Source organism: Hippoglossus hippoglossus, chromosome 4 (genome assembly GCF_009819705.1).
Source record: "Hippoglossus hippoglossus isolate fHipHip1 chromosome 4, fHipHip1.pri, whole genome shotgun sequence".
NCBI classification, from domain to species: domain Eukaryota; kingdom Metazoa; phylum Chordata; class Actinopteri; order Pleuronectiformes; family Pleuronectidae; genus Hippoglossus; species Hippoglossus hippoglossus.
Genome location: NC_047154.1, coordinates 65808 through 187703, shown reverse-complemented (window position 1 = coordinate 187703; position 121896 = coordinate 65808). Strand labels below are relative to the sequence as shown.

Below are 121896 nucleotides of genomic sequence, written 5' to 3'. Positions count from 1 at the left end.
GTCAGATTGCACCTCAAAACTAGAAAAAAGTAAAAGCAGCCTGGCACTTATTTGGAGCAATATACAGTGTTTAATCTTTAACGCTTCCTCAGATAAAGCCTGGGACAATGAGCCACCGGGAGACACCAGATAAGTGTTGTACACGGAATGTACTTTAGTTCTCACTTTATGTAATAATTTCTTTTTTTATTACGTCATTATGTCTTATAAAAAAAAGAGCAGCCACCAGTATCTTAAAATGTATATAATGTTATGTTTATGTTCAGTTAACCCTTTAGAGCCATTCTCTGTCTGATCATCAAGCTTTTGGGACACACTGTCTCAGATATTAATATTATTCATGCTACCTTGGTCACATGAGAAACATATGGAACCGACATTTCATGTGTCTTGGATCACAATTAAAGGAAATACAGGCCAATACATTTTGGGGGGGATTCAGACTTTGGCCATATTGGTCACAGCGAAATAGTTTTTTGGTCATTTTGAAGATCTTTTCCAGCTCAATATGTATCTGAACAGTATGCTATCCTCAATATACAAAAATCATATTATGGGTGTTAATAACAGTTAATGTTGAATTGCAAAATATATATTAATATTGGTTAAATTCTCACCAAAGTTAGTTAGGTCATCAGACCCCTGCAAAGTTGTTGCTGAGATATTTTTACTAAACTAACTAATGTTATTGAAAAGCAATTTGTGATAACTGCATGGTCAGGCATATGCAAAATACCAATGCACTTCTTTGTTGAAGGGCTCCCAGGCCACTGTATATTGTGTAGAAAGAAATACAACATGTGGATCATAATTTTTAAGCCAAATGTTAATTCAATTTATTGCAAACCTACGTTTGAATGTTGAGACAGTAATAAAACTCAAATAAGAAGTGGCCATTCTTTTATTAATGTTCAGCCTCTTTGATGCAAAAATGTTGTCCTGGAATTCAGTCGGAACCCATAAGGACCAGAATTAGTAAGCAGAATCAGCTTTTCAGTCTAATCTGATCCATATACTACAACCATGGCTGCAGCAAGAATTTTAGGAAGGGAAAGTAAGGTTGGGGGTAGGATTGTCAAGTCATGTCCACTGTGATTTTAAGACAGCAATTCTTAAAAAACTTAGAATTATCTGTTTGGTGGTGCTTTCAAATATAAAAACAATACATTTTAAACTAAAGGTAGATATTTAATATCTACCTTTACCTATCTATTATTTACTCTACAAAGCTCCTCAACTCTTTTTACACAATTTCTGCCTGTTTAAGACTTCAAAAATATATGCAACTCCAAATGACATTTGTTATTAAAGCAAATAACCAAACCTGTTCTGTAAAAAGGGGCGCAAACTTAATACTTCTGGTTATGACACTTGTCTTGTTACACAGTGAGCTCAATCACAGCTTTGCTACTTAAATAGAAAACATTACATTTAAATTACTTTATCTGCTGATAATTTTCTCCAGTCAATTATTTTGCCAATCCCAATTTTCCAAGGTGATTTCTTCAAATTACTTTTTTGTCTGACCAACAGCCAAAAAGCAATAATATTAACTTTATTATCACAAAAGATATATTCACATTTGAGGTGGGCTCAGTAAATTTTTGGCATGTATGATTCAACTCCACATTAATGATCAAAATATTCGCAGGATCACCTTTGTCAGTCAATTAATAGACTGATCAAAGAACTGTTTCATCATTTAAAACAAAAATGTAATGCAAACAGAACAAAGTCATCTTCCAAAGAAATTGTAATCTGGTAATTTAAACTCATGAAATCCAATGAAAATTAAAGGATCATAGCACTTGGGGGGGAGAATTATTTCAGTAATCTGGCCTCCTCCACTCCAGGTGTGGTGGGGGGTTAATGCACATGCTCGTTGCTGCAGCTTTGAGATTGCTAAAAGTGTTCAATTACACATACTCAAAAAGGTGCGGGTGAGGCCACACATTTCCCCCTGTTCAGTTCAACCATTTCTTCTTTTAGGCTTGAAGTTCCTTCCCTATCAAAACATTTTCCCATTGTCATTCAGCTACTGTGGTGCTGTGGATATTTCAATCATTAAAGATGATTTCCATCATCAAGTATTTAAAACATGTCAAACTTAATCTTCTCATGAACATTTTTTACTACAATCAAAATTTAGAGGTTGGTCTACGCAAAACAAACAACACTTGGTTGTGTATCTTCGGTCACCAAAGCTGTAAATGGACCACCAGTGGCTGTTTTTCAGTGAGTTCAAGAAGAGACATTTAAAATGACGACTGAAGACCAAAGTCACGTGTTTACAATTCATGAGGCAATTTAACAAAATGATATAATCTGATGGGAAGGGATTAGAGATCCAGATCAAAAACGGCCAGAGTTCTGATTAAAGATCACAAGACGATCAAAGAAAATGCCCAAACTTACAATTCATGGTTAAATATAAAACCTAGAGATATAGAGGATAGTTGTAACAGTTAATATCTGGTCCAAGTAATCTACTTACATATCTCTTTCCATCTTTGTGGTATTCAAAGATTTAAGAAATGAAAATTTTAACATAGTGTGCCATTTAGCTGGGATAGGCTGACAACCAAAGTTCTCTCATTCTGACCCTTAAGGCTGCCTCATGAGCTTAGAAAAAAAGGTAACACCACAGACCAGACACACGGGCCAGCCTCAAATGGCATGCTCAGTGCTTGGTACAGTACAATGAGGAGCTTTTTTACGTTGTCCATCACAAAATTATTACAAAAAATGTTGTAAAAATAAAAACACATCTGAGACAAAAAAAAATATACACACACACCCAAGACCATAAACCTGCAGTAAAGCATGTTGTGTGGACACACATGTGCTGTAATGGCTAACCCTGCTCCCTGTAAAAAGTAATGGAGAGACTGAGTCAGGCTCTCCCATTAAGGAGCAGCTTTACTTTTTCACAAAGTGCAACTCAAGGGGAAAAAAAGCAAAATAATATACACAAATATACACATCTCCAGCTGATGAAATAATGTATAGTTTGAAATGAACACAACTTTGTAAACAAAATAAATAAGGCATGCAAAATATAATGTTGAATCAGAAGATTTGGATACCTTTCTACTAGGAAAAAACCACTCACTCCTCAGAACGAAGGTAGCTGCCAAAGTAAAATTCAATCCACTGGAATATCACTGAAATATGCCCGAGCATTTAAAGGCCAACATTAACATATTTGTGTTCTGTGTTCAAGCTTTAAGGGGCTACTATTTACATACATGTTCATGCGGATTCAGCAGCAGTGCAGCAAAACAGCAAATTACATTGATTGATTGACATAGACGACATTTTCAAACATCCTGAATCAGAGAAAATAAATAGTATGGATCAAAATAAAAAACACACATTGCAAATATTAAAGATGACCTTGCTCTGATCCCTCATTTTAAAGGAATATGTTGGCCTAACAACATGAAATGAAAAAGAAAGTGAGACAAAAACCTGTCTTTTGGCTTCTAAGGTGACGTTAATACATAAGAAGTGAAGCAGTGCCGAGCCACGCAGAGGGAGCTGTGGTTTTGCCACATTAAGGCTTTGCAGTAAACATCAAGAGCTGAGTTGCTTCTGCTCTCCCTAACCTAAACCAACTTGTAGCAGTTCAGCCAATATTGACAAAAAGACATGCACTCGCACACGCACACGCACACGCACACAAACACACTTTGAGAGACTTGCCACTATCTCTCCTTTTTTTCCAGTTTTCTTTTTCTTACTAGGTATTTTGGCAGCATTACATGGTGCATCTCCTCACCCCTCCCAGCCTATGTCCCCCCTGGTGCTAAGAGGCCAGACTTGAGCTGGGCAGGTTGGGGTGTGGAGTAGGGCTGGGTGGGGCAATTCAGTAGTCTGTGATAGGGACAAGCTCAGGGTTCAGGTCCACCGTGATGTTCTTGTAGAGGCTGCTGAGGGAGATGTGGGGGCTGTAATGGAGATTGTTGAGGCCGTCTAAGTGTTGCCGCTCTTTGGAATACCTCAGCAGTTTATACCTAAAAACACAGTCATACAGTTCTTATATCAATATTTATCCACTCCAACTGTGTCTAGTATTGATCACATTCTGGATGAAAATAGAAGTGTAGAGTGAAGTGTTTCCACTATTGACAAATATCACTTTGACATTAGTATCTCAACTATGAAATTGCATTGAGATCCCTCCCATTTCTCTTGACCATCTTTGAGATGTACACCTATCCACCTTTGGTAAATTCATCTGATTGGTTACGATTTGGAATGCAGTTTCTGAACTGAAGTCTTTCTAAATGCACTGTACATTTTACATATATGCAGACCATTTCCAAGGCATAGGGTCCTTTTTGTATCTCGTATTGTCCTTTTATCACTGCAATATCGATGGCTTGTAAAACTCACAAAACGTTGCACACACAACCAGTCTGGTGAAAATGTGATCCACTTGAAATTTTGTCAGTCTAATCTTGAGACATGTGCCATAGAATTTCAGTGTTTTTCAATGAAAGAGGAAGCACCTTATAACTGACATGCATGTGGTTAAATCTCCAAATTTTACATCTGCTAGAGTCTTAAGTTGAACATATCTATTACAATATTCAGTCCCAGTCATTGCATCAATTAGTGGTAAAAATGAAATGACAGCTTTAAAATGTTGGTGTCCTCCCTTTAACAAGTTGACTGTATGCATTTCAAATGTGGTGGGCAAAGCCTTGAGAATGCTGCTTCATTGTGAATATTGTGCATTTTTACAAAACGGCTTCATTTTATAACAGGTCAAATTTCTTTGAAAATATCAGTCCTGTTCTTCCACAAAGAGTGTTTATCGTGCTTATGTCTATTAAGAGAATTTGTCAGCAATACAATTTCTGCTATTGTTTTTTCCTCTTGCTCAGGAGTTGTCACAAATGTTAAACAGCATCTTGTTCTTAATTTACAGACTATTACTATTTTACAAAGAAGGATCCATGTCCTCAACCTACATATGCATGATCCATTCACACAAGGGAACAGTTAGAAGAAAAGTATTATTACTTTTCTTCTGTCACTTCAACAAAGCAGCCCCTTTGCCACCAGGCAAATATAACATTGCCAGACGTCTAAAAGAAATCCTCTGGGACAATAGCCCTAACCTGACAGGAAGTCAGCCATTTTTATGAGTCATAGACATTGTATTTTAACGAACTCCTTTAACAGAATTGATCTGATTCACTTAAAAATTGCTCTGTGCAATTTGTGAGAAGAGGAGGTTGGCATGCTAATTACTGTCACAGTTAATGTGAATTACGATGCTAACCAAGAAAGCTAGTTAGCTGATAGCTTTTGCCTCAGGGCTAACCTGTGTTAACCAGCTGTTAAGGTAAAGCTCGATAAAAAGGTAGATTTAACCAAATTAACATGACAATGTTTGTTTTGTTTATTGATGATAGGGTGACAGTACAACAGAACTTTGTTTATAATTCTCTTAGGTTCATTTTCTTACCTTTTACTTCCTTAAACTATGCTCTTTTTAGAGCTGGTACTAACATTTTTAAAACATAATTTATAAACTATTAAACTAGAATTAGGTGATGGATCAACTTCAGCAGTCACAACCTTGACAGGTAAGTGTTTACCAATGTGACGAGAAGAGTCTTCAATAGTAAACAGCTGGAACTGTCCAAACTGAAGTTCACCTTGATTAAATGTGAATTCTATGACAAATGTTTACTGCTGTTAACACTTTAAAGGTATGTATTAGATATAGAAACTGTTAAGTGTTTACTTAAGCTCTGATATTTAAATTTTGAAGCCACAGTTTATGTGATTGAACAGTTTGTGTTTAACACATGTATCCAAAATGATTAAACTGTACTGAGTACATTTTCCATTGACTACAGAATACTTGCCTGGTTTTTGCATATTTCCCCTTTTCCTTTTTATAAATCAATCAGGACATTAATGTGAATTAATGTTTTCACTGACATAACATTTTGGCATAATACAAATCAGGAAAGTATTAACTAAAATCTTGACCTTAATGATTGATTTGATTAAAACCAAAATGTAAAAGGCCTGTGATTAATTCCAAATTCCAACAACACGTTCATCAATGGGTTCTTGTATGATAACAATACTGTGCATGTTGCTGCTGTTACTTTATACAAGATGTGCTTCTTTTGAATAATGCGTAGTAAAACAGAGTTTCACATAACTTTACTGCACATTGAACTACATTAATCAATTGATAATCCAACAAAAAATAAATATGGTTTGGATCAAGGTAAACATAATCTTCACTGTAAGAAGATTCATCTTTAGTGATTCATATTTAGTGACTATAAATTACAGTATAAATTATAGAATTGAGAAAGCAGTACACTAAAGTAGTACTTCATATAAACCTTACAGCACCTAATGCAGTGGTCTGTGCACTGTGAGTAAAGTCCAAAGCTTGGAGGAACACAAGCTGCTCTTACATTTAAAATGTTCAACAGTGTGTAGTTTAACTGTATTGATGGTGATGGAAAAAAACTGTCCAGGAGCCATTATTCATCACAGTTCGTGTAGCAGCTCACACTTGTTCTGATGTCGTGTTCGGCAGATTAAAACACATTATAAAAAAATATTTTACGCAACACTAATTAATGTGATACAATTCAGGCTACAATTCCTTACTACTCTGAAATATAATGTGGACATGTGCACCACTGGCTTTTCAGATCTTGGATGATGGAAGCTAACTGTGTTAGCAGCTAGTTCTCAGCCCAGTCAGGAGCTCGGTGTGGTCAGTAGCCGGGGAAGGTGGGCGCGTGTTGATTACATTTTGATGTGTTACCATGAACATGAAGTACTTGTAACTTAGGACTGTACTGTAACAGTGCATCTTTTGATTTTGCCAAACCTCACATGTTTAATAAGAGTCCAAGCCTTGGGTCATCTACAATGTAGATTCTACATGCGCCACCTACTTGCAACAAGTCACCATCATCATTTACATTTGATGGTCTACATGTTGTACACAGCAATAAAATGCATGTTTGGTACATGCTCTCTCGCAACCACAAGGTGGATACAGGTATTGTTGTGCAATATGTAATTCATTATGTCCACCACAATGGACGTGAGAAATTACATCTTATTGCTTTGAGACTTTTCTCTAATGGTAGCAACAGCAGGCAGCTGTGTTAAGCATGTAGCCCCAAGATGAACAGGACTGTGAGGGCCCGTTGTCAGTAATTGTCATCAGATTTCTATTAGAGCAACATTCCTAAGAAAGTTCCAGATTACACTGAACCATAGCTTTAAGTCACAACTTGCTTTTAGATCTCATGCCTTCAAGTTCTCTTTAGCTTCATCATCTTGACTTAAGTGCTGACATTTAATGTGTAAATGCAATAGGTTGAAAAGGCTTTATGATAAGTTTTTATTTAAACAGACACTACCCCTATTTTCTTGTTAATAACTGAACTTATCTAGCATTCTTAAAATAGACTTCACACATAGGTAATTCACTTCTACATCAGTAGATGGCAGTCTCATGCTGTCGTGGATCCACCAAAGACAAGCTACGTGCCCTTCTCATGCCTAGCTCACAAATAAACAAGCTCTGGCCTGAGGAAGACGCCAGCTCTGGTCCTCTCTCTGTTGATCCACAGGTAATGTAAAACCCGGTTCTCTATCTTTAAGTCTGGTTTATGACACAACATTGGTATGGAAGTTTTCTGGAAGCTGGTGAAAGGAGAAGTCAGGCAGCAGCTGATGTCTTATGAAGAAGATTTTAATGTAGACTTGATGTCTACAGCCCCCACTTAAAATTAAAGTGCTCACTATTTCTAAACCCAGAGACTATTCTTCCTATGATGGATGAAGTTGATGAACATTACTGTGTTGTGGTTATTGAAACCTGAGACCAAATTTGTTGTAGACACCAAAACCAAATTCTGATTTGGTACGTGGACAGACCATCTAACAAATATAAAAAAATAAATACAAAATATTGCTTCGCTATAATAACTGATTAAGAAGTGTTGAAAGCACAAGCGTTACCTTCTGGTAACTTTGCGGTATTAAACGCCCTTACAAGAACTTGCATTCTGGAAAAGAACAGAGTAGCAACCATTTACACTTATTCTAGATATGCTTTTGGTTTTGATTTAAGTACAGATAAGAGGTTGTCCAGTCTTTCCATGATCCCTTTTGTTCCCGTTGCCCACTGTCACTTGACATTTTTGGAGTTTCAGGGGTAAACAGTTTAGCTGATTAGTGACCTATCTTCAGACGTAATAAAAAAACAGAAAAAGCATAACATGCCTCCATACTGCTTGTGTGGTGTCATCCAAGTGTCCGAAAGCCCCGACATTCATATTCGACTCAAAACAAGATCATTTTTAAGTTTTAAGTCTAAAAGTCCACCAGAAGTGGCTAAGCTAGTGGACGTTAGCATTTCCAACAGTCCCTGAATGCACTTCGTTGGAAGATATTAGCAGACATTAACACTAAAAACACGGTGTAAATGACGCCGTTTCGAGTCGAATATGGAAATCGGGGCTTCCGGACTCTTGGATGACACCACAGGAGCCGTATGGAGGCATGTTATGGTTTTTCTGTTGTTTTATTACGAATCACCATTGACTTCAATTGTATTGGATTCTGCTCTAACAAAGGTTACCCCTGAGACTCCAGAAGTGTTTTGTGGACACAAACACTTCACCCGGCCCTCCATCGGAATAGGGATGAGTAGATAATGAGTGAATTTTCATTTTTGGATGAACTATCCCTTTGAGAGGATGCCGTTAGCTATAAATAGCTCAGGTCAGGAAACAATAAAAGAAACACTGACCAAAACAATGATAACCACTGGTTTGAAGTGGCCACCCACATTTCCTATTGTGCTTTATTTCATTCAAAGCACACCTAGTGCAAGCCCACCTTTGACACCCCATAAAAAAACTCTGCTCTGGACTGATCGGTATATGTGAGAGTATGTAAATAAAACTACCTAACTAACTAACTAACTAAACTAAACCAGACCTTGATTCATTTACAGGTATTACGCAGACTATTAAAACTTTTGGATGAACTTATTCATCTCATTCATGTAGAAGATTATGTACTAATCAAATCTGGAAAATTGTCTCTATCTCATATAGATGAAAAGGTCTGTTCCAGGTGCTGTTAACAACCAGAACAGCCCTTAAGGTCCAAGGTAAAGGTAAATTAAATGAATCTTTCTGAGAAGACGATGGAGATAGCAGGACTGTACCCCTGTGGGTGGGGCCATCCATGTTTGTTTCTATCTGTAGACAAATCCCTAATGCTTTACATTATTTCTGTTACAAGTCTGATTTACAGTAATCAGACAGTGAATCCTAACAAGTGTGTGTTCTGTTAGTTTAATTCCTAGATAATTAAGACATTATAAACTATTGACAGGACTGTTACCTTCTTGTGATTAATCATATATAACAATTTTTATTCAATTCAAATATTTTATTCCCAGTTTGACTTTATGTTTGAGCTTGTCTTTTGTTTTAATTTTAGTGTTCCTATTTGATGTAATTACTAGTGTTTTTATCCCAAGGTTTTGAAGGTCTAAAGCTCCGGGTCAGTTGATAATTGTCCAAATAATTTTGTAATTGTACAATATGAGTGTTTGGATTTTATAGATTCAATTAGAGCAGGGATGGGGAACGTCCAGCAAGACTGTTTGATCCAGCCTGCAAGGCAATTCATAAATACAAAAACAAACACATAGGAAAAGCCGAAATACTAACCTAATACATCCTATCAATGTTTACTGAGCTGTTAACATATATCCTGTGCCAAATGTTTAATATGTATTCAAGATAATCTTTTGTTAGCAGGGCTAGAGAGTCCATTTTATCTTTTGTTTTAGTTGCGAGTGGTTTTCAAATTCAAATGTCAGATTGAAACTTCTTTAAAATTAAGTTCATTGTTCTTTTAAAGGTGAACTTGCATGATTATGCTAAAATGTTATGATTATATCTGTGGTTTAAAAGTGTTTAAAAGTTATGATAATAATGTTATGTATCGCACTGGTTTCTGGGACAATATATCGTCCAGCAGGGTTTGTTATCGAGGCAGGCCTACCATAATATTTTCATAATGCACCAAGTTAGAGGTTTCCTTGCACAGTTACACATATCCAAGGAAAATTGGTGCTGTTCAATAATATATCCTTAACTAAATAGATATTGAATCAAATAAAACTGAGACCTTGGGAATTGGAATTGATTAAGCACATTTTACTTTGACTAACTTTGTATCTAATTTGGAAATCTCTCACAGGTAGAATTATTATTAAATGTGTGGTTGAATAAAGTATTTGTCTTTAAGTACAAATGTGTAATTCAGCTAGCCTTCAATGCATCTTTAGGGAAATTGTATTCTTCTGTGTTTGTTTTGGTCTTTGGCTTATTTGATGATTTCAGGTTTTCATTGTGTAAAAAGTACAATGAGTAAATTAATTAATCTGTTCAAGCCCTATGAGACAAATTGTGATTTGTGAATATGGGCTATACAAATAAAATTTGATTGATTGATAAAGCCTATCAGGATCATATTTCATAGAAATGTTGTATCATAAAAGAAAAAATTGTTGTAGTTGAAAATTAGTGAAAGTTTGAATGATAATCCTGCGAGTATGGAATCCATATCGCCATGCATCGTATGTTCTAGTAACCACTCCATGGTGGTGACCCTCTACATGCGTAATGCACATGGGTTGAAGACTCTACACATACAACATATTGTCTGTATGGTTGTGCATTTGTGTATGAAGTGTTGAAGTGTCAGTGGTAACAATAAAAAAACTTTTCAGAGATGATTAGATGCTCAAGAAATAAACAAGCTCTGGCATAAGGAAGACGCTAACTCTGGTCCTATCTATGTTGATCCACAGAAACTGTTATAGTTTATAGAAACTAGTGTTCCCTAGCCTGTGTAACCCTTGATGCCAGTCCAGATTTCCCATAGGTCTGGTGTCGGTAACATAAACATCATTGAGAAATATGTGCTTTTGTGAAAGTATCATACTTTTTGGGAAAAAGTTTTTTTTTTATTAAATTCATTATGTAAAAGATATAGCTCATGTGAAAGTAAAGACTTTATTCTTTAGAATGGAGACCTTATTGCAGATTCTTACCTGCCAAGGAACTGCACCTCTCCCCTGTGGTGATGAGGAATAGACTTGTACTTGCCAATCTCTCCATCTGGACGTGTGACATTGAAACCAGAATAGTGAACCCTGGATAGAGAGCAGGCTGCGTTACTATTCACAACATTAAACTAACATAAAAATACAGCCTACCTTAAACCAGTTGTGCCATATGCCTCAGTTGAAATGAGGCTTTGTGCCTTGTTTATTTGTACAGTTCATTTGTTTGTTTGTTATCACAGGTTGGATTAATTAAACTATTAAAATGGTTGAACATTTACTTAAACACACACATCTAAAAACATATGTAATTTGATGCACTGGGTGGTATTTTTTAATTTGAGCTCTGGTCCCAGTCATGACCCGCTATGCCACTAACATTGTTCCTAAATGTAGAACTATTCAGTTATTTTTCATTATATAATGCTCAGCAAGCCTTGCTGTTTCCTTCAAAAGAACTTATCTCATTAGGCCAATCATTATTGGCTGATAAATGTGCCATAAATAGTGTGTGTCGTTATATGCCGCTGGTGAGCTGTTTTACGAAGGGAATGTGCAGACTTCTCCCCGCCTCCAGAGCACGGGTGCCTCTATAGGATTTAGCTGTGGTTCTGGAAGGGCTGAAGTCTTCCCCTTTGAACTAATGGAGGATGCTAACTTGAAACGCCATCTCTGTAGATATCTTTATTGCGGGCTCTGGCTTAATGGGTTGGCGATATCCATAAACTCTTGGTGCACCCTTTGTGCAATCAGTTTCTCTTGGGGAATGTCAGCTGATGACAGGGGCGGTCCCTGGCATAGGCGACATAGGCAGTTGTCTAGGGCGAAAAGTGCCGATAGGGTGCCACAAGAGGCCGATTTATCATGATGTGATACATGCAATATTAACCAATGCAGTAACGTCACACCATCCTCTAACCCCTGTGAAACACCAGATGCAGAAGCGCTGCGAAGCGCCATGAAAAGCTGTCTGCCTCCTTTCCGCGCCCATGTCAATCAATTGGGCTGTTCACACCGGGAGCGAAGCGCCGGGAAGCGCTGCGGCCGGCTCGGGATCTGCAGCGATGGTTTCGGCGTCTGTTCTATTTTTTTCGATCGCCACGAGAGATCAGGCCAGAAAACACACTGAAAATTGATTTTAAACGATACAAGTGATATATTATTTATGATATAAATTATCAACTATGCATTCCATACTTTCGAGTTCCCTGCTGTTCTCCTGGAGTTTCAATTTCCCTGATTTTTGCCCCCAGATGATGAAATTTCCCCATCTTTAATTATGTACTTATTCCACACATTTGTCAGTTGTGTCTAAACAGACCGAAACACACAAGCACACAAGAGAGGGGTCTTGGGGGGGGGGGGGGGGGGGGGGCGCTATAGGCTTGCGTAGGTCAGTCACCTGTGAAGACCACAATCATTTACCCCGAACCAAGAGATACTTGAGGTCTACCACGGCCCAAGAGCATCTCAGTGGACTATCAGTGATAAGTATAAACCAAGATGTGTCACAGAAAGTCTCACTTTATCTCATTGATGACTTTGCCAAAAAAGAAGTCAAGGCGCGTTCAGTTTTATACTTTTTGTGCCAATCTGAAATCTCGCCTAGGGCTCTAACATTGCCAGGGCTGGCCCTGGCAATGTTTCCTGACATTGAAACAAAACCCAGCCATTGTGGCTAAAGTGGTTGGTTCATATTATCCTACTGACAATTGCTTTTGCTGACTCACCTGGAGAACAGCATTCATGTTTTCTAGTTTCTAGTTCGTGGCATGCACACTTATATGGAGTGTATGGGGATGCTTACACGCTTGCTGGGTGGTTGAGGCTATTGCTTTTACTTACTTGAATAAGGGTATGCATGCATACTCGACTCGTGGTCTGGCCACAATCTGGGCCTCATTCAGGGGAGTTCCTACTCAGGACATTTGTGCGGCAGTGAGTTGTTCCTCGCCTTTCAGTTTTGTCCACTTCTACATGTTGGATGTCTCAGCCCCGGTGATCTTGGAGTCCTAACTAGAAGATAGTGTCTCTCTGGCAGGTTAATGGATGCTAGATAAACTTGTCTGCAGTATGGGTTCTACCACATTGTATGGAACATTATGAAAAACGACAGGTGGCACTACTGAATATGGTCAAACTTGATCATGATTGTGTAAGTGCTTTTGAGGGTCACAGCGAGGCTTGCTTGTATAGATATATAGTATAGACATCTATAATAATAATACATTTTATTTCATTGCACCTTTCGTAACACCCAAGGACACATTACAATATATCATTAGTAAATACAAGGTGTAAAACAAGGTTAATTAGAGGAGGAGGAAGCAAAGACAATCTTCTATCTACTAATTCCAGAAATCTCTGTACGTATGTAGGTGGCATGGATTGAATATATCATGAACCATTCATCTTTTTTTTTTTTTTATATTCTTTATTTTTTGACAGTTGTTTTCAAAAACATACATCAGCCCAAGCACAATTTTCTTTCTTCTGCTGTCAACCTTTTTCAAAATTGGGTAACTTTGTACATGTTGGGAGAGGTATAGTGTGTACATGTAGACAATAAGCACAGATCAAACGAGAAAAAACAAATAAATGAATAAAAACAACCCAAAAAACAACAACAACATGCTAGGGGGTGACTTGAGAGAGAATGGGATAGAGGTCGATGAGGCTTGCTAAATTAAGGCAACATTACAGGGTCAATCATTCAATACCTCCACAAAATCTGGCCTTAAGGGTTTTACATATCTCACCCATTTGTTCCATAATTGAATGAACACAGTTTTCCGAAGACGAAGGGAAAAAGTAATCCTTTCCATAACATAAATGTAATTTACTATATCTATCCACTCCTGTATCATGGGGGGCCCAGGAAGCAGCCAGCGCCTTGTGAGCGCTTTTTTACAAGCGGTTATTAGTATGACAATCATATATTTATCTGGGTGCCTTGTTTGGAAATCAACATTTCCTAAAAATAATGTTGTAAATTGCAGGGGCAGGTCAGTATTAAGAATGCTTTTTAATGCTTTATGAAACTCCAGAAAGGTTTTATCACTAGACAATCCCAGAATATATGCCAGTGATTTGCTTCCCGAGACCCACATTGCCTCCAACATGTGGGCTCCCCTCCAGCAAAACGTGCTTTCTGCTTCGGTGTAATAAAGAAACGAATAACACACTTCCACCCAAATTCATACATCCAACCAGTCCTCATTTGATATTGAGAGGCCACCTTCTCTTTCCCATTTTTCTCTAACATATTCAGCAGTGTGGGATTTTTTTGTCATGAGGCCTTTGTAGAATCTAGAGATAACTCCTTTATTTGAATCATTATGGTGGGCACCAAGAAATATTCTCAATATTGGGTCAGCAAGGTCTGTTCTGTTTCTAATGTTATGCTCAAAATAACTGCGTATCTGGAGGTACCTATAAAAATCAGATTTTTCAAGACAATATATTTTCCTCAGGTGTTCAAAGTCCTTTAATTGCCCCTTTTCTGTAAGGGAATAGAATGTTGTTATACCTTTTCGAATCCAAAATTTAAATCTATAGTCAATTTCATTTGGCTTGAACCCAGGATCATAAGCACACCACTGAAGTATTTGTAGTTTATGAGCCATCTTATATTCTCCTTTAATTGTATTCCAGATTTTTAATTGGAATTTGATCCATGGATTTTGCACATTGTCTATGAGTTTTCCCAAATTTTTATGTGCCAATACTGCATGAATTGGGGGATCCTCCATGATGGAGAGTTCAATGTCTTTCCATCTGGAACAAAAATTTGGGGTACATATGTTAATTAAGGGTTTAGTCTGGGCAGTGTAGAAATAATCCTTAAAATTCGGTAGACCCATTCCTCCTTGCTCCTTTGGGAGTTGTAAATTTAACCCTGGGTTTTTTCCCTTGCCAGATAAATCTTGAAATCATTTTATTCAGTTCGGAAAAATTGTATTGAGGGAATTTCCGCTGGAAGTGCTTGAAATAGGAAGAGATATCGTGGGAGAATGTTCATTTTTACAGAGTCAATTCTATGGCTGAGACTGAGGAAAGAAATAGAGTTCCATCTGTGTATGTCATCTTTAATTTTTGCTAGGAGGGGGGCATAATTTATCACTGCCAGTGTTGAGATATTTTTCGGTAAGTGTATTCCTAAATATTTCAATGAACTCTGGTCCCAGTTAAAATGAAATTTGTCTCTAATATTTTTTGGAGGCGTAGAGTTAAAAGTCAAAATTTGTGTTTTTTGCAGATTTAGTTTATATCCTGCATATCTACCAAATGTTTCTAGCAGGTTCATTAATTCTGAAAAAGAGTTTGAGGGGGTACTTAAATAGATCAGGATATCATCGACGTACAATGCTACCTTGTGGTCTTCTCCATTTATGCAGATGCCTTTAATACTTTCCGTCTGTCTTATCCACTGTGCGAGAGGTTCTATATAAAGTGCGAAAAGTAATGGGGAAATTGGGCATCCCTGTCTTGATCCGCACTCCAATAGAATGGTATCTGAGAGATACCCGTTTATTTTTATCCAGGCCGATGGTTTAGCATAGAGCGTACGAATGCCCTTGATAAAACTGTTTTGCATGCCAAATCTTTCAAGGACTTTATATAAGAAAGGCCTTCTCAGCATCCAAACTGAGTAGGTAGGCTTCAAGATTGTTCTGTTGGATATGATTTAATATGTCCAACGATCGCCTGATGTTATCGTGGGTTTGTCTTTGTGAGATAAATCCAGTTTGGTCATTATGTACAAGTTGAGGAAGGATGTTTTCCAGTCTTTTAGCAAGTATGGTTGTGTATAATTTGTAGTCAACATTCAACACCGAGATTGGTCTATAAGATCCACATTCCAGTTTGTCCTTTCCTTCTTTGTGGATAACGGAGATCACTGCCTCGCTCCAAGATGGAGGCATTTTGGCGTCTGTTAAAGGGGACATAGCATGCAAATTCCACTTTGTTAGTGCTTCTACAGGTTAATGTGGGTATCTGGCATGTCTACCAACCCAAAAACTCTGGGGAAAAAACACTCGCGCGTTTTGTTATAGTTCCTCTAAGTCAGAAACGTCATGCTTGAGCGACTCGATTGCGCTTCCTGGGTATTGTGTCGTAACAAGGAACTGGAAGTCTCCCTACATGGTCTTGGCCCACACTCGTTACTTCCGGGTTTACACCGGAGGCAGCGCAGCGCCGTTCCCAAGCACGCAGCCGGGCTGTTCACACGGGACGAGCATTTCTCCGCTGGTCAGCCCGCGATTCACTCACATGTGGCATTTGTCTGGATCGTTGGGACTGGGAGGCTGCAGCAGCTGCTCGGGAGCGACCGCTCGCTCTCCCGTGCGTGAGCTGGAATTTGTGTCAGCGCCACACAGCCCTGCTGGCTGTGGAGGACTTCCGCAGTGTTCAGCGCTACTGTAACCCCCGAACCCCGACATTCAACGGGTACAACAACAAGCGGAGAAAGCAGAATCGCGGGCTGACCTTATATATACAGTCTATGGGGCTGACCAGCGCGGAGAAATGCTCGTCCCGTGTGAACAGCCAGGCGGCTGCGTGCTGGAGAACGGCGCTGCGCTGCCACGCAGCGGTCTTCCACACAGCCAGCTGTGTGGAAGACTTCCGCAGTGTTCAGCTCTACTGTACGCCGGGGTACAGTAGTTACGCCGGGGTACACCGGACGCGGAAGCGCAGCTGCGAGGCAGCGCAGCGCCGTTCTCCAGCACGCAGCCGCCTGGCTGTTCACACGGGACGAGCATTTCTCCGCTGGTCAGCTCCATAGACTGTATATATAAGGTCAGCCCGCGATTCTGCTTTCTCCGCTTGTTGTTGTACCCGTTGAATGTCGGGGTTCGGGGGTAAATGATGGTCTTCATAGCCCCCCCCCCCCCCCCACCCCTCTCTTTCTCTCTCTGTCTGTCTGCTTGTGTGCTTGTAGTGGATGGGCAGAGGGGGACATTTAATTATGTGATTGGGAAAATTAAAACTCCAGGACAACAAGGGGAATACAAAGTATGGGATGCATATTTGATAATTTATATCATATAAAATATGTAATTTATATCGTTTAAAATCATGGGGGGAGAGGGGGGAGTGGGGAGCTGGCTCATTAGCATTTAAAGGAACAGGCACTCAAAACAGGTCACTCTGTGGAGGTTTGTTTTATACAGGGTAAAAAGGGTGCTGTTTTATATGATCCTTGTGGTATTTTGACCAATGTATGTTACAGACATTTCATTAAGACCCCAAGGAACCATATCAACTTGTGGTAAAATGGGCATGCTATGTCCCCTTTAAGGTTGTGTTGCAGGAAGGCTTGGCACTAACTCAAATCGAAATGTCTTATACCACTCTGAAGGAAGGCCATCCGGACCGGGTGATTTATTAGCTTTAAGCTTAGAGATAGCGCTGTTCAATTCTTTCTCAGTTACCGCTGCTGTCAATATCTGATTTTGTTCTTCTGATAGAACAGGCAGATTGAGTGAATTGAGGGATTTGCCAATTTGTTGCTCGCTCTCTAGATGTGGTTGCGTATACAGAGATTTATAGTACTTTTTAAACGCTCTTTGTATTTCATCTTGTTTATAGTGTATAGATTTAGAAACCGGGTCCCTTATTTTGTATATAGTTCTGTCCGCTTGCTGTTTTTGCAGTTTTCTTGCCAGAAGTTTTGCTGATTTTGGGCCTGACTCATAATATTTCTGTTTTGTAAATATCATTTTTTTTCAATTTCCTGTGAGTGTAATATATTTATTTTGTTTCTTACTTTCTTTATTTTTATCAGCACATTAGTTTTTTGTTCTCTCTTATGCTGTGTCTCAAGATCTTTGAATTCTTTATTAAGGTTTATTAGTCTTTATTGTTTTTCTTTCTTTTCATGGGCACAGTAAGATATAATTCTCCCCCTGATGACTGCTTTTAAGGCATACCATACTATAGCTGAATCAATCTCCCTGTTATCATTTTCTTCAAGATACGTTTTTATTTCCTTTCTCATTTGGATCTTAAATTGTGGGTTGTTTAGAGTACTTGTATTTAACCTCAACAGTGTTTTTCCAACTTTGTGGCTTATAAGTACAGTGCAGGACAGAGGTGCATGATCAGATACATTTATACTTCCAATATCACAGCTATACATTCTATGGCGATCTCTCTTCAACACAAAAAAATAGTCTATCCTTGAGTACGTATCATGGGGGCATGAGTAGAAAGTGTAATCACGGCCAGATGGGTAAAAGTCTCTTCATAGATATAGTATGCCCAACTCTGCATAATGTCAATGAAACGCCATCTATTTTTCCAGAGACTATTATATATCTCCCTTCTTTGTCTGTTACCTTTGACAGATGTTCAAATGATACTTTTGGGGATATTAAAATTGCTACCCCTCTCCTATGGCCTGATTTATAGGATGAGTAATATACCCTTGAAAACCCCATTCTCTTAAATTTTTCATGTTCTGATGGGCTGAGGTGTGTCTCTTGTAAGAACACAACATGTGCCTTTTCCCTTTTCATTTTTGATAGTATTTGACTTCTCTTTGCTGGGTTTAAAATCCCTTTCACATTAAATGAGATAACTTTTAGAACGTTCTCATTCATAGTTTCCAGCTTCGATTAGCACAAAAATACCTCTACTGATATCCCTGATGCCACAAAAGTTGTACACTAAAAATATCTCTCCCAAGGAACAAACACAATACAAACAGAAAGGGGAAACGTTTTTTAACGGAACATCACCGAAACGGTTTATGACAGTTGTTTCCAGTGTAGAGGCTCGATTCAAATGAGCCTTAATGGACCTTTTAAAGTCAAAGTCCCCATAAGGGAAAGACCCACTTCGTGTCAGTGGTGGGTCCCTAAAGTGTGGCTTCATGGTAGCGCAGATCTAAACAAAGTTGAACTAAATCAAACCATGGATAACAAGCCAATTAACAAGTCCCGACTCCTTTAATTTGACAGAAAATAAAACTGTAGGAGTAATTGCCTGTTTTAAACGCCATGGCAGTCTTCCGGGCAAGTAACCAGAATGAGTAACGCTCGAGTCAGTTACTACTTATCTGAATTTCTATGAAGAATCATCAGTCTCTTGTCGAAGGGGATCGCCTTCTGAATTCTTGTAGTTTATCCTTGTATTGAGAGCGCTGGGTGTTTTTGGATTGTGTGGAGCCGTCTGCTGTGCCGGGTTCCTGCTCTCCACTCCGGTCACGCCGTCTCCCCGCCACCTGCCATTCAGATAGGAGCCGGGTCTCCTCTTGGTCCGGAGCAGCAGAGGACTTCACCACCGTGACTGGAAACCCTCGTGAGGCCATGTCCCTCGATGCTTCTGCAGCATCCTGGAATAGCCGGGTGCCATTCTCGTAGAAGACCCGCATCCTTGCGGGATACGGTGTCTGGAACTTTATTCGTTTTTCTTTCAGGACTTTCTTGGCTTCGGCGTATTCACTGCGTTTCTTAAGCACCTCGGGAGGGGAGTCATGATCAACGTAGAAGCGATCATTGTTGAAAAACACTTCCTTCATCCGGTAGCTCCCGAACTTGACCACTATCGATCTGGGTTTTGGCTGCGGGCCGCTCGGCTTTGGAGCCAGAGCTCGGTGAGCCCGTTCTATCCTGAGGTCCCTGTCACGGGCCAGGTCGAGCGCGTCTTTCAGCAGGTTATCCAGAAAACCAGCCATGTCGGTGCCCTCTCTGTCTTCGGGTATACCGTAAATCCTTAAGTTATCCCTGCGTGCCCGCCCCTCCTGGTCTATCAGCCTCGCTTCCAGGTTAGCTTGACGCTGCATTAGCCGCTTGATTAGCGTTGATGTTGCTTGAAGCACGGTCTCAGTTTCTTCAATTCTCCCCTCTGCCTCGTCCAGTCTGTCGTTTGCTCTCTTTAATTCGTGTTTGATGTCAGTGAGTTGTACCCTGTTATCTCTTCTGAAGTCCCGGACTTCGTTGAGAATGCTTCACAGGCTAGCTTCGGAGTTTTCCTCGTCACGTGAGGACGGGCCCGGGGAGCTGCTTCGGCTGTCTTGTCTCACTTCAGGATCATATTCCATCACATTTGTGGTCGTCCTACTTCTAGTAGTAACCCCTTTCTCCATTATCAAAGAAAAATTGCACTGGGATTGATAAAACTACCGATTTTTGGGGTTATTTAACAAAACCGTCGGGGAGCTCGAAAATTAAGCTGTCATCCTCTCAGTGGCGGAACCGGAAGCCTGAACCATTCATCTTATTGACTATTGACATTTGGCATGTGTATTCCTCAGGGCCTAAGGAGGAGCAGCGTCAAATTTGGTGAAACGCTACACAGTGAATATTTATAAAATTTGAATAAACAGGCAAACAGCACTTTGCAATCACAGGTGTGACAGCCAATCATGAATGTCGCAGGTGCTGATCTTCGTCATGGCAACAACATTCATTGAATAATTTTATCTTTAACAATTTGTCTACAATGTAGGGCTGGGTGATATGCAAAAAAATCTTATCACGATAACTTTTTCATATCAGCCGATAAAGATATATATTGCGATAAAAATCAAATAACCAGAAAATAACTTTTTTGCACAATTGTATTTATGTACAATGTTCTTCTTATATACAAACGCTTTAGTTGACAGGCCTCAAATACTGCAGGTCATTTTGCGTCCACACTGGCGACAGCCAATGGCCAGAGGCATTATGTTTTTGGGTTGTCTGTCTGTCTGTCACATTCTCCCAGACTCAAGGATTGACTCATTTGATTTTGGTAGCCAAATGTCAAAGGTCAAGATGGCCTCACAAAGTATTTAAAGTGAATAAAAATTCATCTGGACTAATAGAGGAACTGATTCGATTTTTGTGGTCGGAGGCCAAAAAGTAGAAATATACACAAGGAAACTGCACTGGTTGGTGGAGGCATACAACCCCAGTGCGGTAATTCTATTTGCAGTTTCAGAGAGAAAGCTATAACCCACATTTCCAAAGGCCAACCAGCAAACTGCTTTAAACCTGACAAAATACACAAAAAAATGAAGGGAACACTAAAATCACATTAGAACTTGATGAATGAATTATTCCAGTTAAAAATATTTAATGATGTACATTGTTTAATTTGTTGAGATCAAAATGACGTCACAATGGTCAATGAAAACCAAAATCATCTACCAATTGAGGGCTAGATTCAAAACCACACCAAAAATCAAAGTAAAATGTTTTAATTACAGGCTGATCCAACTTGCGTGATATCATCAGGGCAACTCATAATGTGACTAAAGCGGCCTATATGCATGTGGTGTCATCCAAGTGTCCACAAGCCCCGACAATCAAATTTGACTCAAAACGCCATCTTTTACACCATGTTTTTTGCATAAATGTCCTCTGATATCCTCCTCTGGAGCCGCGTTTGCACACACACACTGCACACGCTGCACACGCTGCACACGATCTCTCGCCAAGGGGGTATGCGCGGGTTGCGCGGTAGCATCACTAGTTCCGGTAGCATTGCTACTTCCTGTAGTGGACATTTAGGCAAAAATTATGGTGTAAATGACGCCATTTTGAGACAAATTTGAATGTTGGGGCTTATGGACACTTAGATGACACCACAGGAGCAGTATGGAGGCATTTTATGTATTTTTTCTGTTGTATTTTTAAGCTTGAACAAGGGGTCCCTAGTTACTTCAATTGTATTGGATTTTGCTGCAACGCTGTTTCCCCTTGAAACTCCAAAATTGTTTTGTGGACTCAAACACTTCACCTACCCCTCCATCGGCATAGGGGCGAGTAGAAAATTACTAAATAATTTTTTCCCTTTAAACTTGTGCACCATTTGCAAAGCATTTTCCCTGATGCTCAGCATATTATTCTTGGTGATTTTAAAACTTGTAGTCTTAAGAAGGCCCTTGGTCACTTTTACCAGTATGTTAACTGTCCAACAAGACACGGCAGAATGCTGGACTTCAATCAAGTTTTTATTAATATAGCCCATATTCACAAATCACAATTTGTCTCATAGGGCTTAACAAGGTGCGACATCCTCTGTCCTTAACCCCCAACAAGAGTAAGGAAACACTACCCCCACAAAAAATAGCCTATTAACAGGGGGAAAAACATAGAAACCTCAGAGAGAGCCACATCTCCCCACGTATAACTGAACACATCAACAAAATAATTGTACTTTCAACATTGATTACAAGAAACACTTTGTAACATAATCGAAAGGTGTGTCAATGTTTAAAGTATTTATACATAAAAAAATATCCGATAGAGATGAAGGGAGCAGCAATGACAAATTAATTGAGGAGTTATTGTCAGGTATGGCACCACAAATGCAGCCTATAAATCTTATGCAATGGTGTTACTAGGCTCTTCTGAGCACAACTGCGACTTTTTAGCCCCAGTCTATCAACCGGCCCTCAAAAGAAGGAAAGTTGAGCGCAAGGAGATTACTGTGTGGACAGAGATAGCTATTAATGAACTGAATGGATGTTTTTACAACCCAAACTGGGATGCTTTTAAAAACGCTTGTACTTACTCGGGATGTCGGGATGAACAGATTTTATGATAATTGCGGTTTCATAACCGTAAGAATTGTAAAAACTACGATATCTCACTATGACTCTTCACAATAAATGTCCCATTCAGATACTCTGCTTATGATGACAGGAAACACAAATACCCTGACCAACCTTCCACAATAAGGCAACTAAATAAAATAGCTTGCATAAATTATTTTTAAATAGCCAAACGTTACACTATAAAAACTAACAGGATATAGTTGATGATAATAATACATATTTTAGTTCATTAGCTATATTACTCGCTACATAGTGCTTGTCGTGGGTTATTTTCCTTTTATAGCATCGATAATCATGAAAACCGTAAAACCGTGATATTTCCTTTGACAATAATCATGGCACCAAAATTTCATATAGTGACATCCCTAGTACTGACTTAGATGAACTGATTTTCATTGTATCAAGTTACATTACTTTCTGTGAGCTAATTATTATTCCTAGAAAAACAATTACATTGTACCCAGAAAAAACTAGCCTTCCATCAAGGGAAATAAAACTATCCCAAATACGGTTTAAAGACAAGGTAGCGGATAAACTTGAGAATTGCAACCCTTGCTTTGCCTGGAGGGGGTTTAAATCTATGGTAAATTGTGTATATCGTCGGCCTCTCCTACGGAACATACACATCTTAATCTCCCTGGCCCTGCCACAATGTGTTCACACAGTGGGGTTCGCCTTGCTGCCGCGGTTAATAGTTTACTGTGATACGGGCGGCGGTCACGTGAGTATTCCTTTGTTTTAGTTTTTTTTATCACAGCCGACAATTCACCGTCCGAGAGACGGGCGTGGTGTTAAGTTTAACTGTATTCTGTAAGTGTACAACTGTATTGTATATTCTCTTTCAGACTCACAGAAAAGTGAAATGGCACAGTTTTCCCTCACCATGTTCCCAGCAAGGCTGACATTTTTTTTTCATATGACAACAACGGAGCTGAAGATGATGTGTAGAGAGATAGGAAGATTTATTTTTGGTATACAATTGGTAGTTTAAAGAGTTTGCTGCTGTGTTTTTTGGCAGCTGTCTTGTTGCGATGTTAGGTTGGGGGGTGGGTGTTCTCAGGGTTGTGCCGTTCTTGGGGTCTTTACAAGCCTTGGTTCTCTCCCGATTTAATACTTGCCTTATGTTTCCATGCTACGACTTATGCCGGGAGTTTTGTTGTTGCTTCTGTTAACCAATCTACATTTTCAGTTAAGGAGAAGGGTTAGCCTCCTAGATTTTTTCAGCTGGAACGTCAAGGGTTTTAACCACCCCATTAGGAGAGAAGGAAAGTGCTATCACACATCGAGCAATTCAAAATTTCAATTGCCTTTTAACAAGAAACTCATATTTGTGCCCTCGGACAACTCACGTCTCATGTCGTGCTGGGCGGGGCAGCACTTTCACTCCACCTTTCAGGCCAAGGTTAGGGATTATCAATCCTCATAAACCAAAATGTTCCCTTTGAACATCACAGTGTGATATCGGATATAAATGGTTGATTTGTTATTGTCTCGGAGGAGATCAGATAAAATCTTTTTTTCTCACAAGCACTTCTCGTGAAACCTCCAGTTTGATTGTTTGGGATACTTTGAAAGCCTTTCTTAGGGGACAGATTATTTTGTACTCCGTGAATTTGAAAATGAAGGCCAATAATAAGCGTCTCGATTTGACTAAGCAAATTAAGTAAATAGACCAGCAATATGCTCATGCTAAAGACCCAGAGTTATACAAAAAGCGGGTGGAATTACATACCGAATTTGACCTCCTTTCTACAAACCCAATTGAATGCCAGCTTCTGAGGATCAAGGGTCTATTTTAAGTCCATGGTGAAAAATCTGGTAAACTGTTGGTTTATCAGCTGAGAGGATTTAGGGCAAAACAGTTCATCACAAAAATTGCCAGGGAGGATGGAACCACATCGAAATTAATAACACATTCAGGAATTTCTATTCCAGACTTTACTCCTCTGAATTCCACAATGATAACAATTTGATGGAGGATTTCTTAAACCATCTGAACATTCCCACTCTCTCTTCTGACAACAAAACTAGACTAGATGAACCTATATCACACAAAATAGCTGCAGCTATCTCTTCATTGGAATCTGGAAAATCCCCGGGACCCCGATGGATTGTCTGTAGAATTCTTTAACTTATTTTCTTCCCTGATTTCCCTTTAACTAAATTAAGTTCTGTCAGATTAATTTAAACAAGGTTAACTTCCACCATCATTTTACGAACATGTCCGAAGCCAAATTGTCTTGTTTCTACCCTGATGTGAACCCCTACTGTGAATGATGTAAAACAGGTGAGGCCTCCCTTATACACATGTTCTGGACTTGTCCTAGTCAAGGAAAATATTGGAGGGACATTTTTCAAACTCTGGCCCTAATCCTTGAGCTCAATGTGGACCCTAACCTTCTGGTCTCACTTTTCGGCACCACCGGAGAGGTCGACACACGTCTGACTCCAACCAAGGCTCGCACATTGTCCTTTCCCTCCCTGCTGGCCAGGCGGGCAATACTTCTTAGGTGGAGGGATATCACGGCATGTCTTCAACTTGAAAAGATCCACTTCTCAGTTTATAGCTCCAATAATAAGTTCTAATGGGTTTGGGGACCTTTCCTGAAATACTTTCAGAACCTTAAGTCAAGCTAACAATGCACTCCCTTGTCATGTTTCTTTGGTATTATTATAAAAGTATTACTGCTGTTACTATTGTTATTAATTATTTATTTTTCTTACTTTAAAGTCTGTTTGTTTTGGGTTTTGTTTTGTTTATTATCTGTCCCTCAGTTGACCTCTGCTAGTATTATACTTTGTATGAACGAATTATTCTCTAATTCAATGTTTTTTCTAGTTTGTTCTTCTCTCTCTAATGTATATATCTGTTTATAATGACACTGAACCAGACGTCCAGCAACTTATTATACCATTCCAAGAATGCGATATTCCCTCAGGCATGTCACTTGGGTTTGAAGTTGGGAGGGGATATGGGGTATTTGTGTTTAATGTGAAAACCTAATAAAAATATTTCTGAGAAAAAAATTAGTATGGGGTGGTCTACAGTATTGAAAGCAGCACTGATATCCAAAAGAACGAGGATGGATAATTTACCAGCATCTTCAAGCAAAAGAAGGTCATTGCAGATTTTCAAAAGAGCAGTTTCTGTAATGTGGAGGGACTGAAAACCAGATTGGAATGTTTCAAATTAATTATTGTCTGTCAGGTACCAATTGTTTGAACACAGCTATTTCAAGGATCTTGGATAAGACTGATAGTTTTGAAAGAGGGCTGTTATTATTGAGAGTGGAGAGGTCTAGGTTGGGTTTTTTGAGGAGTAGTTCAACTAGAGCTTTGAAATTAGCAGGGTAGACGCCAGATGTCAAGGAGCTATTTATAATTGCTAGAATGAAAGGACTAAGAGTAGGCAAAGTCTCTTTCAGTTGTCTGGTGGGAACCACGTCCAAGGGGCTTCACGCGATTACCATATCAGTCAGAGTTCAGGAAGAGTCACCGGTAAAAACGAGCTGAGGAATGGCATGTAAACTGGTCTAGAGGGCTCAAGGGCAGGCAGGCAGGCTATGGGGGTGCTGTCAGTCATGGATCCCACAATTCGGTCAAGTGTTTTGAAAACTTTAGAGTTTTGGAAATTCTGATAGATGAAGGTGGAAAAGTAGTTTGCCTGTGCTTCTTTCACTGCAGCATTATATTTTTTAATGAAGTCCTTCATGTGTTCTTAATAAACATTAAGTTTGCTGGCTTTCCATTTGAGCTCCACTTTACGCACCTCCCTCTTTAGAAAGAGGGTGATGTCACTAAACCACAGTGCAGATTTGACACTGGTTCTGATTGGGGCAACTGAATCCAATGCTGCCAGGCAGAGATTATTAAAGGAGTTCACCAGATGTTCAGTGTCAGGTACTGTATGTGGGGCAGGGCCGAAGAGAGGGATAAGAATGCATATGAAAATGTGCCAGCTGTTGTTGAATTAATAATGTGAGAGCTAATGGGGGCCAGTTTAATTTCGGGCGGTGAAGGAGAATATAAATTAAACATAACACAAAAGAGATCAGATACACAGGTATTAAGAAGATCTTCAGGTCAAATGATATAACAAGATCGAGAGTATGGTCCTTGTCATGGGTTGGCCCAGTGGGGTGTAAAACAAAAATAAGTGATTCTAAGGGGTAAAGAAATTCCCCTGCCAGAGTATCACTTGCACAACAATATTAAAATCACCAATAATGCAGATCCGGTCATAATTAGGCAGAAGTAGAGAGAGCTGAACTGAGTATTCAGAGAGAAAATTGCAATTGGGTTTGGGAGGCCGGTAGACTAAAAGAAATAAAAAAGGAGGATGCTTGTTAACACAAAATGTTAGGCTTTCAAATTAAGCAAATTCCCCGTAGGACACGGGTTTAAAGGAAAACAGCCCATCTCAATAAAAAAGCGTCCCCTAATTACTCTAACGCCGGGTTCACACAGGACGCGGAAGCGCAGCCGCCTGGCAGTTCACACAGGACGGCCATTTCTCCGCGCCGGTCATCCTGCGATCCCTAACGCACTGCACTTAGGAGACCCGTTGACCCAGTAGTAAAACAGCATATACTTACTTGTGGCTCCAACATTAACTGCAACGGCGTCCCAACACTTATCTTTTTTGGTGTTGTCTTTATACAACATGTTCTGAGGATCATACAACTCCCTGTACTTCTCCACTTCAATTATCAACTTTATGTCATCCATCTTCAAGAATTTCTCCGCTGTTTGCTCCGTGCAATGTCGGGTGTCGGGGGTAAATGAGGTAGTCACAAGTGACTACGCAACCCTATAGCCACCCCCACCCCCTCTCTCTCTCTCTCTGTCTCTCTCTTTCTATCTATATGACTGTAGTGGATGGGCAGAGGGGGACATTTAATTATGTGATTGGGAAAATTGGGAAAATTAAAACTCCAGGACAACAGAAGGGGAATACAAAGTATGGGAATGCATATTTGATAATTTATGTCATATAAAATATGTAATTTATATTGTTTAAAATCATTTTTCAGTGTGTTTCCTGGCGCGATACGCTCGCGGCAAGCGGAAAAAATAGACTCGACGCCGAAACCATCGGTGCAGGGCCCTTGGCGCTGCGCGGCGCATCGCAGCCTATGTGAACGGCACAATTGAGTAACAGGGGGGCGGAAAGGAGGCGCCTGGCTTTCCGTAAGGATTTTTTTTAATGGCTAGGTACTGGAAAACTCATTAAACTTGGCAAATTTATCAAGATTGGCCCAACTTCATTTCTAATATGGCTGTTTAGCATGGGTGTGGCCAAATGACTGAAGGGTGCCCCCGAGAATATTTCAATAAAGGAGCCCCCCGTTGTTTCACCTACATGTGTGAAATTATTCTCAAAAATCTGATGAATGGGACTTAAGGTCTCTCACCCAAAAGAGTGACAGTGGAGAAGGACGGAATTTCATCTACTTGTTTTGTGCTTAAACTGCTCTCAAAGCCACAAATGGAGGTTATCATACATGATTTTTAGCTCAAAATGGAGGAAAACTGAGAAATGTCAGTGTGAAATCAATCAGACCGAAACTTTTGGCTGTAACTATTTTTTTAACTTTAAAGTTTCCAAGCCCTTCTCCATTTGGTCTAATGTTAACTTGGAGAGGAAATTTCTGGAAGGAGACCCAAAGTCACACTTTTCTAACTTGCTCCAATGGTCAAATTGTTTACACACACACACACACACACACACACACACACACACACACACACACACACACACACACACACACACACACACACACACACACACACACACACACACACACACACACACACACACACACACACACACACACACAGAGCAGGAATGGGGTTAGAGGGGGACAGTTTAACTTTTTAAAATTAGAACTTTCATAGCTGTTCATCAACAGTTAGTTTAGGTCAGTTGGTAGATATGCTTGAACTGTGACTAACTGGTTGTGGGTTCAAGACCATGTGAGGGCAGGAGTTATTTTTGCTTTTTATTACTGCTGCGAAATAGAAACATACTGAGTTTGTTATCTCTCTCTCTCTAATAGATTTTATTTGGATTTTCAAAATAAAAGCCCCCAGATAGTTACAGGATGTTACCAGGAAACCTGAAAGGAGGCAGAATTTTATAAATATAAAGACCCCAGATAGTTAGAGACCTTTACCAGAGTTTATAGAGTGGGTAGACTCTTGAACAGTAACTAAGTGGTGGTGGTTTCAATACCAAGTGAGGGCAGAAGTTTTATTTTGCATTTTACTTCTGTCTCTTCCCAGTGGGAGAGACACAGGTGCCATTAATCAGTGAGCAGAGCAGGAGGGAGGTCAGAGGTGGACTCTTTAAAACTACAACTTTCACAGCTATTAATCAACAATGTGTGTTTCGTACAGTTGGTAGATCTCATGTACAGTGATAAAGTAGTTTTGGGTTGAAAACCAACTCTGGGTAAGAGTTGTATATTGCTAATTTATTTACTGCTTTTAAAAAGAAACATACCGAGTCCTCTCTCTCTCTCTCTCAAACTGAGTCTCTGGACCCGGCAGAAAGCACTGGGCACACGGGAGGAATTTTCTAGTTTTGGTAAATATTGTCATCATGATTATTTATTATGATAACTCACTGAATATGGAAACATCACGCATGTTTAAAGAAAAATACATAACAGATACTACAACAGATACTATACTTTACTGCCTGAGGGATCAGGGAAGAACTTCTCACCTGTCTGCAGGTGTGTGTGTGTGTCTGCTGGTCTCTGTCGCACTTCACACAAACTGACAAGCACATGCATTTTGTTATTTATCGATGATGTCGGATCATAACTCTGGATCATTATTGTTAATTTAATTGTGATGTCCTGGCTGTGCACGTCACATTACATCTCAGGGTGAACTGTTGGACTTTTTGTACATGTCTTATAAACTCGAGAGTGAATCAAACAAACACAAAGTAAACTTCGAGTACTGTTCAGGTACTAATAACTTCTGATTAGTGTGCACTAAAGTGCAGGGGAATTGAGGAGGGAGGAAATGCGGCAGGGGTATACAGCACGGTACAAGGATACTGGGCATATTATGTGTGCCTGCTACAATCCTTAAGCCGCGGTGGCAATATTTTGCAGCGGCAGGACACTATAGTCTCCTGGTATTTAGTTGAATACATAGCCTGACTTTTATTCAAGGAAATACAGTAGTTATAACAGAAACATCAGATTGCAGCGCTGCTGCAGACACGCAGCAAAAACACTTCCAGTGTGAACAACAGACAACCGCAACAAACACACAGCACAACCGTGGCGCAGCGACGCGCCGCTCACGCAGGCAGTGTGGCCAGAGCATCATAAGGCAAGACAAAAGGAGACCCTCATAGCAAAACAAAACGTGGGATAATAATTTGGTTTATGTCGATAACTTTGTTTTCATAATCGTTGTAAGCCATAATCGTAATTGAAATTCAATTAGTTGCCCTGCCCTACTCCATAGTGTTTTGAAAACCAGGCCCCCCTCTATGTAACACTAATTTAATATATACATACGTGTATATTATATGTTATTCTTATCCTTGAACCCTCAAGAGCAATAAATGACTAATTACTGAAATCCTTGTGGTCTGGACTATATATAAGTCTCAGGCCCTCTCAAATTACTTGCCAGACTTTCCAGCAGAGGGTACCCTCCTGCACCCTTTCTCTACTGTTGCTTTAAAAGAGACTAATGTAGGTCTAATTGTATGAAAATAATTAAAACTTGTGTCAGCCTGTGTAGTGGTATGCTGTTTTATTGCAATCAGAAAAACTAGAAAATGCGGTGTTGAAAAAACTTGAACCCTTTGGGCTCCTACATAAATCAAAGGGCTGCCTGTATACTGTAGCAAACATTGTGTTGTGTTTCTTCTCCACTGACTTCATCATTATCACCTCATTATTAAACTCCAACAACATTGTCAGACTAAAGCTGGAAATTTGAAGACATGTCAATGCAGCAGAACCTGATTGGATTGGGGTGTGTTATACTTGTAGCAGACAGTGTAGTCTGGAGCCTGCAGCGGACATAAGGAGCAAATTACATAAGTATGACAGGTACCAACAAGTGCAGAAATAAAGCTGCGGTTGCCATCAACTGTTTTTGTGGTGAAATTCTCTTCCTCCTCAATGGCTTCTCAAACAAAAATACAATCAACTGTGTAACTAAGTGAAGGTATCCACTATACATCCCCTTTTGGACACTAACCTGTTCCACAAGTCATCATCTTCTCCTCCCCAGCCCCAGAAGGCATTGGGAAAGCCATTAATCTTGCGGAACTGGTCCACAGTGAGTCCACTCACACCGCCAAAGAATTCGCTGTATGGAAGACTGGAAACAACAATAAACATGAGGTAAATACCACATGTCAAAATATCCACAGCAATCTTTTTTTTTTTATGATAACCAATGGAAACAGCTTATAGTGATCACGGATATAGGGATCAACTGTTTACAAGGATTAAAAAGCTTGGGAAAGAATAGTTCCTATACAAAAGCTGTTTAAATAATTCAGTTATAGTGATCAAGAAATCTGCTTATATGTTTGGTTTCTAAAAAATATATTTTTATATTTAAGTTTTTTCCGGCTCTGTCACTAATTTACTGCCCCTCTGAGAGAGAGAGATTAGATTTTTGATATTGTCAAACCACTTTTATTTGCTCAAAAACAAACAAAACTTGTACATAAAATAAATTGAATGAAGCTATATTTAACAATATGACCAGAAACCAACTCATCATTCTCCAGAGAACACAACACTCCTTTGAGGCACTACGTACTTAAAGTCTTCCACATTTGTCGAATGAAAAAAAAAAAAAAATAGTCTCTCTGGGTAAGGAAAGTACAAGCATCTTGAACATTGGGACTGATCAAAGAAACAAAAGCATTAACAACCACAACACCATGAAGAACCCTCAGTGTAAATCCCCAGCCCGCTTAGTTAACGGTGGTATGTATAGTGCTCTCCACTCAGGCCTCTGAGCCTCTGTTAGAGCGAGATGAACTCTCCATATTTGAAGACTGGAACAATTTTTACATCTGGGAAAGAATTATTATAAACAGGTTGAATCAGTCCATTACAATAAGCAGCAGTAAGTAACAGTCCAGAGCGAGTAAGCTATTGCTTCGAGTCTCACAGCAGGAGGCAGATCACCCTGACTGACCTTGGGCCTCAGTCATCAGTCATCACTTATAACCTCATTTATAACCGTTGCTTATGCACACAAGGGGGTCTGAAAGATGGGTAGGTCACTTTTCACGCAAACGTTATGATCTAGAAAAACAAACTTCATGGGAGAATGTGCGCACTTGTACGTTAACTGTGACACTTTTGGCGAAGGGAAAATGGCGATGCAGACGTGAGGTGGTGAACTGAAGCCAGATTATTGATCCACTTCATCATTAACATTAAAATCAACTGCGTTATTTGTGCTCGTGCGACATAACTGTCCCTTCTATTGTGTTCATATACCATTAATCAGCGGAGTTGCGTCATTAATCATTTTGAATAATATCTTCTAACACTGTGCGTGTATCATCAAGTCCGACTTTAGTTTTGATAGTGTGTGTGTTTGTATGTGTGTGTGTGTGTGCGTGCGTAAAATGTCTGCAGTGAACGTGAATGTGCCATCAGGTGAACAGAGCTCAGTGGAGATCACTTCCAAAAAATAAAGAAAAACTATTCACTTTCAAACTACGATTTCCAAATAATATCCCAGAGTGGAGGTTAGGATCCCACTGATGTGTGAAGTAATCTATATATATATAATGCACTCACATGTACATGTATTTGTCCAGCTTGGCAGCAAAGTGGCGTGGCATCTGACCACAGCCGTAGTAGTTTCGATCGTTCACAGGGATGTGGTCAACATCGTGAAAGATAAAGCAGTCCCAGTCCACGTCCTTCATGGCCTCTAGGAATCCCACGTTAAAGAGCATGGCTCTATTAAAGGGTTGGCTCCCACTCTAAACACATACATATGTGAAAACATATAACATAATATACCATTTATATTTGCTATTTATAATGAAAGTAAATACTGTGAAACCTTGTTCAATATCAGCAACTGCCTTCAGTGCATCAAATGCATTTTTTAGTTTATAAATAATGTATACAGCATGAGCTTAAAACGTTTTCATTCAGCTGAATATCAGACTTTTATGCCTAGTGCACACTAGACGATTTGCCCTGCGATTGTCGGTAGGGACGAATCGGGTCTAAAATTGGCCTGATTATCCTCTAGTGTGCAGCAGCCCTAAGTTAAACAAAAAAATGCCTCACAATACACTGTAGTACACACAGACATCAATACACTGCACCTGTTCAATGACGTAGAAGGCAAACTGCAGCCTCTGTCTCTGCAGCATTGGGATGAGGTGGTGGAAGAGGATGGGGAGATGTTCATGGCGGTTTCTAAATGGAATTAGGATTGCTACCTACAACACAAATATGTAAGTACGAATCAATATATACTTATAATATAAATGCATTTTGTATAATGTAAATGGAGTGTACTTACAACTCACCCACTTGCACACAGATTCATGTATATACTCAGATACTGATAGTTCCATTAGGTACAATTAGGGATTCAGTATCTTGTCTAACAACAATTTGACATGGAATGGAGGAGCCAGGGATCAAACCACCAACATTCGGAGGCGTGAACCACCCACTCTCGCCAGCTGGTTTCAAAGTGGGCTGTATACAATTATACCGTTATTACAGGTGCTTGACTTTTTCACATCTTGCAAGTGTTGCTGTAACTTAATAATGAAATATGTTGGATTTCTTCATTAATATATTTTTGGTATTTCTGTGGTAATGCATGTATAATAATCATAATAAAACAAAAAAAACAGCAATTAAAAACAGATTTGGACATTCTTACAATGGCAATGGCCAAAGCTATGAAGCATTCTGGTAAGCCTTAAATTAAAAACAGTGTTATCTGTACATGTAAAATCTATAAACCAACCTTCCAGTGAGGTCTGCAGTCCTTTGGTTTCCAACGGCCTCCGGATTCAATGTCAAAAAACTTGGAGAACTTTAGTTCTAAATCCTCCATAGGGATCTCTGTCATGTTCACTTCCATTAGGCCCTCTGTGAAGAGTTTTTGGTGCAAGGTTCCACAGATACATGAGCATCAATAAACAAAAAACAAATACAAAACCAATCACTACAGGAAAACACAAGACAGTCATGTTTGAAGGAGTCTGTGGCTTTACCTGCCTCTATAAATGTATCAATAAGATAATATAAACCACATAAAGTATTATTATTTATCAAGCATTAATAGGTGGTATTGTTAAAAGATTGCAGCACTTCAAATTTCCACTGGCCAACCATATTATCTGGTGGATGGAGAGCTGGTATTATTAATATTATTATGATTGGAACAAGTAATGTCACCAAAAAGGAGATAAGAGCACCTGTTTTCTAAAAGCTTTTTATTTTTTCCAAACTAAACAATGAGGCAGCAAAGCAGAGAGAGCAGTAACGGTCATTTTAAATAAAAAACTTGAATGAATGAATTCATTGACCTCCTGAAACACTTTTCTGGTGCTGGGTACCAGTCTACTCACTCATAGAAGGCAATCGCTCAGGGCAGGGAAGGTTCTGGGCATAGGTGAAGTTCTCGGGAAGATATGTAGTTGGCTGAACCAGGTATTCACTGGAGTTACTGCCATCAGGATAGTCTACAGAAAAGAAAAAAATAAACTCTTAAGTCAAAACACTATAATACAAAAGATCAGTAGTAAGAAATTTGCTGCGATGCTCAGGGAGTATTAAAGTACAGTTGGCCAGTATCCAAGTTTTGATATCATTAAATCTCTAATACATTTTAAAAAAACTTGAATGAACCACAAAAGCAGCGGAAACAGAATCTGTGACAACATTTAAAGTATATTAGAAAAGTGATAAATTGTGTGAGAGGATGGAAGAATTGGCAGGTGTTACGGCCCTGACCAAGTTGGTTCCGGTGTGTTTGTGTATGATCGTGTTCTTGTATGAGTTGATGCATTATCTTCAGGTGGGGATCTTTGGCTGCATCACTGGGTCTCCTCCCAAGGGCTGGATTCATGGGCTTGGCCTGAGGCGCTTTCAGCTGTGGAGGATCCTACTGTTACAGGCTAGGGTGGACACAGAAGATCTCAAGCGGGCCCCGCACCTGACCGAGGTGGAACTCGAAACTATAATCCATTAGGTTGAGCTAATATATCTCCACATACGGGCTTTGCAGTTGGATAAAACTCAGCCTACGTCCACCCCTGTGAGTATGCATCTCCACACCACTCCCTGTGCACAGATGTGAGTAGGCATATTGCCCTGCAACTGGGGCACACTGGCAGGGCGTGATGGCTGGGTTGCTAATCTGCTATCGGGGGCATCTGTTGTTCATACAAGGAGCATGCAGACCTCCTGCTTGGGTTTATTGTATGACTATTGTATTTCCTCAGTTAAAAGAAGCCTTTGTACTCAACTTAATGTCAGGACACTATGGTATGATGTTATGCATCTTCTGGTCCTAAAACAATACAATAAAAATGTTGTTATAGCAAATGAATGCATTAAGTCGCTACACACAGAAAATAAGTAAGACTGACTCTGTAGAAGAGCAGCAAGGCGTGCGCCGCTCATGCAGCCTGTGTGGCCCAGGCATTAGTGCCATCCTTTAAAGAAAGTGAGGTTAACTCGTACTTCAATGCTTTATTGCAATAACATTGAGGTGTTCCGTTAAGGTGGTGTTTACTTAATATAGTAGGGAAGGCACAGAAGGTTTGTTCGAGCTTATCCAATGAATGTCAGAATTATGATGTAGTAAAAGTTAGTTTTGCGTGCTTACAAGTTGGTTCTGGAGGCAGACAAAGCCATTTCAGCGCTGAGATGAGAGGAAAGTTGGAGGATGCAATCCGTTCGCAGAGGGTGGACTTTATGGGCCACAGAGTCTTGCGTTACAATCACTACCCATTTTATTGACAACAAGTGGGAAATGCACTCCTTCATGCTATACACTAGGGCAGTGGTCGCCAACCCGTCAAACGCGATCGACTGGTCCATTTCGACAGTCTTCAGTGTCGATCCCTGAACACTCTGGACTCACTGGCTGCGGTTGCAGATCAGCTGTGTGTCTGTTGTCTATAGTTCACATGTGCCGTGTGTCCTCTACTGGTGGCGGAACTGCAGGTTTATTTACTGCATTTCCTTCAATACAAGTTGGATTATGTACCAAACTAAACACCAGGTCTCTACAGTACAAAGATGAGCATCTTCCGATCTGTCGATAACAACCAAAGTCCCGTGAGAACAAATTAATGGATTCAGAAAGTGAAAAGCTGAAGTGCTTTTACTTTGAAACAGTTTTGGGAAGTGTCGGAAATACGTTACTGACATAGACAGTTGTGGTTCACAGCAGAATAAACAGAGAAAATTATCTTTCATCTGAGTTTAAATGTTTATCTGTTGAATTTATGTCACAAACAAATGGTTGCAACACTTTCTGTATGCATTTCAAAACAAAAGCACTTTCAAAATAAAAGCTTTTCTGTTGACCGAATCCATTCTTTTGTTTAAAAAGAAAAGGGGGTTTATTGTGAAATATTTGCAGGAGCAGAAGATGCATGCCTTCGTACTGCATAGTACTTGTATTTATTTAAGTACACAGGACTACTTTTATACAAGGAAATAGTCATATTTATTGCCATATTCAAGGCAAAGCCTATATGCAAAAACATTGTGCTGCAATAGCAGCTCCTCTAAACATATTGTTGACCTGAGAAGCTAAATATTGTGCATTGAACAGATGCTGTAAATATGAATTTATATAAATGTGAATATTGTGCCGTCTAATAAGAGAAATGTGTATTTTTACACAATTTATTTTATACATTTATGTTAGTATATACTTAATTTGAAGATTGAAAAGCTGCTCCAGAATGCTACAATAAATGCAATCAACTATGACGGTACAAACCCTGAACAGCAAGAATCATGTAAGTACATTAACTTCAAAAGCCAAACTGTTAAAACTATTCAAAGAAGAAGGTATCAAGTGTAGAATAAATATTAAAGAGATTTGGGACAATTTCAAGAGCAAAAACCAAAGGGAAACATACACTTAAACAGCTGAGTTTTCAAACTTTGCCAGTTTTATCCAACAAGGAAAACATTTCAAAATATCGTAGGGTTGAAAAAAAAAGGAAAACTTGAAAATACTAGATTGCTATGCTGAAAGAAACCAAGCTCTCAGGGGATAACAAGGCAAGACCTCGAACAGACAGACACAGAACGAGAAATAGATCGGACTAGGATTCAGAAAATTGAGGAAGAGATAGATCAAGTATATAATACATTTTTTGAGAGCAGAGCAGGAAATGAAGCAAAGACAGAGAGTAGCGGAGGTAGGCTCAGAGGAACCGAGGAACAGATAGGCCATGTTGGAGAGCAACCGGGAGTAGAACAGAGGAGTGTTTTGGAAGGAAGTCTAGCAATGGTGGCGAACACAGACGAAAGGCACAGAGAGGGAGCTGATCAGACAAAAGATATACACCTGAGATATAAACCTGCAATAAGACCCACACACAGATATACTGATCCTGGCCAATATCCAATACTGATAAATGGTTTTGTATTTATATAGCGCTTTTCTAGTCTTGTCGACCACACAAAGTGCTTTACAGTACAGGTTTACATTCACCCATTCACACACACATTCATACAGTGCATCTATTAGCAGCTCTTTTTTATTTTATGAGGGGCAATTCGGGTTCAGCATCTTGCCCAAGGACACTTCAACATGCAGATGGGGAAGACTGGGGATCGAACTGTCGACCTTCTGGTTGGAGGACGACCGCTCTACCCCTTAGCCACAGCTGCCACAAAAGGGTAGACCAGCACAATATATACCTTGGCAAACACTCGATCTTGAGGGGCTGACCACCAGACTACCTGACATATATGAGGGGTTATTAAATGGATAAAAGCATTTGAAGAAGAGACAATAGGCAAAATATTAGCCATGGGTAACATTAAAGCCTTGTGGGCCCAAATATTGGGGATTACAACTGTGGAGAATATCCGCATAGATTGAAATGCCTGAATGATAGGTCCCTTAGCAGATGTAACTGAATTTAATCAATGTCAAACCAGTTTAAGGATGGCCTTGCGGAAGGGATATCCTGTCAAAATCGACACAAAAGCATTAAAGGGGGGGCTGATACTGAGAATCCAGCAACATACATTAGCAACTGAAGAGGTGGAAACAAGAAAAACTGAGGAGGAAGCTGAAAGCAGTCTCCCAGAGAATTCTGTGATCATGTGGTACATGCTATAGAGAAATGATGGAAAGGATGAGCACAGATTGGAGGTGCAAGAGAGGCCCATATTGTGTAAAATACATTTTCTGGGCTTCTACTATCCGTAATTACTTGAAGGGGGTCAGTAGGGCCCTCAAAGTATGAAAACAGTCACTCCGCGGACTTTTTCACTCAGTCCATTCAAAGAAATATGTTATTGAAACGTCTGGTTTTGTACTTCCTCCCCCGTATGAGTCATTCAGGGTCGCACTCGTCTCTCAGCCCCACCCAGCCGGTACCAGTCCAGCCTCCGAACCCACCACCCCCGCTCTTTACACATTTGTATGTCCAAATCTCCCCATGTCTTGAAAACTTGTCAAGACAGTAGGATTCTATGGACAAATGCAGATAATTCCACTGACACCTCCAGTTCGCCTAACCACCGGAAATGGTACAGTCATGCTGCCAATTTTGGTGTCCAATCAAACACCTGTTAATTTGTTAGAGAGAGATGTGAGAGAAGTGAAAATTTGGTGTTTACCACAAGAAATATATACTGACAGGCAAGAACAAATGTATACTTCCACGGTGAGATAACCGAAGCAGTGATCAGGATTTCAGAAGTGTGAAATGTTTATCCTCTCACAGGTTAAAAAAACTAAGAAATCATACACACTGACTATCATTGTAAAATGTATTATGACCAATCGTACAGTTACTTTTTTAAGAAAAATGGCATGAGTCAACAAAAGACCTGTATGTTGAGATTGTAACACAATACATAATACGAGGGGTAGCACTGAACGTTGACCCAAATCCCTTCATCTCAGAATGCCTGAATCTATGCAACATATAACTTTACTGGTAAGTGAAAACTTTGAATCAAAAGACCTCGGGCCAATGATGAGAATCGCAGTGAAAACTGAATGGCAGACAACTTGATTTTCTGGTCACTGGATGAGTACATGATCAAAATTGTCTATAGGACACCCATGGTTGCAAAACCACAATAAGTTACACTTGCTTCACATAAAACACTTCAAATGACTCAAGTTGAAGAAAGCGAAAATGTTTTGTAGGGTTGATGAAGTCAGCTAAACCACTGAAAATTGAACTGGAACCAAACACTACATTACTGAGACATGCTCAGTATCCTCTAAAAAATTAAGATGATGGATAAGTAAAACAATTGAAGGATTGTTGAATGCAGGAGTGCTGGTTGAGACACACAGCCACTGTAACACCCAGTATTGAAAGCAGAAGGATACAAATATCGGCTAGTACATGACCTACGCGCAGTAAATGACGTGGTCTAAGACTGGTCGTCTGTGGTGCCAAATCCTCACACACTTCTCACTAATGTGCCACTTGAAGTGAAGTTTTTTAGGGTAATTTATTTGTGTTCAGCTTCCTTAAGCATTCCACTGGCTGAAGAATTAAGACATTTATTTACATTCACATATAGAGGTAAGCAATATTGCTGCACTAGAATGCTTCAGGGGTTCAAACATAGCCCACATGTATTTAGCCAGATTCTGGAACAAGAACAGTAAATTGATACAATATGTAGATGATTTGTTGATTTTGCTCACCAACATTATTAACAATAACAATGGGGTATGCAGTTATCATATACACACATCATAATATCGCTGAATTGATTATCAAAGGAAATTTGTAGTAACTCAAGCAAGGTGCCTACAATATACACATCTATACAGTTTGTTTCCATGAGACTAAATCAGTGAATTTGCTATATTTTCACCGTTTGAAGGATTTTGCCCCGAGGTAGTTTTATAATAAATTTTTACTTAATATCAATATTTTAGTATGGATATAAAAAAAATTCTGATTGCCAAATGTATTGTGAATGTATTGATGCTCAAGGCTCAACACAGTAGACAACTCATCACTGTACGTTATAAAACTGGACTAGAAATAATGACAACATAAGACCATGACAAATGGTTAGCAAAAATTATTTGACAAACTGTAAAACTGATAAATATTTTACCCTTCTGAGAGTGCCATTTTGTTTAACGCAGACAATGATATCTCATACATGAATGTCAAATTGTGTATGTGCAGTTCTTGGAGAATGGAAGGCATTCACATTCCCTTAGTAAGAAAGTTGTATATCTTTTTAACAAAATTAATTTCAGTGGAACATTTTTAAGTTCTAAATAGTATTTGAAACTTAAGTGTCCATTGGTTTTTGATCATTATAAATTTTATTTATTCATGTTTTCTTTCAGGGGTCTTGAAGACCACTAAGGACAGATAGGTGTGATTGTATAACTGAGTCAGGGTGCCAAATAATCCCAACCCAGTGTAAACCACATAGGTTTTTAATTGCAATTAGTATACCTGTCTTGTGAGAAAATGTTAGTGTGTTACTATGTGTGTGTGTGTGTGTGTGTGTGTGTGTGTGTGTGTGTGTGTGTGTGTGTGTGTGTGTGTGTGTGTGTGTGTGTGTGTGTGTGTGTGTTAGTGAGCGCATGCATGCATACAAGCAAAATGCATGGACGAATTTTTACTTCCAGTGAATATTCCTTGAGTGCATGAGTGAGAGAGAGGGGGAGAAAAAGTGTATTGTGATAGAAAATTGTTGGAACTTGCAATACTCACACATGAAATCTATGGTGGTGTGTGTAGTTTACGATGTCCTGCATCCAGTTTGGAAAACCTACCAGTAGTGGCAAATCGAAACAAGTATCAATTATTCATTATTAATCCACTGTTTTGATTAAGATAGAAATGGGGAGTACATTTTTCTGTACATTTTTTGCCACGCTCTTTGTGAACCGTTTCAGGGGCTGTCTACCTTACCCATTAGAGAAGAACAATGTGATCCCTCCCCTTCGCTACCTACGAGTAAAAAAAAAGAAGAAAAGGGGAACCAGGAGCTGGAGGCAAACAATGCAATGCCAAATCCAGGTGGCCTGCTTGAGAAGATCCTGACTTTGTTTGCTCAGAAGCAAGGTGATGACATGCAATTCCAGTCGGTGTTTCGCATTACAGTTTAAATAGTGATCCAAATATTTTACATGTCTCATCATGACATAAAATACCTTTAGTTCTGAACCACTGGTTTATTGTAGAGCTGTGTAGAGCGCTGTTTGATCTCTCTTGCACTCACAAGTACATTGACCCATCAAGCACAGACTAGTAATTTGTGAACTATCCCTTTGAAGATTTAAAAGAGAAAAGAACTGCCATTGTCCATGACTGATGACTTGATGCAGATCCACATGGAGGGGCCTTCAATGGATCAGATTGATCCCAGTCCTAATGTAGACCACAGGCTGACATCGAAGCAGGCCAGGTGACCTGCTTCACAATAACCTGTGTAGAAGGGAGAGCCTGAAAGCATGACAACGAAGACGCAAAAATGCGGGGCCAGTTTGAAAGTTATGTCATAGGTTTGCTGAACATTGTGTATCATTTTGCCATATCATGACTAGAACATACAGTTCTCATTAGGCAATCACAACTCTAACAAACTGTATACCGGAGGGGAACTGTGTTGATCTTTGCGTGTCCCAGGGATGGGCTCACTTGCAAATCACAAATACTCAACCCCACCCCTGGCAGCCACTACGATCTGATTTCTAATGGACTACAATTCTGCAGCATTTTAATTAGGGACTTCAGCTGCATCACAACTAAAACTTTCTCTGTCAACCAATGACAACACGGTGTTAGTGCATGTGATGCCAGCAGTGAAATACAGCAGGTGAGACTTTTAATACTTTCCAACTGCACATGCGTTGGCATACTTTGGAACCTGGGTTTGAGTGATGTCTGTTAATCTCATGTACAATGCATAATGTTACATGTAGGCAGAGCGGGTAGCAGGAATCATTCAAGAAGCTGTAGACAGTACCATGTCGGCATACTACACTCTAACTGTAACTTTTTAAAAGGTAGAGCATCTGGATTTAGCCAGGAAAGAGGTCAGGCAATAGAACATACGGTAAACATGAATATGATTATCACTTACCTGTCCCATTGACTGTACTGTTCTTATTGGTGTACAATCGAATCATCTGGCCAATGGTCCTTACATTGTCCCTCAACATGATGCCCTGAGCCTGCACCATGAAGAAGTATGTGTTGGCTGACAGAAAGACAGAAAAAAACATTTTAGCCTCTTTGACTTATTGTTAATTTCTTTAAATATACTCAATTACTTATATTTTCTTCATGTAGCATTGTAGCAACAGCTGTTACATGCCCTCACTTATTGTAAAACACAACTTTACACATTGAACAGATGATGTTTCAGTTACATCTCATCTGATTCTTTAGTTGCAGGTAGAAACAATAATAACAGTAAATGCATAACTCATTCATCAAAACTACAACAGCAACCAAAATGAAATAAGACGTTGAAAAATGTAATCAAAACAATGAAATAAATGTGAAGAAGAAAAAATATAAAAGTTATATATATTATCATATTATTATTTCCTTTTAAAATGTCTGGCTGACAACACAGTTCAGATTAGTTCTATGTTCAAAGTGATAAAGAAATGTTACTAAGTTCAACCTACTAGATTGCTATTCAGACTTGAATGTTAAAGTGAGCAGGTCACTTCAAACATCAGGCCACCATGTTTAATTGTCATTAGATATGCAAAATGAAAGGAACTTAAGATTAACCTTCCATTCAAAAACGCATGCTATTTATTCAAACTTAATGTGTTTTCAAAAATGGCTCTGCACGTATGGCAGGTAGTTGTAGCAGCTCCAACCTCCTTTCTGTGTTTTAGTGTATTTTTTGTTCATTTATCTTTTAAATTTGTTTTACCCAAGAATCATTAGACTGTGTTTACTATGGATGTACAACTGCTGAGGATAGTTATTAAAAATTTTAACTATAAATGTTCCATTCCGCGATTGATAGATTATTTTATTGATCCCCGAAGGGAAATTAAATAAGACCACCTGTCTGCCGATGACCCTGCAGTTTGCAAGCTATTACACACTGTAGTGTCACAGCTGTAGACATTGCAATCCCAGTCCCTCCTCCTGATCTCTGGAGGCTTCAAGCCTGCTTCCCTGTCTTCCACTCTCCCTAACTTCACCCAGTATATTAAATGCCACACCAGAAAATAAAACAGTGGACTTACTGAATGCATACTTCTGTGTGGAGAACATTCTAAAGGGTACGGTTTTTCTCCAACAATAAACCCGAGGTGAACCATGCACTAAAAGCCATGCTAAACAAAATTTTGCAGATTTTTAGATTAGGGGATAAAGAAGAACTAAAGAGGGTACAGAGTGAGCTAAGGAGGGCGATAAGGAAAGGCAAATACAGACACAGAAAGAACTTGGAGGAACAGCTCCAACAGAACAGCACAGAGGTGAAAAGAGACCTGAAAACAATCTCAAAGCACAGTGGGAGTGACCCTGAATGTGGGAAAATGAGATGAATATGTTTTTCAACAGATTTGATTCTGCATCGACCAGGCATTGGTGTGGATGATGCAGTTATCCACCTCTTGTACAGATCACTTGCACCTGGAGAACACTGGGACCACTTAAATTGAAAATTTATCGAAACCAACATTTATATTCTCTAAACCAGAGGTCTTCAACTGGGGGTCCGCGGAAGTACTGCAGGGGGGTCGCAACATTTTTTGTTGATTAGACTATTTTTTTTTTTTTTTTTTTATTAAAAAAAATTATTTCCAACCAATTTTTTTTTCCACAAATTGAAATGTCTTTAAATACACATTAACATGAATCCAACATATTGTAGCAATCGGATAAATGGAGGCACAAGACGTTATCTTTCAGTCAGCAATGCACACATTCAGCGAAAACACAGGAGCTCTCTCAAGCTGGGCACCGGTTCACTCACAGCACGAGACTGCACAATAACAGGGTAGCTATGTTTATACATGGCACTAGGCCCAGTTTAATATAAAACACAATTTTATACAATATATATAGTAGGGGGTCCCTGCTCCATCTCTCCATCAGTTTGGGGGTCCTTGGCCTGAAAAACGTTGAAGACCCCTGCTCTAAACGACCAGATTTTCCTTGTGTCAGTTAATTCGGTTAATATTTTTCTTAATACGTGCATTCACAAACTGTGGCGTTCCGCAACGTTCTGTGCTACATCACTATGCTGCATGTCTTCCCTCCTGAATCTCCCTCTTACCTGCACTCACATTACATGTTAGGAATACACACCAACACTAATCAGAAGTTATTAGAACATGTACAGGGCTTAACGTTTACTATGCGTTTATTAGATTCGCTCGAGAGTTTATGAGGCACCTATTTAAAGACATTTATAAGTTTATAAAAATAGTTTAGCTACGAAGCCTATGCAGAAGGGCAAAAAACTTGGGCCACTTGGGGCTGGCTCTAAGAACAAGCCAATCCCCATTGACTCCAATGTTAAAAAGCCCAACTTTAGAGCAGAATTAAACATGTTTACAGTCTGGTACAAAGAATGGTTTTGGTCTCAATGAATAAATTATTCCCTGGTGAAAACTGTACAGGGGTGATTTGTTTTGTAACTCGCTCGTTTAGATAATATAGAGGTGTGAAATTATGCATAGATATCACTTGATTGACATGTGACTTCACAGTGCCTGATCACAAACTGGTTCCCTAGTCCCTCAGGCTGCTAGCTGCTGTTGTCTGCTCGGCTTCACCTGAGCTAATCGGCTAATCTTAGTCACTGAACATGACCCGACCAAGTCTATGGAGAAGTTTTCAGTCACATATTGGATGAATAATATGATTTGTTGTACAGCTGATTGTCCTGAGAGAGAAGTCAAAGATGTCTGTGCTCCAGTTTCTGTGGTAAGGAAAATGCAGTATTTGTATTTTATATTATTTATGTTTTAGAAGTGATAAGCAGGTATTGGTGTCTATGTACCTGGCTTGTTAGCTTAGGTCTGCTAATCAGCTAGCTAATGAATTAGCCCTTGGGTTAGCCTTCAGGCAAGATACCAGCTGTAATGACAATGCCAACGGGAGTGTGTGATTGTTCACTACAGTTATTAAACCGACAAAACAGACTCCAACAAGACTGAACAGTGTTGGGATCTAAAGCCAGGTAAAGAGAACAATGGAGGGGCCTACATGTAACTCCAGAAGCCTGAGATAGAGTTTTCAGCATCTTGATAAGAGTGCGGCGGAATTCCTTCAGGGAAACACCCCGGAGTCATAAACCGCTGCTTGAATTCGAACTCTGGCCTCTCACTGGCTGAGAGCCAACAGACGCCCATGACCCCCCTAAGAGCTGCCTGTGACGCGACGCAGGTAATAAAAGAAACCTGGCTCCGCAGCTCCATGCTTTTCCCGTGTGCCGTTGTTGCTACAAGGACCTCTCCAAGTTGCTCCATGTGACCCGGTCGCTGAAACGGAGCAAACACGCAGACGTTTGTTTTATCTTCAGATTCATCGTTAACTTCTTTTTTTTTTTTTTTCTGAATAATCATCCAAATAACCTTGGTTAACAAAAGTTAAAACTACGTGGCCTGCTGAATGTTTCTCTGTGTGATAGAGAGCTGTATGTGTGACTGAAGTTGTGGCTGTCAATCAGACAGCCTCTGTCACTTCCATGTGAAAAATGCTTTCATGTAAAGTGTTCCTACACTTTTGATGAGTTGTCTCCACTGTATCGTTGGCAGTGTTTGCCTTACTCCAGAGAGAAGACAGCCTTGTCACTCAATCTACACAAGGCATACATTTCTTCAGTGTGTGCCGTGTATTTAAACAGACCCTACTAATCGATTATGACATTAGTTGTCAACTATTTTTATAATCGATTAGTTGTTGCAGCCCTAGTTTACAGTAGTCAGGCTTATGACTTCACACCTTGCTAAATTGATCACAACAATCAGTCGAATCTTAACATCCACCCACAGCACAGTCATGTTCACTGTCCAACTGTGGAAGTTGGCTGCAGAGGTTTCCTTGCAACATCCACCATCAGGTTGCTCAAAGATCTGGGGATCCAAGTACAAGCCCTGCGCCAGACCATTAAGTCAAAATCAGACATTGCAGAAAGCTGCAGCCAATGGCTCTGGATTAGGAGGAAAGAACCCAACTGGGCCCCAAGATGCTAGGAACATGCACCCAAGTCTGATCAACCTGTGGTGGGCCTGCCTACCTGCCGCCCCATCGAGACTATGCCTCACCCGTAGCAGCCTGGGTTCGAATTCGACCCGCAGCCCTGTGTTGCATGTCTTCCCCCACTCTCTGTCCCCCTTTCACAGCTTGCTGACTATCCTCTCCAAAAATAAAGGCCGAACCCCCTACTATTTGTGAAAGATAGTTGGGCCTACATATGTAGCCAAAGCCTGCAACCACATATGTCCCTTGTTCTGAAGACAAAGGAGAGCTTCCAGAACTCAGTCTCGCAGGGTGCTTCATCTTCACACCTAGGTGTTAAACCTGCCCCTGGACACAACTTTCAACCATTATTCATCACTGTGTGCCTCATGACCCATAAGGTAACCAGGCCAATAAAAGCCCTGGACCTGATGGCAACCCCTATCCAAGCTCTCAAGGTGTGTGCAGATCAGCTGGCAGATGTGTTCACAGACATGTTCATCCTGTCACTGCTCCAGTCTGTAGTCCCCACATGCTTCAAGGAGACCATCATTGTCCCTGTTCCGAAGAAAACGAAAACCCTCTGCCTGAATGACTACCGCCCAGTAGCACTCACCTCCACCATCATGAAGTGCTTGGAACTGTTAGTCAAATCCTTCATCACCTCCTCCCTCCCTGACTCACTGGACCCACTTCAGTTTGCCTACAGGCCAAATAGGTCCACTGCAGATGCCATCTCCCTCACCCTACACACTGCCCTCTCCCACCTGGATCAGAGGGACACATATGTGAGAATGCTGTTCATTGATAATAGTTCAGCGTTCAATACCATCGTGCCCCTGAAGCTCGTCACCAAGCTCAGAGATCGTGGACTACAGGAAGAGACATAGAGTTGAACACACCCCCCTCTCCATCAACGGGACTATGGTGGAGAGAGTCAGCAGCTTCAGGTTCTTCAGGGTTCAGTTATGACATGACCTGGAATCACCACATAGACTCCATCAGGAAGACAGCCAGACAGCGGCTCTTCTTCCTCAGCAGGCTGCGGAGGCTCAACATGGATTCCGGGATTCTCTGCAACTTCTACAGGTGCACCATAGAGTATCTGGCTGGCTGCATCACCGCCTGGTATGGCAGCTGCACTGCCCTGAACCGTAAGGCTCTACAGAGAGTGATGAAGTCTTCTCAGCACATCACCAGGACGGAGCTGCCATCCATGGAGCACCTCTACACCCAGCGGTGTAGGAAGAAGGTCAACCGGATTTCATTGCCAGCGACTGCTAAATGTAATTGTTGTGCACATGACAATAAAGTCTTGAATGTTGAATCTTGAAACATCTCACAAGCTTAACAAACATGTGATCTCAGCCACATGGTCCCACCATAGGGGTCTTTTGTCTTCATAGTGGCCAGCTGCCATTTTGAAAATACAATCTCTCTCACACACACACACACACACACACACACACACACACACACACACACACACACACACACACACACACACACACACACACACACACACACACACACACACACACACACACACACACACACACACACACACACACACACATTCTAAGTACACCTTTAGTTAGTTTGTGTGGTTATATGTGGTTATTTTCAATGTTTTTCTTTAACAAATGCTGCCTTAATTAATGTTGCATAGGGGTGAATTTTGCCAACCTCTACACTGTCAAGAATTACATATCCTTGAACTTTGCATACTACTGATGTGGTAGTTTTGGTGATAGTCATTAATTGAATTATTAATCAGAGTTCCAAATTTGTAGTGGGTCATTTCATGAGACTAAATTAATATATTGGCTATCTTTTCCCTTCCTTTGAAGGTTGGTGCCCCAAGGTAGCTTTAATGTCAATTAAAGTTATTATTTAATGTTAATATATTTTATATTAATATGACATGTTTTCTGATAGCCAAATTGATTGAATGCCCAAATTGATTGAATGCCCATGGTGCCATGCTTAAGGTATAATCCCAGCAATTTTATAGACTTTTTCAGTTCAGTTCGCCAGTTCTCGTTACTAAATAACAGATTCACATCTCTTGGCCCAAAGTTATTTATAACTGGTCCCACCACCTAATTGTGGCCTTGCAATATTTTTCCCCCCAAATGTCACCATAACAGGCTCTGTGATTATGCAAATACCTGTTATCATGTACATTTTCAAAAAACTCTAAATTAAATAAATATGAATTTAATAAAAAAACAGCCTTCTTAAGTATAATATGTTAGCATATTATCACCAGTAGAGGTAGACTGGAATTTTCATTTGGGTGTGGTTCTCTCAATTGGAGAAAATAATTCCTTCGGGTGGGTGATGGGCGGACAAGTCAATCATACGTGCAGATTAGGATGTCGTCAGAGCCGATCAGCGCATCTCTACTGTTCAAGGATCACCTGAACCGCATGGATCAGTTGCATTTTACATGTGGAGGTTTGAGACGTATCACAGTGTTAGCTCAACAGTCCATATTTGTGAAAACGTCCCATTTCTCTCCATACAGCATCTCTTCCCAAGCATTCCAGATGCAGTAAAGGCCTTTACCATGACCTGGGACTGGGCGATATGTCTTTAAATCAAAATTGCGATTATTTCTAACTTTTTTACGTGATCACAATTAATGAATGATTATTTAATGGCATTTATACTAATTTACTTAAAATTGTATTGCTAATTAACAGCATAAGTTCAGCCTTATTTTTAAAAAAATTAAAAATATTCTACGGTTTCTTTTCAAGTTATGTGATCATTTGCATTTCACTTTGTTGAATGTCAATTTTGTCTATCGCAAAAACTGACTTGACTGGCAGGTATTAGCATTTCCTCTCATATTATATATAGTTTCTTTAATCATGGTTCTCATAATATTGTTCATAATTAACAACTCTGCCTCATCCACATGCAAGTGCTCGTAGCTGATTACGAAAACCCAGGGTTAACTGAGACAGCTGATAACCAGCTTGGTAGCGTAGGTGCTCAGGAAAGCAGACGTGAGGTTGAAGGGAAGCATGATAACGAAAAGGTACGCTGGATATGTTGAACTTGCTTTGTCGTACTGACCCCTAAAGACATACAGTATGCAACTTAAGGTGAAGTGTGTAAAATTGCAAGATATGTGAGTGCTCCTCACTTCGCCCCTCCCTACCTAAGCAAGAGAGCTACGGTGGCACCCCTGCATCGAAACGCCAGATGACCGCACCAAGCTTTCTTCCCTCCAGTGATGAGGTGTCTATAGACATATTTACGAATGTTACTTGTGTATTTCGTATGTAAGGAGTAGATGACACGTAGATTACATGTAGAAAATATGTTACCGCGCTGTGGTAGTGCTTTATTACCTGAATTAGCTGAATGCTCATGCAAGCTAACGTTAGCAAACAGACTCGTATAGTCTGATAACATGATAACATATATATATATATATATATATATATATATACATATATATATATATATATATATATATATATATATATATATATATAGAATACCATTCAATGTATCATTTTAGCAACAATGACTGATCAGAGGTTTTTTATTTCATAGTAAATAATCAATTTTAATTACATTAGCAATCTTCTTTACTTTTACCGTAAAATGACAATTCAACCGTTTGGTAAAGCATGTGTTAAAAAAATTATTTGACGCTTTTAAGATTTGTTTTTGTTGCATCAAGTTACATAATTCTGTCAAGAAAGTCCTCTGCTACTATAATATGTCGGAAAAATATGCTTACCTTTGAACATTGCCCCACAAGGTGTCCTCATGTCTGGAGTTAATTTTCTCTTTTTCACTTCGTTTGGAAGCGATCAGAAAAGGCCTACCACATAAAGACACAGCGACATCTAGCGGATTTTTGAAAGCATAACATATCTACACCAACTGGTAGAGATGTTCAATCAGCTTGGGTTCAGTTCAAAACATTTCTCATTGAGATATAATGACTCAAAATGTGCTCTAACAAAAGGTTGAGCAGAACGTTAAAGGGCTGAACTCTCTTAAGTCGATACTGTGTGCACAACTGCATATTGCCGGTCTGCTGTGAACAAGGCGTTTATAGGCATCACGGTTCACTGACTCAACAAAAATGATGTGTCTCAGAGAAGCTCTGCAGTACTTGCATGCCGGCGAATCAGAGGAGCACGCACAAATGATGTGCTGGCAAAAGCATTGTCACAGGTGCATAAAGAGTTCAAAATCCAAAACTAGATTGTATGCACAGTGACAGACAACGCAGACAACTGTTTTGGAGAATATTCTGCCACTAGTGATGATGATGATCCACATCCAGATGATGACAATGATGATGGAGCAACTGAAAATCATAACGAACCAGGATCTACCTCGCCTCCTGCTGCTGCTAGTGAGAGGTCAGACAAAGATGATGACATGGAACCTGAGCCTCTCTCAGCATTGGATGATCCCCGTCTTCCCCCTCACAGAAGGTGCATAGCTCACACCTTAAATCTCATTGCCAAAGACAGATAATGTACTGAAAAATAATACAAAACATTGTCAAGGGCCGTTTTTGCAAAGGCATCTGCTTTGTGGAACAGGGTTAAACGAAGCCCTAAAACAGTGATCACCAACCTTTTCGAGCCCAAGATCACTTTTTAATTCCAAATGTAAGCTGAGATCTACCACCCTGATATCTTCCAAGAAACCCTGATCTGATTACATGCCGTCCCCTCATACAGAACATCATGCAGTCACTGAGAACGAGACTGGAAGGCTTGCCTGAGAAGAAGGAACACATATTGGCCGCTATACTAATGCCAACATTCAAGCTCAACTCCGTAGAAGATAAGGAGAAACGGATACAGTACAGAGTGATGTTAAAACGAGAATTTCAAACTGTTAACTTTGATGACTCAGACCCACAAAGCTCGGATGTATCCCAGTCCAGTGAAGTCCCAGACAACAAGTTCAGCCAAAACCCAAAGAACTTCTGTTCACAGTGGACAGTTATTTGGATGCACCTACCACAGAGGGGATTGGTGAGTACATGCTGCTGCCCAAGCTCAAAAAGCTCTTCACAAAGTACAACACCCCACTCCCCTCAAGCACACAAGTGTAGAGGCTTTTCAGCATTGGTGGTCAAATACTTAGGCCCAGGAGAAACCGGCTCGGTGATGCCAACTTCGAGAAGCAACTGCTCTTGAATGCCAACAAAAAACTAAAAGAATAAAGGAAGTGTAACTTTGCTGGTGGATTGGACTTTTGTGGTGCTATATTTTTTTACAATGTTTATTTTTTTGTTATGTTCTTCTTTTTAGTTTGCTGAATATTGCACTGTGAAGCCTCTGACTCTAACTCTACCACCCCATACAGTGGAACCCAGCTTCTAAAATGAAAATTTGAAAGCTATTAATGATTGTTAAAGCTAAATGCTTTGTGTTTCTGAGGTTTCAGAGCTGTAACTTTTTTTCTGGACACCCAAACCAGGAAGGCAGACAGTCAAAGTTAATGATAATTGCTTACATATCATTAACCAAATGTTATTTTCTTTTCAGATGAGGAATATTTGGCTGAATATTGCACTAAGCTTTCGCTAAGGCCTCAGGTTCAAACACCCAACATACACAGGGAAGCTTATAAAAGGAAGATTTTTATGTTATTTTTATATAAGGAAAATATATATGTTTAGTACAGCTAAATGCTGTATGTTTTTGACTTTTAATAGCTGTCCTTTTTCTCTGGACAAACATCAACAACAAGTCAGGAAGATAAAAAAAAAATCTGACTGAAAAACAAGCGACCGGATTAAATATGCATACCACACTTTTGATTTCCCCGCTGTTCTCCTGGAGTTTAAATTTCCCAGATTTTTGCCCCCATATGATGAAACTTCCGCATCTTTAATTATGTACTTATTCCACACTTTTGTCAGTTGTGCCAATCTGAAATCTTGCCTAAGGCTCCAACATTGCCAGGGCCGGCCCTGCTCTGTAGATTGTTGTCTGAATTGTGTTCACATCTATCTAAGATCCAAACACAATGCAAGCCAGACTACATCCAGATGTGAACTGACAGATCTGATCACATTCTAATTACAAAGCGTTTACACCGTGCTTTAATATGCATCTTTCCTTATCTGGATACTGTGTCCAGATACAGATCACATTTTAATACCTGGTGTAAATGGGACTCTACCTCTGACTCCCCTTTATACAGGGGAGCCCAGTTTCTAAAATGAACATGTGAAAGCTATGTATGTTGGTTAAATGCTAGTGATGTGTGATTTCAGAGCTTTATTTTTTCGCTGGACACACATCAAGTGATGAAGAAATCAAATAAGAACGACTTATTTACTTGTTTACTCAATATTTACTTTCTTTTGAGGATGTTAAGATATGTTGGCTGAATATTGCACTTTGACCAGGCTACGTTTTTGTAACTGTGAACTTCGTTAAAAAATTTAAAAGAAGAACTATGAACGTGAACTAGCTTATTTTCAACTGTATGAACTGAACTTTGAACTAGTTCATTTTAAGTGTGAACTGGCACAACACTGGTTATGGTGTTAGACCATATTAGAGAGCCTGGGGATGACAACAACGTTACCACAGCATATCAGCATTTTATTTATAGGCAACATGGCTCTTTAGGCCAGGAAAACCATCTCATCATCCCCAGCCGCTGAATTTTTCAGATCGGGGAACTTTTCCCAGATCCTACAAACAAGGCCAAACAGTACACATTTGCTTTGAAATAATTTTGTTTTAATGAATATATTCATATTGCGCATCATAAATATTTCTTCAATTGAGTTTACACTGGAAAGAAAAGTGCAATAATAAAAAAGACATCAAACAGATCTGCTGTATTTATTTTGGGTGTATATATATATATATATATATATATATATATATTAGATAGCAGGATTATGCAAAAACATCTCATGTGCATAACCTTGTCAAACATCTTTGGGAAATCAATGCCATCTAGAGTTGCATTTATAAAAATTCCATACATTAGTTCAGAGTGGTTGAAGGGAAAAAATCATAAATTAAAGAAAACAGAATTAAAATTCAAAATAAATGGGAAAATCGACTAAACATTAATAAACTACGTAAAACACAATGCATGCCTTTGGAGTTATAGGTGTACAATGTGTGGGTGCATGTATAGTTCTAGTTGCACTGAGTCTGGTTCTGCTAGAGGTTTCTCCAAGTTAAAAAGAGGGAGTTTTTTCTCTCCACAGTCACCAAAGTGCTTGCTCATTGTGGGAACTGCTGGGTTTCTCTATACATTTTAAGGTCTTGACCTTATTATGTTATGATTTGGCTCTTAAAATTGAACTGAACTGAATACCTTTTGTTATAAGTCATTCTTCATTTTGCCATGGATGTTTTGTGTAAAGCACTTTGTTACCTTGTTTTGATAAGTGCTATACAAAAAAAGTTATTTTTATCAATGTATTGATTAAAATAGAAAATCTTATTATACAAATTAATTCTGATTGATTATTCATCATTTTATCTTCAAATAGAAAGTTTGGCATAGTTAGGAACTACAGTAATGGCCATTGAACAAATATTTGGCTGGAAAAAATACTCCTCAAATTTAAAACTGATGCCCCCTGGTGGGGAATGTTTGAATAAAGTCTGACCAAAAAGTTGCCATAATATACGATTTTTGTGTATTCTTTATCTCTGTTCTCTTATTGATTTAGTCTATAGACTATTTAATATAAAATGGTACTGATTGCACATATGGTTTGACAAAATTATGTTGTCTGACAAGTCTTTTAAGAGCATTATGACCCCAGAAGGGCTTGCATATAGCTTTGGAGCTATAGGTGTACAAACACAAATCTAAGAAAAAGACCATCATCACCCAGAGGTCACACATCTGTCCTACTGTAAACTATGGTACGTAGGTAGTAGAATCAAATTTACCCCAGTGGTGGGGATTAATAGCTTCTTAAATGAAGCACATGTGTATATAAAATAATAAAGTGCTGTGACTGATGATGAAAGAAGTAAAAATATAATACACTAAATTTTAAAGTCCTAAAGTTGTATTGCACAACTCAACATGCAACATAAAGCAGTATAATAAACCTGGGTAACAGAAAACAAGTAAAAAAACATTTTGGTATTGTAACCTGTAACCTTGTTGTACACACTAAATTAATTATTATTGGGTTCTTAAATGACACAGAATAATACTATAGGCCGTGGATGATGTGCTATTCCGCAAAGGCGATCCGTGCTCAAATCATTTGGTGGCGATCCATGCTCGAATAGTTTGGTCAGCCCTTCATCTTCACTGATTGAGTGATCAAAGTTAGATATTAGTTGTTGTGATATCCATGGGTGCTGTCATCAATACGACGACGCTCTTTATGCCGTCCAGTGTCAATCAGCACAGAAAGTGCAGTATTTAACGCTGCTTTCCCTTGCTTAACATAGCAGCATAAAAGAGCTGCGTTCACCCCACCGTAAAGCCGTAGTTTACACCGTTCTTTATTAAGAGCGCCGTAAAAAGCGCCGTTTACTCGGTTAGGATAGCGCTTTTTACGCTGTCTTTTTTTACATGACGCGAGTTAGGAGTGACAAATTTTGTCCAGGTTGGCTTGCCATACTGTAGCAATGTGGCGATGTAACATAGCAATTATAAAATCATAAATTAACAAATTTATCAGGCTCATTCTATCAAAACAGTGACACTACTGTTTTTATTTTAGGATCACTGCAAACTTAGATATGAGGATTATGTCCTGTTTTTGCAAAGAGAGCCATAGAGAAAGCTTACACACTGCCCCTTTAAGATAATTCATATCTCAGCAATGACTCAAAAACCAAAGACCAAAAATTATGGCGGTCTTGATGACATTATAAGCTAACTTTGGTAAAAATTTTACAAATTTCCAAATATAGTGGGTTTTTTGCAATTCAACGTTAAAGTTGAATTGCAAAAAACAATCACTCATAAATATATTATTTTCAAAGCTACATTCAGATATGTATCAAATTCCAGATAATTTACTAATATTCTCCGGAGGGACTTGAGAACTCAAATGTGAGAGTGAGAGGCTAACTTACTAAGTTTCTTCTGCCAGCCCCCTTGTAAAACATCCAAGTGACTGGAAGTGAGAATACAGCAGCTGGGGAGGATTCACCGCGACCTAGTGGGCACGTTGATTACATGTTTAACATGCAATAGATAAGAAAAACAAAAAATAAAAAGAATAAAAATATCTCAAGATGAATAAGCAGTGCCATACATGAAGAAGACGCCAACAAAGAAGTAAAAATAGTTTTTGCTGATAAAGGCTGGTGTGGATGTGCAGTAAACATCAGTGGTCATCAGAGTTTAATCAATACATTACTTCCTGGCTCTGCATGCTGTGCCACCCCTCACCTGAGGGCTCCAGAGATTTCCCTATTGTTGTGAATGTGTCTGATTGGAGAATCTCATTAACTGTGACCTACGTTAGGAGATATAATTAGTCAAAGTCACAAAGTCCCCCCCAAAAAGCTCAACATTTCTTAGCCCATACCTAGACTCTTAACGCACTTTACTGTACAAGCCACGATCCCCAATTCACACAGATTCATACAGCAGTGCAATAAGCTTCTTCAATCACACACAGGCGAAATCTGGTGTGGATGTAAGCAGTTTGCAGAAAAATTCTGAGTGCATGGCAAATTTAATAAATATATATATGTGTGTGTGTGTGTGTATGTATGTATGTATGTATGTATGTATGTATGTATGTATGCATGCATACATACATGCATTCCGGTTGTCTAGTTAGACCAACCAAACAACATTAGAATTTGCAGTGATGCCCCACTTCATTCATTCACAAATCTGCTTTGAACTGTCAGATAAAGCGTATATCATCCTTAACTTCAACACAATGGGCTATATTTAGACAATATAGCAATCCACTTGCCACTGGGAGAAGCAGTTCGCTATTTAATATCGCACGATAATGAAGGTTAGCTTGAAATCATGGCCTGGGGTGGACATTTAGGTGTGAAGTAGTTAGCCTGTAAGCTAATCGTAAGCAACTAGAGCTAGTTGGGCAGCACAAAAGAATCCACACGTAATAACATTAAGAGTTACCTTGATAAGCGTCAGTGTAAACATCTGTTTACTAACCTATTCCAGGAGCCACATAAATGAAGTAGAGACAAGTGGTGGACATGGAGAAGAAGAATATGAAGGCCAGAAACGATCGGTTGGACATTCGTAGTAGCCGCCTCCAGTTCATCATTTTAGCTTAGGCACTCTTCTCCTTCGCCGAAGTGAATCCCATAAAATACTTATTGGTTTTGAGATGTCCAGGAAGGAATAGGTGCACAACAATGTCAATAGTTAGGTCATGTAAAAGCCCAGGACTGCAGCACGGAGAAGGCTAACCCTAGCTGTGCTTGTCTGCTTTCCCCTGCCAAGTAATTTCCAGATGGAAAAAGCAGGCTATAACGTCAATATAAGGCAACTCACAGCCTCTTGGGGCACTGCCGGTCGGGCATGTTGAAACCGTAGCAGTACGGGCTGAAAGTTCGGCAGTAATCCTACTCAACGATAGTCGTGGTAGTCTTCCATGGTAACGATGACAACAGTGTAGATTTAATCGCTGTCAATGAAAGGTTATCAATGCAGTGGATGGGACCGCTCTGGCTTCTCGCATACAGTCGGCTCACTAATAATAAAAGGAATCCTTGCCGCCGGGTAGCACTATACTGGTTTCACACATTCAACATATATCTGTGCATGGTGGTATACAAAACATGCTCGCCTGTCTCCTTTTCATTTTCTGCTTGCGCTACTTCCGGTTGATGTAACACCGCCCATCCCCTGCGTCGCCGTGGAAACCTGTGTGCGCTGAGCAAGTGAGAAACTTTCCTTCTTTTTTCCCCTTTCTTTATTGAAAACTTGAATCGTACAAATATCAAGGCATTGAAATCATGATAAATAAACCTGAATAACAAGGCACATTATGCACAAATTAAATTGCATAAAATAATAATGATAATAAAAAAAATGAATGAGTAAATAAATAAAATACTAAGTAATACTAAGTTCTCTTTTAGTTCCACTAGAGGTCCTCATATATCTTACGATCTTCATAAGCTCTGAGAAGAGACTTTGCATGTTTCCCCTCCATTAGTTTTAAGGCACTGAGATGAATGTCCATCCGGTCCCTTCTGAACACAGAAAAGATGGGTTTAATTTTCCTCCATTTAGATGTGTGGATGAAGAATTTTGCCAGGAGTACCAGGTTGTTAACAATCAGGTCACTCTTAATGTTTCCCAAGCCAAACGCAATATTTGTCCTTGAGAGGGGAGCAGGGAGTTGGATTTTAGTTGACAGCCAGTCTTGTAAGTCTTCCCAGAATGTTATAGAGTAAATGCAATCAAATAACAGATGATCAGTAGTTTTCATTCCAGTGTCACAAAAGCTGCAGTTATTGTGATCAAAATTAAATCTCAATCTTAGCAATTAATTGGATGGATAGATATTGTTGAGAATTTTATAATTGACTTCTTTAGTCTTTGGACTTATATGATATTTAATATATTTAGTTCTCATTTTCTTAACGTCTGGTCACAGTTGGATGATAGAGTTTCAGTTTGGTTGTATTGGATACATTATATTAAACAAACATGGATGGCCACACACACAGTGTCAGGCTCTGGGTCGGGTATCTCATCAGTCACACTTATATATTTGGAGGTCTGTAATCAGCCATATTAAAAATTTGATCAAACATTGGAGAATTCATCAAACTCAGCATATTTGAACAGATCCAGTCAAAGGTCTGCATGTTTCTCTTTGCTCATAGGGAACTCAGAGGTTCATGGTTTTACTCAAGTCTGCTTTGTTTGTCTCATCCCCTCTAAACCATGTCAGTGTGATTCATCAGTCATTCCGCTTAGCAGTTCATTTAGCTCTTTTTATACTATTTGTGTGCACTTTGAAGAGTGCTTCTTGTTTGTGGAACATTCAAGTGGCAACCTAGCGTGAGGTCACCCATTGTTTTCTGAACTCATGTTTTGAAGCCGAGAGTTTCGGGATTTGATCAGCACCATCTTGATTGTTTGGAGCCAGGCTGAGGTCCAACCTCTGACCTCCAACTCAAGGAGTGTGGACACACCCACCTACACCAGCTACTGACCACACGGAACATCCAAACTTGCTGCTAACACAGTTAGCTTCCATCATCCGTGGTAAAGTTTATGTTTCATAATGTAAAAAGCCAGTGGTCACATGTCCACATATTTCAGTTGTAGTTGTAGCTGAAGTTAGCTTGTAAGCGAATGTTAAATAGTGTTGTGTAAAATATTTTCTAACACTGTGCTTTATTCTGCAGAACACAAAGAGACGTCAGATATGAGCTGCTACTTGAATTGTTATGAATAATGGTTCCTGGACTGACTGTTAAACTACACACCGTTAAACATTTTAAATGTAAGAGCAGCGCGTGTCCTTCCAGTCTTTGGACTTTACTCTTTCACTCTTAAAAAGACGACTGCATCAAGTGCTGTAAGATTTATATGAAATAGTACTTTACTATTGTGCTTTATCAATTCTAACTTTTCTACTGTAAACTATAATCATTAAATATTAAGCACTAAAGTATAATCTTCCTACAGTGAAGATCATGTTTACCTTGATCCACAACTGTATTTAATTTTTTGTCAGATTATAAATTAATGTAGTTTAATTTGCAATAAAGTTATCTATGAAACTATTTTACTACTCGTGATTCTAAAAAGCACATCTGATAAAAAAGTAACAGTAGTAGCAACATGCACAGTATTATAATTATAAACACTTTGATGAACGTGTTGTTGGAATTTTGAATTAATCACAGGCCTTTTATATTTTTGTTTTAATCAAATCAATCATTGATAGTTAAAATATGAATTAATACTTTGTGTGTCTTATGACAACATTTTATGGCAATGAAAACATGAATTCACCAAAGTGTCCTGTTTGATTTATTATGAAAAGGGTAAATGTGCAAAAACCAGGCAAGTCATCTGTAGTCAATGTAAAATGTACTGAGTACAGTTTAATCATAAATATCAGAGGAAGTATAAATTAAATCATGTTTATCTAATACATACTTTTAAAGTGTTAACAGCAGTAAACATTTGTTATAGAAGTCACAGTTAATCCCGGTGAACTTCAGGTTGTACAGTTCCAATTTACAGTTGAGGACTCTTGTCGTGGCAATTTCTGCAATCCCACTCTGATAACGAGGAACGAGACACAATTCTCTTACAGTATTGTCACACTTTAATGCTCAGAGCATGGTGCATACGACAAAGGTTAGTTTGTAATATGCACACCGATGGGAAGCAGTTCTTTGTCTTTATACATTTGGCTCGTCCCTCCCACTCTGGTTGGGGTTGTTACAAAGTCAAAGGTCAGGATCTTCTGATGACATCAAGGCAACAATGCCTTAGTTAAAGCAATCAGACCAAGATTCATTCAGTTGTACAGGATACAGCATGATCAAGGTTACATTGTATGAGATTCAATCATGATCAATCAAAGGGGAAATGAACATGAACATATTGTGGTCAAAATGTTACATTTCCCTTACAATCCCCCCTTTTGATCATGTTGGATCAACGCTTAAAGTAAACACTTTATAAGGTGGGGGAATCCCACTCTGTCAGGGGTTGACCGATTGAGGTTACTTCAGTTGTGTGCCAAGATCATCGACATCATCATATGGTGGAATCCAGTCTGGGATAGGGTAGAGGTCAATTTGCATAGCAGTAACAATGGCCTTAGTGCATTGTTTGTGTATCAGACCAATCATACAAGTGATAACAGAAATAGCAATCAAAAACATGACAATGCTTACAATCAGTGTGCGAAAGAAGGATGTACCCATGGATGACAGGGGGCCAAACACCTTCGAAAAAGGGTCCCACCCATGCACATCATGCAGATCTTTTATCCCTTGTTCAGTATTCTGTTTTAGCTTAGTTATCTCTGCGTCATTACTAGCAATATAGGAACAACATTCAGTATGAATAACTTGACATACACCACCCTGAGAGGCCAGCAAAAGGTCCAAGGCCATTCTGTTTTCTGTACCCGTGCTACATCGTCTAAGCGCCTTGATGTAGCTGTTATGGCGACTGTAGAAAGATTCATGTGACGTTCTAACACTTTGGATAGTGACTGAATCTCTTCTTGGGACGTAAACACCCCATATGAGGGTATTAGGAGTCCTAATACACGTTGAGTGGTTGTTATTGTGCGTCTGGCCCTGCGGTGGAGTGATGATAGCTCTGCTGCAGATACTTCCCTGATTAGGGGTACTAAAAATGCTAGATAACAACGACTGTGGGATTCTCTTGGAAAGCAGCTGTAAGCCTGGTCCCCACAGACTAAATACACCTTCTCTGGCAGAGCGGACTGTCTGTTAAAAGAAACAGTCTTTGTTTGATTACAATAAGTAATATTTGCTGTAATTATGTGGCTAGGATCCTGTACACATAAAGAAACATTTGACAGAGGATGCACTCGCAGAGGAGGCCAAGCGACTGAACAGTTGCGGGCTGAGGATTTAGCTGAAAATATAGGCTTTGAACAATTACGTACATTAAATCCTAACAACATTATTTGGGTTTGAGTTTTCCACGGGGGTATCCACAATCCTGCCATGATGCTATAAGTATATTCTGGATTACTTACTGGCCAGCATTCTGTCTCATTGCAGCTAGCAGGCACAGCTAGGAATTCCACACGATGTTGGAGCATTGCACGCACAATGGTCTCGAACTTGGATATTTTCCACAGTACTGCAGTTTTTAACTCACTTGGTCTGTGCGCTCTGTTAAATTCTGATAAGATAAAATAAATGATGTCCATTTCACTGTCAGGTCGGTTATGATGAGTTGGCCCTGGAATGTAACAGTCTGAGAAAGTCTCTGTAATTTTTGCAACTTTAAATACTTTAAGGTCTGCTACTGATAATGGTACAGGCATTACCATAGGTGTCTGTGATGATGTAGGTAAATGTAGGCAGATCCAGCAATCAGAAATGTTACAGGCAGTAGCCCATTCTTGCATCATAGTGATGGCTAAATTGCCTTTATCAATTATGTATCGTCTCATCCGCTTGTATTGTTGATTTGCAGGAGGTGTGGACTTTGTTGTGCTTTTACAAATTTGTGACTGGTGCCCTGGTGGCCAATCGGCGTCCATACGGCATGTAGGTCGTTCCTTGTCTTTTTGACACCAGATTACAGATTGTTTCAGATATTTACTTGTGTTGAGATCTTTTAGTAGCACGGTGCAGCCTTCTGTTCCGCATGTAGTAATTTGACAGTGTTTGTTGTTTATCCATGACCAATACACTTTGTTTGGGTGACCAGGATAAACCATGGGGTTGATGGCCAAATGACAGCTATCTCTATCACAATTGTTATTTTGCAGAGAAAAGACATTGGCTTTTCATCATCATTAGATCTAGAATTGTGTTGCAAGTGACGCAGAGTAATTATACTGACATTGGCACTGTTGTTTTTTTTCTTCTGGACAATACAATTGGGACCACGATCATAAGGATGAATATTGTACGGCAACATGTTGTTCGTTCAAGATCATGGACTGTCTACCCAAAGGGGTGCTGGAGTCTGTAGTCAGGCATTGATATTTAGCCCTAACCCTCACCCCTTATTTTTATTTTTTATTTTTTTAGTTACTTCCTTCTTCTTTTTGCTGTTTCTTCCTTGGTCTGCAACAGCTGTTGGTTGTTGGTAGGTTTTTTACACCTCAGTGAGAGCAGCCGTCTTTCTTCTGCTTCTGTTCCTCGTCTGTGAGTGGAGCGGGACTCTCTCCCTGGGCCTCCGTCTCAAGTGGCAGCACCTTTCTGCAATGGCTGGCGTGTGTCCCGGGGGTTCTTTCTTTCACATTAACTGCTGTAGGTGTGGTGATGAGCACTTGATGGGGTCCTGTCCATCTGGGTTTCCTCCAGTGCTTCCTCTTTAGGTCTTTTATCAGCACCCAGTCTCCTGGTTTCAGGTTATGCAACTGGCCCTCTGCTGGTTGCGGAGTGCTGCTTTTACCTGTGTGTATAAGGCTCAACATTTTGGTTAAGTGCACACAGTAACTAAGCATCACATCTTCTAGGAGTTCTGAGTTGAGGACTTGATTTTCTTGGGGGAGGGCCATCCCGGTATTCATAGGTCTGCCTGGAAGAATTTCAAATGGTGACAGACCTGTTCTGGCCCTTCCCCTCCCTCTCATGGCCATTAACACTATCGGTAGTGCTTTTATCCATGAGAGTCCTGTGTCATCACAGCATTTGACCAGTTTGTTTTTAATTGTTCCATTTTCTCTTTCAACTGCTCCACCACTCTGTGGATGATAGGTGCAATGCTGTTTCAGATTGATACCTAAAAATGTTGAAAGTTGATTATTTGCATTATTTACTAAATGAGTTCCGTTATCACTGTTGATTTTATGTGGGATTCCCAATGGGGGAATGATTTCTCGCACCTTTGCCACTGCAGGGGCATTTGCTTTACCTGTAGGGAAAACTTCAACCCATTTAGAAAACATGTCAACAGCCACAAGACAATATTTAGTCCTTCACATGGTGTTAGTTCAATGAAATCCATTTGCAAGTGATCAAACGGATGTCCTGGCCTCTTGTAGTGTTGCTTGTCAGACAAATTAAACATTTTGGAAAAAACATTGTGAGTAATTTGTGAAACTCGACAATTTTCCATAAAAACAAAAAACAAACAAAACAACAAATAAACATTTAAACAGACATGGACGGCCGTCCTCAGATTGACATACATTGTTAACATATGTACATTCAGTCCTTTTACAGGCTGCTTGCTCTATGTTGTTAGCATGGCTCTGTGCTTCTGCTAAATCTGTGAGAGAAAGGCAAGAGGAGTATCAATCAATTGTGACATTTACAGTATGTTGGTTAGTTGTGCCGCTTCCTTTGCTGCTGTATCTGCTTGAGCATTACCTGTTGAAACAGAATCACTTTTAGTGTGAGCTTCACACTTACAGACAGATAGCGCTGTAGGGAGTAAAATGGCTGTTAATAGAATTAGGTTGTTGCTCTAGCACAGGGGTGCCCACACTTTATAGGCTTGTGAGCTACTCTTGAAATGACCAGCTCAACAAGATCTACCGACCAAATAATGTTGGTATCCACCGCCGCCACGCCAGGTGGAACGGTATTTGGACTTAATAATCTTCATGTGGGAAAAGGCTGACTCGCATAAATAAGTGGAGCCGAATAATGCAGTCAAGAAGGTAGCACATTTCCTCATGTTGGGGTACTTTTCCTCTGTGAGTAAGTTCCAGAATTGTCCATGAGCCCTGGACTTAAGCTGAATGTCAGATTGTAGTGTCAAAATCTCATCCTCCACTCCAGATGAGTTCAGGTGAAACAGTGTTGCAATTTCTGATTGGAGTGAATCAACCTCAGCATCTTCTCGAAAAGGATAGCACATGAATGTAGCGACTGGCTCCAGTAAAACAAAGTCTTGAAAGCGTCTGTCAAACTCTGACAGACAGTTCTCAATCTGCTCTATGTAGCGTGCACTATCAAGTTGCACACACGCCTTGCCTTGCGTCTCCAGCTCTGATGCAAGGTTCTGGAAGTTTGCCAAATCATGGAATAGCCGTCTTTGAAGAGATCTGGCACGAATAGAACAGGCGATCTTCATTGCCACATCCATTATCTCTTTCATGTTGAGCATTTTTGCGCATAACGCTTGTTGGTGTATTATGCAATGGTAATTGAGGAAGTCCGGGAAAGCATCGTCCTCCCGGCACTTTGCAATAAATCCATTTGAGCGGCCAAACATTGCGGGCGCTCCGTCCGTGGTGATGGACACCAATTTGCACACTGGGAGCTGGGTTTTCTCTTTAAAGTTTTTGAAAGACTGAAAAATGTCCTCTCCTCGCGTGTGTTCTTTCATGGGCAGTAATGTTAACAGCTCCTCTTTTGCAGTCGTATCGGGAAACACCATCCGAATAAAAATGCACAACTGGGCTGTGTCACTCACGTCTGTAGATTCGTCAAATTGCAGTGAGAAACACTCGAAGTCCGCGATATCCTTCCAAAGTTGCTCGGTTAAATCCACGGCTATGGCTTCACTGCGCCGTGTAACTGTACTTCTTGATAGCTTGAGAGCTTTGATTGAAGATACTATTTCTGCTTTGTTTTTAAAGTCTCTGAACAACGAGTCAGCTGCTTCAATGAATGCCTCTTTTACCATCTCTCCGTCTTGGAAGGACTTCTTGTTCTTAACAATGCAGTGACTCACCCGGAATGATGCTTCGGTGGCTGCCTTCGCTTTTGTGGTCAGCTGTGAGAAAAATGACTGCTGTCCGGACAACTGGGATTTTAGTTCCTTCACCTTTCTCTTTCTCAGCTCGCTTTTCGGAGGGAAGTCAATGTCGTAGTTTTTGTGAACCGTCCGAAAATGCCGCTCCACATTTCCCCTCTTCGGAGTAGCAATGGTAGACTGGCAGATGAGGCAAACGCACTTCGAATATGATGATGTGAAAAAAAAGTCCTCCTCCCATTCCGTATGGAAGTGGTAGGTTTTTGACTTCTTACTTGGTCCAGCTCCCCCACTCATTTTTATACCCTTTCTTAAGTTTAGAAGAAATAAATCGACTCGGTAGCTTGCTAGACCCTGTGTCGGAGCGTCCACGTGACTGCCTCATGTCCAATCGTGCATGCGTGAGGCGATCGACCCACACTACCTTCGCGATCGACCGGTCGATCGCGATCAACGTATTGGGCACCCCTGCTCTAGCAGAATAGAAGATACAGAATATGGCACTAACAATGTGACCTCTTGATATCCTTTCTGCTTTTAGACAGAGAGGCTGACCCAAAGCCAAGCTATCTAATTTTTTTAGGAGAAATACGCCACTGGTCGTTGTACTCTACTGTTGTCATGAAACCCCCTTTCTCATTTACAGTCTGTGTAAATGATCTGTTTTGATCTGGTAGTCCCAGTGTAGGTGTAGAAGTCAGTCTGTTGTAGCTGGGTAAATGCTGTGTCAGCGTCTGTCGTCCACGTCAGGTTGTCTGTTGGTCTCAGTCCTTGGCCATGCATAACATACAAGAGTGGAGCCTCCAGGGATGCATAATCACAGATCCACTGTCTACAGTAGCCTGTCATCCCTAAAAATGACATTAATTGTCTTTTGGTACGCGGTTTTGAAATCTTGAGGATGGCTTCCACTCGTTTTGAGCTCAATGTTTTTACCGCTGCTAGAAATTTTGTGTCCTAGGAAAGTTACACTTTTCTGGACAAATTGCAGCTTAGCCAGGCTGGCCTTGTGGCCCTGGTCTGCAAGATATTTTAGCAATGCTACTGTGTCCAATTTACAGGCCTGTTTTGTTGGTGAACAAATCATCAAATCATCAACATATTGTATCAGTGTGCTTCCCACTGGTAACTACAAGTCCTCAAGACTTGCATATAACACCTGTGAGTCGACTGCAGGGGATTCCACAAAACCTTGGGACATACATCTAAATGTATATGATTTGCCCTGGAATGTGAAAGCAAACCAATACTGAGAGTCTGGATGAACTGGGACACTGAAAAATGCATTAGCCAAATCAACAATTGAAAAAACCACGTGGTTTCTGGTGAAACTAGAGAAACTTGTATATTATCTTTCTCTTTTTTTAAATTTTTTTATTCATTTAATAGGCATTCTTACTGGTGAGTGTGCACATGGAATGATGACTCTGTTTTTTTACCAGGTTTTTAAATACTGGTGTTATCCCTGCTACTGCCTCTGGTTTGAGTGGATGTTGTGCTTGACATAAACTGTATGTGCTCTTTGGTGTTACATTGAGAGGTTCAGTCCCTTTAACTAATCCCAGATCATACTTATCATTAGCCCATAACATTTGTTGCACTTCTTGTAACTCTGAAGAGTCAATGGTTAACTGAGAAAAATGTATCAAAACCTTTTGGCAATTTAGCAGTTTGTGCTAAATGCACAGTTCGTTTCCCCCCAGAAAAGTGCTCTGAAATGGGCATCTGTATGTTTGCATTCGGGGTGAATATTGAATTCCTTCTACCCTATCCTCCCATGTACAATCTCGTGAACACCGAGTGACCCAGGGTGCCAAATTTTCCCACTGCACATCATTTGCTTTAGCTAGAGACACATGTGGTGATGAGTTATGTATATAAAAGAATTTGGCTACTGCGGGGGTCAACACAACAGTCAATGCGCACATTCTATTATTGTAATACACCCAATCACTAGTAATAAAATTGCTTTCTTTATCTTCCTGGAACCAGCTTTTTTCAAACTCTGTCCGGTCCTTCACTAACTGTGGCTGTGCAATGTAAATCAGATGCTTTCATGACGTCGTCTGTGTGTGTGCTATTTCAAGCAGATCTGAGGTTATGTACAGGTCCCATTGGTACATGTACAGTGGCTTACCATGATCTGGTTGTACATATTCCCCTGGGATATCTCATGTTCTGGTGACTTTAACCCCTTCCTGTGTACAATGCAAAAATCAAGCTCTTGCTAACAAATTTACAAGTCAACATTTACTTTTTTTATATCCCCATCTGTTTTGGTAACAGACAGTGGTGTGGTATATGATTATTTAATTGTGGTGCCTGATGCCACAACAGTGAAAATATATATACCACTAAATTTTGGAAGATAGTTTTTGTGTTATGGCCCCAGAATCAACCAGAAATGTGATATTTTTTCCTGCTACCTGTAGAGTTATTTCAGGTAAAACTTCAGATCCACTTGTTTTTTGTCATGTTAAACACTTCTTTGTAATGTTTGTACATGTATGTGGTGTTGGGGGTGCGTTCACCTGAATCTGGAGTCTCCTCCGCCTCTGCTGCAAGCCATGCCTCATCCTCTGTGCAGTCTCTGGGATAAGTAAAAAAGAAGTCCAGTGTATCCCCTTTTCATCCTTGTTCTGTTACAGTCTCTCGCACAGTGGTCAGGGTCTTATGGTGGCAACATTCAGCGGTTTTCTTTGAAGATTTTCATCAATCTGACCACCTCTTCGGCAGGCTGTTCTCATAGAGTCTCTCCACATGTCCGTGATACACAGCATCTGTTCTCCAGTCATAGCGCATGTCTGTCTCTGGCCAGTCTCCTTATACTCTGCCCCATTTCAGTTTCATGTTGTGGAGCAAGAGACTTCTGGTTTCTCTCAAATTCTGCCTTTACTGTTGTACAATTTGGGCCAGTACTTCAACAACTGCAGCCCCTCCTTGTGTGGCTATGTCTGGCAGTTCACTGGAAATTCAGCGCATCTCCTCTGGTGTCCAGGCCCTGTAGACATACATCACTGTATCGGCGTCTGCTCTTGGATTAGGCACCTCAATCATTGGGAGATTGTGGACGTCTCGTGCACTTGTTCTTGTGGATATGGGACTGAGTCTGTCAGACCCGAGACTGTCTTGTGCCGCGATGGTTGCAGTGGCCTCACTATGGGGTTGGAGCGGATGCTGCGCCTGATTTGGTGTTCTGTTGCGGCCGACTGTACTTGGATGTCTCGGTATGAGATAGCAGGCTGTTGGTTCAGGTGACTCTGATGTGCGGCTGAGGCAGGGAGGAGATCCAGTTCTTTCTGTGAATGTGAGAGCTGAGGACATTGATTAGTTTCCCATCCCCTCCCTCTTGCGCCCCTGCTCACTACTTTGTTGTCTGTTTCTTTTCTTTTTTCTGATTCACACATCATAAATGCTATCTGATTTATTTTGGTTTTACCCTTTATTTTGTCATATTTTCCCAATTTATTTTGTAGCGTCTGTATATGATTTATACTAAAACTACCATTCTCAGAAAATTCAAACTTTCCTACCCACAACAGAAGCTGTTTACAGGAGTCATCACCATGTTTCTCACACATAATTTTAGCACATCCCATTAGATCAGACACTTCAGTAAAAGGTTTGCTATTAAGTTTCCCCATTTCGATATTAATTCGCAGTCACTCACTTACCAGCAAACAGAGATCTCTCTCAGACATGACATTCATTGATATTATTCATTATTTCCTTTATCAATGGGTCGTCACCCCTAAGTAATGTCACTCTACCTCAGACGTCACCCCGTGGTCTTCAATACTGTATCCTCCTTAAAAAATGTTTAGATGCCGTATCGAACTTATCTTCATTCCAAGATCTCACAAGCAGCCTCTTCTCACCCTGGGAGTCGATTACGACTTTCCCTCGGGAGAGGTAGACTTCTGGTTCTTGGGCAATTTAGAATCCCTCACCGACTGCGCGCAGATTTACACTTGGTCTTGAAAGTGGTTTGAAGCATAAATGAGTTAGGCATCCCGGACGGGCCCCCAAATTGTCGTGGCAATTTCTGCAATCCCACTCTGATAACGAGGAACGAGACACAATTCTCTTACAGTATTGTCACACTTTAATGCTCAGAGCATGGTGCATACGACAAAGGTTAGTTTGTAATATGCACACCGATGGGAAGCAGTTCTTTGTCTTTATACATTTGGCTCGTCCCTCCCACTCTGGTTGGGGTTGTTACAAAGTCAAAGGTCAGGATCTTCTGATGACATCAAGGCAACAATGCCTTAGTTAAAGCAATCAGGCCAAGATTCATTCAGTTGTACAGGATACAGCATGATCAAGGTTACATTGTATGAGATTCAATCATGATCAATCAAAGGGGAAATGAACATGAACATATTGTGGTCAAAATGTTACATTTCCCTTACACTCTTCATTTCAGATTGCTAAACACTTCCCTGTGAAGGTTGTGAGTGCTAAAAGTGATCCATTTACTAATTCTAGGTAAATAAATTTGCAAGTTATGTTTAGAAATTGTACTACCACCTCTACAATCTGCGTAAAAGGTCAGACTGAATCTGAGAATATAGAGAACCAAACACTGTTGGTCTGTCATCTCAGAGGCAACTAAATGTGGTTTATTGACATCATCATCACATCTAAATACAGAATTAAGGATGTTGTTATCCAGTCTCTCTCCTCCACATCCTGAAGAATGGCACCAAATATTCTGCTGCATACATGAGGTCTTCCATCTGATCGTTGGATGAGGTCCAGTTGTTTCACGTCATCATCATCAACTAAAGCTTCTTTCCTTCAGCCTCTGGTAGATTCATGGATAATTAAAAAAAACATACAAAAGCACGTCAGCAGAGAGAAATAGAATTAATGAATTAGTTGGTAACAATCAGACATTATACTGGTGCAGATGCTGAAATAAACAGACCCCTTTTCGAACTGCAATCCTGCCTCTGTGTGTTCTTCATGAGAAATCAGCTACAACAATGTCACTTGCGATATAACCAGATCTATGAAGGACCTAGAGATTCAGGTGGTAGAATTGCAGGGTTTAGCAGATTCTACAGGAGAACTAGGGCTTTAAAACTCCATCAAATCAAAAAAGTTGGCTCTAGCCAACTTGCTGGGTGTTACAGCACAGGGAGCTCTGGACAGGTCACGTTTCCTGGACGTCACACAAATGGATGCCCTGTCTCAGCTCTTCTTTGGTCTCGAGAAGAAGAACGGACAGAAAAAAATAATCCACTCTCTGCGGTCCAGTGATGGTTCTGAAATCTCAGATTCAGCTGAGATTAGAAAATTTGCGTCAGTTTCTACAGAGACCTTTTTAGGAATAAACTGACAGAAAGCCCGGTCATCAGGGACAGTTTCCTCACTGGTCTCCCTAAGGTGGACAACAAGACCAATACAAGACTGGATGCTCAGGTCTCCCTATAAGAAATGCACACTGCCCTAATGTTGCTCCAGAATGGAAGAACTCCAGGGTTAAATGGTCTCCCAGTGGGTTTCTACAAGTCCTTCTGGTCCGTGCTGGGTGAAGACCTGTGGGAGCTCGTTACAAACAGCCTAGAGACTGGACGGCTGCCTCTGAGCTGCAGGAGAGCGGTTTTATAAATCGGAATTTTCTTTTGCATACGCCATTTCCGGCTTTTGTGCGCACGTACACTTTTAGTATGAATCCCACACACTGTTTTATAAATGAGACCCCTGGTCCCCTGCTGGAGCCTGTCGCCCCTGTAATTGTTTCTCTGGAGGACGCCTCAGGAAAAAAACTCTCTACGGACTGTTGGTGAAGATGCTAAACCAGAGGACACTGAACAGGTGCAGTGACACTTCATGGAGGGCCTACTTGGAACTAGATCCTGGTTCTAAACCATCATGGAGGTCTTTGTACAAACCTCCTGTAACAAAGAGACAAGGAGACCTTCAGTGGAGAATCCTAAATGGAATAATAGCAGTGAACTCTTTCATCACTGTCATCAACTCTGCTGTAGAGGACAAATGTCCATTCTGCAGCCAGAGAGAGACAGTGTTTCACTGTTTTTTAGAGTGTTCTCGTCTCTCCGCTTTATTTGTTTTACTGGACACCATTTTTAACAGATGTGAGGCGATTTTCAACAAGGTTTTTTATCTGTGGTTTTAATTACACTCGCCAGAGAAAACACGTCCCAGCTTTTAAACTTTGGTTTAGCTCAGGCAAAGATGGCGGCGTATGTGAGCCGTAAAAGAAAAATAGAAGAAGATCTAACCGTTGATGCGGTTCACTTGTTTGTGAAAATGGTGAAATCCAGAATTTTAATTGATTTTAGTTTTTAAAGAGCGACTCACGGTCTGGAGAGTTTCAGGTTGATGTGGGGGACACAGATGGGTTCTCTGCTCTGTCACAGACCAACAGCTGGTCTACGGAGATGTGATAAATTTATAGTTTCTCTATGAGAACAAAAAACTGTATAAATGTAATTTATCAAGTTTTTGTAGTGTAAATAGTGACAAATAAAGGATGGTTTTAAAAATCAAAATCTCTCTCTCTCTTAAACCAGCCAGTCTGTGTGTGTGTCTCTCTCTCTCTCTGCACTGCATGCTGGGAGTTTGGTGGTGGAGAGTGTGGTGAGCGTGTGAGAGTTTGTGTTTTTTCGCAAACTTCTATACTTATATTCTAACTGTGTTTTGTATGATTGTGTAGTTGTTAGTTGTTGTATTGTTAGTGTGTCTGTGGTTGTTTGGTGGACAGTGAGCCGTGTTTTCTCGGCGGGATGGAGTCCTCTGTGCCGCTGTCAATGTCTCTGAGACACGGAGTGAGGCCAGCAGGACAGCCCAGTGGAGCAGGTGTTGTTGGTGGTAGGAGAGCAGGTGGGACACGTGAACATCTCCTACGCCTCACGCATGAAAAAAGCGGTGGTTTGAAGTTTGTGTCGCAGCTCGTAGAGAGCGGCCTGGTGATCCAGGATAGTCCAGGTGTCCCCACTGGCGGTGCTTCCACCCAGGTCACTGTGTCCGGGGTCCCCCCATTTATCTCCAACCAGGCAATGGAGCAAGAGCTGAAGCGTTTCGGGAAGATGGCGAGTGGTTTCCGGCCATTGACTCTGGGATGTAAAGATTTAAAACTGAAGCATGTTCAATCACATGTTCCTGAACCTTTACAACCCAGACTCTGGACGTTTCATTCCGGATCAAACACGAGGACGGTTTCTATATGGTCTACGCTAGCTCAGTGAACATCAAGTGTTTCGAGTCTGGAGATGTGTGTCACAAGCGGAGGTCCCCACAGACAGTACACAGCGGGGCCCGCTGTGACTGCTATGGCTGCCGGGGGAAAGGAGGCTGTTCCGGCGAGGTAGGCGGCTCCGCGCCTGCTGTCGGTACTGCCGGGGGCCTGGTGGTCGAGTCCGCTGCTGTCGGCGGCTCGGTGGTCAAGTCCGGTGGTGTCGGCGGCTCGGTGGCCAGTGTCATTGCTGTCGGTGGCTCTGTTGTAGAATCCACCAACAGAGAGAGTAGATGGGTCTACTGGTGGTTGCAGCCCGGTGCCTAGAGTTAACTCAGCAGGAAAAGTGCAGACTGAAACTATAGTTGTAGTCACGGGTGTTAAAGACTCTATTGTCGGGGCTTCGGGTGTTAGCGGCCCCGTGCCCGGTGGCTCTTTGGTCGGGGCTGTGGGTATTAGCAGCCCGGTGCCCAATGATCGGGTCTGGGCAGAATAAAGATGCTGAGGACTGTCATGCTGAACAGAGGCCTGCTGGATGTCATGGTGATGATGATGCTGACATGGACGTGGACTCTGACTGTGAAAGTGTGTCAGTTGTTGGAAGCGTTTTTCAGAACATTGACCTGTATTCTCTGGCTATTATTATTATTCTGCCTCCTTTACTAATCAGCTTCTAACTGTCAGATCCTCCCTGTTGGTTTTACTGATCATCATCTAGTTCTAATGGAGTTTATTTTATCCTCCACAGTAAAACCAAAGTCTTTTTGGCATTTTAATGTTAAATTATTGCATGATTTTACTTTCTGTGAGAATTTTAAACTGTTTTGGGCTTTTTGGAAAACCTTTTACATCAAAGAGCCAAAGGAGCCTTAGTCAGAGGCCGCTTCATTAAGATCCATGACATGGACGCTCCGACCACCTTCTTCTTCAACTTAGAGAAGTCGGTGGCTCGGTGGCTCCCTGACAGAAAAGTGACCACAGAACCGGCTGAGATGAGGAAACAAGCAGTGAAGTTCTACTCTGACCTGTTCAGGGCGGATGACTGTGACATAGACTCTGCTGCAGAGCTGCTACAGGGACTTCCTCAACTGAGTCCTGGAGATCAAGAGTCCTTAAAATCTGACATCACCTTAGATGAACTGACCACGGCTGTGTTGCAGATGACGTCCGGAAAGGCCCCTGGATTGGATGGATTACCTTCAGATTTTAAAAAACATTTCTGGGGTGTTTTAGGACCAGACATTCTAGAAATTTTTAAAGCGTTTAAAAAAAAAAGGGACACTTCCTACTTCCTGTAGGCGCACAGTTCTCTCTCTGCTGCCTAAGAAGGGAGATCTTAGCCTTTTAAAGAAGTGGAGACCAGTGGCCCTTTTATGCACAGACTACAAGATCCTCTCTAAAGTTTTATCAAACAGACTGAAGACTTGTATTGAACTATTGATCAACCCAGACCAATCTTACTGTGTGCCAGATCTATGCTGGACAATCTGTTTTTAATAAGAGATGTGTGTGAAAATTGTATAATATAAATGTAGATTTTATTTCAATTGATCAGGAAAAAGCATTTGATCGTGTAGATCATGATTTTATATTTTCAACCTTGCAGGTTGGGGGTGGGGGGGTCTTGTCCTGGGTCAAGCTGCTATAGAGTGGGGCTAGTTGTGTGGTGAAGGTGGGGGAGGGCTGAGCTGTCCTGTGCCAGTCACGAGAGGCATCACGCAGGGCTGCCCCATCTCAGGACAACTCTACAGCATCGCCATCGAGCCTCTTCTTTGCAGGTTGAGGAGCAGGCTGAGGGGTCTCTCTCTGCCGGGGCTGGCTCACAACCCTTCTGTGGTCGTCTCAGCATTTGCTGACAACTTTAATGTTTTTATCCATGATCAGCATGATGTCCAGCAACTAAAGGAAAGTCTGGTTTGGTATGGGAGAGCCTCTCCGGTGGGGAAGGACTGGCATTAAAATTCTAGGAATCCATCTAGGAAGTGAGGGCATTCAGAGGCAGAACTGGGAAGGGGTGCTGCAAAAGATAGAAGCCAAGTTGTCTAAATGGAAATGGTTGCTACCTTATCTGTCCTACAGGGGAAGAGTTCTGATAGTGCATAACTTGGTCGCCTCGTCTCTTTGGCACAGACTCTTTTTTGTTGTTTTGGTGCCACCTCCAGGTCTGGTGGAAGATGTGCAGCGTCTCCTGGTGAAGTTCTTCTGGTCTGGTCAGCACTGGCTGAGTGTGTCGGCCCTGTATCTCCCTGTGGCAGAGGGAGTACGAGGACTCATAGACATTGTGTCCAGAACTGCATGCAGCATTCAGACTGCAGACGGGGCAGAAGTTGTTGTACGGCTGTGGTCTCTGCTGGTTGGCTCCTGCTCGTTTGGTCCTCAGACAAGCTGGCCGGCTGGGGCTGGACAAACATCTCTTCATGATGTCATCATCTGAAGCTGACCTGACCAGACTGACACCTTTTTAAAGCTCTGTGGTTAACGCCTGGCAGACGCTGGACGTCAAACAGACTCCTGACCCCAAACCGGGGATGTTGCTGTTTGAGGAGCCGCTCTTCTACAATAACTTCCTGAAAACCACCACATTTTCCTCTGCAACACTAAGAACTAAATTTTTCTGAGGCTGGCATCATTAAACTGGGTCATCTCACCAAGACATCCTGGGAAACACTCTGTGACATCACCAACATCAGGAGTGCTAAAGAGGATTGTAGATGAAGTGTTGCAGTCCCTGTCTGTGCCACTGAGAGCGTTTGCTGAAAATCGTACTCTAGCTAACCAATGGGATGATAACTGTGAGTACGTTTTTCCCTCTCTGATCATCAGCCCTGCTGCTGACAGGTAGCGAAAGAAGAGTGGACTGCTTCTTTCTTTCAAAACACCGGTACTGGGTAGTTTCAGCTATTGTGGGAAGATGCAGCTTTATGTCAGCTGTGTGAAGGGGCTGAACCTTCGCTCTCTGGCTGGAGTCAAGGAGACGAGGTGGACTGAGGTTTTTGCTGCAGGCTGTACCCCTGAAGGCAGGTGAAGGGTCCTGTATAAACCTCCTGTTGAGAAACGGCTGGGTGACCTCCAGTGGAGGATTATACATGGAGCTTTAGCTACAAACAGACACAGAGCTCATCTGGACCCGAGCACTGGGGAGGGATGTGGTTTTTGTAATGACAGGGAGACGCTGGAACACCTAGTGGTGTCTTGTCCTTGATTAAAGGTATTATTTAGACTACTGCAGCAGTGGGTGGAGGCTCTGGGGGAGATTTTTTCTCTCCCGTTGTTTGTTTTTGGGCCGAAATACCACAAAGGAAACAGAGCAACACTGTTCCTGATTAACTTCCTGTTTGGCATGGCTAAACTGGCCACCTGGAAGAGAAGGAAGAAAAACATTTTGGGTGAAGGCTGGAGAGATGTGGTATAGTGTTTCAAAGGCTTGGTAGCAGCTCACCTGAAAATAGAACACGCCTTGTACAGCCTGACCAGTAACCTGGAAGCGTTCAGGTCTCAGTGGGGGACAGGTTTTATGTTCACTAGAGGACGGTTCACTAGTCCCTCAATTTTAACTGTGTGTGTGAGACATGTAGTTTTCTTTTGTAAAATATTATCTGATTGAAGTGTTATTTATTATTTTTTGCTGATGCAATTGTGCGATGTGGCTGGCTTCTCCTTCTCTGCAGCAGACAAGGTACACCTGCTCTCACTCAACTCATCAACCTCCCAAGAAAAGCCTGGGCATGACTCCACTGCTCTGCCAGATAATTCCGTCTAGTTCTGGAGTTGCGCTGCATGTTTTTTGTGAGCCTTCTATGCTCTTGTTTTTTGGATGTTCCTACCATTGTTTTTCTTCTCCTTTTTTTACCCAGATATCCTGTGTGCCTTGCTGCTCGCCTATGTTGAGTCTTCTGTGCAGTGAGCTTTTTTCACGTGCTCAGCACTCCTGCTGCTTTGTGGATTTCACCAGCCAGCCTGCTCTCTGCCTCCACTGTTTGCTCTTTGTTGCTTCCTTTTTTGAGCAGTACACACCTTTATTTATCATCACCTGTATTTCAGTCTCTGCTTTGGGGTCCAAAGTAAATCAAGACTTAACAGTGTGGCTCGGCCGTGAATGGTGTGCTATGTCTTTTCTAAGACTTTCGGCAAATGATTCGCTTGTGAATTGAGAAAAACAGCGACATTTTTTTTTTATGGGAGTCAATAGGAGCCTTCATCAAAGGATTGAGTGAGAAAATGACTGATTTTCAGCCATTTCTTTCTGTGCTTAAACTGCGCTCAAAGCCATAAATGGAAGTTGTCAAAATGTAACGTAGTAAAACTTGTTAGCTTCACAGAAATGTCACTATGAAATCTATCAGAGCTAAACCTTTGGCTGTATCCACTACTTTTTAACTTTAGTTCTCCGTTGCCTCTCTCCATTGGGTCTATAGTTAATTTTGAGACAAAATTTCTGATAGGAGCAAATCAGTCAAACTTTTCTAACTCGCTCCCACAGCCCTATTTCTTAACTCTAACCAATAAAAGATATCTGTGTGTTTGGCAACGTCTTGGGATTCTCACGGTGTCTTTATTTCACAGATAGGACTTATAGTTTTTGAGTAAGAAGCAGTTGGTCGAGGGCTTTGCTAGAGTTTAGGTTTCTCTTTTCCAGTGTGTTTAGCCAGGAAAGATTCCTCTGATGTCTTAGATGTTGCGATTCAAGCTTGGATTGGCTCCCAAGGGTTTGGATCTGTCTCTCTCCCTCAAATTGGCACAGCCTCTCTCTCTCTCACTGTGTCTCTCAGCTTTTATAAATGTCTCTCTCCAGCCGGCAGCAAGCACTAGGCACACATTCAAAATTTCTCGGCAGGAGGAATTTTCTAGTTATTTTAACCATAGTGTCACCATTGTTCTGTATTTGTGAGAAGAAATCTACTTCTAATCACCGCTTTAGTACCGCCCACTGGAAGTGGTCCGCTTCTTCCTGTTTTATCAGTTTCATACAGAGCACAGTGAGAGTAACTAGCTAGTTAATGGCTTTAAACCTTTCATACAATAGAACATGAGGCACAGCAACCTTGAGTGAGTGCTCGTTCATCTGCTTAACTTTAAATAAATTGTATTTATTTATTAGGGCCCGAGCACCTCCGGTGGGAGGCCCTATTGTATTTCGAAGGATTTGTATTTCCCTTTTGGGGCTTTTTCAGGGCCTAGACATGCTCACATTTTTACCAAAGTTTGCAGGGAATTCAAAACCCCAAAAAGTAATTGTATTCTGGAGTAATTTGAAATGGGCGTGGAAAAATGGCTCAACAGCGCCATCTAAGGAAAAGCCCCTCAGTTAGCTTTCACCGATCTTCACAAAAATCGTAGCCCAGGTGTATCATGACCAGACAAACCAAAAAGGTCAGAGGTGCAATTGGAAAAAAGCAACAGGAAGCCCGCCATTTTGACTTTAGTGGCCATATTGGCCATTTTCCACATTTTTACTTTGATGTACTTGTCCCAGGGCTTTCATCAGATCAACTTCATATGGAGATGTCTGTCATCACAGCAAGATGGAGATGAAAACTACCTCAAAGATCGATTTTTCGTCACACGGTGTGACCGTGGCGTGGCCTCAAAGTTTGATTACACGCCATCAAAACACGAGGTTCTGTATCTCGGACATACATGGTCCAATCGAGTCCAAACTAGACATGTAAGACAAGAGTCCCGGCCTGATGACATCTACACAGAAATTATGACTTCAAATCACAGCACCCCGTGGTGGAAACAGGAAATGTCTTGTTTTTTGCATGTCTTACACTTGGATGTATTCCTCCTGATCCACTGCCCGCAGCCATGTCAAACTGTATCAAAAGGGTCTCAATACATTGATAATGTAGGCATAAGATTACTGTGACTTTTCGTCGAACGCCATAATAGTGGCGTGGCGTTAAAGTTCATCGACTTGCTGTGACACACGAAATTGCCCTAACGTCCGTGTTCATGGGTCTATCTCCCTCAAACTACATTTGAGTAACAACAGCCCCCCCCCCCGCAGACATTCAGATGGTTTTAAGGAATGGGCATGGCAAAATAACTGACTAGCGCCCCCTAAAGGACAGCCCCGGCACCACGATTAGCCGACATGTACAAAAATCTATAGGGACATGTGTCTTTTCAGAACAAACAAATAAGTCTCTTGGATAGATATGCTAGACCAAACAGGAAGCCCACCATTTTGACTTTAGTGGCCATTTTCCACATTTTTACTTTGACAAACTTGTCGTAGGGCTTTCATCAGATCAACTTCAACTTCTGGGAATGTCATCTCAACAAGATGGAGATATAAACTACCTTGGTATATTTGATTTCATCACACGGTGTGACTGTGGCGTGGCATCAAAGTTTGATTACACGCCATCAAAACATGAGGCTCTGTATCTCGGACATATTTGGTCCAATCGCGTCCAAACTAGTCATGTAAGACAAGAGTCCCGGCCTGATGACATCAACACAGAAATCATGACTTAAAATCACAGTGCCACCTGCTGGCTTCAGGAAGTGACATGTTTCATACTTTGATGCACTGCTCCTGGCTGCTTTACAATAAACAGCTCAAAAGAGCTCAGTCAAGTCATTGGATCATGGTCAGAATTGTGACATTTCCTCAAACCGTGTAAACATTGAGGCGCGGCGAAGGTTCATCCTTCGCCAAAGGAGATGATGTTGTCATAAGTCCAGTGTGCATTGTCCTATCACTACCAAACTGCTGTCTCATGATCAGAGACCAAGCCTGAACAGCTCTATGTGTCAATATTTCCTCAGTGTCATAGCGCCACCTACTGATTCGCCGTGAAACAGGAAGTACTTTGTAAATCTACTCTGCACTATCCAACCGGCTCCGAACTACTGGCCTATGATCACAATCCTGACCTGAACAGCTCCATATATTAATATTAGTTCAGGGTCATAGCGCCACCTACTGATCAGTGTGATAATTAAGTTAAGTAATTAAGTAACATTGTCCAATTGACACAAAATTGCTCACGCTACATCAGAGCCCCTACTTGAACAGATATATTAGTCTGTAGGTAATAATAGTGATGGCGCCACCTACTGGCAACAGGAAGTAAGCTTTGTTTTACAACTATCATTCAATTTACATAAAATGTTCACAGTGTGATGTGCAATTGATAGCGTGGACCGTAATGAGCAATTAGCAGGCGTGACGGACGCAGGATGTGAAGCGTTTATCCTTGCCGCAGTGCGCAAAATGCATGCAACGCAGAGACGTGCGCTTGGTCATTGATCGCTTTCTCCACCGACCGCAACAGGCTTCGAAATGCGTGTGCTCGGGCCCGTCAGTGCTACAACGTAGCCCTAGTTTAAAATTATTATTATTAGTCATGTGTTTTACATTTTTCTGATTTTTAACAGTAGCAATTATTATTCTCTATTTTCATCATATGTCCCAAATAGAAGAGGAGAGTATAGAGACTGTCTCCCTGCTCTCCTTTGGATCTGAACTCTGTGTTGATTATTATTAGGGCCCGAGCACAACAGTGCAAGGACCCTATTGAATCTGTGTTGATTATTATTAGGGCCTTACCACGACAGTGCAAGGACCCTATTGAATCTGTGTTAATTATTATTTTTTTTCTTCTTAGTAAAGAAGTGCCATTTTGAGTGCTTTATCATACTCAAAAACTCACCAAATTGGGCATGCGCATCAGGTCTGGTGAAAATGTACGTATTTTAATGTGGCATGGCAACAAAAAAGTTTTGATAGCGCCCCATACAATTTTGCAATGAGGGTCTTCCTGATCCTTTACTTTCACCTGGAGTAAAGAAAATTGGTACACGTGTATAATGCCCAAACGCACAAAAAAGCCTCGTCACTTTTTGCAACACACAACAGGAAATCTGCCATTTTGGATTGAAAATTTAATTTTTGCTTGTTTTTTGCCTTTTTGACACCTTCTATGAAATCGTACTCCTCCTAGAGATTTCATCAGATTAACTTCAAATTCAGTATGTGTCATCTTAACAACATGGAGATTCAAAGTTGTTAAAAGCGTGACTTTTCGTCACACAGTCTGAAGGTGGCATGGCATCAAATTTTGATGTCTCGCCATCCAAACACGATGCAATCTACTCCAAACTGGACAGGTATGACAAGAGTCTCGGCCTGATGACATCTACACAGAAATCATGACTTAAAATCATAGCGCCACCTGGTGGCAACAGGAAATGCCTTGTTTTACACTTTGGTGTACTCCTCCTCGTCCATTTGTTGTATTTGAAGGAACTCCTTCAAGAGCTTTCATCAGATCAGCTTTAAATTGAGTGAGTGTCATCTCAACTCTATGGATATTAAAAGTTGGTAAAACTGGCGTCAAAGTTTTATGATTCGCCAAAAAAAAGGGATTCTTTATAACTCCTCTGTGCATTGTCCAATTAGACTCAAAACTCTTTTACACGACAGTCCCCCCCCTGAACAGATCCATGTGTCAATATTGAGTCATCGTCACAGCGCCACCAGCTGACGACAGGAAGTGACATGTTTTATATTCGCATTTCTACTTCCCACAGTGCACAAAACGCACACAACACTAAGCCGTTTCTTCCAATCCGTGTCCACTCGTTGCCCCACGGTTGCAGCTGACCACGACGTGCACAAATGCGAGGGCCCGCAAGTGCTGCTTGTGTAGCAGGTATTAAAACTAATATTGCATTCCACCAAAAATCCCTCAGCTTTTGTTAATTATTGCTGTTTATTGTATTGGGTGTTTTACATGGGTTTGGCGCCCTCTATTGGTCGCGGGTGGACATTGTGTATATTTTCCCGGCTCTCGCCAGAGTGCATTGGAGCTGGCCGAGAGCGGTATGTATTTTGTACAGCGCGACACTAATGTGTACATTTCTAAGCTGAAGGTATATGTAAGTGTTTAGAATGATTAATTTGCATTGTAATATTATCATAGCAGTCGAGCCGTTTCATTTTTTTCTGGTTCATTTTCATTTGTGAGTTAGTTCAGAGTGTTTTAGCGAGCTAGCAAACATGTATTATGTTTCTGTGCATGTGCGTTGGCATTCGCCATTTTGTGTCCTGAAGTACGCCTGTTGAATCGTATATTTTTTTATGTTAGGCATGTACTGAAGACAAATGACCAATGCTGTTTCTTTTCTTCTGCTGAAACTCTGAACAGGTATGTTTTGTTGCATAAGACTCTTGTTGTAAATAGAAAATGTGAATCTTGTCATGATGTGTGACTGTGGTATGAGTGAATGTGATACATTCAAAGACAATTGTAAATTATAGTTTTGTTATTTATTTTTATGAATACTTAAGTATTTTTGCATTCATTATTTCTTATATAGGCCTTTTTGTTTTTATTAGGCAAGATTTGTAAATGTACTAAGAATGCACTGGAGCTGGCAGAGAGCGGCATGTACTGAAGACAAATGACCAATGCTGTTTCTTTTCTTCTGCTGAAACTCTGAACAGCAATAAAAGTTCTGTTCCGAAAATCAAGTCCCGGTCTTCGACTTCATAAACTGATACACAACGCAGAGCATACGACACAAAGGACAGACCGGTTACATTGGTGCCGTGACCCGGATCCATCGTGGATCAACACCAGCTTGGTCACCGGAGGTTGCTGAATGCCATCCCAAGGTTTTTTTTTCTTAAGTTTGCACTGAAGTGACGTCACATTGGGATTCCGTTTTATTTTTGTATTTCACTTGAAAAAAAAGAAAAAAAAAATTATTTGTTGCCCATTGTATTTTCTTTTTCTTTTCATTGCCTAATGTGAAAGAACATTCTCAGTTATTATTTTTTTTGGCACTCGCCTAAGTGTTTAATCAGAAGAAAATGACATACAATGTGGGAAGGGGAGAATATGTTCCTACTGGTGATTCTGGTCTTACTTCTGGGAGGGGAAGACTTTTAAGTGAGTTGTGTAATACTCCAGTTAGAGTTCCAGGCAATGTGGGCTCACCAGCCTTTAGCTCCACCAGATTATCTAATAGTCTATTCCCTACCAATAGACCCGCTGAAATGCCTTCAGCAATTCCAGACATTAGTGACCCAGCTTTAAATCATCTCATCACACACATCGCCCAGCAAGTGGGACAGACTCTATCAGCTCAGTTAAAGGGGGAGGTTAAGGCAGATGAGGGCGCACAAGTTCAGAACTCAGGTGCAGGCCAGACACTCACTGACTCAGCTCTTAACCTGACTGGTGTGAAGTTAGTCATGCAGTTCGATGTGAGAGAGCCTCCTGTTTTTAGAGGAGATGGTTCAGACAAGCATTCTGTAAATGAGTGGGAGGAGCTTATGGACACATATTTGAGAAAGAGGGGTGTACGACTTGAGGCGCAGTATGAAGAGATTTTATCCAAGCTAATGGGTAAAGCTAAAGACGTAGTGAAGATAACCCTACGTAGCAACCCATCATTGAACCCCCATGAGAACCCAAAAGTGATAACGAATATACTGAAACAACATTTCGGTGATGCAACATGTTCAAGTATGCCTCTTGCTGACTTCTATAGCACAGTGCCTGTAACAGGAGATAACCCAGTTGAATATTGGATCCGCCTTAACAAGGCTGTCAACGCAGCTGAGGAAGGCTTGAGGAGACAAGGACGACACATTGATGATCCCAGTCGAGAGGTGACCATGATGTTTGTAAAGTATTGTCCAGATCCCTCTCTTGCTGCAGTGTTAAAGTTCAAAGCACCAGACAAGTGGACTGCTAGTGAAATACAGGAGCAGGTTGATCGTTATCAAATTGAACTGAAGGAAAAGTTATTTACCGAGCCAAGTTGCCCTACGCCAGCTAGAAATGTGACAGCTCATGTTCAAACAACTGCAGTCGATGTGTCAGCTTCAGCCAGCTGCGCAGTGTCGCCTCCTGTCCAGTTGGAAGTGAGTGCCACACCTAACCCTCAGATTGATGACAATTGCATTAAGACTCTCATTGGCCTCCTCGACCGTACACTTGCTCAAAATAATCAGGCAGCAGTTAGACAGCGCTCACCTGACCAGTTACAAAAGAAATTCTGCAGGGTTTGCAAGTCTGTTGAGCACTCCACTCTTGCTCACTGTAGACACGAGCGCTTGTGTTTGTCTTGTTTCAAGCCTGGCCACATTAAGAGGAACTGTCCGAATAACAATTTCAGACAGGAGCATCAGGTCACAAACTCACCTCGAGAGCAGCAGCCTTTAAACTAATTGACTCACATTTGGGGAGGAGATGTGTGGGTGACAGTAAACAAACCCTCAAAAGTGACAATGGACTTGAACAGTGTTTTGTGAAGGCGTGCAGTACAGCACCAGTTGGTGTGAAAGTGATAGCTCAGAACACACAAAGAGTTGAACCATACGATGAACTGTTCTACGCTCCAGTCAGTGTAAATAATAAATTCCAGATGAGAGGAATGCTAGACTCGGGTTCCATGGCCTGTACATTCAGTGAGGAAGCAGAGAAAAAGATGCTCAAAGAAAACATATTGTCAGAACCTAAACAAATGGACGAAGAAGTGGTTTTAGTAGGGTGTGGAGGAAAACTCACGAAACCAAAATGTATGTACGAGGTTGAACTGAAAGTGTATGGAGAGAGTTGCACTGTTTCAGCTCTTGTGGTACCAGGTCAGCGAGATGACCTTATCATTGGCACAAATGTGATAAAGTTCCTTATGCACCAGTTGAAAAACAGTGATGATTATTGGCGGCTCATCACCAATGACAGTCTCTCATCATCTCCTGAGTGAGCAGTTCTTGGACCTCATGGCAAACACATCCCGTTGGAGGGGTGAGGAGCTGCCAAACAAGATTGGCACAGTCAAGCTCAAGCAGTCTGTCATTCTTCTAGCGAGGCAAGAACACCTTGTTTGGGGCAAGCTACCTAAAGATACACCTATGTCACCAGGAAGTACTGTTATTGTTGAACCCACTTCATCCAAATCAATGCCGCGAAACATCATGGTTGGCCGCGTTGTGACACCGCTGTGGGGTGACAGGTGGGTCCCCATGAAGGTCACCAATCTGTCTGATAGACCCATTAGGCTAAGAAGAAACTGTAAGCTTGCCGACGTGTCCCCCTGCTTGGCTGTTGAGGATTTTGAGATCTTCCAAGGCTCTAGCAAGGTTGAGAAAACTGCCCCTGAAGAACACTCCACTTCCACCAATCTTTCAGACCTTGAACAGAGACTGCGAGATGTTGGTCTTAGCAACTTTGACATAAAATCATGTCATACTGACCACAAGGGGAAAGAAAAGTTAGTTCAGTTACTTGAGCGCTACAATGACGTCTTCTCAAAGCATGCATTGGACTGTGGTGAGACAAAGGGCTTTGTCCATCGGATCCGACTTACCGATGATCGTCCGTTTCGCCTTCCTTATCGGAGAGTTCCACCTGCTCAGTATCAGATACTACGACAGGTTCTGACAGAAATGGAAGAGCAGGGGATCATACGGAAATCTGTGAGTGATTATGCCTCACCATTGGTGCTGGTATGGAAAAAAGATGGAAGTTTGAGGATCTGCACCGATTTCCGTTGGCTGAATGCGAGAACATTAAAGGATGCCCACCCGCTCCCACATCAATCAGATTGTTTGGCTGCTTTGGGAGGAAACACCTTTTTCAGCACAATGGATTTGACATCTGGCTTTTATAACATCCCAATGGCTGAAGAGGACAAGAAATACACAGCTTTCACTACGCCACTAGGCCTACACGAGTATAACAGGATGCCGCAGGGACTGTGCAATAGTCCTGCGTCATTCATGCGCATGATGCTGAGTATATTCGGTGATCTCAACTTCAGCAGCCTTTTATGCTACTTGGATGACCTGCTCGTTTTTGCACCAACTGAGGGGGAGACTTTACAGAGGCTGGAGATTGTCTTCCAACGACTGCGAGACCACAACCTCAAGTTAACTTGATGCAAGCATCTGTCAAGTTTTTGGGCCATATCATAGATGGCAGTGGGGTGGCTGTGGATCCGGCAAAGGTCGAAGTCATATCTAAGATGTCCAAAGCTGATCTCATGGAAGATGATGGGTGTACACCTTCAGTGCGGAGGATCAGATCCTTTTTGGGGATGGTATTTTATTACCAGCATTATATCCCCAATTGCTCTTCCATCGCTAAACCACTCTTTGCTCTCACTGCTGGACAGAAGAGAAGAGGAAAAGCGAAAGTAAAGGAAAATGCGGGGACATACAGGAAACTTAAACACGATGACTGGACTCCAGAATGTGACATTGCTTTAGTCAGTCTGAAGGAGAATCTATTGAACTGCGTGGTTCTTGCCCACCCTGATTTCTCACGCCCACTGATTCTGTCAATCGATGCTTCCTTGGACGGGCTTGGTGCAGTATTGTCACAAATACCAGTTGGTGAAAGTAAAGCACGACCCATAGCTTTCGCAAGTAAGACCCTGAGCAGTTCCCAAAAGAGGTATCCAGCTCACAGGCTAGAGTTTTTGGCGCTTAAGTGGAGTGTGTGTGAAAAGTTCAGCCATTGGCTAAAAGGCACTTCTTTCACGGTGTGGACAGACAATAATCCACTCACATACATAATGACCAAACCCAAACTTGATGCCTGCGAACAGCGCTGGGTTGCCAAGCTCGCTCCATACACATTCAATCTAAAGCACATTGCAGGAACCAAGAACATAGTGGCTGATGCCCTTAGCCGGGATCCGTTCGCTAGGACAGTTGGTCAGAGGCTTATCACAGAGTGTTATGACAGTCTACTTACCGAATCTGATGAAGTTGGGGAAGATGGGGTTCAAGATGCCTTTCGTCTAAAGGTACAGTGTTTCCAGACAAAGAGATCCACACCAGGGTATGCAAATCAGTCTCATCCTCTCCCACTCTCATGTAACAGAGTTGTGAAAGCACTTCTTGATGCTCATGACCAATGGGATGCTGCCACAGAGTGTAGAGCAGCTCAGTTAGTCCAATCTGTTCAGCACCTCGTACCACCACGACACGACCTGTTACCTACCTTCTTCCTGGAGGAGCTCCAACAAAGCCAAGAGCTGGACCCTAGCATCTCAAAAGTTCTGCCGTTTCTGAGTCGGAAAAGGAGACCCTCAAGGAGGGAGAGAGTCGGTTTAGACACAGGGGCCTTGGTGCTCATCAAGCAGTGGGAGAGACTTAAAGTTCTTGATGGAGTGCTTTACCGTGTTACCAAGGATCCCTTAAGTAAACAAAAGAGACACCAGTTTGTTTTACCTCGATGTCTGGTAGAAAAGGCCTTGCGGGGTGTGCATGATTTAGCTGGACATCAGGGACAGGCAAGAACAATTCAGCTGACAAGACAGCGATTCTTTTGGCCTAGGATGGAGCATCAGATAAAAGATTACGTCAAATGCTGTCAGAGGTGCATCCTGGCTAAGACACCTGATCCATCCGCCAGAGCTCCTCTCGCAAGTATCAGGACCTCAGCTCCTATGGAGTTAGTGTGTTTGGATTTTTGGAGCGCAGAAGACAGCAAACAGTGTATGTTCTCGTTTTGACAGATCACTTCACAAAGTTAGCCCACGCATTTCCATGCGCAAATCAGACAGCAAAGCAGGTTGCTAAAAGGTTATGGGATAATGTCTTTTGTGTCTATGGATTTCCAGAGCGCATCCACACAGATCAAGGGGCCAATTTTGAAAGTGAGCTGATAGCGGAACTACTCGGGTTATCAGGAGTCTCCAAGTCGCACACTACGGCATACCACCCAATGGGGAATGGAGGAACTGAGAGATTCAATAGGACTCTGGGTAATATGCTTCGTTCGTTGCCATTGAGAGAGAAGGCCAAGTGGCCCCAACAAATACAGACTCTAACTTTTGCATATAATGCAACGGTGCATGAGACGACTGGATATGCTCCCTTCCATCTCATGTTCGGCCGTGTTCCGAGACTCCCTGTTGATGTCATGTTCAAACAAGTGTTACAGGACCCTGTGGTTGTTGACTACAGCAGCTATGTGAATACACTCATGTCCCACCTCCAAGAGGCAGTAACTATTGCGCAAAAACATTGCATCAAAGAGCAGGAAAAACAGGCCAGGGGTTACAATCAAAAAGTCAAAGGAACTTACCTGAACAAGGGTGACAGAGTACTCCTCGTCAACAAAGGTGAGAGAGGAAAGAAGAAGCTTGCAGACAAGTGGGCGGCGACAGTATATACTGTCATAGACAAAAACCCACAGACTCATATATACAAGCTGGAAGATGATGAGGGGAACACAAGAGTAGTGCATCGCAATCTTATCCTTGATATCAGTTTCCTGCCCATTGAATCTGTTGAGGGAGATATGACTGAAGCTCAGAGCTCATTTGATGATTCTGAAGAGCAGTCTAATTCAGTGGGTCTTGTCAGCTCTTTGGGGGAGGAGGATTCAGAGGATAGGACGAGTGCTTGGGTGCTGAGTGGAACAGGGGATGCCAGCAGTCGCAAATCCTGGGTTGGCGATGAAACAGACATCAATCAACCATGTCAGGAAGATGCTGAAGTTGGGAGTGGAGAAATAAGTCACAAAGACGGCGACACTTGCAACTCTCTCAGATTACAGACTGATGTTGACGTTGCCACAGATAGTGACAGTTTTCTTGCAGTACCGACAGTTGACATCGAACACAACCAAGATAGCCAAGCATACACACCACTAGACACACAAGGTGTAGTTAGGACACGTGCTGGCAGAGTTGTTAAGAGAGTTAACCGTTTGGTAGACACAATGGCTCAGACGCCATTCACCTTTAGGGGGTTGGCAAATTCCATCAGTAAGAGATCACAGTCTCTTCTTACCCTGTTTTAGAGGGGTTGTTTTGTTTATTTTTTTTTTTTCAGTTTATCTTATTGGTTTGAGATACTGTAATTAATGTGTTTATTTTCTAACATGTACGCTTTGGGACTCAGTAGGTCGGGTGGTTTGGTGTACAAGGCACCATACTGTTCTATGAGAGATTTGAGGCTTGATCACCCTTTTTATTTCTCTGAACCTGGTTACCAGGTAGCTTATACAGCTGAAGATAAAGATTGTAGTCTTTAGGTGGACCCGTTCCAGTTTTGACAGGATGTCAGTTGTCTCTGTTGTACATGTTTTATCCTGTTAGGTACGCAATCAGGATTTTGGTGTAATTCAGGAGGGGTGAATGTAGCAGGTATTAAAATTAATATTGCATTCCACCAAAAATCCCTCAGTTTTTGTTAATTATTGCTGTTTATTGTATTGGGTGTTTTACATGGGTTTGGCGCCCTCTATTGGTCGTGGGTGGACATTGTGTATATTTTCCCGGCTCTCGCCAGAATGCACTGGAGCTGGCAGAGAGCGGTACGTATTTTGTACCGCGCGACACTAATGTGTAAATTTCTAAGCTTAAGACATATGTAAGTGTTTAGAATGATTCATTTGCTTGTAATATCATAGCAGTCGAGCCGTTTCATTTATTTTTGGTTTATTTTCATTTGTGAGTTAGTTCAGAGTGTTTTAGCGAGCTAGCAAACATGTATTATGTTTCTGTGCATGTGCGTTGGCATTCGCCATTTTGTGTCCTGAAGTACGCCTGTTGAATCGTATATTTTTTTATGTTAGGCATGTACTGAAGACAAATGACCAATGCTGTTTCTTTTCTTCTGCTGAAACTCTGAACAGGTATGTTTTGTTGCATAAGACTCTTGTTGTAAATAGAAAATGTGAATCTTTTCATGATGTGTGACTGTGGTATGAGTGAATGTGATACATTCAAAGACAATTGTAAATTATAGTTTTGTTATTTATTTTTATGAATACTTAAGTATTTTTGCATTTATTATTTCTTATATAGGCCTTTTTGTTTTTATTAGGCAAGATTTGTAAATGTACTAAGAATGCACTGGAGCTGGCAGAGAGCGGCATGTACTGAAGACAAATGACCAATGCTGTTTCTTTTCTTCTGCTGAAACTCTGAACAGCAATAAAAGTTCTGTTCCGAAAATCAAGTCCCGGTCTTCGACTTCATAAACTGATACACAACGCAGAGCATACGACACAAAGGACAGACCGGTTACACATGCACAATTTTCACATTTTATTTATTTTCTCTTATTTTGAAATGCAGCCCTACTTTTATTTAGTTAATGAGAGAACATTATACATATCTGCAATCATACATATATGTTCAGTTCTATGTTACGTGACAATAAATATTGTCAAAAAGTTTTTGAATCGTACTGAATTCATTTGATTTGACAGTCAGGTATTTAGTACATGCAGATGCTGATAGAACTACTAGGCTACTTAAATGTATATCACACTAAATAGTTAGACATTATGATCTTCCGGACCTTTGCTTCAAGAAATTTTCTCTAACTGGACCTCTTTAAATTTTAGTTGAATACCCCTGTTCTAAACCAACAACTTGTATCTTAGATCCCATTCCTACAAAATTACTTAAAGAAATTCTGCCCCTAATTGATAGTTTGTTACTGAACACAATAAATCTGTCATTATCATCAGGATATGTACCACAGTCTTTTAAAATAGGTGTAATCAAACCCCTTCTCAAAAAACCCACCCTAGACCCAGAGGTTTTAGCCAATTACAGACCAATATCTAACCTCCCCTTCCTGTCTAAAATCCTAGAAAAAGTTGTAGCCAATCAGCTGTGTGAGTTTCTCCAGGAAAATAATATATATGAAGACTTTCAGTCGGGGTTTAGAGCTAATCATAGTACAGAGACAGCCTTGGCAAAAGTCACTAATGACCTTCTAATAGCTTCAGATCAGGGATTTGTGTCTGTCCTCGTTCTGTTAGATCTCAGTGCAGCATTCGACACAATTGACCATAACATTTTATTACAGAGACTAGAACAGTTAATTAGCATTAAAGGAACCGCCCTAAACTGGTTCAATTCCTATTTTTCTGATCGCTCCCAATTCGTGCAAATTAATGATGAGTCATCTATGCGCACCAAAGTTAACCATGGTGTTCCACAGGGCTCTGTGCTCGGCCCAATTTTATTCTCATCATATATGCTTCCACTCTGAAACATTATCAGGACACACTCGGTAAATTTCCACTGCTATGCGGATGACACCCAGTTATACTTGTCAATAAAGCCTGAACAAAGTAATCAATTAACTAAACTCCAAGCATGTCTCAAGGACATAAAAACCTGGATGACCCGCAATTTTCTCTTATTAAACTCAGATAAAACAGAGGTTCTAATACTTGGCCCTAAACACCTTAGAGATACATTATCTAATCATATAGCTGCGGTAGACGACATTGCCCTTGCTTCCAATGAAACAGTCAAGAACTTGGGAGTGATCTTCGATCCTGATTTATCCTTTAATTCACACTTAAAACAAATTTCTAGGAACGCCTTTTTCCACTTGCGTAATATCTCCAAAATCAGACATGTTCTTTCTCAAAAGGATGCCGAAAAACTAGTCCACGCCTTTGTTACATCCAGACTGGATTATTGTAATTCCTTACTATCAGGCTCCAGCAGTAAGTCGTTAAAGACTGTCCAGCTTGTCCAAAATGCTGCAGCACGTGTCCTGACAAGAACCAAGAAAAGAGAGCACATTTCTCCAGTATTAGCTTCACTACACTGGCTTCTGGTTAAATCTAGAATAGAATTTAAAATTCTCCTCCTAACCTTCAAGGCCCTTAATAATATGGCACCATTATACCTCAAAGAGCTGATAGTACCTTATCAACCCACTAGAGCACTGCGCTCCCAGAATTCAGGCTTACTTGTCGTCCCTAAAGTCTCTAAAAGTAGAGTAGGAGCCAGAGCTTTCAGCTATCAAGCTCCTCTCCTGTGGAATCATCTCCCACTTTCAGTTCGGGAGGCAGACACCATCTGTACGTTTAAGAGTAGGCTTAAAACCTTCCTTTTTGATAAAGCTTATAGTTAGAGCTGGTCCAGGCTTGTCTTGGACCTGCTCTTAGTTATGCTGCTATAGGTCTAGAAGGTAGGGGGACACATGACACACGGAGCTTCTCTTTCCAGCTTCTCCTTCCTCTTCTCAATCGTTATCACATCAAAGTAATTCATATCCCATCAATACATGTTACTGACTTGACTTCTTCCCCGGAGTCCCTTTGCCTTATTGTCCGCAGATCCAGGGCCGCAGCTGTGGCCACATGGATTAGGATCTGTGGATCGCGTATCAGAGATCATGATCATAATGGTGGATCCAGTATGGCGGATTCTGTATCGTGCTGGCTGATCGTGATAATAAAGGCGGATCCTTTATCGTGTTGGCATCAGATAATGGTGGTGGACCACGATCGAGGTGGCAGCTGATGATGGATCCTAATGGCGGCAGTGGACAATGACTGTGGACTATAGTGGCATCCGATCTTGATGGTGGATCATGATCTTGCTGGCTGCTGACCATAGACTATGATTGCAGCAGGACTGCTCGATACATAGTATTTCTCCTCAGACACTTGACCATTAATGACATTAATCCACCAATTCACTGACCTTCAGTTATGCTTCAAAATGTTTACCCTTATCAATGCTGCTAAAACCTTTATCTTGGTGATGTTCTCCTTTACTCTTGACATCTATTGCACTTCTGTCCGTCCTGGGAGAGGGATCCCTCACATGTGGCTCTCTCTGAGGTTTCTACGTTCTTTTTACCCTGTTAAAAGGGTTTTTAGTAGTTTGTCCTTACTCTTGTTGAGGGTTAAGGGCAGAGGATGTCACACCATGTTAAAGCCCTATGAGACAAATTGTGATTTGTGAATATGGGCTATACAAATAAAATTTGATTGATTGATTGATGATGTGTGACTGTGGTATGAGTGAATGTGATACATTCAAAGACAATTGTAAATCATAGTTTTGTTATTTATTTTATAAATCCTTCAGTATTTTTGCATTTATTATTTTGGCCGAGAGCGGCATGTACTGAAGACGAATGACCAACGCTGTTTCTTTTCTTCTGCTAAAACACTGAACAGAGCACATTCAGCAGCAATAAAAGTCCTGTGCCGAAAATCAAGTCCCGGTCTTCTACTTCATAAACTGACACACAACGAAGGTAACCGGCACAAAGGATAGACCGGTTACACTTGCAGCCCTAGTTAGGGCCCGAGCACGGCATGCACACCAGGTCTGGTGAAAATTTACGTATTTTAATGTGGTCGGCAACAAGCGTCCAAAAATGTTTCGATAGCGCCCCCTACAATTTTTAAATGAGGATATACCTAATCCTTTAGATCACCTAGAGTAAAGAAAATTGTTACACATGTTTATCATGCCCAGATGCACAAGAAAGCCTCTTGTCGCTTTTTGCCACACCCAACAAGAAATCTGCCATTTTGGATTGAAAATTTAATCTGGCTTGATTTTTCCTTGTTTTTTAGCTTTTTGACACCTGCTACTAAATCGTACTCCTCCTAGAGCTTTCATGAGATCAACTTCAAATTCAGTATTTTTACTTTCACCTTGAGTAAAGAAAATTGGTAAAAATGTGTATCATGCCCAGACGCACAAAAAAGCCTCTTGTCACTTTTTGCCACACCCAATAATATTACCTCTCATAATATTGTATGTCACAAAAACAAATCAAGAATTTACTCTGCTCTTTGATTGATTTACATCATCTTTGCTTACTGGGTTAAATTGCTGCTGACACATTTTTTACAAGGGTATATTATGTTCATGCACGAATGTATGTACTCACTTTTACCTCCCAAATGGCACTTATACTGCACCACAGCCATGACCAGTAAGGTGCACATACTGTTTGCTACTTGGTCAGACCTGAGATTAATAAACCAACCCAGCAGGACCCTACAAGAGCAAAGTCTGCCACACTATACAGTCTGTGTGTTTCTGTGTGTTGCAAATACATGTGAATTCATCAATACTTTTGTCTCTTCAAACTTCATGGACCATAATACATGATTAGTGGGCGTAGTGTAGAGTCGCATTACGGACACAGGAAGTGGCGCATTTCTACTTTCCACAGTGCACAAACCGCTCGTTGCCCCACGGCGGCAGCTGACCCCGATGGCAAAGGTGCGAGGGCCCGCAAGTGCTGCTTGCAGCCCTAGTTGTTTTTTATTATTTTTAAACAAATTGTTCAGTTTAGTTTTTAACCTCGGCTGTGGACTGATTATTATGTTGGCATATTCACATCAATTTGAAAAATAAAAAACGTTCACTTATACATTCATTAAACCCTTCTGCAGCATCAGAGCTTCCACAGTTACATTTTGCTTAACTACATCAGTGGTTGCAAACTTAAAGGATTTTGAACAAAGACTTCCTAATATTTTGCCTTGTGTCAGTCCTGTACACCACTCCCTTGCAATAACAACTTTCAAAACAAACAAAAGAACTAAAACCTAAAGAAAATTACACAAATTATGACAAAATGTATATAAAAAACCTAAAGAACCCACATACAAAACACAGTATACAGTGTATCTAGGGTTGCAAAGGGGCGGAAAATTTCCGGTAAATTTCCGGAAACTTTCCGGAAACTTTCCATGGGAACTTAAGCTTGGGAATTTGGGAAATTTTGACAATAAAAACGTCATTCAAAACTCTATTTTAAAGATGTATGGAATGCAGCACATGCTGTGTTTCTTTGAAAAGGATGTAGCTAGCTATTGTAAACCAAATTGACAGAATTAATGGATTGTTTTATTTTTCTCTCAACCCGACATGATCAAATGCGTCAAATGAAAGTCCGAAGTACTCTTGTCCGAGAAAGCACGCTGTATCCATTATTGATTGACAACGCAAACAGGTGACTGTATTTATAGTCCACAGGAACAAAATGGTCTTGCTGGCAAGTGGCTAACGTTAGCAATTCTAGATCTTGCAGCATGATCTTGGTTAAAACAACCAAGATCATGGTTGATCATGGTCGATGACATCATCAACATCGCTTTCTCCTCCGCTGAGCCACAGGAGACATTTAACACCTGTGAACTACTTCCCATTAACTGACGTTTATGTGTAAAACTATGTATTGGCAGATTTTGCATTTGTGTAATGTTTAATAGAAGAACAGATATGTATTTAGAAGAAGTATGAACAGATGTGGTTCTCATGAGTTAACTTAAACTTTACGACTGTTGCTCAGGGGACTATAAATGTTTATGGCTTCCCCCACTGGGCAAATGGTCACGGCAGGGGTCACTCAGTGTGTCTGAATAGGTGGGTGAGGGGATCTCTGTATTGTATACAGGACTGGGGTCTTTTGTCTTGTGAACGAAGATAAGGGATCTCGGAGACAGATTGTCTCACACCAGAAGTCACACCAGGGGGCTGGGACAGAGATGGAGACAGGATGTCTACCCACCCTAAACAGAGAGTGAAGAAGATGAGGAACTTCTCCTTCCTCTCAGGGAGGGGCTTCTGATTGTATAACTGTAGTTGTTCTCCTATGCTCTGTGCTCATTCCATACACGTTACGCTAGGTGCTGTGTGGGGTGGGTCCACCTGCAGGTGTTAGAAATTGAACTTACCGAGAGACAATGTATAATTGTGTATGATTAAATAGAAATTGCCACCACAACTACTTCCCCTTTGCACTTTACATCCATTTCCTCTAAAGTAAAAATATATTCAGAAACCACCAATACTCCTCTCCAACATACTGTCACATAGAGGAAACTGCTGAGGTCAGATTTTCAGATTGAAGTCCATCGTTCCTGCAGGTTTTGATAAGTTTTCACTGACCGGGTTCTATCCTGAGATCCACATAGAGACGGTAGAGTTCTACTCACAAATGGATTAAGTCAAAAATGTAATTTTTAAAATTTGTATTAGAAATGTTTGCATGCATGTCTGCTTATGACAAAACAAAATGTTTATATTTATGTCTGTATATGACAAGGTAAATACAGTTAGTATAAATTACCCCAAAGTTTCCAGTTTATTCCCATTAATTCCCGTATATTCCCGTTAATTCCCATGGAAAGTTTCCAACTTTGAATATTCCCGGAATTTTGCAACCCTAAGTGTATCTAATTTATTTATGATTTTATAAATAACGTAATGACACAATAATCAATAAGAAAGAAAGAAGAAACGATAATCATATCCCTCTGACATGCAGCTGCAGACATATATGTTCATGAACCAGATATTATCTTTTATACATGCTCTGTATAGTAAAAAAAAAAGGAAAGTCCAAACCATGCTTCTTTCAGTAGAGGAGACACCGCTAACATAAAGATAGTTATATGGGAAAATTTAAGATAATAACAGTCAAACTTGTTGGAAACAAAAAGGTCAACCCTCCAGCAAAATTCCAGACACTAGGGTTGAACTTTGTACAGTATAATTTTACAGGTTTTTGCAGGCAGCAACAGCTCTAATAATCTTAGACATCTTATTTGATTATCTAAAAGCTATATTTAAACCAGTTTTTACAAAAAAAGCAGTACATTTTAATTATCATGCAATGTAAAACACACAAAACAAATATCGTTCCATCTATATGGTAGATATGACCAGAAGATCAGTGTAATCTAATCAAATTTTAAAGACGCATATAATGCAATCGTTTTTTATGTAAGGACTTCTCTATACTCTATACACTTTTTTGTTTCTGCATAAAGTTGCAACAATGGCCACTGTTCCGTTATATTGAGTCACTTTACTGTAAAGATATACACACCCACAATAAAAAAGATTGAGAAATAACTCTGACAGGCCAGGGGTCTCATTTATCAAACATTGCGTAGGATTCATACTAAAAGTGTACGTACGCCCAAAAGCCGGAAATGGCGTACGCCAAAGTAAATTCCGATTTATAAAACCGTGCGCTCGTACACCTGAACGCAATGTTCACTTTATAAATCACAGTCCACCTGGAAACGTTCGTACGTGGATCTGCCTCATACTCCGCCCTCCACACGCCCACTTTCAACCATAAATGGTCAATGCAAAGCACGGCATGAATATTAAATTATGCTGCTGACCAATGGGTTTCCACCGTGAGTCCTGACGGTGTCACTGCATCAAGCGATGAGAAGAGGAAGCGAAACTTTCTGAAACTGACATGGAGGTGTTTGTTAGTGAGGTGGAGGTGAAGAGCGATTTTATGAGACAGCAGTGATGTCACTAATAAAGAAAATACACTGATACTCTGCTGCTGCTGTGGATAATACAATGTGAGAGTGAAGACGATAGAAAGAACGGAGCCTGAAATAAAAAAAGATCACAGATCACAGATCAATAGAATCTATATCAGCTGATCAGACATCGCTGAACCCACGCTTCCTCCTCATCCTTCCATTCGCGTGCATCCATCACGCAGAACCCCGCACCAGTGTCACGGCAGTATTTATTTATTTAGAGCATTGGACCGATTACCTCACATCAGTGGATCCTCACCTCCACTCTGGGATATTATTTGGAAAGTTTCTTCATTTCTTGTAAGTGATCTCCAGGTCGCTCTGTGCGCCTGACGGCTCAGTCCCGTTCACTGCAGTGATCTGATGATACACGCACAGTGTTAGAAGATATTATTAAAAACTATTAATGACTCGGATCTGTAACTCCGCTGTTAAATGGAATCTGAACGTAATTTGCTTTAAGTTGTTTTATATATATTTTTTTTTTAATTAAAAGGTTCGTGTAGAACAGATCAGTCGCGCGAGCACAACTAAAGCTGTTGGTTTTAATGTAAATGATGAAGTGGATCAATAATCTGCTTCAGTTCACCACCTCACGTCTGCGTCGCCACTTTCCCGTCTCCAAAACGTTCGTACGCACGGGTCAGAGTTTGCGTGGAAATACGCAAATTTTACCCTCAAAGTTTGTTTTGATAAATCCCAACGTTTGCGTGAGAAGTGGCGTACGCACGTTTCAGACCCCGTTTTGTGCGTACGCAACAGTGATAAATGAGACCCCAGGTCTGGAGTTGGTCTCATTTTAAAAAGTTGAGAAAAAAACAAATCCAAAAGTGTTTTGTTAATAGCAATTAGTAACAGAACATTTGAACAGTGTTCAGGCTTCTGTTACTTTTGCTATCCTGTAGAATTAAATGGAATACACAAGAGACCTCCTGGGGCTATTTAGATATAACTGTGATGGGTGTAGTCAACTAGCATCAGTTTCAGTACTGGGTTTCTTCCCAGAAACTGATGGCAGAGTCTGTAAAGGCCTTTGACCCTACAAAACAAGGGACCCTCAAGTGTAGTATGCTAGCTGTGCCAATCCAAGGAGATAGAATGATGGCACTTGTGCTTTCAACACAGGGAATAAAACAAATTCAACACACTCACTGTTGTTATCTGAAATTGTTATTTCAGATCAGTGTAATTAAATTTGACAGGATCAAAATGTCAGGACAACATCAATGTCTGAGGGTACCAATATTGTGTTTGTGACGCAGGCCATCTTTGCTCTCCACAATTTGGTTTTTCTATGTCACAGTATCAGTACTGCAACACAAAGCAAGCATCTGATGCAAAGACCTTAATGCCTGATCACTCATCTGGGGGGCTGAATTAACCACAATATTAGCCTCTTTCCCTCAATCACTTATGTTGACTTCTAAGATGGAATGATCCTCTACTCCAGTCATATCTGTCATTGCATAACCTTTGTCGACATTGTGCTGTTCACTATATCTCCCCAGTAGTTCTAGCATTGCCTCTTGAGAGATTGACCTCTCTTCAGACTCATTCAGTGTTTTGTATTTTAATTTGGAGAGGTTGCTAACAATTCATCATCCAGTTGTTCCTGTTTACCCTTAATTGCTTCATTTGCATCAATGGTGCCAGGAGTCATTTCAACCATATTCTCTTCTGCGTGGATAAAATCCATAAGTCTTGATAATGTTAAGAATAAAATCTATGTTTTCCTTTGAATATTGTTAAGACTAAAATCTATGTTTTTCTTTGAATATGTGTCTGTGAAGATGGCAATGAAACTGAACTAAACAAGTGCAGTATGTTAGACAGGGGTGGGGGCAGGGGCAGTTTGGGCTGAATCTGAATATGTGGGAAAATGTGCGGCCTTCACATAGTGACTGATAGTAGCCGTTGCTGGCTGGTTTTAATCTTGAAGTTGATTGTTGTGTGTGGGTGTGTGCGTCACATCGCAGTTCAGTCTTGCACCTGTCTGATAATGCCTGTTTGAGAAGACTGTACATCTGTGGCAGACAATAAACTGTACTTTAACTTGTTCTCATACCTAACTTACTATATTACAGCATAAACTCCATTAGCTTTATTTCAAAAATCACACATAGATGAATGCACTGTTTTCTTAAAAAACTGTGACATACCCTTAGGAAGAATTCAAGCGGCCACTAGGGTCTGAAGGACAGATAGGAAAGACGTTGTTTTGTCTAGAAAATGCGCATGCCATACTGAAAGCTCACAAGCTGTCAGCCGATTCAAGGCTTGTTTTAAAACACCAAACCAAACACTGTCAGAATGTGAAGATTTGTCCCAGCTACTGTCAAAGGAGGGACGAAACTGGGAGCGGCTCCTCATCATTGGCGAATTCCAGTGCCTTGAGGCTGGGACCAGCCTGTGCACTAGCCACGTGACTCCCCCTCCTGCTGAAGTTCTACCTATTATTATAAATATTGCACCCACCGTCCGCTCGGGGCGACTCTGACTTCCCCGTCGGTATTAGGCGGCTTGGGGTTGTACGTTGAGTGCCCATAGCTATGTAGTAGCTGTTCATTGCTTCTAAATAAATACTTTTTTGAACCAGACCGACTCTACCATCTCTACCTAAGGAAAAAAGAACACGACAAAATTTGGTGACCCCGACGTGATCCTGTAGGGAACTTTTGACCAGAAAGGCCGGAACCCAAAGTCGAGGCCGCTCCGATCGATTCTCTACATACTCACAAGGCGCCAACCTAAAAGGTAAGCAGAAACCTGTTAAAACAAATTCTGCATTAGTTATATAGGCATTGATATAGATTGTGAGTGTGCGGAGAGGAGAAAAGGAGGTAAACTAATACCGTTCTGTGTTTTATGGAAGCAATGAGGGGCTATGTAAAATAAACAGAGGTCTGGGACCCTGTGAAAGGTCAGGGACCTTGTGTGGGGTCCGGGACCCTGTCTTGGCTCAGAAGAAACAAGATCAAAAGCGAGGTCTAGGACCTGCGCGGGACGGGCGCCACACCCTGTGACGCACAAACCCTTCAAACTAATTCAGATTGGAGAAAAGACAGACGATTCATGCAATAGATTGCATCCGTGCAACCTAATCTGAGATTAGGGTGTGAACTGGAGGAAGGGGCTACCGGTACTGACGAGTGAGGAGCTTAACTAGCCAGACACACCGTTGCTTGAATCGGGCACAAATTAAAAGATGCCGGGACCATAACATGTTACGAGGACTGACAGATGAAGTAACTGACTAGAATAAAAAGACTGACAGAGACCAAAAAACTGACAACATAAAAAATATAAGATTTAAGAGGTCTGAATTAATGACATTAATCCACCAATTCACTGACCTTCAGTTATACTTCAAAATGTTTACCCTAATCAATGCTGCTAAAACCTTTATCTTGATGTTCTCCTTTACACTTGACATCCATTGCACTTCTGTCCGTCCTGGGAGAGGGATCCCTCACATGTGGCTCTCTCTGAGGTTTCTACGTTCTTTTTTCCCTGTTAAAAGGGTTTTTAGTAGTTTTTCCTTACTCTTGTTGAGGGTTAAGGGCAGAGGATGTCACACCATGTTAAAGCCCTATGAGACAAATTGTGATTTGTGAATATGGGCTATACAAATAAAATTTGATTGATTGATTGATTGAATGTGTGGGTATTTATTAAATACTAAACAATAGCGATTTGGAGATTGATTAAAGAACTTAAGGTAACTAATATGTGTGGGTAATGGAACTGATCTGAGTAGTCCTAATATGAACTTCATGTAAAGGAACTATGGTGACACAGCACTAAGTTTGATACAAATGTGAATGAAAGTGTGTGTGTGGAAAACGAGAGAGAACCAAATTAGGAGGAGATAACAAGAGGAAGGTCACCCGGCTGACAGAGACAGAATAAATAACGAAATAAGAAAAATAGAGCGAGGTCGCCATCTGGTGAAGGATAAAAGAACGTACAACTAGCGGTGTACGCCTGCCACCTGGGGGAGACCAAGGGACATTACAGCTCGGGTTACAACTGGTTTGACAGCATTGGATTGGCTTGTGTTTTTATTTTTTATTTTTTATTTTAATTTTTAATTTTTTCCACTAAGAGACAAATGACGACGGGAACTTTTTACAGTTAGAGATACACACCCCTGACATACCAACACGACCAACCCCGACCCACACAGATACACCCACATTACAGCAACATGTCACAGCACTAGCATGTCACAACACCTCACTCGTCGTGGGTTGAAGCACTGCCCTTGGCGCTCATGTCAATAAGAAGTTCATCCAATGGTGTCACCCATCTATCCCCACATGAGCTTCTCACAGGACGGCCCATGCCAGGGCCTCCTCAAGACCCTGGTTATGGACCCAGGTTGGATGTACGTCAGGAGAAATTGACTGACTACATGAAAGCTTTAACTAATCTTACTGAAGTTTTGTCTGCAAAGGTCCAGGCGGCTGCTGGACGTTCTGACGAGACCCCCACGGAGACTCCTGTTCCAGTAAGACCGGGTGATTGGGTGAGGGTCAAAGTTCACAAGAGAAAGTGGCCTGACCCTAGGTGGACAGGACCTTGGGAGGTAACAGAGTGTACCTCACATGCGATCCGAGTAAAAGGAAAAACAGGAGCAATTTGGCACCACCTCACACATTGTGCACCCACTGACCCACCTTCTCGGTCTTTACGAGAAGTAGCCACTGATTTGGCCGACTCCTCCTCAAAATCTTAAAGTAATATGTTGACCACAAAAGGAGGGTCTATCTGTATGTCTTGTCTTGATTATTTCCAAATATAAGCTTGTATACTCTAAACTCAGCTACGCACCTCTGAGTTCCATATGAGCAAAGAGAAACACGCAGATAATGTAAATGACGATGGAGATAGCAGGACTTCACCCCTGTGGGTGAGGCCATCAATGTTTTGTTTTTTTCCTACCTGAGACAAATCCCTACTGCTTTCCATGATTTCGGTTACAAGTGTGATTTCTAGTAATCAGGCAGTGAATTCTTATAATTCTAATAATTGTGTTTCTGTTGCTTTAACTCCATAGATAATTAAGACAGGACTGTTGACTTTTTTGTGACAAATTCTATATAATACTTTGTAATGAAATCAGATATTTAATTCCCAGTTTAACTTTATGTTTGAGCACATCTTTTGTTTAATCAATTTTAGTGCTCCTATTTGATAAGATTATTAAACTGTTCTTATCCCAAGGTTGTGAAGGTAAAAAGTTCAGTTAGTAATTGTCTCAACAATTTGTAATTGTACAATATGAATGTTTTGTATTTTAACAATTCAATTAGAGAAGCAGTTTACTGAACTGGTAACATATATCCTGTGTCAAATATTTGTATGTATTCAAGAGCAATTTTCGTTAATGGGACTAGAGAGTCCATCTTATCTGGTATTTTAGTTGGAGTTGTTTATTTTCTTTATGTTTTTTATTGTTTTATTAGATGTTTGTTTTATTTATTTTCTTTATGTTTTTTTATGTCTTTATTAGATGTTTGTTTTATTTGTTTTCTTTATGTTTTATTCAAACAAGGATATTTTCAAATTCAAATGTCAGACTGAATAATGTTCATTGCTCTTTGAAAAGGTGAACTTGCATGATTATGTTATAATATAATTTTTCCTAAAATGGTTTTAGAGTTATGACAATATAATCCAACTAAATTTGCTATCGAGACCGCCAACCATAATATTTTTTATAGTGCACAAAATTAGAGGGTTCCTTGCACTGTTACACATATCCAAGCAAAATTGGTACTGTGAAATGATATATCCTTAACTGAATAGAGATCGAATTTGGAGTGAAGAAGCAATTTCCACACAGAAATTCTTTATTTATTTAATTTTCTTTGTTTTTAGAATTGGAAGATAAAGACTACTTAAGAATTTTACTTGAGATTTTCACCCTTAGATATAATATGTGCTGACATTTTGCAAGTAAATTTTGTATCTGATGTTGTGATCATTTTATGATCAAAAGGGAGGAATGTAATGGAAACATTTTATCATTATACCACACTAAATATTATCTCTGCTTATGCATACTATTTCTGCTTGTGTAAACTGCCAAAATGACATCAGAGCCACAAATCTGAGACTGTGCTCATCTCCCCCAACAAGACCTCGAAGAGGCCTTCAGCATGTGTCTGTGTCTTATCTCCTGGGATTTTAATATTCCCTCAGTCCACACACGTAGTTCTCACAACACATAGTTCACACACACACACTCACACAGTTCAACTCTTCACACACACACACATCTCTTCATTGCATCTACATAAAAAGCATACACCTGCAACTGTTTCTTTGTCATTACAAATGCAGTGTGCTACCCAAGGGAATGAATGTGATAAAATGGCCAATGAATGTGAACGAACAGATAAATCTGCACAGAAAAAGTTTTCTTTGTATCCTACAGTGCGTCAGTGTGTCAGAGTGGACCACGATCTCGACTGTGCCCCTCTTCAGAGACCTGAAGTGGCTTCAGCCCCAGCCGTTCACCTCCGCCCTGTATTCCTCCACGAACAGAACAGCAGACACCTGCTACAGGTGTGGAAAGAGGGGACGTTGGGCGAGGGAGTGTCCGGAGGAACGAGGTGCAGCTGCTCAGGCAGATTTGAGGAGGGGGGGCCAGGAGAGAGCGGTGGAAACTCTGATTCATTCGATGCCTGAGATACATGGTATCGCACCCACACCACACATACATGAAAGTGACACACCAAATGTCACTGACACACACACATTGATATTAGAAACAATCACATGCTTAGAAATGAAAAATTACTTTTTGGCATTGTACATCACATGTTCATATGGTTCCTGATATCATATATAAAAAACAATGGTTTAGAGATGAATGCAAAATGATAAACCTTTGATAACACGTTTTGTGGAACACAGGCCCCAGAGGTTACACCCACAGATACAATGCACAAAACCCCTTAGGACAGCTCCAAAGAAACATCACCCTCACCCGGAGGATCACGCCTGCCGGTTCCCCCGACAATAGTCTCTTAATGACTCTTAAACATCTCCACTATAGCAAATTGACTAAAAGAGCCGCACCAACAAGTCCTTATTATTTTGTTTTAGGAGTAGACATGACAGGAGCTGACCCAATGGGCATCGGTAGGATAAACGTCCGTTCCTCCTCCCCTAGAACTCAGCCTTCCCCTTCCCTGTCTGATGACTCCACGAGCTCTCCCCCTGAATCCACCTCACCACTACCATCCCCACCCAGCTCCCCTGCGGTACCATATTACGACGCCAGTACCATTGAAGATGTGGTAGAAATAGAGACTGGATACACTGATGAAAACATATGGCTAAAATGGGTCCACTTTACCGCCCGTTCCCAAAACCTCACTAATTGTATAGTCTGCAGTCAGCCCCGGCCCCCCTACTGATAGACTCGGATCGACCCGGTTTTGATTGCATGTATGGCTTACACATGGAAGCCAGTCCCGCCAACTGTTCTACTCTCAGTCATCTCTTTCCCCTGGCGCCAAACAACACGCTGCCCCTATATTTACTCCAGTAAAGGGAAATTACACATGTCTGACTAAAAAAGGTAACTCATCTCACAGAGAGATGGGTTCGATACCGTCCTCCTGGTGTTCTAGAAACATCAATGTTACCGACTGGCACAACGCCACACAGCTGGAGTGGGCCCGCAGTGACCTCTTCTGGTACTGTGGAGGAAAACGCTTGAGGAACCGCCTTCCTTCAAACTGGAAGGTTTCCTGCACACTTGTTCAATTGGCCATGCCCCTGACTATCCTCTCTCCCCGCCCAGAAACACCCACTAGCACCCGTCGACGAAGAACAACGCATTTTGACTTAAAGAGGGACTCACCCACATACATAGACGCCATAGGGATTCCTCGGGGTGTTCCAGACCAATATAAATTAGCGGATCAAATTGCAGCGGGATTTGAGTCTATCTGGATATGGGTAACTCCCAACAAAAACGTGGATCGCATTAACTACATCCATTTCAATTTCCAACGCCTCACCAACCTTACTCGAGACGCCATAACAGGCCTATCCGAACAGCTCGCCCCTACGTCCCTTATGGTCACACAGAACCGAATGGCCCTAGACCTCCTACTGGCAGAAAAGGGTGGGGTGTGCACTATGATAGGGAGTTCTTGTTGTACATTTATCCCCAACAATACCGCCCCTGATGGCTCGGTGACCAGGGCCCTCTCCGCCTTACGCACCATGGCACAGGACATGGCCGCAGACTCTGGAATTAACAACCCCCTACATAATTGGATGAACACTGCATTCGGCAAATGGAAAGGGCGAATTGCATCCTGCCTCCTCTCCCTAGCTATCTTTTCAGCTATCCTAGTCACCTGTGGCTGCTGCTGCATCCCTTGCTTTAGGACCTTGCTCAGCCGACTCATCACCACGGCTCTGACCAAGGAAACCATGCCCCTCCCCCACCCTATCAGTTGCTTTGTTGGGTGGTGATGATAGTGATGAGTTTGCATTGGATGTGGTGGAGGTTGGGGAGTTCGTGGATAATCCCCAGTAAATTGTTCACACCATGAAATGGTGTGAAAGGAGGGATTTGTTAAGACTAAAATCTATGTTTTCCTTTGAATATTGTTAAGACTAAAATCTATGTTTTTCTTTGAATATGTGTCTGTGAAGATGGCAATGAAACTGAACTAAGCAAGTGCAGTATGTTAGACAGGGGTGGGGGCAGGGGCAGTTTGGGCTGAATCTGAATAGGTGGGAAAATGTGTGGCCTTCACATAGTGACTGATAGTAGCCGTTGCTGGCTGGTTTTAATCTTGAAGTTGATTGTTGTGTGTGGGTGTGTGCGTCACATCGCAGTTCAGTCTTGCACCTGTCTGATAATGCCTGTTTGAGAAGACTGTACATCTGTGGCAGACAATAAACTGTACTTTAACTTGTTCTCATACCTAACTTACTATATTACAGCATAAACTCCATTAGCTTTATTTCAAAAATCACACATAGATGAATGCACTGTTTTCTTAAAAAACTGTGACATACCCTTAGGAAGAATTCAAGCGGCCACTAGGGTCTGAAGGACAGATAGGAAAGACGTTGTTTTGTCTAGAAAATGCGCATGCCATACTGAAAGCTCACAAGCTGTCAGCCGATTCAAGGCTTGTTTTAAAACACCAAACCAAACACTGTCAGAATGTGAAGATTTGTCCCAGCTACTGTCAAAGGAGGGACGAAACTGGGAGCGGCTCCTCATCATTGGCGAATTCCAGTGCCTTGAGGCTGGGACCAGCCTGTGCACTAGCCACGTGACTCCCCCTCCTGCTGAAGTTCTACCTATTATTATAAATATTGCACCCACCGGCGACTCTGACTTCCCCGTCGGTATTAGGCGGCTTGGGGTTGTACGTTGAGTGCCCATAGCTATGTAGTAGCTGTTCATTGCTTCTAAATAAATACTTTTTTGAACCAGACCGACTCTACCATCTCTACCTAAGGAAAAAAGAACACGACAATAACCAGATTCTTATGTAAGTCTGAAACAACGTTCTCTGCTGTTCTGTTACCTTCCTCCTCCTCCGTTTCACTTTGATCCTCTGTGAATTTATTTTATTGAGGTCCTGAACCTACTTTAGAATTTCTGTCCTCTGGAGCTTCCGCTATTCTAAGCTGAACAGATATCTTCTTCTGTCAAAGGTGATGCTTCCCATCAGACCACATTTTCTGCTCTGATATCATGTATTTGTTAACCTATAATCTTGAGGTGGTCTGCAGTAGAAGTGGCGTCCTCTTCATGTGTACACTTTGATTTCTCCTCCTTTGCTTTGTCTATATGAACTAAATCAATATCTGATCCAGGTAAAAGGATATTTGAGTGACAATAGATGTAACTTTCTCAGAAAAACCTTCAGTGAGATGACTTTCCTGTTCTGATTGTGGAGATTACTGAGTTCTGTTATCTGACTTATCACATTTGTAAGTTTGTTTCAGGGATTTTATGCAGTTGACTGGGCACAATTTCAGTCCTTATACCTGGTTTCACTGTGCTGCCAGATTGCTCAAATGAATTATGTAGCACATCTGGCCCTGCTAATGATTTCACGATGTCTTTCTCAAGATTTACAACTAAGGACTTTTCTGATGCTTGTGTTGGATACTCTTGTTTATCATTGCAAATTGGACCAACTCACTAGGAGCACCTACTGCCATTTGAGCTGCATCATTGTTGTCCTTACACACATTTTTAATCATGACTTCTGCCTTTTGTGAATCTAATTTAGTAGATCTGTCAGGGTTTTGTATTTGTCAATGTTTAGTTTCCACCGTTTCCAAAGTGTTTTCAGTTTATTAGTACCTCGTGTTTCATGTATATTATTGTGCTTATGTTTGTATGTGTTTCTGTGTCTCTGGTTTTACCACTCCATGTTCTGTTTCCTGTTTTATTTTATAGTCTCTGTTCATAGTGTGTTTTTTCTCTTCACTTCCTGTTTTATTTTGTTGTCTGGGTTCTTGTGTCTCGTGCATAGACTGTATATATAGATGGACGTAGGGTCCGTGACGTCACCCGTTGGTTTCTGAAGAGTGAAAATGAGGCTAGTAGTAGGTGTTCACCCGGCGCCATCTTGCCGGTGCTGACTCCTCCTAGTTCCTGGCTAACCAATAAATGGGCAAAGAGGAGGAGCACGAGTGAAGACTGACAGCTGAGCCTCGCCCGCAGAGCTCAACGTTACCTGGTTAGCTCAGGCTAAGGAGCTAGGCTACATGCTACCCGCGGCCGCTAACCGGCTAGCGCTGCAGTGTTGTTGCTTCAGGATGGTCGCGATGTTTACAACGAACTCACTAGAGGTAAGTAACCTTGAAACTACACAACAACAAAAACTATTGCTTTATCTATTATCATAATCATATGCTTACATGCCTCAAGTGGTTTTTAATATGTAATTGTTATAAAAGTTTTATTTAACACGTGTAATGAACAGATTGAAGCAAATTAACTACACTACTACAGTCGTGTTTGGTTGTGACTTGATTTTAATTTTAATAAGTTAATATCAATACGCTACATGTGTAAGTTGCATGTGATAGTAACTATATGTTTCACAAATGTTCTGATACAGGCTGGTATAACCACTATTACTATTGCCACCTTGTTTATTTAGCCTGTTTTGGAATTTACAGTGAATTAGACAGTTTAGATAAGATTATAATCTCCAAACACCACTGTTGGTTCTCATATTTATTATATAATTATGTTTTCACACTGAGAGAAGTGGAGAGACTTGATGTGGACTGTTATCAACAGCTCTGTGAGAGATTATCACCTTGAATATTACAGATGAGGTAGAAAGACATTTTATCTATTTGTACAATGTTTTATTTCTTTCAGTACATTACATTTCATTTAGCTGATGCTTTTATCCAAAGCGACTTACAATATGTGCATTTAACCATGGGGGTACAAACCCAGATGCACCTGATGTCCTCAGCATCCACTGTGGCAGCAGCAACATGGTGGAGATTGGCAGCTTCAGGCTGGTCAACATGAGGACGACCTGCACCAGCTTCATCTGCACGTGTTCCTCCCTTAACTAAAGATGGCCTGCAACTGTTTAGAGTTGGCAGTCATTGCTAAGTGTCATGGATAATATAATTAATTTCTATATTCATTATGGTTGGTTAAAAAAATGAACACTTATGAGAACAATGTTTATCTTTTACTTTCTGATTTGATACACTTTAGATAAAAACCCAGTGTTTTATTTTTCTTCTTTGCCATAAGAGACAGAACACGGTCAGCACAGCTGTGTCCTTCAGGCTCGTCCGTCCCTAATAAAATGACAGGAAACATAAAAGTATGGCATTATTGTAGAGGAAGTGTTACTTATGAACAAAGTTTGTATCCTTATTTTCTGTGGATATTCAACTATGTATTTGAATATGGTTTTGGATTAAACAGTGCACTACCAAGACAATGCATGTACAGTATGGAGTTCTTCCACATTAATAGTATTGCATATATAATTAATACATTATGTATTATGTGCAATACTTTGCTTTGATTGTTTGTAAGTTATGAAAACAGGTCTGTACCTGGAGTCAGTGTTGAAGTGATGACTCTCAGTGTTCAGTCTGGTTGGATTCCAGTTGTGTCTCATGTTGGACATCCACAGATGCAGGCTGAGTCACCTAGAGGAACATTCAACACAAATACACAGATATGTAAAGTCATACATGTGCCAGGTTAACTCCTTAACAGACTTTTACATGGTAAAAATAAAAGTTTATTACTTCAAAGTTCATCAGATCATAATCATTTCAGCTTAGGAAATAGGTGGTAGACATCAGCCTCAGGTTCTCTATGTGACTGTCTATTCTAGTAAAGTTACACTTCCTATAATTTATTTATGTGACAAAAAAATACATTATTCTGCATGTCCACTTATTTAACACAATAATTCAGTAAAGTCTGCCTAAGATTAACGATGTAAAAACTGAATGTACCCGACAAGTTTAGTTTTCACTAACACGTTACAACTAGTGCTGTTAATCGATTAAAAAAATTAATCAAGTTAATCACGTCAATAGGCTGTGATTAATCATGATTAATCATACAATTAAAATACTACTATTTACAAATACGGTGTTTGAATAAAGAAATGTATAACAAACTGGTTAGGGCTTTTTTAAACTTTATTTTACATCTCAGCCAATTATAATATCTTAATTCACTGAGCAACAACACCCATAAAATGCAAACGTAATTAGCAGACAACCACATCAAGTACAAAAATAACTGCTTGCCTGTAAATAATTTGTAAAATGACATTTTACGCACATGAATTTCACATTGAGTAGGCTTAAGGTTTAAGAAGAAAATGAATGCCATTGGTGCCTTTGAAGAGACAAAGTAAACAGTCCCTTTTCAAACTCTACAATGAATAACATTAGATTCAAGATTCAAGAGTTTATTGTCATATGCACAACGATAACATTAAGCAGTCGCTTGCAATGAAATGCTTGGGTCACAGGCTCTCTTATAACAATGCTCAATCAAAATTTAAAATAAAATATACATATCTAAAATATATATATATACACCCAAAGAAAAAAGAAAAACAATAGTGCAAGTGTGTGCAATAGTGCAAATATGCAATAGTGCAAATATGCTAAGGTGCAGAGTTATGACAGATTGGAGGAGTTTAAAAGTCTTATGGCCTGGGGGATGAAACTGTCTCTGAGCCTGGTGGTGTGGGCCCGGATGCTGCGGTACCGTCGGTCAGACGGCAGCAGGCAGAACAGTTTATGGCTGAGGTGATAGGGATCTTTAATGATCCTGTTGGCCTTCTTCCTACACCGCTGGGTGTAGAGGTCCTCCATGGATGGTAGCTCCGTCCTGGTGATGTGCTGGGCAGACTTCACCACCCTCTGTAAAGCCTTACGGTTGAGGGCGGTGCAGCTGCCGTACCAGGCGGTGATGCAGCCAGTCAGGATGCTCTCTATGGTGCACCTGTAGAAGTTGCAGAGAATCCTGGCATCCATGTTGAGCCTCCGCAGCCTGCGGAGGAAGAAGAGCCGCTGTCTGGCCGTCTTCCTGATGGAGTCTGTGTGGTTGGTCCAGGTCAGGTCCTCACTGATGTGGACCCCGAGGAACCTGAAGCTGCTGACTCGCTCCACCGTAGTCCCGTTGATGGAGAGGGGGGCGTGTTCTACTCCTTGTCTCTTCCTGTAGTCCACGATCAGCTCCTTCGTTTTGCTGACGTTGAGATGGAGGTTGTTGTCCTGGCACCAAGATGTCAGGGCTCTGACCTCCTCTCTGTAGGCCTTCTCATCGTCGCCGGTGATCAGGCCTATGACAGTCGTGTCATCAGCAAACTTAACGATGGTGTTGGAGCTGTGGGTGGCCACGCAGTCATGCGTGAACAGGGAGTACAGGAGAGGACTGAGCACACAGCCCTGGGGGGCACCGGTGTTTAGAGTCAGGGTGGGGGATGTGGTGCTGCCTATCCGCACTGCCTGTGGTCTGCCCGTCAGGAAGTTCAGAATCCAGTCACGGAGGGCGATGTTGAGCCCAAGGTCTCTGAGCTTGGTGACGAGCTTCAGGGGCACGGTGGTATTGAATGCTGAACTGTAGTCAATGAACAGCATTCTCACATATGTGTCCCTCATTACTTGATACTTGTGTCAAATGGCTCCAGTCATGAAGTCTTCCTTTGCTTTTGGCTAATGCACCATCAAACCCGCTGTCACGGAGAGACACTGTGATCGTCCGCTGTATAATGTGCGCTACACAAGGCATATGCTCGAATGGTAGACTCCTTGCTGCCGCTACCATATTACGAGCACTATGTGTTCCAATAGTGATGACCCTGTCCATTATCCCCCACGTCAAGAAACTGGCGAGCGCATGCTTCGGCGAAATGCCTTTCCTCTGTTTTCACTACACCTAACGCAAACGAGTGCAGCTGCCAATTATCATCTATTAGATGAGCTGTTATGCCGAGGTAGTTATGGTTGCTTACTGATGTCCAGTGGTCTCCTGTCAGTGCAATAAATGAAGCTCGTGCCAGCTGCTCCACTTTCGTTGCCTTTTCACTTCCATAGAGTTCATGGATTCTTGTGACAATAGTTCCCCTCAAAGGCGTTTTGTAGGATGAGTCCCCTGAGGCGATCTGGATAATGTCTCGAAGCCCCTTGTCTTCAACTATGTTGATGGGTCTGCAGTCTATTGCGACCCATTTAGCGATAGCATTAGTTAGCTTAGTTGTTGTCGTTTTGTTGACAGCCGGCTCTGCTGCACTCCGCCAGTGTAGCTTGACGAGCACGGCTTGATCTTGTCTCTGTGTTAGCAAAGATGTGCTTTCCACGAAGATGGTACTTCAGACTCGTACTACGGTGGAAAGACAGTTCATCGCTGCAGTATGTACACACAACTTTGGTTTTATCTAAACTCCCATTCCGAAGCTTTTTAAATCTAAATTAGCCGTTAAGCACACCAGGGCCCGTCTCCTCACTCATCACTTCACTACTTCTTCACCCACAGGCAGGTAAACATCCGCGCTGGAGGACTACGGCAGGAAATTGTGGTCAGACTTAGTGATATGATTAATTTGCGTTAAAAAAAAAATAACGCGTTAAGGTTCCCAGATTAATCGCATGCGTTAACGCGTTAACGTTAACAGCCTTAGTTACAACACATCAACACCAATACTCTGAATAAAGAGCTTTAGGAGACGTAATGCTACTAACAAGCCAGGTACAGAGACACCGATACCTGCTCATCACTACTAACACATAAATAACATACTATACTTTACTTACCACAGAAACGGGAGCGCAGACATCTTTAACTTCTCTGTCAGGAGAACAAGCCGAACATCAAACCGTATTATTCATCCGATATGTGAGTGAAAACCTCTCCACAGACTCAGGTCGTGTTCAGTGACGGGGATTAGCTTGTTAGCTCAGGTGAAGCCGAGCAGGCAACAGGCTAGGAGCTGGAGTTCGCGAGCTAACGGTGACGTCACCTGTCCATCAAGTGATAATTATTCATAATATCAAACCTCTATATAATTTAAACGAGTGAGTTAGAAAAAAATTCACCCCCCTCAGAGTTGTCATGAAGGAAGAACTTAGTGATTGAGACTAAAACCGTTTTTTGAACCAGGCTGTAAACAGGTTTAATTCTGCTCTAAAGTCTGGCTTTTTAACATGGGAGTCAATGGGAATTGACTCCTTCTTGGAGCCAGCCTCAAGTGGCCACCCAGTGAACTGCAGCTTTTTGCACTTCCGTATTGGCCTCATCGCTCAGCCCGGGATGTTGCCCCTTGGTCTCGTGTCTAGCTTTACTTCCTGTCTGTGATTGTCTGCACCAGTCCACCTGTGTCCAATTGCCCCTGCCTTCCCTGTGTGTGGATATAAGTCTCTGTGCTCCCCTTTGTCCTTGTCGGATCGTTGTCGTATGTTTGGTGTGATCTCTTGTCTGTCCCGTCCTGGTATCCTGTCCTGATCTCCTGTGTTTTTCGTATCCAGTGTCTCCTGAGCCTCTGCACCGCTGCATCCTCTGTGTAAGCTTCCTGTGTTTTCTCCCGTTGTGCTCTTAGTTGTTTTGTCTGTTAAAGACTCTGGTTTCATTAAAATTACTCTTTTTGTTAATACTCTGCGTCTGGGTCCATCTGCCTCACCTATCCCTGACAGAACGATCCAACCCAGAATATGGACCCAGCAGAGATTGATTTTTTTTACGAACATGTTTTGTACTATGACTTTTTGGTTGACAAGCTGTATTCAGTTACTACCTTAAGACCAGTTGAATCACTTTATAAACAAACACTGAAAGTCCTGGATAAAAAGCCTAATAGTGACCATCATTGTAACATTATTGTCAAGTATAATTTATTCAGTATGGACAGCTTCAAACAATATACAGATTTATGCCTGATGTTTAAAATTCTTTAGTGTTTACATTACAACTAAGAATAAGGACTGGAGGTTAACAAGGTCCACAACCAGAGGAGACTTATGTACCATTCAGACACAGTACCTTTGGCAATTCTGTGTTTTCAGTGAGCCTCAAAAAAAGACTCCCTATAGTTATCAGTAACTGTACCAATTACTACACTTTTACAATTAAATAGAAATATTATTTAAAGTCTAAGCAAATCTGTACACGAGTAATGCTCCCAAGTGGAATATTTCCCTTGATGTCTTGATGTTCTCTCAGATAATATGTATGCTAATATTGCAGTATCATTTTATAATAAATACTAATAAATAGAAAACTAATAATAATAAACTATATATACTGATATCTGCTAAATTGTGTTTCATGTGATACCTTTTAATGTACTCCTACTGTCGTCCTGCTCAGGGACTATAGGTGCAAATCAGCTTTTACAGCTAACCCTGGCATATTTACATTGGTTGTAATATTGATGTTGATCAATGTGCATTGTCTCTGATTAAAAAAAATAATAATGAAAAAAGCATATAGTTCATATTAGGTCATTAGAATCAATCCTTAAAATCACCCAAGCAGTAGTTTTCTACTATAAATTTCAAATCAGATATTTCAAATAAAGAACTCAACTAAAAGCAGATGTAACAAGCTCCGTAAATGTGTATAATGACCAACCTTAGGTAGGAGCTATTTTAATTAAGCATTATAATGTCCTGAAGTAATTCTAAAATATCAATGATAAACTGATAAACTGAAAGGAAAGAGTAAGGAATCCATTTGTTGTGTAAAATGCCACTCCACCTTATCCTCGCCTCTGCTTTCAGTGTGGTATGATATTAGGTGTTCATTGGCATCAAATGGAAGATCATTAAATTTGTCAGGAAATATAATGTCTTCTCCCCCACACTGACAGAGCAACAGCAGACTTAGACGTGACGAAAACGGATCTTTGACAATAAAAACTGTGTTAAACTATCATTATAGATAACGCTCTTATCAATGTATTACGGTAATAGCATTGGCTGTTATATTAGAGGTGTTACGGTTTCTCATACCTGTGTGTATGACGTGTATGTCGTTAAGTTCACTTGTATGCTGTGCAGAGAGATGGATGAATATAGCCGGTGCACATGTAAGGAATAAATACTTATAAAGAAGACGCTCCGCTTATACTTTCACGCCAAGTTATACCTGCGCAAGTCAGATAACTTAACAGGTTATGGGCCCAGGGTTGAAGATAAGCGAGCGTGAATAAGTTTAATGCGACGTATAACGCGAGAGCCAGCAAAAGAAGAAGCTAGAAGAAATTGACGGGAAGATAAGATGGCTAACCGAGCAACAGGAGTTCCAGCACCCCAGCTTTTATTCGACGGGTCTGAGGAGAAATTTGACCTTTGGGAAACGCGGTTCCTAAGCTGCTTACACATTCTGAAGTTAAAGGAGACTATCTTACGAGAACCAGATGAAGCGAGCGATGAAGACAGACGGAAGAATGCCGACTGCTATGCCGAGCTGGTAAGGCTAATAGACGATAAAAGCCTATCACTAATCAGACACGAGGCTGCTGATGATGGCAGGAAAGCCCTTCGTATACTTAAAGAACATTATTCAGGGAAGAGCAAACCACGGATTATAAATATGTACACATCATTAACCAAGCTTCATATGGCAGACAGCGAGACTGTTACTGACTATTTAATAAGAGCAGAAAACATCATTACAGCATTAAGAGAGGCAGGAGAAACCATGAGTGATGGACTGATCGTAGCCATGACGCTAAGCGGGCTACCAGACTCGTTCAAGCCGCTAGCCGTCCATGTGACGCAAAATGAAGATAGCGTTACGTTTGCAGACTTCAAAAGAAGACTACGAGTCTATGAGGAATCAGAGAAAATGAAAATGACAGAACCAACTACAGATAATGTGATGAAAACGTATACAAGACAGGGCGGAGGCCACAGCAAGCCACACAGTAACAGAAAAGAAGAAGATGCCAACATTACTTGCTACAAGTGTGGAATAAAGGGACACAAGGCGAGAAAGTGTTACAGAAAAGTGTGGTGCAATTACTGTAAGAACAATACGCATGCAGAATCACTTTGTAAGAGTGAGAATTTGTAAAACAGTTTATAAATTGAATTTATTTTGGTAAATTAAAATATAAAAAAAGTCAAATAAAAATAATCAGGGTAAATCTTTGTGGCACAGCACTTTGCAAATTGTTTCTTTTTTTCAAATTCAAAATCTTTAAACAGGCTCAGATTTAAGCAATAAACATTACTATGTTTAATTCCTCTATAGAATAATTGCTGAGCAATTTTCAATAAAGTCATTCTATGATCAATTCCTGCAGGAAGAATAATCACTAATATATCAATTTTGCCGTCTGTTGCTAATCATATTTGCACACGTTCTTACCATTGATAACTTCCACAGCCCAGCTTCCTCGTGTCCCATCAGGTATGACTCTGAATGTGAATGGTGCACTGTTGGGACTAACATCCTTATCATATCCAGTGACAAAAACAGTTTTTTCATTGGAACACAGACTGCTGTGTGTGGTGGTGAGTGTGGGACAATGGTCATTGGAGTCAATGACTTGAATTGCTATTGTTCCTGTTGCTGTCTTTGATGGCACGTCTGAGGATAACAATGACTTAGTTAGTCAAACAGCACACTGTCAGACCACACAGAGATAAAGATCCCTCTTCTGTAAAGATACAGTTAGGGTTGAATACCTACCTTAACTAGCTCCTCCTACTGTAACTTTATCCAAAAAACAAATTTTCATTATTCTGCCAATACTAAGTATGCTTTTCAGACTAATAAATGTAACATACCTAAGGATATTTTTTCTGTTACTGTTTTTTATTACACACTCAATTATCCTGACCTTTGTTTTTGTAACATGTCAAAATGTCTAAGCTCTTAGATTTTATTGAAGACTGGTAAAAGTGGCAGTAGGAGTAAGTTATTTCACCCCTGGGCTTCTTCTCATTCTATGGCTGACGTATCTTAAGTTTCAAAGTGGTTTGACAGTTTTCTATCATAGATCAGTGTGCATACATTAACCATTGCAACTACATTTATGAACTGCTCTCACATCTCATAAACATTTAGGTTTACTGAAATTGTTCTGAGTTCATACAGCATGTTTCTAGGTGTGCTTATAATCATAGCCACACCCTTGACCAAGATTTTTGTAAAGGCATAGACCAACAATCACTCTGGACATTGGGATTTCAAATCACTTTAGTATTTTTTTTTCTATGTTGGATGGATGATGCAACATGTATCTATTTGTGGAGAAACATCTGATAGATCTCTAGATATCCTATCTCTGTTAGGGGTACCCGGTCCCTTGCTGATTTAAAATCATATTTCAATTTGTCTTTGTGTGACACCTTGATCTATAATTTTATAAGTGCCTTCCACAAATGAAGACCAGTGCCACAAGTCCAAACTGCAGGATGAGTATAATATCTACGGGACCTGCTCAGTGTATAGAACACTGAAAAAATCAAGACAGCATCAATTCTCTCAAATTGTTATTGAAATTTTGAATTATAATAAAGTTCTGTTCAATATTGTTGATGAACTTACCAATCATCTTAAATCAATACCTGCTGACCTCCACTTTTCAGAAAATGTAATTAATTTGTCTCTTACAAATATCAAAGTCCCCCAGTAAGAAATAACATCATGGCTTACCTAAGTCAATTAAATTACTTTATTCAGTGCATTGTTGATATTAAAATATGGATGGCCATATATATTTTTTTACAGCCAAATGAGGATTAAACAGATATTATTTTTTAAAGCCTGAAGCATTTTAAGCACCAGTTTTACTCATTGTTAACTATTGGCAAAACCCTGTGAACAGGATTAGGAGTTGGAGTTTAATTAAGGCTTGAGGTTTAGTGGTAATACTCAGATTTTAGACTATGATCTTAATTTCCAGAAGCAAACATTTTATATTTCACAGACTGCCTTTAAGCATCTTTGAACTATGAAAAGCTGGTTCATGCATTTATTTTTCAGTAATGCTCTTTTTGCTGGACTGACAAAACATGCATTAAACAACCCAGAATACAAAATATTCAGTATGCAACAACTAGTTTTAACAGAAAACAAATGATGTGAGCACATCATTGCGGCTCTCTTACCTAGGAATATAACTCAGTTTATAAATCCAAAATGAGCTGCAGTCCTATACACTTGTCTGTGTTCCCTTTTAGATCAGTGACACAGCCACAACCCCATTAAATTATATAAATCAAAAATAAGCAGAAGGAGGATTCCACAAAAAAAACTATTAAAAATTAACACAACCTCTACAAAAACACAACAAAGCAAGATAATTAAATGTGGGCTTTTAAATGTACGACCATTGTCGTCAAAGGATGTTTTAGTAAATTAATTAATCTCAGATTACAATATTGTAATCAGTCTCTCACTGAGACCTGGCTTAATCCTGAAGAATATGTCAGCCCAAAACAATCTATTCCTCCATGACATTTAAATACACACATTCTCTGGCCAAGGAGGTGGAGTTGCAACTATTTTTGAATACAGTTTGTTAATAATTCCTAAACCTTAACTAAACTATTACTAATTTGAAAGCCTTGTTCTCAGTCTGCCACACCCATCCATGAGTTTTTATCAAGCCTAGTCCTAAAAACACATAGTTATTATTGTCGGTGACTTTAATATTCATGTTGATAATAAAAATGATAGCCTTAGTGTTGCATTTATTTCAATATTAGACTCAATTAGTTTCAGTCAGTGTGTACACCAACCCATTGTTGTAACCATACACTTGACCTTGTGCTATCATATGGAATCAAGAAAAGTGCCCATAGATGCACTGTATGAATGCATGTTTGTATGGGTGAAGGGCAAAATTGTACTGTAAAGCGTTTTGAGTGGTCATCAAGACAAGAAAAGCGCTGTATAAATACAGACCATTTAACATTACATATATAGTCGTCAGGTTCTGCTGGACATTGATAGAGATAGTGAAAACAACTCAGCACCACCTACAGCTCATCAGAAACTTTGCAGCCTCTGTCTTCTCCGCTGGACGCCAACATCACCTAACCTAACCAGACTACTGTCCCCGACTGGGTGAGGAGACGCTGCAAGCGATCTGAGAGAAAGTGGAAACAGGGGAAGCACGGACCGGTAATTCCGACCATCCTGCTTGCTAAGATTGTCGTGGGACACATGACACATGGAGCTTATCTTTCCTTATCCCTCTTTATCACATTAATGTCTCATCAATACATGCTACTGACTTGACCTCTTCCCTGGAGTCCTTGTACTTTATCGTTTGCAGATCCAGGATCGCTTCTGTGGTCATGCTGTCCTGGCTCCTAGATGGTGGAACGAGCTCCCCATTGACATCAGGACAGCAGAAAGTCTACACATCTTCCGCCGCACTTTGTAGTTTGGCTTTCTTGAAGAAAATTGTACTTTCTTGATTCTTGTTGTTCTGGGTTTGTACTCTCATGGTTGAATGCACTTATTGTAAGTGTCCTTGGATAAAAGCGTCAGCTAAATGAAATGTAATGTAAAAGTACTTCACATTGATTTAAAATTTATGATCTATGTCTTTGGTAAATTACTGTATGGATCATACCATTAAGAACCCTTAGGTAATTAGGTAAAGGTCATTATGGACTCACTATCTTCTTGTAAAAGTAGACTAATCTACTATCTTTTGATCAGCTTATGGTTAGTGAATACCCCTATATTTTATTTATTGCATGATCAATATGCTGAATCAATTTGTTTTGTCATTTTCATTTTTATTAATTCAATATTTTCATCGATCACCATTTTTTACAGTACTGTTGCTTGTCTTAGTTGTTTTATTATTATTGTATTGTTTTTTTAGAGAAATACATTTATTATACATTTTCATTATAGGCATGCCTACATTTCAGCCATGCAGGAGCCTCAAATAGGTAGGAATAGGCAGAAACTTGCTGACAGCAGAGATTGTGAAAAGTTGCAAGACATCCCTCAGTAATAGTAAACATACGTGCCAATGTGACAAAATCTCCTAGATGTGTTGCTAGGATACGGATGTGAGGTCACATTTGATTTGAGTTTTAACTTTTGCCACCCATTGTAATTAGTTCTTCCTTGGGTCCAGGTAAATATTGGTGTCAGATGTATTGAAAAAGGCACTAACACTAAAGGAACAAGACTTGGAAAATCGTGTTCAAGAGGCCAAATATATGTTTTCTGGCACCACCATGGTAATGACCTTTGACCTTTAATTTATGAGTGGGGCACTTCAGATGACACGTTTATCAAGCAAAAAAGAGTTTTTACTTTGATCTTTGACCACCAAGTTTAATCAGATCATCCAGAATCCAAATTAATATTTGTATCAGATGTAATGAAAGTCTTTATGAGTGTTCCTGGAATATCATATTCAAAAAAACATTAGGTCACCGTAACCTTGACCTTTGATCACCAAATTCTATTAAGTTCTATTTGGAGTCCAAGTGAATGTTTGTAACAAATTTTAATGGATTGGCTGAAGGTGTTCCTGAGATATTGTATCAGCTCATTCATGAGCCCCACATTTCCCCAATGAATTCTTGAGATATGATCACGAGAATGGGACGTACTAACAGACAACCGGAAAACATAATGCTTCCGGTCACTGGCTGTTGCTTATGTGGAGGCATTTTAAATCTCTTAACGGACTGGCACCGTCTTACTTATCCGAACTTCTCATGCACACTCCAGTTAGGGAACTGAGATCAGCCACTCAACTGCTCCTTGACAAACCTCAGACAAGGCTAGTAATCAGAGGTGATCGCGCCTTCGCAGTAGCCGCCCCAAACCTGTGGAACAACCTACCACTTCACATCAGATCTGCCCCGTCTTTAACAAACTTTAAATCGCTACTAAAAACACACCTGTTCTCCCAAGCTTTCTGCTCGAGTTGAGTACGTTTCATCGCAGCAGATTTTATTTATCTTATCATATATCTTTTATTTTATTTTATTTATTGATTTTATTTTACATTAATAATTATATTTTATTTGTATTACTTGCACTATAATGTATTACCTTATAATGTACAACCAAGTTATTTTTAAATGTGCTATATAAATAAAATTGACATTGACATTGACATAAAAGCTAAAAGTATTACCTTTGGTAATTGCCAGAATCTTGGCAATGTAGGTGCCATTCTCCAAGAATGGCGACTCTCTGTCTGGTACCTTGTTGAGTTTCATCGCAGCTGTCTGGATCGTAGGCTTTAGCATAACTAAACAACCCCAACAAATATGTCAGTAAAGAAACAATAAACAACAAGAATAGTTACAGTAAGCAGTGGTAAATTGTTTAATCAAAAGTAGTGATTTGTTTAATGTAAAATGTAAAAATTTTGGTAAATGTGCTTAATCAATGTCTTGCTATAGAGTTATATGAGAAGATCATTTGCAGTATCATGTCTAAATGAGTATATAAAGACAAAAAATGATTGGCCAAACTCAACATAAACTCTGGAAGCAGATAAAAATGGTTAGTATAGACCAGACATGGGCAAAGTACGGCCCCCGGTTGGGCTTTTTAATCCGGCCCGCCGAACTTGTCCAAATATTATTAAATTAAATTAAATTTTACCTTTCAATCAATCAATCAATCAAATTTTATTTGTATAGCCCATATTCACAAATCACAATTTGTCTCATAGGGCTTTAACATGGTGTGACATCCTCTGCCCTTAACCCTCAACAAGAGTAAGGAAAAACTACTTAAAAACCCTTTTAACAGGGAAAAAAGAACGTAGAAACCTCAGAGAGAGCCACATGTGAGGGATCCCTCTCCCAGGACGGACAGAAGTGCAATGGATGTCAAGTGTAAAGGAGAACATCAAGATAAAGGTTTTAGTAGCATTGATTAGGGTAAACATTTTGAAGTATAACTGAAGGTCAGTGAATTGGTGGATTAATGTCATTAATGGTCAAGTGTCTGAGGAGAAATACTATGTATCGAGCAGTCCTGCTGCAATCATAGTCCATGGTCAGCAGCCAGCAAGATCATGATCCACCATCAAGATCGGATGCCACTATAGTCCACAGTTATTGTCCACTGCCGCCATTAGGATCCATCATCAGCTGCCACCTCTTTCTCCTGTAATGCCCCCATTTCCTCATTAGATGGCGCACTTTGACCGGGAGTGTGGTGTATAGCAGCGGTCCCCAACCTTTTTTGCGCCACGGACCGGTTGGATGTCAGACAATATTTTCACGGACCGGCCTTTAAGGTGTGGCTACGGAGCCTCACCTTGCCTTTTCCCCATCGCAAAAAAACTTCCCAGAGACGTTTGTTTTTTGCTCATTTTTGCTACCGTGTGGGTTTGTGTTTAGCGAAAAAGTCACGTAACCGAGACAAGCGTCTTGGCATGCGTAAAGCATGAGTCATAACGGAGAGGATCCGGTCATTTTTCAAAATAAAACACAGTTCAGAATCAGATAATAAATAAAACAGAAATAATGTAAGTTGTTTATTCTTTCTGTGCGGCCTGGTACCAAATGACCCACAGCCCGGTACTGGTCCGCGGCCCGGGGGTTGGGGACCCCTGGTATATAGGGCTCGAAAGGGCACATGATCTCGCAATGCATTGTGGGCCGTCAGCGCCATTTTCAGGGTTTGTTTACATTGCTGAGTTAGATAGGGTGCTCCCTTCACTTTTTCGCTTTGCCCGAAAAATTATCAATATCATTTATATTAGTTCACACAAACACTCCATCCATCTGTTCCTGGCCCGGCCCCTCTGTCAAATTTTAGAACCCATTGTGGCCCGCGAGTCAAAAAGTTTGCCCACCCCTGGTATAGACCCATCAACACATCCAAGGCTCACTGATAAAAACAATGTTGCTGTTTCCTGCCCTTTTAGTATTTATCCTAACTCCATAACTCAAGAAAGTAAAAAATACCTTTAGTTATGGCAGAATCTATGAGACAAATTGGGATTTGTGAATGAGGGCAATACAAATAAAATTTGATTGATCGATTCTAACTATTTAAAGGGATAATAAAAAAAAAAAGAAGAAAATTCACTCATTATCTACTCACCACTATGCCGATGGAAGGGTGGGTGAAGTTTTTGAATCAACAAAACACTTTAGGAGTTTCAGGGGTAAACAGCATTGCAGCCAAATCCTGACGAAATGGCATCATTTACACCATGTTTTAAGCCTAAATGTCCTCTAATATCCTCCTTGGAGCGACGTTCACATTCGCATGCACACACCGGAAACACCACACACACACTGCACACGAGCTCTCACCCAATGGCACGAACAGGGTGCGCATTAGCATCACTACTTCCACTAGCATCGCCACTTCTGGTAGCAGACTTTTAGGCTTAAAACACAGTGTAAATGAAGCCCTTTCAAGTTTAATTTGAATGTCAGGTCCTCCAGACCCTTGGATAACACCACACAAGCAGTATGGAGGCATTATATGTTTTTTTTTCTTTAGTTTTTTTACGCTTGAAAGAGTCGTCAGTTACTTTAAGTGTATTGGATTTGGCTGCAACACTGTTTACCCCTGACACTCCAAAAGATTTTTGTAGACTCATAAACTTCACCCACCCCTCCATCGACATAGTGTTGAGTAGATAATGAGTGAATTTTTTATTTTTCGTGTATTCGTGTCCAAAT

General features: G+C 40.7%; 1 protein-coding gene across 4 annotated transcripts; it reads right to left on the bottom strand.

The window, feature by feature from the left end:
* Nucleotides 1-2832: 2832 nt before the first annotated feature.
* Nucleotides 2833-56963, bottom strand: b4galt6 (UDP-Gal:betaGlcNAc beta 1,4- galactosyltransferase, polypeptide 6). Of its 4 annotated transcripts, none has more exons than XM_034584067.1 (9): nucleotides 56263-56963; nucleotides 42041-42157; nucleotides 34327-34440; nucleotides 33720-33844; nucleotides 33061-33177; nucleotides 32519-32706; nucleotides 30948-31070; nucleotides 11144-11245; nucleotides 2833-4016 (listed from the first exon to the last, which is right to left on the bottom strand). In XM_034584067.1, exons 1-9 carry the CDS (start codon nucleotides 56375-56377, stop codon nucleotides 3869-3871), a joined length of 1149 nt encoding a protein of 382 aa, XP_034439958.1. In that variant the 5' UTR covers nucleotides 56378-56963; the 3' UTR covers nucleotides 2833-3868. The 4 variants fall into 4 exon arrangements, with proteins under 4 accessions (XP_034439958.1, XP_034439961.1, XP_034439962.1 ...); XM_034584070.1 differs by having other exon boundaries at nucleotides 56608-56932; XM_034584071.1 differs by lacking the exon at nucleotides 56263-56963 and adding an exon at nucleotides 40666-40723.
* Between the last annotated feature and the right edge of the window lie 64933 nt (nucleotides 56964-121896).

What these genes read in the sequence shown, in the direction of transcription:
- b4galt6 (XM_034584067.1), bottom strand. Translation starts at nt 56,377, where the DNA reads ATGATGAACTGGAGGCGGCTACTACGAATGTCCAACCGATCGTTTCTG. An exon ending in GATGATGACTTGTGGAACAG is followed by an intron (nt 11,246 to 30,947) that starts GTTAGTGTCCAA and finishes CTCTCTATCCAG; the next exon opens with GGTTCACTATTCTGGTTTCA. An exon ending in GAGGTGCAGTTCCTTGGCAG is followed by an intron (nt 4,017 to 11,143) that starts GTAAGAATCTGC and finishes CTGTGTTTTTAG; the next exon opens with GTATAAACTGCTGAGGTATT.